The 131,529-nt window shown below is 36.8% G+C and overlaps 1 protein-coding gene and 1 non-coding gene across 2 annotated transcripts; both read right to left on the bottom strand.

The window, feature by feature from the left end:
* Positions 1–21,782: 21,782 nt before the first annotated feature.
* Positions 21,783–131,257, bottom strand: CPLANE1 (ciliogenesis and planar polarity effector complex subunit 1). The gene is given in 54 exon segments (XM_078153213.1): positions 21,783–22,372; positions 24,120–24,286; positions 31,432–31,521; positions 31,916–32,040; positions 34,140–34,310; positions 35,035–35,093; positions 37,782–37,950; positions 38,756–38,884; positions 41,113–41,143; positions 44,204–44,347; positions 45,178–45,271; positions 45,902–46,137; positions 49,217–49,415; positions 50,341–50,453; positions 52,802–52,906; positions 53,973–53,985; positions 53,987–54,028; positions 54,521–54,650; positions 57,549–57,700; positions 58,975–59,754; positions 59,949–60,230; positions 65,891–65,994; positions 65,997–66,082; positions 67,380–67,457; positions 69,889–69,968; positions 71,179–71,261; positions 77,751–77,914; positions 78,479–78,642; positions 85,892–86,828; positions 90,576–90,861; positions 93,325–93,433; positions 93,533–93,691; positions 93,850–93,959; positions 95,388–95,526; positions 97,507–97,671; positions 101,643–101,860; positions 104,930–105,069; positions 105,777–106,005; positions 108,742–108,909; positions 111,831–111,995; positions 114,237–114,317; positions 115,093–115,301; positions 115,706–116,472; positions 116,656–116,814; positions 116,976–117,222; positions 119,104–119,286; positions 120,772–120,875; positions 123,542–123,698; positions 124,592–124,698; positions 125,622–125,854; positions 126,183–126,302; positions 126,788–126,923; positions 128,538–128,669; positions 131,151–131,257. Coding segments are annotated over 53 exon segments (9,540 nt in total). The 5' UTR covers positions 128,619–128,669; positions 131,151–131,257; the 3' UTR covers positions 21,783–22,231.
* On the bottom strand, positions 77,293–77,398 carry LOC144457236 (U6 spliceosomal RNA). The gene has a single exon (XR_013486563.1). It is a non-coding gene; the product is annotated as a U6 spliceosomal RNA (small nuclear RNA).
* Positions 131,258–131,529: the final 272 nt, after the last annotated feature.

Genomic DNA, 131,529 nt, shown 5'->3' with positions numbered 1-131,529 from the left:
CTCACCAGGGAAAGGAATGAAAGAGGAAAAGGAGGAATTCAAAAGAGGCTAAGGAGGGCTCAATCTTAAGCAAAACAAACCCTGAGGATATATTAAAATATTTATAGCTCTTTTTGAGGTAACGAAGGATGGGAATCTAAGTAGGTACCCATTATAAATGGCTGAAGAAGTTATGATATATAAATATGATGAATACCATTTTGCTGTAAGAAGTAATAAAGATAATTTCAGAAAAATCTGAGAAGATTTATATGAACTGATGCAGAATGAAGTAAACAGAGCCAGGAGAACAATTCATACAAAGAGAAAGAAAATACAAACAAAACAAAAATAGAGCAAGAAAAATAAAGTTTAAAAAGTATGCCTTGATCTGAATTCTCCTCTGTTCTTTCTCTGGAAATGGATAGCATTTTTTGTAAGTCCTTCAGAATTATCCTGGATCATTGTATGGCTGAGAATAGCTGGGTCATTCACAATTGATCGTCATACAATATTGCTATTACTGTGTTCTCCTGAGTATGCTCATTTCATTTTGCATCAGTTCACATGAGTCTTTCAGGTCTTCCTGAGAGAATCCTGCTCATCATTTCTTGAACAACTTGTTCAGCCATTCCCCATTTGATGGGCAGCCCCTCACAATTTTATAGCCCTTTGGACACAGTTCCAAATTGCTATACAGAATGTTGCATTAGTTCACAACTCCACAAACAGTGAATTACTGTCTGTTTTCCCATATCCCTTCCAACATTTATCATTTTCTTTTTCTATCACATTAGCCAATCTGATAGGTGTGGGGTGGTACCTCAGAGCTGTTTTAATTTTTATTTCTCTAATCAATAGTGATTTAGAGCATTTTTTCATATGACTATGGATAGCTTTGTTTACTTCATCTGAAAACTGCCTATTAATATCCTTTGACCATTTATCAATTGGGGACGGGTGCTTATTTTTATAAATTTGACTCAATTATTTAAATGTTTGAGAAATGAGGTGTTTCTCTGAGAAACTTGCTGTAAAATTGTTTATTTTTTCCCCACAGTTGAATACTGTGCATTTCCCTCTATCTTCTTTCCCCCATTTATCCTACTGTCGCTCTCTGTGTTCATCACAATCATCTTCAAAAGTGTTTTGCTTCTGACTATTACCTGCCCCAGTCTGCCCTCCTTTCTATCAACTCCACCCACCTTCATTTATCCACTTCCTCTCTAATTTCCTAAAGGGCAAGATAGATTTTTATACCAAACTGAGACTGTATATTATTCCCTCTTTGAGCCAGTTCCAATAAGAGTAAGTTTCACATGCTCCTCCCCACTTCCCTGATATTCTCCTCCACTGTAAAAGCTCTTTTGTGCCTCTTTTATGTGAGATAATTTAGTCCACTCTGTGTCTTCCTTTTCCCTTCTCCCAGTGCATTCCTCTTTCTAACCCCTTAATTTTATTTTTTTAAATAATCATCCCATCATATTTAACTCACACCAATGACCTCTGTCTATGTATACTCCTTTACCCTAATAATGAGAAAGTTCTTAGGAGTTACAATTATCTTCCCATGTAGGAATGTAAACAATTTAACCTTATTGAATCTTTTATGATTTTTCTTTCCTGTTTACCTTTTATGCTTCTGTTGAGTCTTGTATTTGAAAGTCATATTTTCTATTCAGCTCTGGTCTTTTCAGCAGAAATGCTTTAAAGTCTTCTATTTCATTGAATATCTGTTTTTTCCTCTGAAGGATTATACTCGGTTTTGCTGGGTAGGTGATTCTTTGATTCCTAGCTCCTTTGCCCTCTAGAATATTATATTCCAAGCTCTCTGATCCTTTAATGTAGTAGCTGCTAAATCTTGTGTTATTCTGATTGTGACTCCACAATATTTGAATTATTTCTTTGTGGCTGCTTGTAATATTTTCTCCTTGACCTGGGAGCTCTGATATAACATGGCTATAATATTCCTGGGAGTTTTCATTTTTGGATCTCTTTCAGGAGGTGATCAGTAGATTCTTTCAATTTCTATTTTATCTTCTAGTTCTAGAATATCAGGGCATTTTTCTTTGATAATTTATTGAAAGATGACGTCTAGGCTTTTTTTTTTGAATTATGGCTTTGAGGTAGTATAATAATTTTTAAGTAATCTCTCCTCAATCTATTTTCCAGATCAATTGATTTTTTCAATGAGATATTTCACATTTTGTTATATTTTTTCCATTCTTTTGATTTTGTTTTATCATTTGTTGATGTCTCATGGAGTTATTAGCTCTCACTTGCCCATTCTAATTTTTAAGGAATTATTTTATTCAGTGAGCTTTTGTACCTCTTTTTCCATCTGGGCAATTCTGCTTTTTAATGAGTCCTTCAGTGAATTTTTGTATATCTTTTTCCATTTGGCCAGTTTTGCTTTTTAAGGCATCCTTCTCTTCACTGGATATTTGTGCCTCTTTTACCATTTAGCTTATTCTGTTTTTAAGGTGTTACTTTCTTCAGTATTTTTGTGCCTACTTTACCAAGATGTTTACTTTTTCTTTCGTGATTTCCCTGCATCACTGCCATTTCTTTGCCCAATGTTTTCTTCTACCTCTCTTATTTGATTTTTAAAATCCTTTTTGAGTTCGTCTAAGAATTCTTTTTGGGCCTAAGACCAATTTACTTTTTTTCTGTGAAGTTTGGGATGCAGCAGTTTTGACTTTGTTGTCTTCTTCTGAATTTGTGTTTTGATCTTGCCTGTCACCATGGTAACTTTCTATGGTCAGTACCTTTTTTGTTCTTGTTTCCTCGTTTTCCCAAACTGTGTCTTGACTTTTAAGTCTATGTTAAAGTTGGACTCTGCTTCCAGGGTGGAAGGGGCAGTGTCTCAAGCTTCAGCTTTTTTGTCCAGTGTTTTCAGAGCTAATTCTGGGGACCTGTAAGTTTTTGGTTCTTCCAAGACGTATGATTTACTCTCCCAGCCTGTGCTCTGGTCTGTGAGTACTCTTTTCTGCCCTGGAACTGTGACCAGTATCCCAGCTCCTCTGCAGCGACAAACTCTGGTGTGCTAGTGCTCTTCCTTGCCCTGGGACCATGACCCGGGACTTCGACCTAGTTCTGAGTATGGACATTGCAACAGAGTCCTGCCCCTAGTGCCAGCAGAGTGACCCCTGTAATCTTCTTCTGATCAGCTGTCTGACCCACTTACCATCTGTGGGCTGAGAGTTCTGGATGCTGCCACTGCCACTACTGATTCAGTCTGATTCACCACCTCCCAAGTCTGCTGCTGGTTTCCTGGGGCATAGCCTGCACTGGCACAGCCTGTGCTGGACTGTGCTCCACTCTCACCCCTGTGTGATAGACCTTCCCTGCTGACTTTCTAAGTAGTCTCAGGATGGAAAATTATTTCACCCCATCCTTTTATGGGTTCTGCTGCTCCAGCATTCTGTTTGAGGCATTATTTAAAGTTGTTTGGAGAGGAATTTGGGAAAACTCAGGTGAGTCCCTGTCTTTTCTTTGCTATCTTGGCTATGCCTAGCCTCAATCTTCCATCATTTAAATGCTTATATAGTGGAAAGTTATTCTGTCGTAAGTTACTACTTAATACTTTAAGGGAAGGAAAAGGTAGAAAAGGTAAAAAAAACAAAAACAAAATAAAAATGAGAAAAACAAAAATCAAAAAATCTTAGGACTTTTCTTCTCTCTTTGAAAGGATCAAGTCACAAGTCATTTACTAATCTATGTCATGGATGAGGCCAAATCTTTGCAGTTCATGGCAGGTCTCCTAATGCAAATTGGCGACGATGAACCTGAGCAGTACCAAAAACAACACAGTCGTAGCACAGAGGATGACACTTCCAGTGTAGTCATAGTTTTTTCTCTTGAAGTGAAGTGGTGACAAAGAGCTAGAGTAGCTCCAGAAACATCAGGGCCAGAATGGGGACGCTTCTGATACAGTCAGAAATTCTTTATCACACATCAAAGTCATTTATAGTAAAGTGAGTAAGAGGTCATGAGTCTTTCATGCACAACCTGTCTCAGGATCTAAATTGATACAGAATCACTCCCTGTACCACCACACAATCAGTGTTCTCTGGGCCACCTGCCAAAACTTCCTCCTCTCTTAGAGATACGTCAGGGGAATTATACAAAATCTTTTCCTCTTTAGAGGCCTCTGGATGCTCCTTCCTTCCACAGTGGATAAATATAATCTCTTATCCTTATCCAATGGCTCAGAATTACCAAGTGAACTAAGGGATCCACTTTCTTCCAGGTAAATACATAACAGTTTCATCTCCCCCATGATACTAGAAAGCAAGATGTCTCCCAACAATAATACCACATCCCTTTCTGGTAAGAGTTCCCTGAACCATCCCAAAAGAAAAGAAGGCTACCAATTGAGAGTAACCTTAGCTACTTCTCTAGGGTTTATGGAGCCCTCTGAGGAAGCAAGGACCTTGAGGCCAAGACAACTCTGCGCTGGGGAAGGTTTGAAGAGGATCAGCCAGAACTCTCTCCAAAAACGGTGCATCCTTGTCAGGTAAGCTTTTATGGAGACAAGAACCAAGATATCACTGGATCAGAGATATCCCCTTTCCATGGTAGCACTGATTTTTTTTTTTTGCTTTTTGGTGAGGCTTTCGGGGTTAAGTGACTTGCCCAGGGTCACACAGCTAGTAAGTTTCAAGTGTCTGAGGCTAAATTTGAATTCAGGTCCTCCTGACTCCAAGGCCAGAGCTCTATCTACTGTGCCACTAGCTGCCCTCTAGCACTGATTTTCTTTTTTTACAAATATGTATCTGTCTCCTGTTACCAGATTAGTGGCTGCAGAAGTCCATATGTGTATGCAACTGTAGCTGATGAAGCCATCAGTTAACTAGGCAAAATGGCATTCCTTAGGAACCAGGTCCTCGTAGGTGGGAGTCCACAGGGCCAGCAGAAGAGGCGGAGTTCCAGGGTCTAGACTGGAAGCCTCAGTCTCTGGCCTAGTCACCACCTGTTTATGAAGGGACAATACCAGAGGAACCCAGGCAAGCACAATTTCTAATGTACCATTGCCACTTCTGAGAAGCAGTGGGCCCTAGATCACCCTTTGTCCAGATTTGTCTATTATGGGTTGGGAAATACAAGATGATTCCATCAGGATACCCATGTAGGGAATGTGGGTTCTCAGAAACCTAGAATCCAAAAAGTTTTTGAGATTCCTTCTTAGATCATGGGGAAGAAAGTGTCAGTAGTTCATTCTAGACTGTTTGGAATCCTCTGGGTTTTGCCTCACCCACTTTATTCCTCAAAATTTGACTAAGCATACTGAACCCTGTATTTTCTTAGGGTTAATTTCCCATCTGATCTAGGGCATCCACTACTGTGGCCTCATCTGGCCCAATCAACATTATGGCATCAACATAGGGGTATACATCAGTGCCCTCGGGGGGGGGGAGGCCTCTTTCAGATCTCAGCTCCCCATAATGTGGAAGGAAGTGTTCAAGTTACTCTGAGGAAGGAGTGAAGGTGTAATGGACTCCTTCCCAGGTGAAAGCAAACTGCTTCTGACAACACTTAGCCACAGGAATAGAGAAAACCTTGGGAAATTTGATTACTCCCATATTGCTCACCTTGAGCTACCTAGTCTATGACACTGACAAGATTAGGAATAGCTATAGAGGTTTTGACTTTGTTCACCTCCCACTGGTCCACTGTAAGCTGCTGGCTGCCTACCCTGCAAGTAATACAGGGTTATTGAAAGGGTATCTAGTATAACAAAGTACTCCAGCTTCCTTCATCTCTCTATCACCATAGAACAAATGTCTTCCACTCTGCTGGGGTGTCCAATTTGTTTGGTGTTAACTACGTGAAAGGATTTGAGTAACTCTAAGGATTTCCACTGGACCTTACCTACAGTAACATGGCTAGATGTTGCTGAAAGTGTCTACACAGCTACTGCACTCATAATACTCCTTCCCTTTGTGGACTCTGGCCTCCCCTACATGATCCAAATGAGGCAGAGACTTTTGCAAGAGTGAGGAACCTGCAGCCTTGAGGTCCCTGCTTTAAGAGGATACCTCAGGCCAAGATGGCGGAGTGAAAGCAGTGACTCGCTTGAGCTCTCCCCCAAACCCCTCCAAATACCTATAAAAAATGGCTGTAAAGAAATTCTAAAGCAGCAGGACCCACAAAGGGACAGAGTGAAGCAAATTTCCAGCCCAAGACAACCTGGATGGTTGATTGGAAAGGAATATCGCACCAGGTGGGGAGAGGAGCGCAGTGCAGCGTGGGCGCGCTGGCCACAGCAAAAACCTGGAGCAGGTCTCAGAGGACTGAATCTCAGGCAGCTATGGCGGTTTCCAGACTTCTCAACCCAAGAACACCAAAGACAACTTAGAAGGTCAGTGGGAAAAGTCTATTTCTGTGGTGCTTAGAGCAAGGTGGTCTCAGCTCCATTCCCCAAGCACAGCCTGGGGCAGGGGCTGCCTCCTGAGCTTCCGGCCCACAGACTGAGGGGGAATCCAGTGGCTGATCAGAGGGAGATTGCAGGGATCTCTTTGCCAGTGCTGAGGCAGGAATCTCTTGCTTTGCCCATGCTTGGATGTGGGTCACAGTTCTGGGTGGCGATCCTGGGGCGAGCAGGAGCACTGGCATGGTGGAGCCTGTAGTGGCTGTGAAAAGGAAACCCTCCTTCCTCACAGTTCCAGGAGAGAAAGGAGTGTTTGTGGTCACTAATAGACCAGAGCACAGGCCAGGAAAGTAGTAAACACTTCGCCCCTTATCTACCATCTTGCAAGAACTGAAAATTTACAGGTCCCTACAAGTATCTCTGAAAACAGCCATATAAACCCCCAAAGATTGGGACAATACATTCTCCACATTGGAAGCAGACTCTTACCTTAACAAGAGTTTAAAACTCAAGTAACTGGCTGGGATCATGAGCAAGCAGCACAAAAAGAGTCAAACTATATTATCTTACTTTGGTGAAAAGGAAGATCAAAACATACAACCAGAAGAAGAAGACAAAGTCAAAGCTCCTACATCCAAAGCCTCCAAGAAAAATATGAATCACTCCCAGGCCTTGGAAGAGCTCAAAAGGGATTTTGAGAAGCAAGTAAGAGAAGTAGAGGAAAAACTGGGAAGAGAAATGAAAGTGATGCAAAAAAATCATGAAAAACAAGTCAAAAGCTTGCTAAAGGAGACCCAAAAAAATACTGAAGAAAATAACAGCTTAAAAAATAGCCTAACCCAAACGGCAAAAGAGGTCCAAAAAGCCAATGAGGAGAAGAATGCCCTAAAAAGAAAAATTGGCCAAATGGAAAAGGAAGTCCAAAAGATTACTGAAGAAAATACTTCCTTAAAAATTAGAATAGAGCAATTGGAAGCTAGTGACTTTATAAGAAATCAAGACACTATAAAACAAATCCAAAAGAATGAAAAAATAGAGAATATGAAATATCTCACTGGAAAAACAACTGACCTGGAAAATAGATCCAGGAGAGAGCATTTAAAAATTACTGGACTATCTGAAAGCCATGATCAAAAAAAGAGCCGAGACATCATCTTTCAAGAAATTATCAAGGAAAACTGCCCTGATATTTTAGAACCAAAGGGCAAAATAGAAATTGAAAGAATCCACCAATCTCCTCCTGAAAGAGATCCCCAAAGGAAAACTCCTAGGAATATTGTAGCCAAATTCCAGAGTTCCCAGGTCAAGGAGAAAATATTACAAGCTGCTAGAAGGAAACAATTCAAGTATTGTGGAAACACAATCAGGATATCACAAGGTTTAGCAGCTTCTGCATTAAAGGACCACAGGGCATGGAATATAATATTCCAGAGGGCAAAGGAGATAGGACTACAACCAAGAATCACCTACCCAGCAAAACTGAGCACAGTCCTTCAGGGGAAATATTGGTCATTCAGTGAAATAGAGGACTTTCAAGCATTCTTGATGAAAAGACCAGAGCTGAATAGAAAATTTGACTTTCAAATACAAGACTCAGGTGGAACATGAAGAGGTAAGCAGGAAAGAGAAATCATAAGAGACATTAAGGTTGAACTGTTTATATTCCTGCATGGAAAGATATTTATAACTCATAAGACCTTTGTCAGTATTAGGGTAGTTGGAGGGGAAAAAATTATATGTATGTAGATAGATAGATAGATAGATAGATAGATAGATAGATAGATAGAGGGCACAGGGTGAGTTGAAGATTAAGGGGTCATATCTGGAGAATAAAATTAAGGGATGGGAGAGGATTATGCTAGGAGAAGGAGAAAGGGAGAGGTAGAATGGGGTACATTATCTCACAAAAAAAACACAGAAAAGAAAAGGCTCTTGCAGTGGAGGGGGAACAGGGGAAGGTGAGAGGGAGTGAGGGAATCTTATTCTCATAGATTTGGCTTAAGGAGGGAATAACATATACATTCAATTGGATATGGAAATCTGTCTTACCCTACGGGAAAATAGGGGGAGAAGGGGATAAGAGAGCAGGGGGATAATAGAGAGGAGGGCAGATTGGGAAAGGGAGTTATTAGAAGCCAATACTTCTGAGGAGGGACAGGGTCAAAAGAAAGAATAGAATAAATGGGAGGGCAGGATAGGATTAAGGGAAATAGAGTTAGTTTTTTACAACATGTCTACTATGGAAGTGTTTTGCATAACTTCACATGTATGGCCTGTATTGAGTTGCTTGCCTTTTCAATGAGGGTGGGTGGGGAGGGAGGAAGGGAGAAAATTTGGAACCCAAAGCTTTAAAAACACGTGTTTAAAAAAAATGTCTTCACATGCTACTGGGAAATAAGAAATACAGGAAATGGGGTACAGAAGTCTGTCCTTCCCTACAGGAAAATAGAAGGGGAAGAGGATAAGAGAAAGGGGTAAGAAATAGAAGAGAGGGCAGACTAGGAGAAGGGGTATTCAGAATGCATGCCATCTTGGGGTGGGGGAGGGGCAAAGTGGGGTGAAAATTTGGAACTCAAAATCTTGTGGAAGTAAATGTTGAAAACTAAAAATAAATAAATTTATATTTAAAAAAAGAAAAAAAGAAAATATAAACAAAATGAAACAATAATAATAAAAAAAAAAAAGAGGATATCTCAGGTTTGGATAGAGCTGATGGGCCCTAGTGTCCTGGTGCTAAATGTTTCTGTAGGGTTTTAACTAGCACCCTCTCCCCCTGGGCTGGCCATTATCTGCTTTCTTATCAACCTCATGTTTCAGGAGCCACTCTCAAAGCTCCTTCCTGAGCTCATCCCTTCTGCCTAAGCAGCAGGGCAACAGTTGGGTCTGACTCTCCTCCCCATCCCATTCCCGAAGTGCCTCTTTGCATGGACAACAGTACTCGTTCAAGCTACAACCAACCTGACCTCCAACTCAGATTTCACCAGTGGATTAGTCAGTCCACACCCATGTGGTTGTGTAGTGGGGAAACTCATAGCTAACGTCAGAAGCCACTCACCAAATCTGAGAAACCCAGATATCACTTTTTATGGAACTAGAACTTTTTATCCACAAAGTTGCAGGAAAGGTAAGGCCAAACAGGTTCATATTGTGGGTGGGAGGAAAGAAGCTGCATTCCAGAAATGCTAGTCCTGTTTGTTGTGGTTATCACTGTTGTCATTCATTGTTGTCATATCAGTGTCTGACTCTACTAGCCCCATGGACAAGGCCCTTCAGTTTTCTTGATAAAGATACTGGAATGGTTTGCTATTTTTGTCATTTGCCAGTTTTGTCATTTCCTTCTCCAGTGTGTCTGCATTTTACAGATGAGTAACTGAGGTAAACAGAGGGTAAGTTACTTGCCCAGGTTCACACAGCTAGTAAGTATCTGAGGCCAGATTTGAACTCAGGACTTTCTGACTCCAGGCCCAGTGCTCTATCCACTGCACCACCTAGCTGTCCCCATATCCCCATGTACTAGTAAGTATAACCCTGAGGCTCGGCTTTACAGGCTGCCAGTGCCTCAGTTTCTTCACATTGAGGCATAAAAGGGTCACCAATCTGTGTCCCTACACTCAGTACCCTGGGGCACAGGCAGAGGGGATGTGACTAGTCGTATATGGTTTCAGTCTCCTTTCCTTCAAGACAAACTGCACTACCACCCCAAATCCCTCTTTGGTTTTCCTTTGCTTATTTATGTTGTTCATTTGTTTTCAGTTGTGTCCAACTCTCCATCACCCCATTTGGAGTTTTCTTGGTAAAGATACTGGAGTGGTTTGCCATTTCCTTCTCCAGCTTAACAGATGAGGAAACTGAGGCAAACAGGCTTAAATGACTTGCACGTTGCTAGTCAGTGTCTGAGGCTGAATTTGAACTCATGAAGATAAGTCTTCCTGACACCAGGCCCAGTGCTTCATGCACTGTGGCACCACCCGACTGCTCTTGCTGCTTTTGCTTATTAGGTTGGTCTAAATCAGCATCTACTGCATTTTGCTGCAGGGGATGGAGAGAGAACCGGCAGAAACTTTGCAAACTTAAGGGTTCCTAAAGGTGCACCCCACTGAGAAGGCAAGATGTTCTCAGCCCCACCGCCTTCTTCCTTAGCTATGCATGGCTACACAGGGATACGGGTGGTAGATTCCTCCAGAACATCTGCACAGGGTGGGGAATCTTCAGACAGCCCGAAGCCACAAGGCCATGAGTCAGCCTGGGTCCCTACTACAGATTGGGACCTTGTTGTCATTGACCTCGTTGGGGAAGATGCCTAGGATTGGAATTTCTGGGTCAAAGGACATAGATATCTTTAAAAGTAATTTAAAATTGCTTTCCGTAATGGTTGAACCAATTCATGGATCTACCAATAGTATACTTTTGTCTATCTTTACTCAACCCCCTCCTACATTTCCATTTTTTGTCATGTTGACAATTTGCAGGGTAAGAAGTTGTTTTGGTTTATATTTTCTGTCTTGTATTTCTTGTTTATGTTTGATGTCACTGAAATTACATTTCATTCAATACTTTTAAGCCCTAACCCTAACACTAAATAAATAATGAGGTTAATTGTCACATATGTTTAATGGACAATGCACAATATAGGATCCTTCCCAAAATATCTAAATTTTTTTTAATGTATAGCAGGAGTACACTGTAGTGAAGAAAATCTTGCCACAAATATCAGAAATGTATTAGAATCACAGATGAATGGGAGAAAAAGTACTTATCACATGACACCCATTAGTCTCATGTGGTAAAAGAAGTATGGTACCCTTCCAATCCTCTTGACTTTTCAGTGTTCTATTTTTTATTAGAATCATAAGAGTAAATTAAAGTTGCTTTGTTTCAAATATAGACTCAATTTTAAATTCAAGAAATTATAAATCAAAGACAATTGCTGTAAAAATTGTTTCCCAGATTTCTGATTTCCTTCTAACCTTGGTTTCGTTGGTTTTGTTTGTGCAAAACCTTTTTGATTTAATAAAATCAAAATTATTCATTTATATTCCATAATATTCTATATCTCTTGTTTGATCCTAAATTCTTCCCTTATCTATAAATCTGACAGGTAAACTATTTCTTGCTCTCCTAATTTGCTTATGATATCACCTTTTATATCTAAATCATGCACCCATTTTGATATGGTGTGAGATGCTGGTCTATATCTAGTTTCTGCCATACTTTTTTCCAGTTTTCACAGCAGTTTTTCTTAAATAATGAGTTTTAGTGCCAAAAGCTTAGATCTTTGGGTTTATCAAACACTAAATTACTATGGTCATTTACTACAGTCTGTTGTGTACCTAATCTATTCCACTGATCCACTGTGATTCCATTTCTTAGTAACAGATTGTTCTGATGATTAGCACTTTACAATACAGTTTGAGATGTGGTTGACTACAAAAACCACTTTTCTTTATTGATTCTCTTGATATTCTTGATCTTTTGTTCTCATTTCTTCTAGCACCATAAAATAATTTTTAGTAGTTTGGTATGGCACCAAATAAGTAGATTAATTTAGGTAGGATGGTCAATTTTTTATTATATTTTCTCAGCCTACCTATAAGCAATTAATATTATCCTGATTGTTTATATCTGACTTTATTTGTGTGAAGTGTTGTGTAATTTTGTTCATATTATTCCTGGTTTTGTCTTGGCAGGTAGACTCCCAAGTACTTTATATTGTTTACAGTTATTTTAATAATGGCATTTCTCTTTCTATCTCTTGCTGCTGGACTTTGCATTGGTAATATATAGAAATGCTGATGATTTATGTGGGTTTATTTTATATCCTGTAAGTTTGATAAAGTTGTTAATTATTTCAACTAGATTTTAGTTGATTCTCTATTGAGTTTTTTTTTCATAAAATCAGCTTCTAATTTTATTAGTTCAATGGTTTTCTTGCTTTCAATTTTATTAATCTCTCCTTTGATTTTCAGAATTTCCAACTTGGTGCTTGATTGGGGATTTTTAATTTATTCTTTTTCTAGTTTTCATAGTTGTATGCCCAATTCATTGATCTGCTCTTTCTCTATTTTATTGACATAAGCATTTAGAGATATCAATTTTCCCCTAAGTATGCTTTGGCTGCATCCCAAAACTTTTGGTATCTTGTCTCATTGTTGTCATTCTCTTCAATGAAATTACTGATTGTTCCTATGACTTGTTCTTTGACCCACTTATTCTTTGGTATTAGATTATTTCATTTCCAATTAATTTTTAATCTATCTTTCCACTGCCCTTTATTGAATGTAATATGTATTGTGATGTCAGCTGAAAAGGAGGCATTTAGTATGTTTGCCTTTCTACATTTGGTTGTGAGGATTTTATGCCCTAATACATGGTCAGTTTTTGTGAAGATGCCATATACTGCTGGGAAAAAGGTATATTCCTTTCTACTCCCATTCAGTTTTCTCCAGAGATTTATCATATCTAACTTTTCTAAAATTCTGTTCACCTCCTGACCTTCGTATTTATTTTTTGTCAGATTAATCTAATTTTGAGAGGAGAAAGTTGAGGTCCCTTACCAGTATAGTTTTACTTTCTATTTCCTCCAGTAACTCATTGAACTTCTCCTTTAAAAATTTGGATGCTATACCATTCAATGCATACATACATATAGATAGATAGATAGACAGATAGATAGATATAGATATAGATATATACATATATATATATATATATATACACATACATATATATGTAGTATTGATTTAGTATTCATTGTCTGTGTTAACTTTTGGCATATAATTTCTTTCCTTTGGATATGGTTTCCTTCCTTATCTCTTTTAACTAAATCTATTTTTGCTTTGTTTGAGATAATTATTCCTATGCCTGCTTTTTTTTTTTACTGTAGCTGAAGCATAATACATTCTGTTCCAGCCCCTTACCTTTATACTGTGTGTATCTCTGTGCTTCATATGTGTTTCTTGTAAATAGCATATTATAGGATTCTGGTTTTAAATCAGTTCTGCTATCCACTTCCATTTTATGGGTGAGTTCATCCCATTCACATTTACAGTTATGATAACTACCCATGTGTTTCTCTCTATCCTATTCTTTCCTTGGTTTATCCTTCCTTCTCTCTCTCTCTGTCTCTGTCTGTCTGTCTCTCTCTCTCTCTCTCTCTCTCTCTCTCTCTCTCTCTCTCTCTCTCTCTCTCTCTCTCTCCCTCTGCTTTCACCCTGTCCTTCCTCACAAGTGTTTTAATTCTGACTACCACCTCCCCTAATCCACCCTCCCTTCTATCAGTCCCCCGTTTCTCTTATCCCCATCCTTCTTTATTTCTCTTAGAGTAAGATGGATTTCTATAACTGACTGAATGTGTATTCAGTTATTATTAATTCTATGAGCCAATTCTGATTAGAATAAGGTTCAAACATTGCCCACCCCATCCCAACTTCCCCTTCACTATAATGGTCCTTTAGTGTCTCTTTTGTGTGAGCTAATATATACCATTCTGTCTCTCCCTTCCTTCTACTCCTAGTGCAGTCTTTTCCATCCCTTGATTTTGTTTTTGTTTTGGATATCATCCCTTCGGTCTACTCACACTCATACCTTCTGTCTATGTGTACTCATTCTAATTGCTGTAATCATGATAAGGTTCTTTTTTTTTTCTCAGCCAGAGAAAAAGTTTGTTAGTGATAAAATACTTAGGGCCAGGTGACACCCGTGAGGACAAGCAGGCATGAGAGGTTCTCAGCCTTTTGAGCTTGAGATTCTCAGCTGGGTGATGCCCGTAAAGACGAGCGGGCATGAGAGGTTCTCAGCCTTTTGAGCATGAGATTCTCAGCCCCGAATGAGGGCCAGGGTAGATCTTATATACTTTGGGTGACCAGGGAAGGGTCTGGGAAAAGGGTCTGGGTGAGAATTCCCAGAGACTGGAATGTCTAAGAGATTGAATAGACAATGGGAATAGATAATGAAGGAACTGAAAGGTATCTGAATGAAATTAAAAGGTAGGCTAAGGCTTTCAAAGGGAGATGAGGGGCTGGGGCCTATGGACCTTGGCTTGGGCCACACCCCATCATTCCCCCCTCAAACAAATTTGACGCAAATTCTTTTGGGGAAAGGGGCAAAGGTCTGGACTTCTGAAACTGCTTCCTACTGGCAAGGGGTGTAGAGCTGTCCCTGCTTCTCTGGGTCCTGTTTGAGGGGTCAAGCTTCAAAAACCCGGCTGATGCCAGGGTCGGTGGGGCAGAATCCTCGGGTTGGTGTACAGCCTGAGCAGTCACATGATAAGGTTCTTAAGAGTTACAAATATCATCTTGCCATTTAGGAATATAAATGGTCTAATCTTATTGAAACTCTTATGTTTTATCTTTCATGTTTGCCTTTTTGTGCTTCTCTTGAGTCTTGTATTTTACGACTAAATTTTTGGTTCAGCTCTCGTCTTTTAATTAGGAATGCTTAAAAGTCCTGTATTTCACTAAATGTCTGTTTTTCTCCCTGAAGGATTATACTAATTTTTTTTTTTTGCTGGGTAGGTGATTCTTGGTTGTAATCCAAGCTCCTTTGCCTTCTGGAATATCATATTCCAAGCCCTCCAGTTCTTTAATGTAGAAGCTGCTAAGTCCTGTGTAACCCTTGCTGTGGCTCCATGATACTTGAATTGTTTCTTTCTGGCTGCTTGTAGTATTTTCTCCTTGGCCTGGGAGCTCTGGAATTTGGCTGTGATAATCCTGTGTGGGTTCTTTTGATTTCCATTTGGCTCCAGAATATCAGGACAATTTTCCTTGATAATTTCTTGAAATATGGTGTTCAGGCTCTTTTTTTTTCTTTCATTTTTTTTTTATCATGGCTTTCAGGTAGTACAATAATTCTTAAATTCTCTGTCCTGAATCTATTTTCTAGGTCAGTTTTTTTTCCCCCATGAGATAGTTTACATTTTTTTCTATTTTTTTTTATCCTTTTGATTTTGTTTTATCATTTCTTGATGTGTCATGGAATCATTAGCTTCCACTTGCCCAGTTCCAATTTTTAAGGAATTAGTTTCTTCAGTGAGCTTTTGTGCTGCCTTTTCCATTTGACCAGTTCTACATTTTTTTTTTTTAGTGTGGCAGTCAGGGTTAAGTGACTTGCCCAGGGTCACACAGTTAATACGTGTCACATGTCTGAAGCCAGATTTGAACTCAGGTCCTCCTGACTCCAAGGCCAAATCTCTATCCACTGTGCCACATAGCTGCCACCCAGTTCTACTTTTTAAGGAGTCATTTTCTTCAGTAAAATTTTCTACCTCCTTTTCCATTTTTCGTGCTTCCTTTACCAAGCTGTTGACTCTTTTTTCATGATTCTCTTGTATTACTCTCATTTCTTTTCCCAATATTTCTTCTACTTCTCTTATTTGTTTTTAAAATCCTTTTTGAGCTTTTTTCAGGAGTTCTTTTTGAACCTGAAACCAATTCACGTTTGTTTTTGAGGCTTCACATATAGTTGTTTTTACATTGTTCTCGTCTTCTAAATTTGTGCCTTGATCCTCCTTGTCACCATGGTAAGTTTCTTTGGTCAGGTTCTTATTTGTTTGTTTGTTTGTTTGTTTTGGGGGGTTGCTCCTTTTTTAGCCTATTTTGTGACTTTTTACTTCATGTAAAAGTTGAACTCTGCTCTTAGAGTACAGAGGGCATTGCAACCCTCTTATGCCAGGGCTCAGTGTCTCGCTGCTAGCTTGAAGTGGACCACAGGGCTTAGCTATTGGCTTGCACTGGAGGGAGGGCCTCCTTGCTGGCCTGACCTGGGGGCAGGACCTCACCACTGGCTTGCACTGGGGGAAGAGGCTTCGCTGCTTGTCTCCTTGGATGCTTTCTCCCACTGACTTGCTCACGGAACCTCCCTCCCTTCTACCCCCAGTGAGACAGACCTTTCCTGCTGACCTTCCAAGTTGTCCTGGCTGGTAAGCTGCTTCACTGTGACTCAAGTGGTTCTGAAACATTATTGCAAGGTTGTTTGGAAGGGAATTTGGGAGGGCTCAGGAGAGTTCCTGCCTTGGATCTGTCTTGGCGTCCTTCCTATGAAATTTTTATCAACTAGCAAATTCTGTAAGGGCAGGTCATTCTCTACCTCGAGACTCAGTTCACATTATCCTCTGCTACAAGATGACTATTTTAATACTAAGCACAAAATGCAAATGTTCTTTTTTAAAAAATATTTCTTTTGACAACAAATGTTTAGAATTGGCTCGAAGAAGTATTGCTCTTTTTTCCTTTTAGAAATATCCCTTGTAGGAAAGATGCAAATAATATAACTTCCACATAGAAATTACAAGTTGTGCTTAGAAAAATGAGCCAAGCTAATAGGCTTATTATAATAGCTGTTGATCAGACATGCTACCCTTGAGTTGAAGAACTTTAGAACACATGATTTCCCTAGTTTAATGGATTGCTCTGATTTAAAGATATTTCATGCCTATTGTTTTCTTTTCTTTTTTAAAGATGCAATGAGGAATTCTGTCCTTTTTTCATTAGTGCTTTCAAGGCCACCATCCCCTCTCTTGACATGTTCTCCACTGCCAGCAGTGGATTCCCTGAAAACATCAGCATAGAAGAGCTAAAAATAATTAATAAACTGGTTTGCTAAGATGATTTCTTTTGCTTATCTGCTGCATTTGAAATCTATCAATTGAGATAGCCATGTTTCCCTATTAGGAGTTTCTAGAGAATAAAACCTAACCACATAATAACTATTATATTGTGAATTAATAAATGTTTATGTGAATAAGAATTGGCTCAGCGGCTATTTAGTACAATGGTTAAGGACATGTCTTCTATCACATGTTCTGATAAAGAATATTTAGGTGCACCGTTCAATAGATTTAAAATAACGGTTTTGGTTTTCCAGATTGGTTAGTATGCAAGGTTTCCCAAATTTGATCTTGAACAAAAAGACGAATCCATTTTCAAGAAGAGCCAGAGTCAATGTGGCTAATTATTTTTATTTGAGATTGGTGGGACTGGAACAAGTTCATTTTCTAATTTGGAACAAGTCTGATAAATGAAACATCCTGGCAAGCTACTCAGATTCATGGGTATTGTTAGTGGATTCAGAATGCCATCTTTGCCCTAATATATCTTTCACCGTTTCTTCAACAGGAAGTCCAACAAATGTTGCAAGATCAGCAATCACTGAGATACAGGCCTGAGAAACAGGCCTGAGAAACCACGGCAAAGTCTTGTCTTCTAAGCCATATCTCCAAGTGTTTCCACAATGGACTGAAATAGTCTTAGACCACTAATGAGAACCAGTGGTTGTATGGAGTCCTAAGAAATCTCACTGCCAGATTTTTGGGCCTGGTGACCAAATTCCCCCAAGTTCAGAATCTGCAGAGTTGAAAGCAGGAGGAATTCTTTTCCAAAGGTATGGTGCATTATTTGTGTCATCATATATGAAGTACAAAAATAGGAGTTGACTGTAAAAGGGGGGAGAGGGTAACAATTTTACCAGGAATCTTGAACACCAGGTTTTTCCACAGATCCGTCAGCCTTTTGAAGCTAAGGATGGTGTTGTCAACTCTCACCACCGTGAGCCTTTTCCCTGGGGGGGGGGGACCCCAACCCTCATCTCCATCTCCTCCCCCCAAGTCACATACTTCTGTTAGTTTTATATTTATCTTGTATTTGATCCTTATCAGAAACATTAGGTACAAAGTTTTTTCTAGTTGGCCACTTCTTTTTATCCTAGTTGCATTAATTCTCATGTGAAACCTGTTCAATTCAGTGTAATCAAAATTACATTCTTTTGTACTTGCCTCTTGCCCTTATTAAGAATTCACCCCCTAACCACATCTGTGAATGATTTATGACCTGCTTCTGTCTTCTAATTTTTCCATACTATGTTCTTTAATATTCTGATATCACACATCCATTTTGAATTTGTGCAATATCATGTAAAATGTTGATCTAAATCTAATTTCTGCCAGCCTTTCCATTTTTTCCCAGAAGTTCTTATTAAATAGGAAGTTATTTTCTAGATAACATACATTTTCAAGCTTATTAACATTAGGTTTATTGAGTCTGATTATCTCTCATTCTTCCATATTTAGTCTATTCCATTGATTTTCTTTTTCTATTTTTTAACCAGTACCAAATTGTTTTGATAATTTCTGGCTTATGCTGTGGTTGGAGATCTAGAAGTGCTATTCCTCCTTCATTCCTATCTTTTAAAATTATTTTCCTTGATATGATAAGTCTTTTGTTCCTCTAAATTAGATTTTTTTTTTTTGCTTTTTGGTGAGGTAATTGGGGTTAAGTGACTTGCCCAGGGTCACACAGCTAGTAAGTGTTAAGTGTCTGAGGCTGGATTTGGACTCAGGTCCTCCTGACTCCAGGGCCAGAACTCTATTCACTGTGCCACCTACGTGCCCCCTAAATTAATTTTTAAAGTTATTTTGTTTGTCTCTATAAAATAATCCATTTGGTAGTTTGCAGTTTGGTAGCACTAACTATGTAAATTAACCTTGGTAGTATTGTCATTTTCATTATGTTGGCATAGCCTACCCATGAGCACTGAATATTATTTCAGTTATTTAAGTTGTTCCTCTTTTATTAAAAGAGAACTTGTATCATCATATTTATACAGATATTGACTCTGCCTTGGTAGATTGACTTCCAGATATTTAAATTATGGTGCAGTTATTTTAAATGGGATTTTTTTTCTATTATTGACTCCTGGGTTATATTATTACGTAGCAATATTGACTTCTTATGGGTAATTTTTACCGCTTGCACCTTTACTGAAGCTATTGTCTCAATTGATTTCTTTGCTGATTCCATGGGATGTTCTGAGTAAATCCTATAGGGATGATTTAGTCTGTTTTCATGCCTTTAATTTCTCCTTTTCACTATTACCAACATTTCTAGAACCATATCAGATAATGAGGGAATGGGGAGCATCCTTGATTTACTCCTGTATTAGAAAACCTTTTAGTGTCTTCTCATTTTATGTAGTGCTAGCTTTTGTGTTTAGATGATACTTTTTTAAAATCATATATAAATCCCTTTATGCCTATACTTTTTATAGGGTTTTTAGCATAAATATTGTGCTTTGTCAAGTAGTTTTTCGTCATTTATTGGGATAATCTTGTGCTTTAACATTTTTCTATTTTTAATATGTTAATTAACAAGTCTGTCTGTCTAATGCTAAAACATTGTTGCATCCCTGGCATAAATCCAATTTGATCACAATGATTTTTCAGTCTTTTGCCAGGTTTTTATTCAAAATGTTTGAATCAATATTCATCAATCGCACTGGTATATATATATATATATATGTATCTATATATGTATGTATATATACATATATATGTATCTATATATATATATGTATGTATGTAATTTTTTTGCTTTATTAAGCTTACTTGGTTTAAGGTATTAAGATTGTATTTGTTTCAAAAAAGGACTTCTGATAGAGTGCTTTCTTCCTCAGTCTGGTGTATAATTCTTTTTTTTTTGTCACATGGGGGAGGTTTAGAGAGTTGGAGTTTAGAGGAAGTAATTAGTCATTTTGTTGATCAGATGACTGAGAAGACATATTCTCTAATAAGCCAATAATCAATAGATAAAGAAGTCTGCTGGCCTCCACATAAAAAGTAGCTATAAGAGATCCTTTATGAGTAGCTAAATGAGATGCATGACCAGAATCCAAGGCTATATTTTATTCAGAGGAAACAGGACAGTTATTTTACATGAAAATAAGCATTATATATTAAGAAGTACTCATGTTAAAATACTGTGATTGGGAGATATTTAAATAAATTAAAAATATATTTTTAAAACGTCCTCATGACAAAATCCAGAAAGTAGAAGAGGGAAGCAAATGGATAGTATTTGGGTAAAGGTTGTTGAAGAATGAAAAGTGATAGTCATCAGATACACAGTCCTGCCAGAAAGAAGAAATAGATGACTTGAAGAAATAAACAGCAAGTCAAGAAATCACTGATTTTATCTTTTGTGATGGCCTCTATGTTTCATTTGGCTAAAAACTGTACTCCTCCCAATCACATAAGTGAAAGATACTTGATCTGATTCTCCTTGCTCTTTTTTTGTGGTGACTTTTAATATTCAGGTCACATATTTGTGTGACACACCTTGCCATGATGCCCTGACACTCTGCCTCTGCCTCAGACCACATTCTGCTAATTAATGGAAATTGAGTACATCTAGGCCGTATATTCTGTAACAGCTAATATCTTTTCCCACCATGCGCCACTTGTACTCACTCCCATCTTCATCTTTCCATCTCGTTTGGAGAGTACTAAACAAATCAGAATACTACTATTCCTGTGAAGAGTGTCTCAACTGACTGCCTAATGATTTCCCTCACCATCCCTCGTTTCCCAAAAACTAACACCTTTTCCTGGCTACCACTCCCTTCTATGTCTTATCTTCTATTAGAATGTAAGATCCTTGAGATCAAGTACTGTCTCCTTGTGGAGTCAGTATTCCCTGCAGTCAGCACATTTCCTGGCCCTAAATGCTTTTTCTTCAAGAACTGCTAGGAAAAAGTGGAAAGCATTTAGCTGAAATTAGGCTTAGACCAACTTATGATGTATGAATAAATCAAAGAAAAAGCATTTCTTCTCTATGTGATTTATTTTCCAAGATGTATCAAACACTGGGTTATCTAATTCATTTTTTTCGGTCTGTCCCTACAGTTGGTCCACTGGTCTACAAACAGTTCTGATAATTTCTGCTTTATGGTACTATTTCAGGTCTAGGAGTGCTAGTCCTCTATTTCACTTGAGATTTTAGATTTTTTGCTAAATTTTGCTAAATTCTTACTTAGTTTAACCTTTATAAGTTATATGTACCCCTGATAATGTAATTGGTATTGCATTCCAGTTGTAGATCAATTGAGGTGATATTTTCATTATGTAGGTGCATTCCAAAAATGAATTATGAATATACCTTCAAATTTTGGCCGTTTTTTATTTTTAAATAGACTTTGTACGTATTTACTTTTCCTTCTTCTACCCGGCTCCTTTCCCATCCTGGAAAAAAAATGGGAAACAAACCAATTCCCCCATGTTCAGACACACATGCATCCTCCTATGCCCGAATCCATCCCTATGGCCATGGTCAGGAGGCAGGTGCACGTGTCACATTCTTGGAGAGCTCTAGTCCAAAGGCTTTACTGCATCCCTGTCCTATGATTAACAGCCTCCCACTATCTCCTCTCCTAATCCAGCGGATGCAGAAACATCTGTGCTCGATGCAAAAACTATCTTGTCCCCATCCACCGCAGACATGCCTCCCCCAAATTCTTCCATGACTTCTGTCTGTGGTAACCAGTACAACCCTCCGGAACCCCCATGCATTGTTCACAAGCTTCCCTTCATTTTATCAGGTCAAACAGGCATTTGAAACCAGGGTCACTTAGATACAGGTAAATACATTAGCTATTAAAATCACAATAGAGGCCAAGGGAAAAAATTTTATTGATAAAACCATTTAAAACAATGTTCTACATACATTTAACTTAAAAGGGGACTAAACCCATCTGAACTTTTAACTGAACAGCATGAAAACATTTCTACTGTTTTCCTAAAGGTGAAAAACAATAAAAATATATGATGTAAGGAAAATGTTTATTCACGTGATATGATTGATTTACTAACGATGTCTGGTCATCCTTGTACAATGCAGAGACTGGCACTACATCTGGCACGATGTCCTCTCTTTCCTGGCTTGAATCACGTTACTGAATGTTCCCTGATGCTAGTTCATCTGTTCCCCACAATCCCCCGATCTGGTTCAAGTTCTGGTTCGGGTTCTTTCCCTGAGACGTCATTTCTTACAGTCAGTCATGCTGGTGTGGTGCATGGCAGCCTGGGCATATGCTGCCCCAAAGGCACAACTCGTTTCACGTGTTTTCTACTGTGGTTACCAGGTCATCAACTGCACGCCAGTCAATCTTGCTGAGGATGCTGCCAGTGCTTTCAGACCCACTATCCAGGCCATTGATACTTATGGGAAACCCTTCATCTTCAGCTGGTGAAAAGTCCTGTTGAGCAAAGGAAAAAATTTAGTTGGTCCCATTCTTGACAGCTTAGAAAAGCTAAATAAAACCTAAGAAGAAATCCCTGGAGCTGACTCCTGACCTGTCTCATCATGGTTGGTGTTCACAGCCCATTTCAGGTTGACGGTAATGGTAAGTAGAATGACTGTAGCAGTTAGACTGGAAAACATCTAATAAGTCCTCATATAAGCAATATTTCTCTTACTTGCAAAAGGATTACCTGCTGAAAGAAAATCTGAGAAGTCTTACTAGAATTCCCCTGAGTCCAATATTAGTTTAAAATGAGGTGGTTTTGAATATCATTCACTGTATTAGGGGGCAAGGCAGAACAGAGGTATCTTACTTATGATACCAAAAGCCCATTTACAAATGTCTCTGGTATTACCTTGAACAATTAATTTGGCATCCAGTCAGGGTTTCAACAGGATACTTCCACTCATTTCCAAAAGGGACCTCAAAATGTCAACAATCATGCTTTCATCACTGCTGTGACCCAACTGACCCCAGCCTTCTCTGAAGAAGACTCATGAGTAGTGGGCACCAACTTCAGAGGATGTTGTAAGACCCTTTGTATATCACCCCACAAAGGCAAAGAATATAAACTCCCTGAGAGCAAGGACTGTTTGAATTTTGTCTTCATATCCCTGGCACATAAGAAGCAATAATTCCTTGCTAAGCTGAAGAAAGAAAATAAATGGCTGAGGCCAAAGTCATCCTCATGTAGAGAAGCTAATACCACTTGCATCCCCCAAGCTCTGTCTCTACTGAAATCTCCCAAGTGCTGTTTATGAAATGGCACTAATTATCCTGTCTCTGCATAACTTTCCTACAAGCAAATCAGCTCAAAGCTCAGACCATTCAAACTTGGAATTCCCATATCACATATCTGTGCTTCTGGCAAGTGCTTCAAGTGCCTGTCTTCTCCAGTTGGAATAGTCTAGGAAATCTTCCTAGTATAAGAAATAAGACCATGTAATATCAAGATAAATCAGATAAACTAAGTACAACAAGATTTATAGGGCTGTGAGAGTGACTGTGGGATTATGTAGGGTTCTGAGAACCAAAAGGTAGTGACTCTTAACTTCACAAACCTGTTATGGACAACTGCTTCCTGGCAAAGTACTACTGGTGTAAAAAAAGGTGAGTTTAACCACCTTGATTTCAGTCAACTTCAGATATAGCACAGTTCTCCCTGCAAAAAGTAGAGAACAAAGATCTATCCACTATTCAACAGCTCTTGCAAGGCACGGAGCAAGGAACTTCTAAGAAGATGAGGAATCTGAGCTGAAATATAACACTGAAGGCATGAATGCTGACATAAGAGATGGGAAATCTAAGGCATAAGATCTGCAAAGTAAAAACCTTCATATCAGAAAAAAAGTTATGAAGTATTAAAATCCACATGGAACCAAAGATGACAAAAAGAGAAAGAAGTATTAGGAGACTGAAGGTGAAAAGTGGGGGCCTTCAGGTATTATAATGAGAAGAAAAGACCTTGGGGTTCATGAACTAGAAATCCAATTGAAAAAGGACAAGAACCTTAGGCAACATGAAGATTAAAAAGACAAAGACACTTCTCATCCCATTCATGCTAGGCTCATTCCCAGACCTTTGCATCCTTGCTGAAGCTAGTTTCTTCTTTTCATTCAGATCTCCTTCGTCCTTTCCCCATCCCAATCCTATCCTTGACACCCGACTCCCCTGCAAAAACTGTTGAAGTTATAATTCTTACCTCAAGGGAGGAATTTGGACTTCTGCAAAGAATTCTGTCAACCCCTTCAGGCATAATCCAGGAACTCACTTCATCGTGTTCTCTCTCATACTCTTCTGCATTACTTGTGAATGTACTAGTTGCAGAATTTTTTATGGATGTGGCTTGTTGAGGTGGATAACCAAAGTCTTCAAAGGAAAAAAAGCAAGCAGAGGTTATACATCTGGCTATACTGACAGGTTCCTGAGATGTCCAGACATCAGCATTTTCTTTGTTAGGACCACGCCATCCTACTATAACTCCACAAAGCCCGGACTGTCTGAGCAATACATTCTCAGGGCGTTTTATAGCTTCCATATGGTGCCATCCTAGATGAGAGAGAATAAGTTATTTTCTCTCATGGCTCAAAAATTAAGAGCTACTAAAGGAAAATATTAAGAGGCCTGGAGTAGAGAGTCCTTATAGATGCTAAGACAAACTCAAAAGAAAGACCTGCCTTGGGATACAAGATAACTAACCTTTCTGCCACTGAGGCTTTCTTAGGAAATTGCTTCAGAACACATTTTAAGTACATTCTTCTAAGCAGGGGTTGACGAACTTTTTGTGTAAAGGGCCAGATAGTAAATATTTCAGGCTTTGCAGGCTAAAACGCAAAACTGAAGATATTAAGTAGGTACTTACATAAGAACAGAAAACAAGTTTCCACAATTTTTTTATTGATGAATTTTTAAAAAATTCAATTTTGGTAATAAGGGTCTACTAGTGAGAAGAATGGAATTCTGTTTCTGTGGAATAACATTTTGCTTAGAGTTCAAAGTGAGTATTTCCTATCATCAAAATCAACTGCAAATGTTCATCTGTTAATGCTGACTTGTAATGAGATTTTATGTAGTTCATCTTTGAAAATGTCTTTTCACACAGATAAGTAGTTTCAAATACTGATATTCCATAAGCATATGTTTTTACTTAATCATAATCACTGATTGGAAGGCATTTAAAGAATTCTATTAGATTCTCTTCTTGAAAACTGGCTTTTCAACATGTCATTCTTTTGCACTTACATCAAGATCTAAAAACTGCTGCTGGAACTGCCGTTTGAGGCTGGAAAATATATCCACTGCAAATTTGTATGGGAATGGAAATTTTGCTTTGTGTTTTAACCCCTGACAGGACAGGAACAATATAAAAGCAGTTTAACATCACTTGTAAAAAACGATACGGAACGCAACACAGGAGTATATGCCTTTCAAAAGAATATTATCATTTTCCTTTTTTGATGATTTCTAGTTTTAGTCACAAAATTGTTTTCCTATTATCTAGTTTCATTAAATCAAGCCTGAAGCTTACAAGCAACCTAGCATGTGTTAATACTCTTGGCAAAGGCACCCTGCTATACCATAAACCACACACATACAAAAGGTTCATTCAGACTTAGATTAGCTCCAAATCAACACTAATTTGATGTAGTAACAATAACCATTCAGCAAACTACTCAAGCTACTTTGTTAGACAACAGTGCCTGCAATCTCTTTACAAATAAAGGCAAACATTCTCATACCAAGCTCTGCTAAATCAGCAAAATGTCCTCCTGAAGAAAAGAGCTACTGATTAAACCATTATTGTCATAAATAGTTACATATTTTACCCTATGGTCATATATCAAGATATATGTAAGAAATAACTTTATCTTAAAATGTTAGAAATAACTATCATGGTAAGATTCTAAGAAAAGAATCACAAATACTACACTGGAGTGCTACCTAAAATCAAATAAGTTAGTCTTATCAATCTTATACCATCTATTTAAAAATGATGATTTTCAAATACACAGTCAAAAGAAGCCTGTTTGATGTCCTTGTTGATTATGCTATCTAATGGGCTCAGAGGTGGCAAACATCTCTCTCTCCCTACACACACACATATTTTTCTTAAAACACTTTCAAATATGGAAGAAAAATTCTTCTAGAGTCTAGGGCAATTTCCCCCCAGAAACTCCTGTGTTATTAGAACAGAAGATGGACAACCTAGCTAAGGGAAGAGATAGATGTTTTGTTAACAGGAGAGGTTAGATATTTAATTTTGGTTGAACTTTAAGGTGACAAGCTAGATATTCACAAACTAAGGGTATGAAGAAAGATGAGGATAATGCTACTCAGCAGCCATCTGTACCATGACGATTCTGAAGACAGGAACCATGGCTGCCACTTCAAAGTCTTGCACGAGAATCTTATTGTCTCTGAAAAAGTTTATCTTTCCTGTTTTAAGTAGGATGTCAATGACTAGTTCACAAGGCTAGAAGTAAGTATAACTATAACTATAAGTACTTATAACTATAAGGTGAAGATATTACAGAAAGACCAAATCCTGAACCTATCTTTGCAGGAAATAGAAACTGTTCTTTAAAATAAAATCTATCATCAGAATATGAGCTGAAGATTTAATCTAGGAGCTGGATGATGACACTGAATACATGAACAAGCACCACAGCAAAGAAGACTGGCAGATGGTACAAAAAGAGAGATTAAAAGATAATGAAGAAAACAGAGCAAGGGCTAAAGAGCAGACTTAACATGCTACAAAAAAAATGGTCACTGGAAAGAAATGGGATGTGAAATTTGTTTCTCTCTGAGTTCAATACATAACAGAAGTTAGCAGCAAATGGGAAGCTTAGTCTAACACTACCCTGGGCAGGTTTCTAGGCTTTCAGAATTTTCATCTATGAAATGGGCATGATAATTATGGCTCTGGATTGCTGCATAAAATGGCTTATATCAACTTATGTATACAACATTATTTTACAAATAAAACTTTGAAATGTTAACAATTCTTTAAAAAAACTCTCTTGAAAAATTCAGAGCATCATGGAATCTGGTGAAATGAAAGTTCTCAAGCCAGAATTTTAGGATTGTCAGCTTAAATTTTAACCAACACTGGACCGGTGGAAAGCAGATTGGATTTGGAGTCAGAGGATAAAGGCTTGAACAGCAGCTCTCATTTCCTGCCTGTGGGACTTTGACCAAGACAGTTACTCCTCTGGGCCTCACTTTACTCAGCTATGAAGTGAGGGGGTTAAACCAGGATTGCCTCTGCCTTCCTCCTCCCAGCTCTAAATCTAGAATCTAAATAAGTGGCCATGACAGGCAGAGCTCTGCTCTTCTTGGATTCTTCTTCCTGAGAACCATTTTGTAGTAGCTGGTTCCAGGTCGTTCATTTTTCTCTGAGCTCTCCCTGAGACAATTCATCAGGAGGTAAGAGCAAAATATACAAGAAAAAGCTGCACAAATCTGGAGTAAATTTTATAAAATTTCCAAAAATAGCACTCAAAGGTGGATGTTTACTGATCGCAAAACAGAACTTGCATGATATTTTAGATGTAGGCTTTCAATAACAATATTAGAATGGCAGTTATTTCCAGTCCTTTCAGTGGATCATAAAATTGTATCTTTAAAGTACAGAGACCTTAGATATCTAGTAAGCCCTGGATTTTGCAAATGAGGAAACAATCCCAAAATGCCGCATCCAATTAGAAGACTAAGTACCTTGCAGATAATATGTGTTTTGGAGGCGCTGAGGGCCTATGCTTGGAGCCAGGATGCTATATGGGTGCCACGAGCTGCCGTTGGGGCCATGGCCTTTGTTTCTGCCAGCCAGCTGGAGGTGATCTGCCCCCCACTGAAGAAGTATTGGTGTGGCCAGAGGTGAGGGTACTAAAAAATGTCAGATATAGCATCCTTCATCCACATTTTCAGTACACCAGACTCTTTGTGAAGAACATCATCCAGGCTGTCCTATCCAAGAGAAAAGTTCCTTTCTGGTTTCACCAAAGCTGTGGATTTCTTTCTGCACCATCATGTTCTGCCTACACGATCTTCAGGTAGAGACTGATAGTGCCAGGTCCTTGGTACCACTGGCAGGCTGGTCAGGGAGTCAGGAGTCTACAGAAAAGTCAGCTTCCTGACTGAGCAATAGAAGGTGCTCCTATGCCTGATGTATTTCTAGAAACAAAACTGTCTCCACCAGTTGCATGTTACCATGTTCTACAATGACAACATCTCATCACTTTTCTCAAAATTTCATGGGACCCACTTATCTCCATAAGCACCAGTTTCCTGGAGATGACCATCAAGTTCATTCGACTTACATGCTCCTGAGGACAGTGCCTCAGACACTTTCAATTCAGATGTAGTTGTATGGCTTCAACCCAAGGCTGTGCACACCACAGCTTCTCCTACTAGAAGGGCCACCTGGAAGAGGAATCTGTTACTGGGAGTCGGGACAGACACACCCTATGGGCAACTTGCTCTGTTAGAAGTGTGTCTGAGTGATTTAACTACAAGAGAGAATGTCCCCTCTGCAGAAAAAAGTTTTAGCTGTATAAAAAGCATATGATACGTGCTTTTGGTTTTAGACAAATGCCTTTCATGACATTAAAAAAGGTCCCTCTATGCCTGTATTTGACTCTTTTTACATAAAAGAGTATTTTACTTTGTCAAAGGCTTTTTCTCCATCTACTGAGAAGATCATGTGGTTCTGGATATTTTGATTTTTAATATGATTAATTATGTTGATTGTTTTCCTAATGTTGAGCTACCCTTGCCTCTCTGGTATAAATCCTACTTGGTCATAATGAATGATTTCTTAGACTGTGGTCTGTTTGACAGGATTTTGCTGACAATTTCTGAGTCGATGCTCATTAACCTTGCCTTTTTCTGTGTTTTAGTTTTCCCCTGGTTTAAGAATTAGGACTGTATTTGTCTTCTAAAAGACTTCTGATAGATTCTTTCTCAGTTTTTGAGACTAATTTGTGAAGTATGGGTATTCACTATTCCTTAGAAGTTTGACTGAATTCTCCTGTGAATCCACCAAGATTAGCTCTTTGCTTTGGTAGTTCCTTTACAGTGAAATGTCTTTCCTTTTCTGAGAGGATATTTAAAACCTCTTTCTGGTCTTCTAAGAGTTTGGGTATTTTATATTTTTGAAGGTACATGTCTTTCATGTTCTCAATTTTGTTAGCATATAATCGTACGTAATACGTTCTGATTATTCTTTTTTTATTTCTTCTGGTTTTATCATGATTTTATCTTGTTCATTTGTTATTTTATTGATGTGATTTTCTGCTCTCTTCTTTTTAATCAGATTAGCCAAAGATTTGTCAATTTTATTAGTCTTTTCAAAAAGTCAGCTTTTAGTTTTATCATTTCTATGGGGATTTTTGTTTTTAATCTATGTGCTTCTCCTCTAACTTTTAATATCTCCTTTTTTGTGCTCATTTTAAGTTTTGTTTTAAAAGGCATATTCAATTCATTAATCTCTCTTTTTCTACTTTGTTAATCAATGATTTTAAGATTTTAATATGATCTCCCCCAGAGCTTTTTAGCTGCAGCCCAGAAATTTTGGTATGTTGTTTCATTATTATCATTTTCTTCTACATAAGTACTGTTTCTACAATTTCTTCTTAGATTCATTATTTAAGATTTCATTGTTAAGCCTTCATTTGGGCCTGTATCTTCTATTTGTAGTCCGTGAACCAATTTCTGGTTTTGTTGCTTTATGGTTTATACAGGATGTACTGACTATTTCTATCTTTTTACATTTGTTTGCAATATCTCTGTTAACCTAGTACAAGGTCAATTTTTGCAAAAGTTCCAGGTGATGCATATGTCTATTCTTTTGCCATCCTATTTAGAAGATACCATAGGTCTTTTAATTCTAGTTTCTCTAGTTTATTTCTAGTAATTCTAATTTAATTCTAGTAAACTGCTAATTTAATTCTCTAGTTTCTAGAGATTTGTTCAGTTCTATATTTTGCCTTTTGTTTATCTCTCTGTTAAACTTAACCAAAAACTGATAGAGGGATATTGAAATCTCCTGTTATCGTCTATGTCTTCTTGAACCTCAGGTAATGTTTCCTTTGTGAATTTGGATGCTAAGGCATTTGCAGCATATTAGTTTATTACTGGTTTCGGTTCATTGTCTAAGGTTCCTTTCAGCACAATATAGTTTCCTTGTTTATACTTTTGTATTTTTGGAATGTCTTTTTATTTTGTCTCATAGCACAATAGCAACTCCTCTTTTCTGGATCCACTTAATGCATAGCAAATTTTTTCCCATCCCCTTAGTTTTATTTTGTGTATGTCTTTGTTTTTTAAATGTATTTCTTGTAAGAAACAGATTGTAGGGTTTTGTTTTCTTATCCAGTCTTTCATTTTTTGTTTGTTTGTTTTATTGGATTGTTTAATCCATTCACATTTAATGCTATAAGAGTAAGATTTACATTGTTCTCTGACTCTAGAATTAGTTTTTTCAAGGTAAGATTTTTTTCCCTTTTCTGATATAAATACACTATTACATACTTTCACAGTTAGCTTAATTTTTTTAAAGGCAGAGGAAAGAGATTTGAAGAATATCCATGCCCAGGTGGGGAAATCGAGGATAAAGAAAGCAGGCAAGGATCAGCAATATGAAATGCTACAGGAAGGTGAAAGGGAAAAAGACTAAGAAAAAAGTCATTTAAATTGGTACTTAAGGCAAGACAAAGCAATCTTAACAGAGTAGTGAGAATGGAAGCTGAATTGCAAGTATGTGAATAAATGCAACAAACATGAATTCCTTTTTCTAATAGGTTGGCAATGAAGGGGAGGAGACATACTTTCCTTTTTCCTTATTCCAATGGAAAACAGTTCAAGTCAACATTAAAATTAAAGCTATTGTTTCTTTTGCTTCCTGGTGGTTAGTGAAGCTGCTGTGAGCTGTCAGGAGGCAGATGAGAGAGCTGTTCTTTTCCTACCCAGTCAACATATGCCCAGGTAACTAGGAGGCCCAGAGACAGAGTCAGTAGTCCACAGGAATCACTTGAAATGTGACAGCACAGTGACCTTAGAGGTCATAGAGTCTGCAAAGACCAAGAAGCTGAGCTTCTGCTTCTGGTGCAGCAGCAGAGGTCTCATCTGTTACCCCCCGGCACCCTCACTTGGTGAGGACTCCACAAAAAGAGACAAAAACTCCTCTTGCCACAGCTTGTGAAGTACCCCTCTGCCTCATGTGCATACTTTGCACATGGCAGCCCCACCCACTTATTTGTTAAAAGCAGCCAACCGCAACACATGGGACTAATCCTACATGCCCAAACAGATTTACGTTTGGGGACCTTTATATGAGACCTAGCTAAACTTATGTGAGCAGTCCAGCCCCTCAGAGTTATTACCCAAGGATATAACCACGATGAGCTGCTGTCCCTCTGGCAATTCAACTGCCGTGCCCAGAGCATGTGGTGCACGGTGAAGTCCTGTCTGGGAGACATTTTTTATAAAACATGGTATTTTTTGTAATTTACCTTGACTGGAGAAGTCTGGAGAGCACAATACATTTCGGGCAGGCCTTTTGGTAATTTCTGTTGTTTTCTTTATTGGAACAGCAGCCATTCCTGAGAGGGAAATGCATGTAACACTCTTGACTTCAGTCTACAACATGAAGACATTCTCAAATATAAGTTGGAAGGGACTTTTGGACTTACTATCATTCTCCTTTTTAGCAAAATAGTCCTTTTCAAGAGAGCTAGCAATGGCACTTCTACAAGACCAGGAATTCTTAGAAGTCAGTAAAGAATGGAAAATGATACCGTAACTGGAGAATTCTTGGGAAAGATATCAAGCTCAAGAGATCAGAACATATCTGTGATATCTCCCTAAACAGCTGCCCCTTTCCTTAAAACATCTCAATGTTTATTGTTATTAATGGTAACAGCAATAACAACAAAAATGGAACAATGGTCATAAGTCGTAATGTTTATATGGGGGCTAAAGGTTTATAAATCTTACTATTTCGTTGAGATGAATGTTGATGTTGGCTTAAAGGGGATCTTCCATGAATATAAGTAGGTTTGGAAGCAAATCTAACTTTGGCATTTCGACTTGGTGACAAGGTACTAATATTACGGTCCTTTCTAAAAGTAGGAAACAAATAATATTATTCACAATCTAAATTACATTAGTAATAGGCATGAGTTATAAATTTTTTAATTCCCACAAATACAGCACAATTCCATAACCAGATGAGTGATTTTACCAGAGCTTACCAGCTTGAGATTTTCTTTACTTATCTAAGTGTTTTCACAATTTTCTAATTAATCCATTCCTTCAATACCTTATAACCTTCAACAAATCATTCTTTCTAACTCAAATTGCTATTTTTTTAATGGAGCTGTAGAAAGGGTAGCTCTTCTTTATATACTTGACAATATTTATTAAATGATCTCTGGATTTTCTCCTCCCTTAACTCTGGAGGATTTGGTTTTGTTCTGGTTGCCACATTCAGGAAAGGGCACTGAAACGTACTAAGATATTAAAGGGTCTCAAGATCATGCTATATAAGAATAGGCTCAAGAAGCTCAGGCTGGCTAGCCTGTATAAGTATTTGAAGGTCTGCCCCACAGAATGGGGAGGAGATTTATTCCACTTGGCTCCAGCAAACAGAACAAGAAGCAATAGAGTAGAAGTTTCAAAAAAGAAAATTTAGCTGAGTGCTTGGAAAAACCTTCCTAACAACGAGAGCTATCTCCACATAGCTCGGTATGTGGGGGACACAGAAGGTTCCTCCTCACTAGAGGGAGGTCTAAAAGCAGAAGCTGGATGACACTTCTTTAGGTGTGTTGCTAGAGGGGTCTTGTTCATGTCCTGGTGGACGCACCCCTTGTAATGCTGACATTCTGTGTCTATACTTCTTTATTCAGGACTATGATTTCAATGGTACAGGGAACTCTCAATGAGAAAACTCCTTTCACTAATGCAGAGCAGAAACTGTTCTGCTACTTACATCCATGAAAGGTGCTCAGGGTCACAAAGCCAGTATGTCTTAGAAGTGGGACATGAACACAGATTTTCCTGACTTGCAAGACTAGCCCTCTATCCACTATTCTGCATATGCCCAAATCTTTTAACTTTTTTTTTAAAAAAATCCTTCACAAAAGCGGATATAGAGCTACATCAGAGATCATCTACTCTAACCCTTTCCTTTTGCAGATTAGGAAACTGAGGCCCAGAGAAGTGATGTGGCTGGTCCAAGGGCACGCAGGAAGTAAGAAGGGAAGCTGGGGTTCAACTCTAGATACCTGTGATTCCATATCCAGCACTATTTATACATTATATTTCCCCCTTTTATAACTTCCTTTTTTAGCCTTTTTTAAATACACTTTTCTTTTAATTACTTCTGTGTGCATTTGATTCTTTAAACATCCTGATAGTATGCCTCACTTGTTATGGAACAGCACGATGTTGCTAATTCATTTTCAGTTTGTGACCCATTAAGACACCTGGATCCTCATCTGATAGAGAGATAGACCAATCAATTTATGGTTTATTTTGTAACCATGTACTCTGTTTTCTTAGATATTCTAAGTGATGTTTATTCCTTTTTACTGGACCCAGGCCCAAGGTAGAAAGAAAACCACTCTGAAAGAAAAAATGGCTTGTAATCAATATTATTGGTTATATATCAGATTCTCCAATATTTAACATAAAGTTTTTGTTGGTCAATTGCAAAAAATTCACCTTTTTGTGACCCCATTTGGGGTTTTCTTGGCAAAGATACTGAAGTGTTTGCCATTTCCTTCTCCAGCTCATTTTACAGATGAGGAACCTCAGGCAAATAGGGTTAAGTCACACAGCCAGTAAGTGTCTGAGGCCAGATTTGAACTTAGAAAGATGAGTCTTCCTGACTCCAGGCCCGGCACTCTGTGCACTATGGCACCACCTAGCAGCCCCAAGATGAAGTACATTATTCAAATATAGCTGTTTAGGTGGCAAAATTAAGACTTCTACCCCTTTTTATGGTGCTACTGCAACTCAAATTCATGGAGTAACTATAAATTCACAAAGCCTCTGTGACCATGGTTTATTTACACTTTTCTCAATTCACTGTTTAAAGACAGACACAAAGATCTAGCCTCATATGAATTATATATATGAAAGACAAAATGCTTGATTTCTGCCTCTGAAAACTGAAAAGTGACCTTTGCCCAAAGACCTATGTCAGGGCTTCTCTTACCCACTTGGAGGAAGATGATGCCGTCTCCTAGAAATGCAAGGAGATTTAGCTGGGCTTCCTGGTGACTCTGTCAAGGATTTTCTTGGCACCTGTGTTGACTCAAATAGCAACTCATTCATCAGATTATATGCTTGGGTAACTCGGCGATGATAGTGTTCAGATAGCTGTAATCTTTGGAAAAGGAATTAAAAATACAAACATGTTAACATACTGTTTTGTGAGTGTTATTTTGAAATTACAGAGGTTTGCAATGGATTCTGGGCATTTGGTTTTCACCTCTAAGAACCATGATATCAAAAGGCAGAATGTGTCTGCATGCGCATATTCCTGCTTGTAATGCTGACGTGATGTTTTATAGTTTACAAAGCCCTTCACATACATTATTTCATTTGCTCTCCACAAGAGTCTTATGAGGTAAGTAGTGTAAGCAGGCAAGCAGCTGAGGATGCTGAGATTCACAGAGGTTGTGACTTACCCAAAGTCACAGAGCTAGAAAGTGGAAGAACTGGAACTCCAAGTCATATCATGACTTCTGACTCCAAATTCAGTGCCTTTCCCATTACACTACAAAGCCTCACAGATGTCAGATTCATATGGACAGAAGAGAAGCCATAAGGATAAAACAAAGAATAGACTTTGCATGCAAACTAAACCCTACTTAAGCCTGCCACGTTCAATGTTTTAACTAGTGTTCTTTCCCCCTGAGCACAGCTATATTTACTAAGAAAGAGGGGATATTATAGAAAGTAGGTCTTTTGATGCAAGATGTAATAAACTTCCTTGTCACAGCAGATAAAATCTTTTCTCACTGTAACCAGGAAATCTGTCAATGAAAATTCTGTAAGATTTAGACAGATACAGGTGATAGCATTCATGGTATAGTTGCTCAACTTACCTGTCTTTTTCATTCTTCATCTGCTGATACAGCCTAATTTCCTTTGAAGTCATACACAACTGCACAAGAAACAGCAAGTTAGCTCAATCCAAACAACTGCATTATCATGTTCCACAGCTCATATATACTCGAATGGGAAGTTGCAATCGAATTTGCTGACAAAAATGTACAACACACAACAATCTTTAGCTGGTTCAATGCACTGTCTTTTATAGATATGTCTCTGTAGGCTTGTGGAAAGGAAATAATAATCCTGGCTGGAGTTGCAGTCTCAACAGCCTTGAGGGAAGATTTTGCAGAGTGGAACACTTACATTTCATTACCTGACAAAGAGTTTTTTTGTCCGTACCTCCCATTTCCTTGGCGTGGGAAACTCCCTCCACTGATACAGATTCACAACCTCTCTGTAACTTAAACTGTTCATTTTATTTTATTCTGAATTTTTAAAAGTACATTTCCAAAGATCCAGAACACAAAAGACTGCATAGGAAACCATAACTCTCTGTCATCCACTTGCTTTTTTTCCCCAAAGTATGACTAAGCACCGTCTGTGTCTCTTAGTCTGGCAAAGTTCCCCAAAGGCACACTGCGCCAGGGCCTGCCCCCCGGTCACCTGGGCATGGGGGCTGCCTCTGCACAACCCTCTTCCATCTCCTGAAAGTGATCTGAATTGAGTTTGGAATGAAATATCTCTTAGATAACCTATAGTCCCTTTCGGACACATAACTAGAAAACAAGATTCAATTCAAGTGTCAAGTAAACAACCTAAGAATGATGTAAAAAGTCTGTGCAAAAACTATTTTACAAATGATGTCCCCACATTCTTGAACAGCTACATTTTATGTGGAAAACAGGCAGCATTTCAGAGATTAGGACACCTGTCTTCTCTGGTTTTTTTGTATTCTTACTATCAGAATAACTGACGGAAGTATAAGTGAATATAGTTCTTTTACTTTTTAATCTAAGTGGTAATTGTGTTTGCTTAAGATTTACTATAGCAATATGGCTGATTTATAAGCCATAGAATGAATACTGTGGGTATACAGGACAAAGTGGCAAATATCATTTATGTAAAAATTATCATTCAAGAACCTACTAAAGTTCATTTCTATGATTCACAAAGGCATTCATGGCCTTTTATATGCAGAAAAATCGAGGCACAAAGCAATTAACTTTCTCAAGGCTTTACATAGATAAGCAAAATGTTAAAGTGATTTTTTGATAAAAATTCTAATATAAACTTTATAATTACAGTAAAATCTAATTTATTTGGTTATCATTTAACTGGTAACCTCACCTACTTGAAACACAACTGAGAGCCAGGAATGAAGAGGGGAAAATATCTTTTAGCAGGCAAAACAGGTATAAAAGAATATATTCCATGCCTAAAGCTCCTGGATTTAAATCATAAAATAATCCTTTCTGGCCCATTTACTCTTGCTTCACAAATAATTCTAACAAGGTCGGTAATTTGATTCCCCATAACAAATTAATATCAGCAAAATGAGTGGAAAGGGCATCTAGCTTTGTTAAAGGCATACACTTCTACGGGCTGGCAGAAAAAAAGTGACAGAAATACTATAAAAAGCAGACACAGGATTTCAAGTCACAGCAGTACATTTACTGTGGTGGGAAATAGCTTTTCATTTGTCAATAACCTCTGACAGCATCACCGATTACAGCACAATATACAATAACTTCTGCTATTGTTGTTCAATCACGTCCAACTCTTCGTGTCCCCATGGACCATACTGTCTATGGGGTTTTCTTGGCAAAGATACTGGAGTGGTTTGCCATTTCCTTCTCTTGTGGATTAAGGCAAACAGAGGTTAAGTGACTCGCCCAGGGTCACATAGCTAATTCAGTGTCTGAGGCTGGATTTGAACTCAGGTCTTCCTGACTCCAGGCCCAGTGTTCTAACCACTGAGCTATCTAGCTGTCTCACATGTTAATAATTGCAATTTCATAATGACACCCTTGAGTTATCAAAAAAAAAAAAACACCACCACATTACAGGGCACTTTTCAGCAGTAATTACTTTCTTTTCTTTAGTGCTAGTTCCCCAGCAGTCACTTGTTAGATTTTTGATGACTGATTTAAAAACACAGACATGAGACTGTTCTTGTGGTGCATGGCTGGGCCATAAAAATCTATATTTTCTTTAAGCTAAGTGGGAGATTTAAAACTAAAAAGTTGAGTAAGTAGGACTGCTTTTAATGCACAAGGCCGAATGATCAACTGAATAACATAAACACACCTAGGAAGACTGGAGGAAAAAAAATCCTACCTTCTCATTTGGCTAATGTTCAAACCATCATGTACCCATATGAAAAGAGGTTCAGATCAGTTTGCTTACATCTACATTAAGATGAAAACTAAAGGATTATAATTTCCTCTGTTTATCTGAGTTGAGGAAAACAATTAACATCAACTACCTTTCCTATACACCCAAGTGTATACTTGACTCCTCTGATATATTAACACAAAAGAAGTAATCACTTTCTAATTTTAAGCCAAAGATTTCAAATAAAAATAAACTAGGAGAGAAAGGGATTCATACTTCTAAGTACAATGCATGCAAATCTCTTTAGGGAAAAACTTTTCTGGGTATGTTTGCATTAGCATACCCTGGTATGCCAACCATATCCCCCCCTGTACTTGATCTTAGCTGGAATTAACAGAATAGGACAAAAGAAATTCATCAGACAGGCCAAGAAGGGCTTCCCCGTTTGTGTCAAAGGCCTTACCGGCCGCTTTGGGGATGGAAAAGGCTGGTGTTCTTGCTCTCTCTTCTCGGCCAGCTGTGCCAAGTACTCCGCCATCCTTTCCTTCCTTTTTTTTTTCATCCAGGCTCTTATCTCTCTCTTCTCCTTCTCTGTTCTTTGTGATTTTCTCTTCTTTGGGGTGCCATGGATCCTGACAGATTGAACAGTCAATGTATCTTTACCTTTGAAACCTGGTTCTGCAGTTGAGAATAGTCAAAACTAATTACTGTTGACTTAATGGGACTCATAAATGCTGCCAAAAATACTCCCATCTTTCAAAAAAATACAACTTTTGGAGTGATTCTTCTGTTTATGTGTGACAGAAAGCAAAAGGTTTTATGCTCTTTTGTAGCTTGGTCTGAAGATACAGAACAAATCAAAGTGATGATCTGTCATTTAAATAGATCATTTCACGCAACAAAGCCCAGTTACTCCTTCTTTACCCTAAAGAAGAGTGTTTAGAACTCATTTGATTAAGCCTTTCCTAAAAATTTTTTTTTAAGTTGCATGCCCTATTGTACATACAATAGAGACCATCTCTCCCTTTAAAAAAAATAATTTTTTCAAAATAAGCCCAATAAAAATATCTTGCATTCATTGGGGTGAAGGATGAAATTTGATTAAGGATAAAAAACAACTGTGGCAGTAACTTTAGTGGCTCTTTAGAGTCAGATGAAGTGGCCCTACGAGGATAACGTTCTCTAGGAAAATACGAGGACTGTATTCCAATCTTTTATTTCTGGGAAAAAAAAAAACACTCGCCCTGAAAAATTAGCAAAGATAAGATCTGTCTTGACCTAACTTTCTAACTAACAGTCATCTTAAGTTTATGTCAGGGTTAATATTTCAGGTACTTTAATGTATTCATATGAATCTTAAATATTAATGAATAATAATAAGCTAAATAAGCTAAAGTTCAACCTAAAATTATATTACGTGAATCATTTGACCATTACCTGGAAATTTTCCTGGCTTGGTGTTCTGTTAAACCAAGTTCTTCACTAGATACTCCACTCTCAGTGATAAGATCACTAATTATGTCAGCAACATCAGTTAGTCCAGTTATCTGAAAATCTGCTAAAACACTTCATTTACAAATGTAGTTTGACCAAGTTAATGATGATTGAAATGAAAATAACATTAAACACAAAAACAATCTTTAAAAAGTACCCAAACTTCCCAACTGCCCAATTATTATTCAATAAGTTGAAAAGCTCACAAATAATCTGTCAGTCTGCTCCTTTTCAGAGACCTTAAATATCAAGTCTAACCTCCTCAGTTTCCCCGTGAGGAAACTGAGGCCTAGAGAGGAAAATGACTGACCAAAGGTCAGGTTATATAACTAGGTAGGAGCAGAGCCAAGACTAAAACCCAAGGTCTCCTGACTAACATTCTTTCCACTATATCAGGCTGTCTACAGATGTACATTTAATGATCAGTAGTGTTTCATATTCACCTAGTTATGAACCCTGAGAAAAATGGCTGCTTTTGAACATTTTTCACTTGACAGGGCATTCTATAACAATCATTCACTATGCCCAAATTCAAAGAACAGTAACTACTACTTGGTAGAAGGAATCTTTCTCCTGATGGATCTTGATAACATTTTATAAATGAAAAAAAATTACCCAACCAATTAAAAACTTTTTCAACTGGGGGCATGAAATTACACATAAAAATTTTAACAGTAAGCTTCCATTCATCTAAACAACAAAAAATTGCCAGAATATTTTATATTATAGTTACAGTCATGCCAGTGTTCACAATGCTAACTCTAAAGTACTATAATAATATGAATATTCTCTGCATCATTATCTCAGAGATTGGTCTATGTCATGGAACTCTTCTTGGGATGTTTTTAAATAATTGAAGAAATAATAAATTTCAGAGAGCAGTCAGTAAAAACAAAGATGTAAATGTTTTCCTATTCAAGTCCACAGACCTATAAATAAAAACAATTTCATAAAATCAAAGAATTTTAGAATTGAAGGAAACTTTATAAGAAATCATTCAGTGATCTTTAGAGATCATTTATAAACTATTATCTTATAGAAGAGTAAACTGAGGCTGGAAAGATCAAGAGACTTGTTCACAGTCACACAGTTAATAGCAAAGCCTTGACTGAAACCCAAGCTTCTTGTCTGCCCACTGGTGTCTCTGTCTCCCTTCTCCTCCCCAACACTTGCACACATCCAATGCCTCCTGTCTGCCTCCATCAGGATAATCTCCCGTTGTCACCATTGACTCAAAATGTACAAAACTTATCATCTATCCCTTCAGATTTTCTTCTTACTTTCCTATTTCTTTTAATGGTACCATCCTCTCTCCTGTCACCAAGCCACCAAACTTTAGCTATATCTGACTTCCTTATCTCACAGTTCCTGAACATGGGTTTAAAAATATTCTAGAAATGACCTGTTTGCTATTTCTGCATATCTCAGTTGAAAAACCTCTTCTATGGGTCTCTAACATGGACCATCTAACATGGTGATAGCTACCACAAAGAGCCTAAGAGGAAATAACCAGCTCAGGCCGGGCATGCCTGGTAAAAAACGAACCAATAAATCTTAGTAAATCTCACAAATCGACAAATTGTGAAATTATTATTTCAGATAGCTTTAACCCTAAATGCATACTTGAAGCAAAAGAATGCTGAGAATGAGACTTAATCTGGAGGTCTTAAGGTGGTTTTTGTTTTGTTTTGTTTTGTTTTAACTTCTAACCTTTACCTCAAGTTTTATGACTTATATGTGAAGATCAAAGCCTCTAGGTCGGTGCACATCTTCATAGGCACACAACAGCTGGGAACAGGGATAGTCAAGATAAAGTGAAATAAACTATTCTTTGAAGATATAAAATTATATTCAATATACTCATGGAATGTGAGGGAAGAAGCACAGTATTCAGCCTTGACAAGGGTGCACAAATGCTTTAGCTAGGGTCTAATATATAAACATTAGATTATCCATAATTCTTTTGTTAATCAGAGCACCACATCCCCCCGTCCGTTCTGGATAAATGGAAATGTACCATATTGCTTTCAATCAGATTATAAAATATGTGGAACCACGGTTTACAGTCATACAAATGACAAAATTTGGGGGACACAACACTCAATTTTAAGTAAAATTAATGATTATACCTATATCAAATTGCTTGCCTTTTCAATGAGGGGGGTGGAGAGGGAAGGAGAGAATCTGGAACTCAATTTTAAAAAGAAATGTTGAAAATTGTTCTTACATGTAATTGGGGGAAAATAAAATACTAAATTTAAAAAAATTAATGATTTTAAATTAAATCATGATATAGTTACCTTCCAACAGAATCTTCACTATTAGCTGTGTCTAAAAAGGAAAGTTTTTTATCATTAATAAGAATTTTGGTAAAGTTAAACTTAGAAATCTTGTCACTAATAATCAAAATATTTTGAACACATTCAAATTGATACTATAAACATAAAAGGATATATTTATGAGAAAGATGCTACATACTCTCAAACAATATTGCAACCTGGTAATTAAGGTACTTTATTTTAATCACTTTTACTCTTTCAAGCAAGGACTGTCCATAATGCACTTAAGGAAGCACACAGACTAGTGAGAACACAGAATTAGTACAGTACCACCCAGTACACTGGCAGCATGAAAATTAATACAACTCCAAAAGTGTCTAACTTAAACTCAGAAAATAGCTTCCCTAGAATAACCTGGCTCAAAGGGTAATAATGTCTTTAAAATATAACTAAATTAAAATTTAAATATACCTTTTCATTTTGGACCAGACTAACAACTAAATATTTAGGTCCTAATAAATATCTGTAGGTGTTCTATCACTCACCATGACTCAGATTAATTAAATACTTCAAGACAGAGCATAAGCTAGTAAGGGTATATCAGCACTTGTCTACTTATGAGGGATAAATGGAAAATAGTCTCTGGTGAATGAAATTTGAGGTATGGGCAAATAACTGTTGAGACTGCCAGGTTTACTACTATGAATTCCCAGCTGGGAATTAGTATAGGCAAACAGCCTTCAGGGTAATAATGATAGGTGTAGGTAGGGATATTCATATAAAGAGAAGTGAGGAAAGGACAAAGTTTCTATCTTTCTGATTAAGAGTTAAGACAAATAATTGAATGGTCCTGTAATCAACTGATCAGTAAGACTGATCTAATACATCATAATGGACAGTTAGGACAGCTAAGTTCTAATTCTTCAATAATGAAACTGTATGACCTTAGAAACATTGACTTCTTCAATTTTTCTATCTGTTTCAACTAAAAATGCCCGGGGGGGGGGGCAAGAAACAGACAAGACAGACAGACTGATAGACAGAGATACAACATGGTATAGTGGATGGAGTAGTCTCACGTTTACTGAAAAGTTAAATGATTTGCCAAAGAGTCACATAGCTAACATGTATCATTTAACTTCTCAGCACCTTGGCAACTCTCCTAGGTTATCAAATTCTGAAGTTATTGAATTGCATTTGCTTCATCAGCAGTTCAATACGCTGATGAAATCAGTGATTCAAACACTGCCCTCCCCTTGCCAAATGGAGATGTTATAAAGAAAAATGAATTTGTTTATATAAAAGCACTTTGAAATCTTTGGAACCATTTTGATCCTAAACCCCACCTGCTTAATTAATTTCTCTCCTAAATTATAGACATTTTATATATAGTGTAGTCCTATTATATGGTATTTTTATACATCACTTCCCTTCCCATCTTTCATGGTCCAGCCAAACTGGTCTTTCCTCTGTTTCTCATGCACAGCATTTTACCCCTTGGCTACTTATCCATGTGTTTCTGCACTGGCCATCCCAAATGCCTTGAACGAATATTTCCTCCCTTACCTCCATCTCACAGAATGCCTTACTTCCTTCAAGATGCAACTCCAGCACTTCCACCCTCTACATGGAACCTTTCCTGACTTTCCAAACTTCAATTCCTACCTCCTACAACTTGCCTCGTATTTATTATGTATATACTTACATGTGTATGTGCATATATATGTGTGTGTGTGCATACATAACAGCTAGAATTTATACATCCTTTAAAATTTATAAAGTGCTTTACTAATATGATCTTGTTTAATCCTTGCAACACTCCTGGGAGGTAGGTGTAATATTTTCATCATTTTATAGATGAAGAAATTGACATTTAAGTGTCTGAGGCCATATTTGAACTCGGGTCTTCCTGACTCCAGGACCAGTGCTCCATCCATAACTGTATGGATTGTTACATCTTCCACAATAGAATGTAAACTCCTTTGATAGCTGAGATTTTTTCATTTTTTTTGTCTTTCTATCTCCAATGCCTAGCACAGTGCCTGGCCCTTAGAGCTTATTTATATAAAATGAGCAGTTATTTAATAAATGCATGCTGATTAACTGGTTAGCATGAAACCATCTTAACCACATTTTCTTTCTTATGGGCACTGGGTACAAAAATCCTCTACCATGTCAGTTTATATGTGAGTATGATCCCAGAGTCCATGTATCCTATGACTGTTCAATACGAATTAACTGAATTGGACTGAAGAGGAGTATTATATATAAATGTAAGTTAATAATAATAGTCGCAACAATAATTACTTTACCTTTTACTTACAAACAGATGATGGTCAAACAAACTAGTAATTAGAGAGGCAATACATTCTGTCCGTGGTATAAAGGCCCTGCTGGCCTACTGATGTTGGACACCCAACAAGAGTTCCAAGAATCTGGCCCCTTGCTTTGGTCTAGAGATAGGACTGTTACTTCATAAAGGAAAGCAGGTTAGCCACTAATTGTATCAAATGAGGTACATATCTATAACAAAACCATGTATTTCTTTAGCACTTTACAATTTTCAAAGAGCTTTCCTCACAAATGTACTTTGAGGTAGGTGGCACAAGTATCATTTCCATTTCACTGATGAGAAAATTGAGGCTGAACTTGGCTGAGCTCCAACCAAACCTGAGATCATTTAACTGCAAACTTAAAGCTCTTTCTACTATGTCACACTGTCTATCCTGGTAAGGGTATGATATTACAATGTGCTGGATACAGGTGATTCTCAATGCTCTCTCACTTTTAATGAAAAAGGAGGCATTACTAAGCTGAAATTCCAACCAATGACATTTAAATTCCACTACTGGTAATACATGTCAAAAGATTCTGATAAAAAAAAAATCTCTTTTAAAGATGAACAACAATCAACTTGAATCAACAATTTCTGGACTCTCTTTTCTCCATATAGTAATCTAGAAAAAAAGGTAAATGACTTCACAAAGCCATCATAAGTACATGGCACTAACAACACCTTTGATAACACAATTTTTCTAAATAGTCAATAATCAGTAGACAATAATCAGTCTATAAGATAAAAAGCAAAAAGAGGTTTAGTAAAGAATAGTACCAGTAGAAGTAATCTGGTCACTGGAAACGTTAAAAGATGAAATGACAGAAGAAAAGGAAGAAGAGTTCCATACAGTATGCTTTGTTTCAGGAAATTCAAGTAATGGAGTTTCCTCTTCTTCAATTTGATGGCTAAACAAGTACGCTGATCCATCAGACAGCAAAGACAGGAGTGGTGGCAGGCAAAAAAAAAAAAGGGAATACTTCATAAGTTAATTAATATTAACCCACTTAGCATCAAGACAACATATATATATATATATATATATATAGAGAGAGAGAGAGAGAGAGAGAGAGAGAGAGAGAGAAACTTCCATGAATTCTAACAGTTATCTAAATACAGAATTCTAAAATGATAATTCTCCCTCAAAACAGGATTATTAAAGAATATTTCAGAAAGTCACTATATTATTTTCATTCTCTCAGTAGGAAAAAAATCAATTATCTCATCACTACCCAGATATTTAAAAGTTTAGTTAGCTTTTCCATTGGCTCTCAATTGCATTACATATTTGCTATTCCTCAAGATTTCTTCTGGATAAATAAATAGCAACTGCCAAACAGAGTTGTGGTCACTCTAGGCAATTAGCCCCATGAGTATATTCCAATGTATACATATGTATTTCAGAAGAGCTACATCCTTACTCCACAAAGAAGCTCTTCTCTGCACTGCCGCCTTCTGCCTTCTGTAACAGTTTAAATAAAAATACCAGAGGAACTTGAATTCTTGGTTTTAAAAGGGTAAGTTTAAGAGCTGTTTACTATTGGGTTCCTGTTACATGTCTTAAACAGCTAGAAAATGTAAAATAGATATACTAAAAATATAACCTAAAATCTATTCCAAGCTCATTTCCTTATCCCTATCCTCCCAATCCCCCCAAATCTTCTAATTGCTTGTCATTCTGAAGAGCATGTTTGTTCTTGTGGTATAAACGAACACTGATATAGTGAGTCATTATTTTTCTGAATACAAACCCTCTTCAGGACTTCTAAAAGTTTGTGAAAATATGGTCTCTTTATCCACTTCTGGGGAATATGACAATTCCAAGGGGTCTTCTGTCTTCACCACCTGAAAACAAATATCCAATAGCAAAACAATCCTAAATATCAATTTATTCAAGTTTCTTCGACTGAAACATTTTCTTAAAACATATTATGGCTGAATAATAATAATTATAACATATATTATTTAAGAGATATGCTTAAAAAGAAGAAACAGTGACTTCTGAAAAAGAAATAACGAGCTCAACCCTAAAATTAGACAAATGGTGGAGATTCAGCAAATAGGATTTAATTTTAAAGTAAGTGTAGCTTAGTACATTTAAATAGAATAAAAACAGAGAATCTTACAAAGCTTGAGCTTGAAGGGGCCTCAGAAATAAACAACGATAAGTTAAGATATACTGGAAAAAATTTCAAATAAAATGTTGAACCTACAATGAAGGAACCTTTACAATTCCTTAAGAAGAAAAAGTATACAAAACCAGGCACATAAAGCAACATCTGGATATAACTAGATTCTGGCTTTGCAATTAACATTAATTTCTATAATAGAAGAAACATCTTTTTCCTAGAAACTTAAGATATCAAAAACCACACTATTTTGATAATCTAAATATGATAAAAACATCACATCAAAGACCTAATATCAAATGTTTGAAAAGAAAAAAACTATGCTTAAGGCACAGGGGGGACCTACCAACTTAATGTTGCCAAAATCTTGTTCTACATTAGTTGCAATGTTCTGTAGTACAAGTAGTTTTTCATCTATTTCCAGGAGTTTAGTGGTAAGGTGCTCTATGTCAATGTTTTTTTCCGATGGTACCGTATAAGGTAAAGCACTGAAATCCTGGCACCGTTTCCAGGTTAAATAATCTTCGACACCATGTAATTTTACAGTAGATTCTTGGACTTGAGGTTGTACTTTTGGCAGATCTTTAATATTAAAAAAGTACAATTTAGAATCATACTTAAGAAAATTATGAACATTGATATCCCTAGAATAATAAATACAAAACACACAGAAGTTGCATTTCTATCACTTGACTTCAAAGACCTAGCTCTGTTCTTGTTGTATGAACATAACACTACATTGTGACTACTATGTTATCCAAAATACAAGGCAGTTTGAATTTAGGGTTAAATAAGAGTCCATTAACTACAGCAGAAACTGCTGTTTTATTTCAGGTTTTCTTCATGAAATGATTACATTTTCAACCTCTAGCTTTGCCTTTCAAAATCTATTTTAGTCAAAGATTAAGAATAGCTAGTTCTTTAAAGGAAAAGCCAACTAAGAATGCCTTGAGAATATGTTAAAAATCACAAATAAGCAGAGAAATGAAAATTAAAACAATTTTGAGGCTCCAAAATATATCCAAACAGGCAAAGATGATAAAGGACATAAGATGAAAAAGTAGTGAGGATGTGGGGAAACAGGCATGCTAATTCACTGCAAGTGGAGTTGTAAATTGGTCTGACCGTTTCGGCTTGCAATATGTTCATATGTTTAACTCAATAATCCCACTTTTAAGTTTGTTTATTTAGGCTTCTGTCAAGAATAATAGACCCATCTATGCACAACATTCATAATAACACTGTTTATAATAGCAAAAAAACCAACAACCATGAAATAAACCTTTGCTAAATTGGCTAAACTGTGGTTTAAGAAGATAAGGAAATAAATTTTGTTCAAAACAAAGGAAAAGAAATATGGCAAGAGTTAGATGACGTGAAGCAGAGTGATCAAAGCAGAACCAAAAGGAAATACAGACTACAACTTGGTAAAGGAAGATGACATAAAAGGGGACCTAAAGCTATGGTAAATACATGTTTTATCTTGTTAAAGTTAATGCACACTGTTTTTGTTTCTTCTCTAGGTAAATACCAGAAAGCTACAGTGACTAATATAATTATTTCCAATCACTTCTTCAGGTTGGTGGTGGTGGCTGGGTTCCCCTCCCTGGGCCCCTCTATGATTTAGGAAAACAGAAGAAAACCTTCACATGTGAAAACAAAGAAACAAAATCTGAAGAAAGCAAGCAAAATCCTAACCTGCGTCAGGAAGTTGATGAGGTAGAACAATGTCACAGAAAATGACAAGAAGAACCACTAAACACTTGCAGCTGAAGCTAAGAAATAAACATGAAACTCTTCCCAAAGAAAAGAGCTCGGTATTCTGAACGGGAAATTGAATTCTCTCTTCGGATGAATGATGATGTGAGTTCACAGCTGCTCTCAAGTGAGGTATGCAGTAGAGATGAGAGGAAGAATGTATGAATTTAGGACAGCTTGGTGAGACAGCAAATGGAGTGCTGGGCCTGAAGTCAGGAAAGACTGATGGAGTTCAAATCCAGCCTGAGCAGGTCACTTTACCTGTTTGCCTCAGTTTCCTCATCTGTAAAAAATGGGGATAATAACAGCAACTATCTCCTCCCAGGGTTGTTGCGAGGATCAAATGAGATAATAATTGTTAAGTGCTTAGCACAATGCCTACTACTGTGTGCTATATAAATGTTAGCTATGGTGATGACAGCTATAATAATCATCATAATGGTGATGATCACTGGTAGTTGACTCTGCTGAGTAGCAGTGAGGGAGCTATTTATTGACCTGATAGGAACAACAGCAATGTCTGCTTTCTTCTGGGAGCATGTTTCTGAGATTTGACAAAAAACTTCCAAGACCTGTCAAACTGGATGATTACACTACCCACTTTTGGTAATGTAGCTAAAAATGACAGAAAGAACCTAGAAAGCATTCCAATATTAAAAAATCTGGCAAGAAACTAAAGACTTTAGGATCACAGGTACTGTTCTCAGCTCTTCTGGACCAATGTAAGCAAGAGTTTCAAAGCAGAAAGGCAATCTGGGAAGTAAAAAGTGAAAAACGATTCTATCTAGGAATGGCATTTGGATTTATTTTGGATCATATCTTAAAATAAAAGAATGATAAGCTCCTGACCGACCAAAGATGTAGCACACCATGGCTGGTTAGAATGTATTTGCCAAGAATCTAGCAAATCTAATCAAGGAGCCTTTAAGCTAAAAAAACAAGGGATGAGAGAAAACTGTCAACATAGATCCACCAAGAGAAATATACAAGAAATACAGAATTTGAGAGCCGCAAGGAACATCAGTGGCCACCCAGTCCAACTCTTACACGAAAGAAATCTCCAGTCTACTATATTGGACAAGGACACCATGTTACCATGCAGTAACTACAACGCAGGAAGGAGAAGAACAGGAAAGATATTTAGGAGTTCACAGGAGACAAAATCTAAGAACGCTACCAGCCAATAAAACCCATGGCCTCAAGTATCTATACCAAAAATGCACTGACCTTTTAAGCTGCCTGAAGAGGAGGCTGGCCATCCATATCCCAGGATCTACTCTAGGAAAATTCTGAAGTGTGCAGTGTATTTATTGACTAATGATAAAGAAATTCTATGAGAAACTGCAGATAGTGACTTCTCCCAGCCCAGAACCACCAAAAGTCAGCCAAAAGTGTGCAGGCAATAAAAAAGGGGAGACCAGGAAGGCCAGTGCTACCCCAGTGTAGGCTTCTAGCCTAGCAAATGACAGTCTAGCTGCACACTATATGACCCTGTACCATACGACTAATTCACAGGTGGCCTCGCCACTTCACACAGAGCCTCTCTCCTTCATTCGAAGCAGTAGTTGTGAATTTAACTCGGCTCCTCATTTCCCTACCTCTGCCCTCTGGCTCTTCTATCACAAAGTCTGTAGTTCCTTGATGGGAGAAAATGTTCATCTCTAGGAGTATAATAAGATAAGAAGAAATCTGGAAATTCTGTGTAAAGTAATAAAGAAAATGAGATGGCATTTCCACATTAAAATAAAAAAATCCAAAGGTACAAAGACCAAGAGTGACTTTAAGAAAGAAATTCAGAAGAAGGATCTTTGAAGAAGATTGAAAATAGGAAAGGAAATCAGTATTAACTTTTTTTTCTTCAAAATGTTTCACTGCCTTAAAAAAGTAGAAGGAAGGCTATTACCTTTATTCATAAACTGGTCAGGAGGAATTACGTTAGTAATAGAAGCTGCCATGTAATGCAGATCTGCACAAGATGGAATTTCCATGTCATCACCTTCTTGTTTATTAACAATATTATCTGTAGTCTCTTCTCTAACAGGCAATTCCTCAAGAAGATCAGTAGCTTCAATGTCAATGACATTTATATAATTGTGTCCAACCTGAGGTAAAGCACACAAAAAAATTAAAGAATTAGAGATACAGTTTTCCACATAGGGCCAAGGGTAATTAGATTCAACAAATATGTATTTATTGAAAAGCTTTCATATGCAAGACATTGTACTATACTACTGTGAAGTAAGAATTGACAAAATGGATAGTTTCCGAAAAATCTGGGAAGATTTGTACAAAGTGAGGCACAGTAAAGTAAGCAGACCCAAGAGAACAATTTATAAAATAACACTGTCGTAAAAATGAGTAACTCTGAAAGGGTTAATAACTCATCAATGAAATGACCAACTATCATTCTAGAGGCCCAGTGATGAAGCATGCTACCTGCCTCCTGAAAAAGAACTGATGAATTCAAGATGCAGAATAGGACATACATTTTTAGACATTGCCAACAGAAAAATGTTTGCTTGATTATGCATATGTTACAAGATTTTTATTTCTCATTTTTTCCCCAATGGGGGTGAGAAAAAGTAGAAAGGAGAGAAAATAAATGCATGGTAATTTTTTTAAAAAATTCAATTTAAAAAAAAAACAGTCTCTGCCTTCAGTGAGCTTATATTCCTCTAGAGGACACAACATGTAAAGGGCTGAAAGTGATCTGGTCTATATATCTAAATACAGGCTTCATCACTGCAGAGATACAGACAGAGATACACAGAGACTGAACCAGTCAATAGCAAGCCGATATGGAGCTGCTATGTATCCAACATTACTAAGCTTTGCTGAAGTAAAAGGTAATAGATGGTCCCAGTTTGCAGCCTAGTTGGAAAGTAAGACTTAGATTCTACTTTTTTAACTTAATGATAAACCTAGATTAACTAGGGCTAGATTCTCTAAATGTATTTCACCAAAAACCACAAAGATGACAAAAATTTTAGCACTCATGAAATACAATGTATTATGATAAATACAAACCACATTAGATGTAGGATCCAATGTCAAAGGTATTTCTGATGTTTCAGAGGGAAATCTGAGATTTAAATAAACATCTGGAGCCAACATTTGAGGAACAGTCGAATGTTCTTGCACTAGAAGTTAAGTGAAATCAAGAAAATAAGAGTTAATCCAAAAGAAGTAAAAATTTCAGGAAGCAGACCTAAAACATGAACTTTCTGAAGGTAGTACAGTGGCATATAACTCAGAAACATATATTTTGATAAATGTAAAAAGGGGCAATGGCTGAAATACAAGTAAAATCCTATTCCAAAGTAATTTTTGTGGAATAATGTATCTCTAATAATACTTTTTTAAATTAGACTGAATAAAAACATTCCTCTTCACAATTTAATGACTCCAAGGAACAAAAGAAGTGCCAATAATGTAAAATGGAACTTCAAAAATGTTAATAAAAAACATTTTAAAGATGTAGCTACTTTTTACCCACAAGTAAAATGGTTATAAAATGTCTGCCTCTTAAGATAGTCTCCATATACCAGCAGGTACAATATATGATTGTCAGACATATCTACTCTGTATTTTGACTCACTGTTCCCATTTTATTTGCTAGGAATCTAGTTTTTAATAAGACATCATTGTCATTCTTAACACTTTCCACTCGAATCCTCTGAACAGGGTAACATCTTTTAAAAACTACATTAATATGATACACATTAGCTAAAAATTAAAAGAGAAAAAACTCACTGATATTGAATTGCCTGCATGATACCAATTTAGCTATTTTCCAATTAATTAACTATTGTTTTGTTTTTAAATTAACAGACCTTTTAAGGTAACATGCAATTATCAAAAGGAAAGAAAAACTATATCCTCATGTGGCAGAAATGATCTGTTGAGTTTGATCATATTAAAAATGATTTTTAAAATTAGCTTCCTTATTTTGGAGTGAATTAGGAACTTAATGAAGAAAAAAAAATACTCCTCCAAATCATTCATGTACTTAAATGCATTTTAACATGGAATTACAAGTAGAGTTTATATCATATTGTACACCGTCGTAGGGAGACAGGAGAAGAGGAAGGTGGAAAAAATTTAAAACCCAAAATCTTGTGGAAGCGAATGTTGAAAACTAAAAATAAATTAATTAATTTAACATAACTACTTAGTTATGGCATCTGTTATAAAGTTACTGACCCTACTCAAATTATTTTAGAATATATTTTGTGTATAAATTGCATCCTCCCAATATAATTCCTTCAGGGCAAGGAATTTTCACTTTTTTTTTTATTTCCAGCAACTAACCCAGCCTTTTCAAAGTTACAAACGGTTTGTTGATAGAAATAATTTTTTTAAAAAGTACAAATCACAATTTTTAATACGAGAATTTCAGATACATTGCATACATACTAGACCAGTTTACCGGAACAAAAACAAATTTTTTTGCCTAGAAACTAGTCTGGGTATTTAATGGACTTCTGAAAGTTTTGCCACACACACACAGACTCAGTCATCAAGAGTTAACAAAGTGGGAGCTGAACTTGGAGTCAAGAAGACCTGGGTTCAAACCATACTCACTAGCTGTGTGACTCTCTAGGCAAGTCACTTAATTTCTGCCTCACTTTCCCATATGCAAAATGGGGATAATAATAGCAACTATCCCCCAGGGTTGTTGGGAGGATAAAATGAGATATTTATAAAGCACTCTGCAAATCTTAAAGTGTTATATAAATGCTTGTATTATTATTATTGCACAATCATTTATACATACTTCCCACATTATGCCTGTTCAGACCCACCTCCAATTTGACTTTATTATCTGTGGCCTTAATCTCTTAATGCCTGCCTAACAAATTTTCTATGTTAATAAAAGAAATTGGGGCAGAGAATCCAAAATAAAAATATAATCTATATTTGGCTTGGAATACACTATATAATGCAAGAAAATAGAGAGGTATACCTTTCTCTATTATGTTTTACTTAAGTTTACATTACAATTTACAAACCAAATGTACAAACCAGCTGGCTTGGGGAGAAAGGAGAGAAAGCTAATCTGGAACCAAAACCTGGCCACAGATAACCTACACCAGAATAACTAAGAACCCCTTTTAAAACCACCTTAACTATTTTAAAAGCCTAAACAAATGCCTTATACTTATCTCATACAGAGATGCTAAAAGAGGAAGTATTTTAGTAGCATAAATATAGTAACAATAAAACTAATTTATACAGCCCTTTCAGATTTACAAAGGCCTCTCCTCATATCACCTTGTGAAAGAGGTGCTGCAAGTATTATTACTTCCTTCTTAGAGATCAGAAAACTAAGTCTTTAGGGAGGTAAAATGACTTTCCTAAAGTCAAAGAGCTAGCAAAGTTTGGGAGCTGGGATGCAAACCCCGGTGTTCCAACTCAAATTCCAGGCTTCTTTTAGCCTCCTGGGCAACACGAAGAAACCAAGTAAAGGGCCAGGGTGGCATTTTACCTGGTTCTGTGTTTGTACTTGCATCTTGATTTTCTGCCACCTTCTTTTTCACAGAAGCCATATAATGCAATCCAGCTGAAGTAGTGATGTCCTCTTCTAGCAATTCTTAAATACAAGAAAAAACCCAAGTGAACTATAACCAACCTATTCTATGCACACAGAACAATCTGAAGTCTTGGGGGGAAAATAGGGGCGTTGCACTAAGGTTGGTGGTAATCAAGTTTGGAAACAAGAGCAGGAAACAATTAGTAAACAAAACAAGCAGATAATAGATAATTAAGTATCACATTATTTAGCAGCTCAGAGAAGTCAAGACTGATGAGGGCAGGACTGGTCAAAGAAGGCTTCATGGACAAAGTGGGAAAATGAGATGTGAGCTAGACCAGGAAGGATGAGAAAGTCTGGACAGGAAACAGAGAGAATATCTCAAATAAAAGAACAACAAAAAGCCACAGAGGTAAGACTAGACATGGTCTGTCTGAACCTTCATGTAGTCAGGGCCAGATACAGAAGTCACAGAAAGACAAGCCAAAGAACTGAAGGTTTCTAGTTTGGATAACAAGGAAAAAGTAGTAAGTTTGAGGAGAATTTTGAATGACATAAGGACCTTAAAATGTAAATGTAAGGAACTACAGGCAAAAGGCTAGAGCTGTGATGAACAGACAGAATGCAAGACACAGATTCAGGAGTCACCAGAGATATACTGAAGTCACTGAGAATAGATGAGGTCTTCAAAAACAACACATTGAGAGGACAGGGGAAGATCAAGCATCTTGATCTTCTTAAGACCTAATATGTTAGGCAACAACTTAAATCAATTTTCTGAGTATAGTTACTATGTTCTCTTTTCTGAACCAATTCCTATATTGCAACCAATACATAACCTCTACAAATTCACTTACCTGAATATTTTGTTGGTATGTGTGACCCTACCCACTTAACCATGCCATTTCCTTCTGTCTTCAAATACCAAAGCCTGATGATTGTTCTCTAGGGGAGGTTTTCATTGGATATAAGCATATTTATATATGTGAAAATTTATGTTCTTATTACACATGAGGTGAAAAATCTAGTTAATCTACTTCTTATGATTATGTAAGCTTATCCCTCAAAAAGCTTATCTGATCTTTAAATTAGATATAGCTCATTTATAAATCACAAAGATACGTACCCAAAGGAATTACCAAAACAATCAGTAGGCTGAGGAATAGGTTGTTCTTGCTGATCCTAAATAAATCCCAAAATGAATGTTTGGTTAGTGTAAAATGTGGCTTATTATCTTTGATATTTAACATTATTTAGGTGTTATACTGTATAAAGTTATAATCCATTTCCATGAAGTTTGTTACCCAGACAGTAAAATATAGTATTTTCAATTCACTATAAAGTCAGTGGTTGGTACATATATTTTAGGAATGATTTAGGGTTAGAGATATTTTCAAGTAGTATATTTTGATTATGTCTATATTATATATGGATCCTGTTTATCTTAACTTAGAAATATTGAGGCTATTCTCTTGTAAATACTTAAAAACTTAAGAAAAAAGTCCTATTTCTAGGTGATATCCGTTTTAGAACATAAGCCTTACTATACTAATGTACTGGAGAATTTGTCAATTTATAATCTTTGTAAATGTATAAGATTAATCCAAATAGTAAAAAGGCAAAGAGTTCCATGTACATGTGAGTTAGTAAAGTTTGACAGTGACTTTCCTCTACCTCTTGTTTCACAACTACTTCTAAATCATCTGGATTAATAATGGAATCCTCTGGTCGGAATGTCACACATTTTTTCTCTAGTTTCTCTGAACTCTTTTCTTGAAGGGCTTTCTTAATCCGTCTTCTTTCTCTGTTATAAAAAAAAGTACAAAATTAAAATGAATTAAAGGAAACAAGAAATTGGCAAATGAATGCTCTTAAGTACATCTGAGGGAAAATGTAAGTAGTAATATAATCTTATGTTTATGTAGTGCTTTACAGTTTACAAAACATTTTTTCTCTTCTTTTACAAACTTACCACACAACAACAAATGTGGACATTTCCATTTAAAAGAAAAAATTATATTGAATTTAACAGCAGTGCCAACACTACCCACCTTATTTGTCTCTGTACCCGTCTGAACTGCCCTCTCCTGCACATTTTTACATTTTACATAGGAAAGAGATTAGGGCTGGACAAGCAGATCTGTGAATCATCTGAATAAAGATGCTAAGTGAATCCTTGGGCACTGATAAGATCACCAAATGAAGCAGAATGGAGGGAAGAAGAGGGCCTAAGACACAATCCTGGGGGGCTGACACCCCCAGTTCCCAGAAGTGACCTGGGTAAAGAACCAGCATAGGCAACTGGAGAACAGGCAGTCTCTAGTTTCTTTTCTGAGCTCTAGTCTTGCAGCAACTACAGACTAGGCATTTTGAACTGGATGTCCCGAGGGCCTCTGAAACTTAACACATCAGTTCATAATCTTTCTCCAAAATCCACGTCCCTCTTCCAAACTTCTCTATTTCTGTTATGGGCTTCAATATCCTTCCAGTCACCCACGCACACAACTTCTTGGTGTAGTCTTAACTTTTCACTCTCCATCTATTTAATCAATTGCCAAATCTCATCATTTCTACCTCAGCTCACATCCCTCAAATTTTTTCCTTTATTGTCCCTGATACAGCCACTAGCTCTAGTTCAGGACCTCAGCATTCACCAATATTGAAAGTGCATTCTAAACAGTTTCCCTGCATCAAGTCTCTCTCCATTTCAATTCATTCATCGTTTAGCTACCAAAGTGATATTCCTAAAGTGAGTCACCAGTTGAGAAAGTCTAGAAAGGAAAAAAAAAGCCAAGCTCAGAATCTTGGGGTGAACTCAAAGATAAAGGGAGTTGGTCCATATGATTCTCCCAGTCGGTGCCTCGGCTGCTGTCTCACTCTACAACTTCCTTCAGATCCTTGGGGCCTCCTCCTCCAAGAACATGCATCCACCTCTGCAGCATTCCCACCATGAAACAGCACTCCACTAGGCCAAACCCCTTTTCTGAATAAACCACCTCCCAGGACTCTCTTTTGGGGAAGGTCCCAGGCCAATGAACTTTTATTCCCTTCCTGGCTCTGTTTACTTCTGGATTTCAATGTCATGCTCCTGCATGGGCATCTTCCTCCTGTCCCTTTTGTGTGTTGTCTTCCCTCATTAGAATGTAAGTTCCTTAAAGGCAAGGACTGTCTTTCTCTTTGCCTTATTTGTATCCCCAGCACTTAGTATAGTGCCCAGGCACAGAATAAGCACTTAGTAATGTTTGGTGCCTATCTGCTTGCCTTTCTCAATAATTCTGGGAGCTCCTTATTACCTGAGGAAATGCTCACCAAATGGGGAATGGCTGAACAAGCTGAGGTACATAATTGTAATAGAACACTATTGTGCTATAAGAAATAATGAACAGGACGGTTTCAGAAAAAACCTGGGAAGTCTTCTATAAATTGATGCAAAGTAAAGCGAGCAGAACCAGGAGAACACTGTACACAGTAATAGCAATGTTCTAAGGATGATCAACTGTGAAAGACTTAGCTACTCTGATCAAGACAATGATCCAAAATTATTCCAAAGGAACCATGATGAAAAATGCTATCCACCTCCAGAGAGAGAACTGATGAACTCTGAATGCAGACTGAAGCATACTTTTTTCACTTTATTTTTCTTGTTTTTTTGTGTGTTTCCTTTTGCAACACAAGGAAATATGTTTGTATGACTTCCTACATATACACGCATGATTTATATCATACTGCTTGCCTTCTCAAGGGGTGAGTGAGAGTAAGGAGGGAGGGAAAGAATATGAAACCTGACTTTTTAAAAAAACGAATGTAATTTTTTAAATGTAATTGGGAAATATTTAAGGAAATAAATTTTTTTTTTTAAAATACAGAATTTGGTTTAATTTCATTCTACCCACTGAAGGAGAAATAAAGGGATGAAACAAATGCACTTTTATCTTTCATAAGCAAAATTCATGAACCTTTAAACTTACGGAATATTTTGAAATAAACTGGAATTAAATGAATAAGATCACATTTTGGAAGACAATTTTAAAAATAGGAAAAGACTATGGGGTAAACCATCAGGTGGAGAGTTAAGAGATGTGATTTTGTTCCTAGCTCTACCAATTAACTAGAGTTCAGGAATATTGTAGCAGTAATTCTTGCACTAAGAAGACAGCTGGAATAAATAATAACAACTCAAATGTAAACAGCACTTAAAGGTTTACAAAGCACTCTTCTAACAACAAACTATGATGTAGGTAGTATATTATTTTCTCACTTTATGGATGAGGAAACTGGCTATGAGAGGTTAAATGAGTTTCCCAGGGTGAAACAAATATTAAGTGTTAGAGGCAGGGCCTGAACCCAGATATTTTGACTTTAAGACCAGTACCTCTTACCACTATACCACACTGCCTCCCCAAACAGTATTTTACCAACATTCTTCTATTTGATCCTAATAACCACCTTATGATATCAGCAGTGTATTATTAGTCATATCTGACAGGTAAAGAAATTGAGGCTCAAAGAGGTAAATGACTCATGTGAGGACACAAGGCTATTAAGTGGCATGGCTAGGACTCAGACTTGGGAATCTAGTATTTTTTTCACTATATCATAATTGACTTTAAAATTTATTTCAGCTCTAAGATTCCATATGTATAATTAAAATTAATAATGAATTTTCTAACTTATTTTCACAAAATCTTACTTTAAAACTTACCTTTTTTTATTTTCCTTTTTTGGATCTATTTTGGCCTTTAAAAGGTGGATATTCCCAGGTTTCCCATGTTCAAATAAATTAAGTGATTGTTTCTGCTGGCTTTGTTTAAATGCAATGAGATTTTCAAGTGGAATGAACTTTGGTTTTTGGCACTGTGAAAAAGAGAGCAAATTATGCAGTTAAAAGTAAAATTTAAAAAAAATCCTAATTAAAATACTGTAATCACAAAAAATGGGTTCTAATTAAATTAAAATTCACAAGGAAGAAGCTATCAAAATGACTTGGTATTTAAACAGTAGATCTAGATTTTAGGAGTGCTACAGTCACAGAGCAATAACTAGGATTTCTCATCCATTGGACTAGGCCAGTTAATCAGGAGAGGAACAGGAAACAGTGGACAATCCAGCCTGTTCACCTGCAGTCATTACAACAGAAAGAGCAGCCAACTCCTTAGAGAATCCACTCCATTCCCTATGGCACTGCCAAAAGCCCCTGCTCTTGGACTCCCTAACAGTGAAGAAAATGCACATACCACTCCCTCTCCTGGCCACCTTCCAGAATAGCTATGGAAGAACAAAATTTATGAATACAAGCATAAATAAAAGTCCAAAATCCTCCAGCAATTCTACTGCACTATGTATCAGAAGCTCTATTTGGCTCCACCTCTTACCACTTCCTCAAACACAATTAACCCAAAACAGTGTTATACAGTGTAATCTCAGTGATAAAAGGATCAGACACCAGCACTATGATTTGCTTGCTTCATTGCTACCTAAATATGCTAGATAACTACAAGCAGGTAGAAATGCCCAATACAACTGAGCCTACCTCCTCCTTGCTCTCAAATCTTAGCAAGGCAGCTTTCCCTATTATTTGACTACATGAGACCTTTTTTTACACTTTATTTTTCTTTTTTTTTTTTGTAACACGACTAATATTGAAGTATGTTTAGCATGATTTCACATGTATAACCAATATGATATTGCTTGCCCTCTCAATGGGGGGGGGGGGCAAGAGGGAAGGAAAGAATTTGGAACTCAAAATTTTTTAAAAAGAAAGAATGCCAAAAATAAACAAATAAATTTAAAAATCTAATCCATGGGATTTAGTGCTAAGGACTTTCAGAATCCTGTAGTCCAAACCTCTTATTTTACAGATGAGGAAATTGAGGCTCAGAGGTATGATGTGATGTGCCCACAGAAACAGTAAACAAGCTAGGATCTAAACCCAAATCCTCTGGCTCCAAATCCAATGCTCCTTCCACTATAATAAGGCATCTCGTATTATTAGTTTAAATGTATTAGTTGGTAGTATCTTCTCTATAAGAAATCATGTTATTAAAATAGGAAATTCAAAAATATTTTCATTGAAGCAATCATATATTTGTATTGTTCTGCTATTAAATTAAGTTGTTAAAATCTATTACCTTGCGGTCTGGAGGTAAGCAAGTATGAAGTAATTTTATGCTTGGGTAAAAGATTTCTTTTGAGTCTCTTTCTTTTTCTTTAGGTCTACTAGGGATTGAGGGTGTAGAAATGGATGCTCTCAAGACTGGTGAAAACCTAGTAGTAGGATTAAGTTGCAGGTGTAATAAAGGAATACCAAGAAAATTCTGATTAGGTATCTCAGAGGGCTCTGGTTTCATATCAAATATTTTTTCTTGTTTTTTTGCTGAAGAGTCCTGTTGAGGTGTCAAGGTTTCTTGTTCAACATACTGATCTAAGTTGAGATGCTTAGGGGTTTCTATAGTTCTTATTTCTGCCCATCTCTTCTGCTCAAGGGCTTTCTGTACAGTTTCCACACCATACTGGCTCAAATTCAAATGGGAGGTTGGAGTGATGCTCTGTGCTGTTGAAGGAAGCTTTTCTCCAGAACTGGATGAATTCCAAGCCTCTTTTGGTTCTGGAGGGGGTCTGACTGTAACTTGTGGAGTTCTTACTGGATGGACAGAGAGGGGTTTGAATTCATGCTTCATTTGAATCTTAAGCAAAGGAAAACCACTGGCAGGATTTAAGGTTTTTACAGCTGGAATAAGTGTAGGGCTCTTGTGAATGGTGGGTGTGGTGGACAACAAATGGAAGTGACTGCTTGCAGCACAAGTTGGACAGCCTGGAGTGGTAGACAACCCTTTACATTTTGGAGTTACTCTTCCATTATTTGATTGGCCATCTAAGTGACCTGAAGGAATAGAAAAGGATGGAATATTCTGAAAGAGAAAAAAAGAGATAGTTTATAACTGTAGAAAATATTTCAGAATTCCTTATTTTAAATAGGGTATGTATAGTGAATTTTTTTTTAGTGATGGGAACATTAACTACTAGAGAATAGTAATTTAATCAAATAACAAAAAAACCCCTTAGAAATCACAAAATCTTTTATGTTCTGCATTATATAAGGTACCTGATTATTTCCAACTTTGTTCTGATCAGACTGGACAATTCCTTCATGATGAGGCCTGCCCTTTTCAAACTGTCTGGAATTTTCTCCAATGGATCCAAGTAGGAAATCTTTCTTAAGATGTATACCTGTGGGCTCAATATCACCACTGCCTCTTGTGGGGCCTGAAATTTGGCTTCTCTCCAAATGCACATTTTGAGACTGCTGTGTAGGTTGTATATTGGGAAGGGTGGCAAGCGATGATCCTACTATTTGCATTAGGCTCATGAAGTTGATCTGCTGCAACTAGGATACAATAAAAAAAAAATCATTTTATTATTTAACAGTAAGAAGTCTAAGTAAAAGGAATAGTCACAATCTCTTAGAAGAGTCAATAGTCCCAAGTCATATCCTTTCTTCTTTTTCAGTCAGTTAGTCAATAAATATTGTATTAGGTGCTAGATAAGGGATATGAAAAAAAAAAACTTACTCTCACAAAGGTTACAGTACAGCTGTAAATATAAACATATCTAAGAAGTGAAAAAGATTTAAGAATATTAATAAAATAACATCCTCTACTTAAGTCCTACTATGATGATACAGAGAAGACCTGGGTCTTAAAGACTATGCTAACAGAAAAAGGTTTCAAGTATAGACCTTCTATTGGAACTGTGTGTTTGTCATTAGAGAACTAGATGACATTCCAGGCAAGTTCAAAAAAGGTCATAAAGACAGGTCACAAAACGATGGATTTTTCTGCCACAGTAACTCTCAAAGACCACCTACCAAAATACAGAAAGACTAATTTGCACTGGTAGACAGAGCATACATGCACAAAAAGATGACATAGTTGATCCTTAAAATACTGAAGTATAATAAAATAGCATACAGAAACACTATAGAATGGAATTGAATGAAGGAATAACAGAATGAGTTGATATTCATTACAAAAGGATTTAAGGAAAGATGACAATAGATAAGAAGAGTCAATGTTGGATGAGTTTTGGAAAGATAAGCATATTATATGTTATTTATGGAGGCAAGAAATGGTACAACCATTTTGGAAAGCAATTTGGAGTTATGCAAATAAAGTGATTAAAATGTCCATTCCCTTTGACTGAGAGATTCTAATACTGGGGTCATATCCCAAGGAAGCCACTGATAAGAAGAAAGTCTCTATAAAGGCCAAAATATTTATAGCAACACTTTTTGTGATAGCAAAGAACTGGAATCAAAGCCAGTGCCCATGGATTGGAGAATGGCTAAATAAATTGTGGTATATAAATGTAATTGATATTACTGTACTGTAAAGTAATAAGAAATCTGATGAATACAAAGAAGCATGGGAAAATCTATATGAAGTGATAGAAAGCAAAATAATCAGGACCACCCCCACAAAAATATACACACAGTGACTACAACAAATGTAAATGGAAAGAACCACCAAAAAAAAAATTAAAAATGAATCATTTTACCTGCCAAGACAAAACCAGGAACTATATGAACACAGTTACAAAACACTTCAAAATACAAATAAAGTAAGATCTAAACAACCAGAGAAATATTAATTGCTTGTGGGTAGGCTGAGCCCACATTATAAAAATAACAATTCTACCTAAATTAGTTACTTCACTCAATGGCATACCAATCAAATCAGCAAAAAAATATTATATAGCTAGAAAAAATTATAACAAAATTCATCTGGAATTATAAAAAATAAAGAACATCAAGGGAACCAATGGAGAAAAATGTGATGGAAGGTGGCTTAGAAGTACCAGATCTTGAACTGTATTACACAGTGGTAATCAAAACAATCTGGTATTGGCTAAGAAATATACAGTAGTAGATCAGTGAAATAGATTAGGCACACAATACACAGAAGTAAATAGCCATAGTACTCTAGTGTTTGTTTAACACTACTTACTCTTTATTATGGTAAACTTATCTATTTTAAAACAAAATAAAGCTCCTTAAGTATTTAACAGCTTTCAAATGTCTACGTCTTCTATGAGATGGATCTATGGGAAGGAGAGAGGAGAATAATACTGAGAGAAACTATGGTGATGGAAAAAAACTGAAGACATCAATAAAAATTTATTTGAAAAAAGAAAGAACATGATGCCAAGAAGTTAGTTTTGAGCTAGGTTTAATGAAGGAGTGGAGTATGGAAGACGCAGTAGAGAGCTTTTTAAATTACAGAAATGACTTGTCTGAAGACAGAGATGTAGAAACAAATAGTATATGCAGAAGTCCACATCAGTAACAATGAGAAATAATGATAATATTTATAGAAACCACTTGAGTGAAGAATGCAAATCAGATAATTAATGTGAGTTTTTAAAAATAAGTCAGAAAAAAACCATTCCTATTAAAAACACTAGCAATCATAGAAATAAATGAAGCTTTCCTAAAAATGATAAGTAGTATCTATCTAAAACCATAGACAAGCATTATCTGTAATGGGGATAAGTTAGAAAACTTTCTAGTAAGGTAAGGGGTAAAGCAAGGATGTCCATTATCACCACTGTTATTAAACATTGCCTTAGAGATGTTAGCTATAGCAATAAGAGAAGAAAAAGAAATACAAGATATTAGAATAGGCAATGAGGAAACAAAACTATCACTCTTTGCACATGATGCGATGGTATACTTAGGGAATCCTAGAGAATCAACTAAAAAACGAGGTGAAATAATTAACAATTTTAGCAAGGTGTAAAATAAACCCATATAAATCATCAGCATTTTTGCATATTACCAATAAAGCCCAGTAACCAAAGACAGAAAGAGAAATTCCATTTAAAATAACTGCAGACAATATGAAATACTTGGGAGTCTACCTGCCAAGACAAAGCCAAGGAACTATAGGTACATATTTACAAAACATTTTTCACACAAATAAAGTCAGATCTAAACAACTGGAAAACTATCAATTGCTCATGGGTAGACTGAATCAATATAATAAAAATGATAATTCTGCCTAACCTAACTTACTTATTCAGTGCCATACCATTCAAACTACCAAAAAACTATTTTATAGAACTAGGAAAAAAAATCATAACAAAAGCCATCTGAAGAACAAAAGGTCAAGAATATCAAGGGAATTAATGACAATAAAAACGTGAAGGAAGGTGGCCTAGCCATACCAGAGCCCAAACTATATTATAAAGCAATAATCATCAAAACTCTCTGATAGTGGCTAAGAAATAGTGGTAGATCAGTGGAATACATTAGATACACAAAACATAGTAATAAATAACTACAATAATCTAGTATTTGTTAAAACTAAAGATTCCAACTTTTGGAACAAGAATTCACTATTTGACAAGAAACTGCCAGGAAAAGTGGAAAATATGGCAGAAACTAGGTACAGACCAACATTTTACACCGTGTATCAAGATGAGGTCAAAATGAGTACATGATTTAGACATACAGGATGATGATACCATAAGCAAATCAAGAGAGCTAGGAATAGTTTGCTTGTCAAATGTATGGATAAGGGAAGAATTTAGGACCAAACAAGAGATAGAGAGTTTTACAAAATGTAAAATGGATAATTTTGATTATATTAAATCAAAAAGGTTTTGCACAAACAACTAAAATTAGAAGGAAAACAGAAAGCTGGAAAACAAGTTTTACAAGTATCTCTGATGAGGCCTCGTTTCTGAAATATATAGAGAGCTAAGTCAAATTTATGAGAATAAAAATTATTCCCCAAATGATAAATGGTCAAAAGATAGGAACAGGAAGTTTTCAGATGAAGAAATGCAAATTAAAACAACTCTGAGGTACCACCTCATACCTATCAGATTGGCTAACATGACAGAAAAAGAAAGTACAAATGCTAGAGGGAATGTGGAAAAATAGGTACAATAATGCACTGTTAGCAGAGTTGTGAACCAGTCCAACCATTCTGGAGAACAATATGGAACCATGCTGAAAGGTCTACAAAGTTGTGCATACCCTTTCACCCAGCAATGCCACTACTAGGACTATATCCCAAAGAGATCAAAGAAAAGGGGAAAAGATCTACATATACAAAATTATTTATATCAGCTCTTTTGTAATAGAAAAGAATTAGAAATTGAGGAAATACCTATCAATTGGGGACAGTTAAACAAGTTGTGGTATATGTGATGGAATACTATCATGCTAAAAGAAATGACAAATAGGATGGTTTCAGTGAGCAGAACCAGGAAAACATTGCATACAGTAATAGCAGTATTATAATGAAGATCAACTATGAAAGATTTAACTACTCTGATCAGAACAATGATCCAAGGCAATTCTGAACTCAGTGCAGACTGAAGCATACTTTTTTCATCTTATTTTTCTTGCTTCTTTTTTGTTTTTTTTTTTGTTTTGTTTGTTTGGTTTTTTTTGCAACACTGCTGATATCACATGTGTAGTGGGTATCATATTCCTTGCCTTCTCAATGAGATGGATGGGAGGTAGGGAGAGAATTTGGACTCAAAATTTTAAAAAGTGAACGTATAAAATTAATTAACTGAAACACCAATGACAATAAAATCACGCTGATTTCAACTCACTATAAATTTGTGCTATCTAACCACAGGTCTTGAACAAGCTGTCGTTCTACATTCGTTGTTACTCTATAACTCAACTGCTAAGAATTTTTCCCTTTTATTTTGAGTCTCTAATTTATGGCTGATGGCCTAGCCTCTTTCGCTGAGAAGCTTGACAACATTAAACAGGAGATCCCCTCAACTTGTTGCAGAAGAGATTCTTGTTCTGATATGGGAGGGACCACATGACCTCTGAAATTATCTGATTATGAAACCTCCTTATTCTCTATTCCCCCAGATTTTTCACTATCATCCTCCCCCACCCTTGACCCAAAGGATGAGTTATGTTCCAGCTTTTCTTTAAGACTAATTCTTAAGGCACTTGTATTCCTATTTTTTGGGTCCAACTAAATTTTAAGTGTCTCAAAAGCAGGGACCATAGTTTATTTACCTTTGTAACCCATACAGTCCTTAGCACTATGCCTTGAATATGGTAAACACTGAACAAACATTTGATAAATACTGATGTTTCAATTTAATTTAATAAGTAGTTAATTTGTCTAATTTGTACAAGACATATCTCTATTAAGCTACCACTACTCAAACAAGAGAGCCAGCCACTTATAAGACTTAAAGGCAGTCTATAAAAGTTCAAAAACGGTTTTATAAAACCCAAATTTTTATAACGTATTTTGCTTTCAATAAAAATTAAAAACATAAAACAGTGAATACATTTGATTTGTGGTTTAGCTTTTGTCATAATTAAAATAAGAATGCAGGTATATCCTGATAAGGGATTCCTATTAAGGGAACAAGTTCAAGAGGTCCCCAGTAGGAGACTATTACAATAAAGACAGAAGAGAAAACTAGGATGCAGCCAAGGAGGATCACCTGAGAATAGAAGGGTGAGCTATGTGGTTGTATACTATCTCTAACTCTAGCCTGTTTTTCTGCCTTTCTGTCCAATCATGATTAGTCTTTTTAAAAAATTCCCCTGGCTAAGCTCAAATGGTACTAATCTAATGAAAGTAACTAACACTAAGGTATAAATGTCAATATACTTAACTCTCCCAGACAGTATTTTCATCCTAAAGATTAGCCCTAAAGGATCTCCAAATGATGATGTGATTTATGGAGCCAGATTCCTTCTACAAAAATGTGGCCCATCAGAGAATAAAACAATTAAATTAGCTTTGTTTAGTTCCATGTAACTAACAGCAAAGGAAAAATTCAGAACAGGAAGATCTAGAATCAGATTCTAACCAGTCATTTTCTGAGACCAAGCATCAACAGATTTAATTTGAAAGCAATTTTTGCCTTTCTTTAGTTCTTTTGAAAGAATATCTATTATCTCAACTTCTCTAATTCTGCTTCATATACAAACACACACATGTATATGTGCACATATACACACAAATGTGCATGTGTACCCACGTAGCTTACCTGAACCAATCTAAACAATTCATCATGGAGCATCTGTCTAACAGATTCTGAAGAATTTGGTAGTTGATCTGGGGATACATCTTTATGTCTCCTATGACGTTTGAAATGGGAGTATTTGAGGAAACACTGGTTGTATCTGATACCAAAGGTGGAACTGAGGAAGATCGCTCTTTTGGTGCAGAAACTTGTATGCTGTATGAAGTGGTACATAAAATAGATACAGACAATCACTAATATGAACAATTAAATTCAGAACAGTAATTAGAATACATTGATCCCACTTTTTTCTTTAATTCAGTACACACTGTCAAACTTCAACTTCAGGGACAGTACAGCTTATATTTGTGAAACCAGTGGCTAGAGAGAATGGGTAAAGAATGTCATTCCCTATGGCTAAAGCAGCAGCTGAAATACTAATGACAGCTGTTAAATTTAAAACATAACGTTCAAATTTCACTTCCTAAGCTTCAGATTTTGCATTAACCATAAATCATCTGTAGAGGAATTAATGCTTAAAAAGATGATAAAGATTATAATGCCTGTCAAAACTATTTAAAACAAAGATAGATGATATTTACAAAAAGCTGAAAACTGCATAAACTAAATCATAAAGAAGGCAATTCATATTAAAGTAATTACAGCTTAAATCTAGCAGGAAAAATGAAGGAATCAATACTCACATTTATATATGTCTACATAAAAAGTCAGTTAAACCATATCAAATCCAAGTCAGGAAATACACTAATATAATATTTCCTAATTCTTTCTCTTTCTTTCTAAAAACTTTGGTTTCAAACTTGTTTAAGTTATAAGATCTGATTACCTGGATATTATGTGGAAATTAAAGTCTTTTCTCTGGAGAGATTTAGCTTGGGATAACAACATACTTGGAATTCAAGTTTCGACTAAGGTACACAAATAAGCCTTCATAGTTAGATCTATGAAACACACACTACAGCTGTCCTGTTTATTTCAAGACAGATTTGTGCCTTACTTTAAATAAACACTCAATAACATCAATTCTCATTGTTAATATGGAAATTATTTTTAGGAGCCTCATGAGTCCAAATGCAAAAAATCATCCTACTGATTTGGAAAGACTACGAATCTTCAGGTCACCCTACCTTTCAACAAGTATAAAATAAAACTGGAAGTTGGAGTTGGAAGGAGCATTTTCACAACAGAATTTGTCTTATGAGAGTACAGCATTTTTCAAATGTTCTTTTAAAAGCATGGTTAGAAGTTTAAAATTAGGAACAAAGTCTATCTCTTTTTACAAATATACTGTTTATTTCCTATTTTGACATAAGATTTTGCCTCCCTGGCCCCTTAAAATGTAGACTATACAAGGTTTAAAATCTATTTTAAATATTCTAATGATAAGTAGAAAATACACTTGTAATATCAAATACATGCAAAAATACTAACAGCTTAAAGTACAAGGACACTACAATTTATTTAATGAGAAATGTAACTCATTTTCTCTTACCTAAAAGTATCTGCACTTGAATCTAAACAGAACGAGTGAGGAATGGTGAGCTTAGTGTCAGCAACAGTCTCAACCATACTATAAGATTAGAAAAGAGATTTATGTAGCATATTTTCAGGATTTTACACACATTAAATTACCCCTAATACAGGCAATCTAACTGTCAGTCTTTCATGGATACACAATCACTATCCCTTCATAATGCTGTTGAGTTCATAAATATAGTTTGTTTACAATTGTCTCCATAGCAATTAGCAACTGACTGAAAGGCAATGAATAGGCTTTGACCATTTAAACATAATATATGAAAAACATCTCTGACTGAAAAACACTGGAAAATGAACAAAGGGCTTAAAATAAATATTAGATTAAATTTTCCGAGCATTCAAAGTTTCTTCTTCCTTTCTTAAGTGAAATTTGTGGTCCTTATTACTAAGTCTACTTGTGATACTTTAAGCAATAAATTTTGTTTTTCATTAAGAGAAATATTTGCATTGCACATCTGTCATTTTATTTATTAAACTATCTTTGTAATAGGAGTAGGGGGTAGACATCTTGTTTTCAGTGGTATAGAGAAGTTCTAAGTGAAGAAATTCTTTCTATCAATACAGTTCAGCACCTTCTTGGTAACATATTATCTTAGAGTTGAGTAGAGTACTAAGAGCTTATGTGACTTTCCCAGGGTCACATATCCAGGAGTGCAACAGAAAGCAAGAAACAGTATGATATAGTGAACAGAAAATCTGGCTCCAAGTCAGGAACACCCATGTTCAAGTCAGATCTCTCACACACAATGGCTGATGTGACCTGGTAAAGGCACTTAAGTTCTTAGCGCTTTAGGCTATAAGTTGCAGAAACTCATAGAGGAAGGTCATCATTGCCAAGTCCCTACACCAGTGATATAAAAGGTGTCATAAAAGAAATCAAAAGGTACCTGGTGTACTTGTGAGGACAAAATGAGCTTCTCTCCTTGGTTCATTTAAAGTATGTGCTGTCTAAATCCACTACTATGTCATAGGGGTCTACTGTCCTCTTTGTACTACATCTGCCTTGATCCACTCTGGCCCTTTGGATCTGGTATTTGGTAAAAGTGGGCCTGATCTGACACAGTTCTGGGTTACTCTCTCTGATCATGACTTATCTGAACCATGAATACTTTCTCCAGGCAGCATCGTTCTTCACATCCTGCTTATGTGCCCTTACCTGTGAGGCTCCACATTCACCCACTACTAAACAAAGGCCACCTTGACCTAGGATGTGGATATTACCATTAGTGGGAGTCCATGAATAATTTGTATTGGGCCAGAAAGCTTAGCCAGTCAAAAAAAAGGGGGGGTGTTTGTTTAAAAGGGGGTGGAGAGGTTGCCATTCGGCTGATAGGCAAAGAAACTAATTTCACCCACTCCCCTCTTTCCCTAACTGCCTTTTAATTATTTTTAATTTATTCTACATGTTTGTGTGTGTGTGTGTGTGTGTGTGTGTGTGTGTGTGTGTGTACACACACACACTCCTTGAAGGAAGGGACTGTTTTCTTCTTTGTATTTGTATCTCCAGTACCTAACATAGTACTCTTGATAAAGGCCTGGTGATTGACTGGTTTCTGAAAACTGGATTTGGGTTTTTTAAATGCATTCAAATCCTGACTTCATCATCATTCACTACCTGGGCAAATCGCTTTCCCTCCCCTGGACATCAATTTCCTGAAACAAAATGGGGAGGAGAGAGGAGGGGCTGGGCTTGATCACTCCTGGGTCTCTCTAATCTCATAACTCGATGTTCCCACAGTGCATGGTCAGTTACATGGGGGTTATGAGGAGCAGTTCAAGGTTTGGATGGAACAAGTGTTTACGTGTAAGATGAAGGCACAAGGGGCCTCAATCTGGAGAGAAAAGTTACTAAAATACCACATGAAAAGGTGAGGAATGGAGGTAAGAATGCATAGCAATGATCACAAATCTGGAGGGTGAGCACGGGCAGCAAGATGCCTATTTGTATCAGTCAATATCTCATCTTGTGGTAAAGGACCATGCCTGGCATCTCAGTATCCCTCTGCTGAATTTGAACACTGAGGTAAGAATATGTGCATGCTATGTTTCTTACTAGTACTCTTTAGGAGGCTTCTGCAACAAAAATACAATTCACAAAAGACTTTCCACTAAAAAGGACCTTCACAAACTTTAAACTCATCTAGAAATATTACATACAAAGTAAAAATTGATGTTGGTTGGTCATACTATAGTTTCAAATTACATTTTATATGATATGATAATAGGATGAGAAAAGCATTTTATAAGTAACTCACTTGCAGTTTGACTGAGAGAACTGAGAAATAGAACATTTGCTAAGGCCAAATAAAGTAGTGCCTGTTAGCTACAGTTCAAATATACTAAGATAAAACTTGATTTGTAAGTAAAATAACCTCAGAAAAAATATTAAAAATTGAGGGAAAAAGTTTCACTGAATTCAATGAGCCAATTATCATAATCATTAAAAAATTTTTAAAGCTTACTCTTTCTGCTCAAATGATGTTTTAACCAGTTCTTCCTCTGATTCTTTCGATGGACACTCAACCTTTTTTCTGGAATGCTGCTAAAAAATAACACATGATAAAATGGCATAAAAAAAGAACAACTGTGCATATAGCCATGGGCATCCTGACTCTAATTAAGCCTCATGAACAACCATTCCCCTAGAAAAGGGGTTCTTAACCTGGGGTTCTTGAACCTGGAAAAGAAAAAAATTACACCTCTCTGTATTTTCACTAACCTTTGGTTTACTTTGTAACTCTAATTTTAAAATATTATTCTAAGCAAGGCATTTATAGGATTCACCAACTGCAAAAGGAATCAATGCCACAAAACAGGTTAGTGGCATAGTTTCCCAAAGTCAGTGATACTGATGCCCTGGAGGGCACTGGAACGATTCAAGGGGGCAATAGTAGTTTGAAATGATGCAAAATTCAAAAAAGCTGTTAAAGGGTTAAAGAAAGTAGATTTTTGGAGGGGGAGGATTTGAGTAATTTTTTTTTAAAGGGAGCAATAAGCCAAATAAGTTTGAGGAGCTGTGCCTACAGCAACTAAACTCCAACAAGCAAATAAATGGTCTATGAAAAGTCTGTTTCTTTTAATAACACTGTGGCCTAGCAAGAATTTTAAATGGATGACTTCTGAAACTACGCTCTTATCCATATATTTAGACTGCATAATCTGCCACCTGTCCCTTGAATAAGACATAGATAGGTAGATAGAAAAGTGAAGGACAGATAAGCTTATAACCTAGCTGAGAAAAATGCAGAATGGTGCAATTGTTCTTCCTCTCATGCAAATACATGGTTCTTAATTACTCTATTACTTTAACTTTAAAATATGGTGTAATGGTCATTTTGTAAGAATTCTTTCAAGTGGTAAAATATCTAAAAATACCTTCAGTCTACCTGTGAATAACGTATTCTACCAGATGAAAGTTTAAAGTTCTAAGACACCAAAGAATATATAACATGTACAAGTTTTCCTACATGTACATTAAAGAAATTATACTTTTTGCCTGACACTTAAGACATCTGCCACTTTCACTGATTATATTAAATTACTGGAGTAAAATTGTGAAATTAAACAGACACTTTCAACATTTCAATTTTAAGGAAAAAATATTGCATGGGGATTTTTTTCATCAATAATTTTTAAAATAAGATGAATAGTGAGATTTTAAAGATATGTTTATACTCTTAGCAGATGCATTTATAACATTAACAACAAGAAGAAATAGCCAACTTGAGTCACCCACATGTACCCTTTCTTACTTCTTCTGATTGTCCTTCTAATGACATAAGGCTGATAGAAATTTCAGTGTTTTTTAGACTTCCAAATGATTCTTCAGAATTCTCTAGATTGAGACACAAAAAAGCAGAAATAATTATCTTAGAACTGCACTGGTTTTTAGAACACTTGAAATAAACAACAAAGATGGAAAATTAAATGGCGATCAATTTATTAACTTTTTCAGAGGCATATTTTAAAAGTATGATTATTAAATCCTTAGGTTCTTCTCAGTGATCATTCAAAACTTTTACACTCTCCTCAAGTCCCCATTCCCCATCACTTATAACAGAGTGGATGACCTTCTGCTTCACTGAGAAGTGAAGTCATCTAATCTCTCAACCTCTTAAAACATCTCATTATCATCAGCCATTTTCCTTTCCCATTATCTTGTCTCAGAAAAGAGGCCTCTCTCTTACTTTTATGTTGTTAGACAACCTCCAAAACTTTCCTCTAGCAATCACCCCTTTTGCCATACATTGTCAATTCAATTCAACAAACATTTATGTGACTACAAAGAGCTAAAGCACTCTGATAGGTACCACAAATACAAAGATGAAATAGAAACAGTTGCTGTCGCTGTCCTTAAAAGAATTTATGTTGTGGGGGTAGCCAGATGGTGCAGTGGACAGAGCACCAGCCCTGCAATCAGCAGGACCTGAGTTCAAACGTGAACTCAGACACTTACTAGCTGTATGATCCAGGGCAAGTCACTTAACCCTGATTGCCTCTAAAAATTGAAAAGAAAAAAAAAAGAATCACAATGGAAAGATTTTATATTCTTTGGGGGAAGAAGAAAGGGATAGAAATATAAATATATATGTTTGTGAGTGTATGCAAATATGTATGTATATGTGTGTATGTAAATATGTATAAGTATAAATGTGTATATATACATATGTATATCCATACAGATAGATAAATGCAAGACAATCAGAGCAGAGACCATTAATAAATTAAGTAAATCAGTGAAAGTCGCATGGAAAAAAGTGACACCTGAACTAAGCTTTGAAGGAAGATAAGGATTCTGAAAGAAATAGATGAGGAAGCACACTGGGATGGCTTGTGCAAAAGCAAGAAGATGAGAAATAGAAAACCAAGTCTGAGGAACTGCAAACCACTAGTCCAATTGGCCTGGAGCGGAGAGTCCATGATGGGGAATGCCATGCTCCTTTCGTCTCCTTAGGAACATGCTCAGGTCTCCCAATCCTAAAAAGGACTTCTTTTGACCCTTCTATCCTCCCATCTCTGTCCGACCTTTCAATGACAAATTTTTTCAAGGGTACAATGTCTGTCTACACTTGCTCTTTATAGGCTAGTGCCCCTTTATATCACAGTACTGAAAGTGCTTTCCCTTCTATTATGACTCACATTCAAAAATATCAATTCCTGCAGTTGACAGAAAATAGGAGTATTGCCCCTTGGAAGGAATTTTCCTGTTTCTGATTGTGCAGTTCCTTACCACCTTTTGCTCTTCTACACAATCATTTTTCCCCATTTGTCATGAAATCTCTTGCCGGGTCCATGTCCTCCTCCTCATCTGGGCAAAAGTTGCCCCCAAGAGCTCCGATTCCCCTTCTTTGAGGCAGGATGAATAGTCCTTCCAAACACCAAATCCCTGGAGATTATACCCACTGTAAGGTCCCCATCTCCATTTACAGATCTCTCTTCCCCCATGGAGGCATTTTTCAGTGAGGTCCCCATTTCTACCAATGAAACAAGACTTCTCCATTTCTTTTCCTCTGTTTTAATCCTTCCCTTTGCCTCCTCCCTATTCTCTTGTAGACCTTCTGCCTCCTGAGAGGTTGCAGGAGTTATTTGCCCTTCATTATTAACCTTTGACTTGATTAGGGGATGTCACCTATTCCCCTTTATTTTCTACCTCCCCTTTCCCCTTTCCTACATCCTCCCATTTTGCAATCTAGCCACACAGACTGAATGACCTGTAGACAGTGTGTTGTAAGATTTAGTCCATGATGTTTCAGGCCTCCACTGTTACTCCTTCTACTTGACTTCTGCTATTAAACTTGCCTCCTTGTGTCCTTTGAAAGAAATCTCTTAATGGTCTGTTGTTATTTTGTTGTTGACAGGTATATTTTTTTCTTTTTAGTTATTTTTTTCCTGGAGGTAATTTATTTTAATATGCTACTTGGTTGCTGTACTTGTTTATCTTTCTTATATTCCTATTATCTGGTTTGTTTGTGAAGCAAACACATTTTACGTGGTTTTCATTATAGGAGTGTTCCATGTTGAGGGCCGATCTTAAGAGTCTGATAAGGGTTTAAGATCCAAGGCAGAGTTTGACCTCTGCCCAGGCTTTTACCCAAAAGGGCTCACTGATTAAGTGGTACGGCTCTCCAATCCCTTCCTGATTAGGAGGTCCCTGAGACATTCCTTCTCACTCTTTGAACCTTAGATTTACACATTCACTCCTCTATGCAGGTGGCACCAAGGCGCCTGGGAAAACCTTGGAAAATACAACCCAATCTAGGAACCCTGATAACGAGGAAATTCATGTTGTCACATCCTCAGCAGATGTTCTGGGGAGTATCTCATGGGGAGGACTCTTTGAAATTAGGCTAGATTTTCTCTATATATCCTGTACCCTCAGATGAATAAACTGAGCCAGTAATTCTGCTCCACCTGGCCCATGTCATAAGTTATTTCACGCTTCTCCGTTTGGTGTACAATCTGGTTGCAGGCAACAGTTCCAAATATTTCTTTTTCATTGAACATATCTCTTCATTAATGATTAGGCTCAAGTTTGCATGGTATATTGCTTTGGGAACACATTATTCCATCTCTTCCTGGGGTTTCTAGTGGGTACAGAAAAGTCTTTTGTTATTTTAATTTCCTTAACTTCATATTTGTAGGTCTTCTTCCTGGTCCCTTGCAAAATCTGTTGTCAATGGAATTGTTAAATTTAACCACTATATGTGTTGGAGTTTTTGTTTTCTTGGAAGTTATCCATGGATTCTTTGAAATGGCACTCTGTTTTCTGTGTTCAGAAATTGAAGGCAGTTTTATTGGACTACTTCCAGCATTATTCTCCAGTTTTCTTGACCTGTCTTGTTTTTCTGGGAAACTTATCCTTAGGCTATCTCTATGCATCCTGTCACAGAGAGCATTAGGTTTTGATTATATAAAGATCATGTTTTCTTTTAATTTTATAAATTTTTGCTTCTCTTCAAGATTATCCTTTACTTCTGTATGTTTTCATTCCCAATCATTTATTCTCTCTTTTGTTTCTTTGCTGAAGTTTGCCATGGTGGATTCAAGTTTTTTTATTCTGTCAATTATTTCTGCTGTTCAAGCCACAAATTCTGCTTTCACAATTCTTATTTCTCCTTTAAACCACTTGTGAACATCCTGATGTTTTTCCATACAGGTCCTCTGCTTCGTTAGGTATCCTTTTTCTTGCAATATTTATTCATAGATATCTGAGGTTATTTGGCCAATCTAGAAGCCATAATTACTTCTGTTATTAATATCTTCCCTGTGGGTTTATCTGCTCATGTTAATGAGTTTTTTTCCTCCTGGAACTTTTGGTAATTTCAGTCTTTTTCTCTTATATTCCCCTATTCCTCTGACTCCCTTTTCTTTTGATGATAGTGACCCCCAAGAAAGAGACCTCAAACTCATTTCAACTTTCTCCCATACTGAAGAATTCACCGGCCTTGGTGTCTGCTCCAAATCACTTCTAGGGAGACAGAACCGTGCCCATCTAGATACCAATCTTCTTTTCCGCAGACCTAGTGGAGTGCCACAGATGCTGGTGTCCTGCCCCAGTTCCTTCTATTCCTCAACATTACCATGCTGCTTTCCCAGCCACAGAAAGCTTCTGCCTTTTGGTTTTCTAGGGCACAAGGTTGAGAACAGGATAGAGTTGAGTTTCATTGCAAGCCGGTGGGTCAGCTTATGAAATCCTGCTAGAGCGTGATGGCTGGTGGAACAGGGGATGCTGAGTGAGCATGCTGTAGGTTAGAGATTAGCCTTCTCTGATGATAGTTCATTGGGTTCTTGGTGTTTTAGACCTTGGAGACAGCTAAAAGTGCTTTTATCTCTTTCAAAAATTCCTATTTTAGAGAGGTTTGAGAGGGCATGAGGATAAGAAAAAGTGTCTAGTCATCCATCTTGAATTTGCCCTGTACAGCATGTGACACTATTGAACACTTTCTCACTCTGGATAGTCTTTCCTCCTTTGCCTTTTGAGTTCTCCCACCTCTCTAATCACTCCTCTTCTTTGATAGCTCTTATTCCTCTTCTATTGATCTCTTAAAGTGGAAATCCTCCCACGTTCTGACTTGGTCCTCTTTTTTCTGTATGTATGTGCTGTTTTGAGTTGATCTCATTCACTCTTACAGCTTCAGCTGTCACCTCTAGATAGATGACCACCAACCCTACCTAAACTCTCCTGAACTACAACCCTTATTTCTAACTGCCTACAGAACATCTATATTGTCCTACAGGACAAATGGCACATCAAATTCAATATATTCAAGAGAAATGTTTTTTCTTAATTATCTTTCCCTAATAATTTGCTCCTTTTCCTAACTTCAATATTTTTGCCAGCATTATACCTAGTCTCCCATGTTTGTAATCTTGGTTACAGTTACCAAAGACCTACTGATTTTACCGCAGCAGTATCTTTTATATCTGTCTCCTCTTCTCTATTCCCATTTGTTGTAGAGAGAACACTAGTGGAATCTGAGTTAACTTTCCCATAATCTCACAACCTCAACTGCTGTTGTGATCAAATATGCTATGGAGCAGACCTGGGAAAGTTTAAGCTAACTCAGCTATAGACTCTTTGGGTAAAGAAAATATAAGTTTTAGGACTTTAGCAAAGGAGCTTCTGAGACCTTAAAGAACCTCCTTGTCAGAGGTTTTTAACCTGCTTTAACATTCTTGGACTAGTTTTTTACTACTATGTGGATTAATTTTTATCTGAAGATCACTGAATGTTTTTATTAAAAGGAGTATTTATCTAAATCCTCAGGCTCTGGATGATCATTTATCCCAGATGTGGTACCATAACTGTTACCACTGTCACATCCTAGATCAGGTCCTTTTTAGCAACCTGACTAGGTCACTGTAATAACCTCCTACCCTTTATTCTCACTCTACACTAGCCTTTCCCAAACACACATACATATGTGTTATATGTATGCATGTATATACACACGTGTGTGTAGACATATACAGATGTGTATACATATATGCCTATATTCACATGCACGATATGTATGCGAGTATATATACATATGTATGTACACATGCATATATCCACACTGCTGTCAAGAATATCTTCTTCAAGCATAACTATATGCATGAGCCAGGCAACTAGGCAGAGCAATGGACAGAGTGCTGGGCCTGGAGTCAGGAAGACCTGAGCTCAAATTAGGCCTCAGACTAGCTTTGTGACCACAAACAAATTTCTTAATCCTGTTTGCTTCAGTTTCCTCATCTGTCAAATGAGCTGGAGAAGTAAATCGCAAACCACTCCAGTATCTTTGGCAAGAAAACTCCAAATGAGGTCAAGAAGAGTCAGTCACAGCTGAAGCAAGTGACTATTAATACGCATGCCAACCTCTTATATAAAACCCAGCATAGGGCACAGTGCTTGGGCCGTTGTAGGCACTTAACAAATTTTAATTTAATTGAATATTGAATTGAATTGAACCCTTCAAAAGCTCCCTACTGCCTACCTAGTTAAGTTCAAATGTTGAGAATTCTCTCCAAATAAACATATACTGGTTTATACTTTTGTACTTTTCTGCACAATTCCAACTTAAAGGTAGGTGAAAATTTATGTATGTCTATGTAAGCTGTCCATTTTAATGCTTATTAAGCTACAATGGCATAGGCGAAAATTAATATCCAGGATAGATCACTCACTGACTATTAGAGAGGAACATTTATAGCTCTTCATAATCTGATGCAATCATGCCTCTCATTAAGATCTCATATTACTTCCACATGTATTATGATCCAATCAGAGTACTTTGGAATTGTGGTTGGTCATTGTGTCTATCAGATACTTTCAAAGTTAATTATCTTTACAATATTGCTGTTACTGTGAAGATCGTTCTCCTGGTAAAAATATGGAAGGCTTCATGAATTTGCATGTCATCCCTGCCCAAGGGGCCATGCTAATCTTCTCTTTAGAGTTTCAATTTTAATATATGTGCTTGAAGTAAGCACTCATGACTCTTTAGTCACTGGCTTAGTAATTCTTTGGATTCTTAACACTCTATGACCTTCAGATCTAGGGATCTTGATCAACTGGATCATAAGAGACGATACTTTTTCATACAAATAGCCTAAGGGACATTGTAATGGTACAACAGGAAAAAATATTATAAGTAGCTAAAATATTTTAAGAAAAAATATACCTATCTCCAAGCTAATAAAGATAAACTCTTTAATAATAAAATAATTTTAAAATTATAGTTTCAGACAACTCTAAAATAAATATAGCAACTACAATATTGGCTTAAAATTAGCATCAAATTTATAACATCAAATTAATAAGTTATCTACTAAATGAACTTACCTCCACAGTCTGGCACCTTCATTTCCTCTTGTGTAAATATTTCCATTTCTTCTAGGATGTCTTCATCAAAATCTGTAAATTCTTTATCAGTAACATGAGTAAAAGAAATGCTCTCCTCAATGAGTTCTTTTATTTTAGGTTCTTTTGATTGAGTTGTTATTCTACTGACAGAAACATTAGAAAAAAAAAATTACAAACTAGACCAAAATGTGGCTCTTGATAAAAGTACTTTTTTTCAAAATGGTTTAGTCATTGTTATTTTTTAAAAGCAGAAAAGACTTTCTTAGATAGTTATGAAAAGACCTGTATTCAAATGATGAGAATTCTAACATATTTGGCCCATTTCAAAAAGGAGTCTTTTCTGTCACTCCTTAATGAATATACATCCTGCATACTGAAATGACTAAAAGAACTTCAGTTACTTTCACAAATAAAAAAATTTATTAAAAATTGATTACTCATAGTTTTTATGCAATCCTCCAGGTTACATGTCAAAATTTAATATTCAATCATAGCCACCTTCTCAAAAAGATTTAAGCAAAAACAAATAACAGGAAAAATGAGTGATTTTTCCATCATTTTAAAATAAATTGTTAAGGGATCCTCACTGCTTACTATCATAGTTAAAAGACATGCAAAAATCAGTCATTTAATACCTTTAGTCTCTACTCCAGAAGTCTTCCCCACACACCTATTCTAATGAAGGGAAATTTTAAGTAAAAACTTACTCCAAAAAGTTGTTATAAGGTCCATCACTATTATGAACTTCCTGAATTTCATTTGGAGTTGACACTGACGCTGGACAGCCAGTATCTACAATGCTTTCTTTCTCAATATTGTGTTTAGCTTCAGGTAAGAGCACAGAAGGCAGAGAATAATGATTCTCTGGAATCTAAAATAAAATATTTGTAATGTTTATTACTGTATTCTTTATTTTATTTAATCTTAAGTACAGAGATATTTCAAAGATCTGTGATTTGCTCCAAATGGGGACTCCATCTACAGCATCCTCCATCAACTGCTAATAAGGTTTTAAGTGTCCATGGTCACAAAATTTTATGTATTAGAAGTAGGATGGGAACACATGACTTACTCTGGATACTACACCACACTGGCTCATTATTTAATCACATTCTGCACTTATTCAAAAGTGTGTATATCTCGTGAGAATTAACAACATGTAATATGGAGTATGCTCTATAAAAGTTAATACTAACTAAATATCAGAAGACACTGTGTACACAGAAGGTCATTAATAAATGTTTTTGGAATGAAACTGTTAAATTTAAAGCTTCACTGAAACAAGAAGCAATAAAATGCTATGCTATTGTGTCACTAACTACCTAGGGTTTAGGATGGACCAACAGAAAAACTAAATTTCCAATTTTTTGTTGTTGTTAATTCATACAAAGAACATTTATTAAGCACTCACTATATAAGGCACTCAATCATTAGGCACTGCAGGAGGAAAGGAGAACAAAAATAAGTAAACAAATAAAATAATGTCCCTGATCTCAAGGTCCTTATAATCGAATAGGAGAAAAAAAGACTTTAGATAATTAAACATATTGCATATTAGACTCTTATAAATGCATAAGAACTAGGTAAAGTGCAATGAGATCAAATGAGGATAAAATCAGTTCTAGGTTGGGGGGCTTTGAACTGGGAGTTCAAAGATGGATAGGGCATAAGAAAACTAATACAGCCTACAGTAGAGGAGGCCTCCACCACACAGGCTGAAATGGACACAATGCTCCAGACAAAAGCAAGCCTTTATCACACAGGTAATGGATGAACATTAACATTTTCTGAAAACTCCACTGCTTTTTGGACCTCCCTTCCAATTTGACCACGAGTGTAACCCTGGCACCACATTTCAGTTTGGTATAATCCTCGCGGACCCCAAAACCAAGCCCAAACTGCCCACAGTCACCTTGTGAGGAGAACACATACCATCTTTCTCCGCCCTCACCATGACCTCTAGCTCTTCCATCCATCCCAATTTTCCAAGTTTTATATTGGCCCGATTTCCCTTCTGCCCTCACAGACTTGACTTCATAATTAGCTAGCTAGTTCAAGTATGTATTATTCTTTACATTAAATCCTTTGTCCCACCATGATTTCCACCTCAACAATTCTCAAGTTGGGATCACCCCCATCATCTACCGCCACAGAATTACAGAATCTGAGAGAGGAATGGTCCTCAGCAGTCACTATATAAATATAAAAAAGAATTCTCACTCTAACATACCAGACAAGTGGTCCTCCCAGTTTTGATCAAAGACAAAGAAGGGGAACCCACCAAACTCTTCAGGCAGGCCATTCTATTTTCAGAGAGCTTTTATCGCTAGGAAGTTTTTTTTTCTGCTATTGTCTAAATACACCTCTTTGAAATTTCCACCCACTGCTCTTGATTCTATCCTCTTGGATCAAACAAAACAAATCTACTCTGTCTTCCACCCAACAGTTCTTCAGACGCTTAAAAACAGCTGTCACTCTCGCTTGAGTCTTCTCTTCTGGTTAAACACACCAGTTATTCCCATGAAACCTCATATGTCACAGCTTCAAGGTCCTTCTGTGGACACTTTCCAGCTTCTCAATATACCTCTTAACCTAGGCTGACAACTGAACAAAATACTCCATAGGAATTCTGGGCAGAACAAGGCAGAATATAGTAGTAGGAATATGTCACCTCCCTATTCCTGGAAGCTATGCTCGTCATAATGTAGCCCAAGATGACATTAGCATTTTTGGTGACCGCATAACACTGTTACGCATATTGAGTTTGCAACTCAACCTCCAGTAATATGGCCTCTTTCTCCACCATTCTACTGAAACTACTCTCTTCAATGCACTAATGACTTTATAATTGCCAAATCTGACAGTTTTCACTCCTCATCCTTCATCCTTTTGCAGTATTTAACACTCTCGCTCAGAACAAAAAGCCCTCTTCTCTTTTTTCTCTACATCATCCATAATGCTTAATTCATCAGCTGCCGTGGGTATAATTATTGTCACATCTATGCAGATGATTTCCAGATCTATATATCCAAGCCTACATATCTCTCCTAATCCCCAGGTGGGAATCACCAACTGCCTACTGAACATTTTGGAACTTATTATCTTTCACCCAAAACCCAGCCCTCACCCATATCTCCCCAATCTTTGTCAAGGGCATCACTATGCTTGATGGGTTCACAATCTCAGAGTCATTTTTCGACCCTTCGCTCTCCCTCACCCTCACCCTCACCCATGTATCTAATTCACTGTCAAGTTTTGCCAAGTTTATGTTCATTCCAGCTCTTGCATTCATCACTTCTCTCTCCTCCAGCCACCATACTCATTCAGGCCTTTGTCACCTCTCAATACCCTAATTGTTCTCTCTGCCTCTAGCCTCTCTTCACACTGATCCATCCTCTACACAGGCTGACAGAGTTATTTTTCTAAAGCACAGGTCTGATCGTAGCATCATCATGCTCAAACAGTTCCAGCGGTTGCCTGATACATGCAGGATCAAATAAAAACTCCTTCGTTTGTAATTTCTCAACTAGCCTGACCTGCCTTTCCAATCTTATTAAACATTATTCCTTCTCATGCACCCCATGGTGAAAGCAGATTATCCTTCTTCCTGTTCTTGACATCTTACATCCCTCTTATATCCACAGCTTTGAAGAGGCTTTCTCCTATGCCTAGAATGCATCCCCCATCACTTCTGCCTCTTAGAATCCCTCATTTCCTAGAAAGCTCATTTCAAATGCCACCTTCTATGAGGACTTTTCTGATGTCAACTGCTAATGCCTCCCTCCTTCCCCAAAATCACCGTGTATATATTTTGTATATATTTATATACATACATGTTTTCTCTCCTGATACAATGTAAACTCCTGGAAGGCAAAAACTATATCATTTTTACTTTTCTATCCAGTGTCTGGCACATAACAGGTGGTTAATAAATATCTGCTCATTAACTGTCTGACCACTCTATCCTCCTTAACATTTCCTGCTCTCTTAGTTTACATGACACTAGTCAATCCTGGTTCTCCTACTACCTGACTATTTCTTCTCAGTTTTCTTTGCTAGGTATTAATAATAGCAACAACATCATCAACAATAAGTGATATTTATAAAGCACTTTAGGGTTTCAAAAGCACTTAAGGCTCAGGTCAAGGGCCACCTTCTTAAAGATGCTTATGGTGATACCCCTTACCCCTTATTATTAATGCTTTTATGAACTGGCAAAAACAAGTATGACTAGTACGGTCCCAACTTCTTAGGATGTATGTATACTGAGGCTAATAAATCCACAAAGTGGGCATTATCCACCCCTAAGCCTTTTGTGGGATGGTACAGTTAGAGATGAATTCCTTATGTCCCTGCCCCACATTCCTCACTCCTGACTAGGCAATTTAGAAAATACTTTCATTTCACTGGTCCCAGTATCTTCCCTCAGAAGGACAGGGCAAGCTTTTATCAGTGATGAGTAAGTTCTTTGTCTAACTCTATAGAAGTTTTAGCCCTGAGAGCTTCTAGGTCTATGATAGGAGTGTGAAGGTGCTTTTAAAGTTCTGTGCCCAGAAACCAACCCACTGTGTGCCACCTGCAGCTGAAAGCCATGGGGGCTGCACACTAAGACTATGCATCTTGGCATTTGTTCTCCTCCTCCCCTTTTAAATAGTAATGAAGTTTTGTTAACTACTCTCCCTGTGGGCTTCTGCTGCTCTTCATCTTAACTGGTCTGCACTACAGCTTCTTACCCAAGCCAAAAATTACTTTTATATTTTGTACTTACACACAGTAAGATTCTTAAGAACAGACTGTTTCATCTCTTTTAACATAATTCCTGGCACATAAAGGGTTTGTTTAAATGGACTTCAACCCCTTAATTGTGTGTGTCTACCATGGATGCTAATTCCTCTTATCTTCCTCTAATTGCTCTCAGAAAACATCTACTCCCATGGCTTCTTTTCTAACCACTACACAAATGACTACCTACTCCAGCATCCATCTCTCTCCTGAGCACCCATCTCAAAATCCCATTCTAGAACTTCAGTTCACGTGATCAAAAGATGGAGGATTTGACATTTTCTCTGACCCTCACACAACCTCTCCTAAACAGATACTATGCTCCAAAGATAAAGCAACTTCAGCTATCTCCCTGATCTAGGACAGCAGAAACTCAAAACAAGGTAAAGAACTCCATGAACTAATGCCTAATTTGAGTTCACTAAACACCTCCTCGCCCTACTGCCCACCACTCTACCAGCAAGGAGACTACACTAGTGACTACTGCACAGGCTTGCAAAAAAAAAAAAATCACAACCCTACAACCCAGGCCCACATCTCTCTTTCTAGTACCATAGAGATCCAAGCACCAAACTAAAAATTTACTAAGGCCTCCATTGCTAGTACCATGGCAGGGTTCTGTGCTGCAAAAAATCCCTTCAGTAGAGTGGAGGATCAATAACCCCACCCCACCCCACCTCTCCTCTTCAAGCCATCGTGAACTAAACTGCAAACAACAGCTGTCAACCCAGGCTACAACAGCACCAAATGGCCATGGTGTATACTGCTAGGTGAGAGGATTAAGAAACAGAGGGAACAGGACAAGACAGGATGGTACATCATGTGGAAGGAGCAGCATGGTAATCCACGAAAGCTGAGGGAAAGAGCCCAGCATCCAGCTGGGGCCAATTCTCTTCCCCCCAAAAGTCACTGGGGCAGCGAGATGGCAGAGTGGATAGAGCACCAGGCCTGCAGTCAGGAAGATGTGGGTTCAATTCCAGCCTCAGACACTTATTTGCTGTGTGACTCTTGGCAAGTTACTTAACCCCTATTTACTTCAGTTCCTCATCTGTAAAACAGGGACACACTGAAGAAGAAAATGACAAATCACTCCAGTATCTCTCCCAAGAAAATACCATGGACAAAGTCCATGGGGTCATATAAAGCCAGACATGAATGAACAACAAAAAAAGTCACTTGGGGCAAAGACCTAAGCTGGTGAGCTGTTAATAGCCTAGCAGAGGAAGAGGCTGAAATACTTTAAAATCTACCATCAGAGGGAAATGCAGCAGAAAGTGAGGAACAGGGGAAAACAAGAGGAGAAAAAAAGACTGACATTACCGAAGATCTCAGAAGGAAGAAAAACTCAAAAGTCTTCCAAGCATAAGCAGATAAATCAAGAAGGAAAACATTAACAGAAGGAAATATGGCCTCTAGATCTACTAAACAAGTTCAGGCATCCAGTGCTTAGCACAGTGCCTGCCACATAGTAGGCACTTAATAAATATTTACCGAATGAATGAAATACTTTTAAAAAAGAAAAAAAAGGGTAAATGATTCAACACTTGACAAGACAGAGGACCTTGAGGATTTTGATAATGTGGAACTAGAACACACTGTTCTTTAGTGATTTCAAAGAGAAATGAGAGTTATAATTATGGCCTGCAAAGCAGAAATAATTAGCAGAATAAAAAATATAATATGCGATGGCAATCTCACTAAAGAAACAAAAGAGAGGACAACTGATTGGATATGCGAAAACACAGAAGTGAAGGACAATCTAGAAGAAGAGAAGCAAAAAGCAGTAACACTGAAATAGAACATGTACTCTATTCCAGTAAAATATATTGATCTTGAAGACAGAACGTGTAGAAACAGCTCATCCCATTTTGGACACCTGCCCTTAGCAAGGTGTCCTGCTAGCACCTTAACTGTAACACGTTTAAAACTCAACCCTTCATTTCTCCTCCTCCTAACCTGTTTCTCCTAACAAACTCCCTACCTCATTCTATTATGTTACTAACCCCCTTATAGTCACTGGGGATCAAAACTTCACAGTTATCTTTGACTCTTTCCTTTCCCACCCACATCCAATCTGTTGCCAAATCCCAGCAAAAACAACTCTGGAGTCTATCCTCTTTTCTCTATTCCTATTGTCATCACCCTAAATCAGGGGTGGGGAACCTGCAGTCTCAAGGCCACATGCGGCCTTCTAGGTCCTTGGGTGCAGCCTTTTTTTTTTAACAGAAAAAATTCTTATACTAAGGTGATTTGTTCTGTGAAGTTTGGATTCAGTCAAAGGGCCCCACTGGAGGACCTACAGGGCCACATATGGCCTCAAGGCCTCAGGTTTCTCACCCCTACCGTAGTTCAAGGACTCTCATCTGGATTGGTGTAAGTCTTAGCTAGTCCTCATAGGTTTACCTATCTCCAGTCTTTCCCTTCTCTAATCTATGCTTTAACTACTGCCAAAATAATCTTCTTAATGCCAAGGTATGCCCATGTCACTCCTCAGTTCAAACATAATCTGTATATCCTCAATGACTCAGGAAAAAATAAAAACTTTTTAGTCTCCCATTTAAAGCTGCTAAACTCTGTATCCAATCCATTTCCCCAGCCTTTTTTACATTAATCTCCTTCATGCACTCTATAATAATTATGGCCTAACGACTATTCACCAAAGTCTTCACATAACTCTCTCTTCAGCTCTGTATGCTCTCACAGACTGCCTCTTTGGAAGACACTCCCTCTTCATTTTTTTCTGTTGTAAATCTCTTCTATCCTCCCATGCCTACCTCAGGTATTCACCACTTCATTAAATCTTCCTGGACCCTTCCCTGCCACCTTCCCACCCCACCCCTCCCCCCTAAAAAAGCAGTATGTCTCTTCAAATTACCTTAGAGCACAGTATGTACCTCTCATTTGTCAAGTAGGTGGTACAGTGAATACAGTACTGGCCTTGGAGTCAGGAAGACTCAAGTTTAAATCAATCTCTGACACTAGCTGTGTGACTCTGGGCAAGTCATTTAGCCTTTCCAAGCACCAGTTTCCTTATATAAAATGGTGATACCACCACCTAGTTCAGAAGGCTGTTGTTCAAGACCAAATCAAACAAAATATTATATGTAAAGCACTTTGAAAAGCTTAATGGATGTTAGCTATCATCATCATCATCATCATCATATTCTACCCCATATCATATATTTATATGTATACATATCATAACCTCTGATTAAATTGTAAATTCCCAAAGGGCATGAGCTATTTTTTTCATATAGTTCCAACATCTGGAACATAGGGGGCACATAATAAATGATAAATCCCATTCACTTGGTAAAAAACATCAAGTATTTTCTTACCTTATAGATCACATGACTTGTTTGCTGTACAAAGTGTGACTGTTCTAAAAGCCTTAAGGACGTGAGAATGGCAGCTGCTGAGGTCCTCACCCGTATGATGGGGCTTTGGGAGGATGATTCAGGTTTACTGAAGTCACAGAGCAATCTTCTATCAGACCATCTTATCATCCATTCTAGTAGTTTTGCTATACTGCCAAATTTGTTCTTTAGTTCTGGAGAAAGTTCTTCATGAGGAATAATGTCATTCCACTGAACTGCTTTGTAAGTGAATTTTGTAGTCTTAAAGTTTTGTGGAAGAAAAACTTGTTTTGGTAATCTGTGGGACATGGGTATCTCTCTATTGTCATCTTTAATTCTGTACATCGATTTTTCTTTTAAACCAAACAAGCCTTTCTTTCCTGTGCTTTTAATTACTTCATTCGAAGAGTTTTGTATAAAAGATGTTGGCCCTTGAACAACTAATACTGAAGGTGAAGATGTTTGATTTCCCAAATTTTTGAAGTTTTCACTATTCAAAGTAGATGATTTTTCAGATTCACAAGACTCAGGAATAATAACATAGCAGGAGCCAGCTCTGAACACATTCTGGCTTTTGGGTTTGCCCTGACGACGTTTTAATGTTGTATGAACATCAAAAAGCAAAGAATTAAGCTCATGTTCCTTAAGATGGGCTGAAAAGCTACTTAGAAAAGGAATACCAGGATTATTAGAACCAATCAGGTCTTTTTCAAGTACATAACTCAAGAACAGATCAAGGAATTTAATATATTCATCATCATCACGTTCAAATTCCCAAACACCTACTATAGGAACTATATTTTCTCTAGGTAAATTTTCATGATCACCTTTCCTTTCAGGACATTCTTCTGAATTGAACTTTTTCTTCTTATTGTCATGCTTACTAATCAATGTGAATTCTGCATGATTCTGGGCATTCCTATAACAAAATATAAAAAAAATTAATTCAAACTAATCCTTCATTACTGACAAAGTCTTCTCTCATAAACAGGTCAATTAATTTCTTTGGGCCTTAATTCCCCATGTATAAAAGGGAAGAGGTGGGAATGGGGAGAAGGACAGGCTGTTGATGATGATCCCATCGCAGACTTCCTATAACTTGAAAAAACTGATGATTCTCTGAAATGCAATACATAAAAGATATCAAAGGGAGAAATTTGTGAAGTGAAATTAAAATTATGTAAAAATACATAAAATCTACCAGAAAGAAAAATATGAGGCAATCCTTTTACAACTCCCTGACTATCCCACACTCACCACAGCAGCTTTTCCAAACATTTTATCCCTTTTTTAAAGGGATTTTATCTCTCTTTTTTTTTTAAAGGGATTTCTTGGCTGAGAACCTTGCCCCATATTTCACTGAAGAAACTAAGGCCATTTACTGAGAGCTTCCTATTCTCCTCCTCATCATCATTCAACATTCAGATGCCTTCTGCCATTATACACACCAGTGACTCAGTTCCAGTCCATCTTCTCCAGCAGATTGCTCCCTCTATCATCTCTGCTGATATTCGATCTCTTCCTATCTGATTGCTTCTCTATTGTCTACAAACATGCCCACCACCTCCCATTTTCAAAAACTCCTTACCTGATCCATCCATCCACTCCCACTGATTATTGTTTAATCTCTCTCCTCCAATGTGTGGTTAAACTCCTTGAAAAAGTCATTTAAAATAAGTGCTTCCACTCCCTTTGTGTCACTCTCTGAAGTCTTTGAAGTCTGGCTTCCAACCTCATTCAATGGAAATGGCTCTCTCCAATGAGAGTTGAAATGCTTTTTCCAACTCTAATGGCCTTTTCTCAATCCTCATCCTTTTTAATACTTTTGTAACCTTTAACACTGTCAATCATGTTCTGCTACTTGATATTCTCCTCTAGGTTTCTGTGAAACGCTCTATCTACTCCTCCTGGTCTGACCATGACTTTTCAGTCTCCTTTGAGCTGTAATCTTCATCCACGTCTCACTTGATAACCATGGATATCTCACAATGCTTTGTCTTGAGTCCTCTTTTATTTTCCTCTTATATTATTTCACTTGATGATCTCATCAACCTATGGATTCACTTATCATCTCTATGCAGATGTTTCTCAGATTTAGGCTTAAATATAGATCTAAATCTGAGAAACATCTGCATAGAGATGATAATTGAATGCTAGAGGATATCAAATTTATTTGGCCTACTGCCCTCTTTTTAAAAAAATTATTCAGTGCCCCCTGGAAATCTACTTTCTTTAACCATTTAATGTTTTTTTTTTTAAATTTGTGTCATTTCAAAAAATACCACCCCCCTGGGTTATTCCAGCGCTCCCCCAAGGGGCAGTATCACCCATTTTGGTAACCTATGAACTTCTCTCCTAACCTCCAGACTCCAATTTCCAACTGTCTACTTAACATATCAAACTGGATGTCCCACAGACATCTTAAATTTGACATGTACAAAACCGAACTCATTATTTTCCCCTCCAAGCGCTCCCTTCTTCCTAAATTCCCTACTTCTACTGAGGATGCCACTATCCTCCCAGTCCCCCAAAGCTCACAACCTAGATATTATACTCAACTCCTCACTCTCTCACTCGCCACATCTAATTTGATACCAAGTCCTATCAATTTTATCTCTGAACTATTTCTTGAATATGCCCACTTCTCTCCTTTGATATTGCTACCAACCGAGGCAAGCCCTCTTCCACTCAGACCTGGGATTGGTGTACAATAGCCTTGGGTTGATCTACTTGCAAGTCTCTCTCTCCACTCCAAGCCATCCTCCATTTAGTCAACAAAGTAATTTTTCTAAAGTGTAAGTTCAACTATGTTAAACTTCCCCATACACACTCAATAAACTGCAGTGACTCCCTATTACCTCCAGGAGCAAATATAAAATCTTCTGTACAGTCTTAAAAGCCCTTTATAACCTAGCTTTTCCTAACTTTCCAGTTTTCCTACACCTTACGCCTCCCTCCCTAGCCCCTACAACATAACTCTTCAATCCAGGTACCTAGTGACACGTCTCCCTGCTAATTGTTGAACAAGATACTTCATCTTCAGACTCTGGGAATTTTCACTGGCTGCCCTTTGTGCATGAAATGCTTTCCCTCCTCATTTCTGCCTCCTGACTTCACTGGATTCCTTTAAGTCCAAGCTAAAACTATACCTTCTACATAAAGCCTTTCCTGATTCCCCCTTAATCCTGGTGCTTTCCTTCTATTGATTATCTCCACTTTATCCTGTATACATTTTATGTGTACATAGTTGTTTTCATGTTGTCTTCCTAATGAGACTGTGAGTGAACAGGGACTTTCTTTGTATACACAGCACTTAGCCCAATGCCAGCCACATAAGTAGGTGCTTAATAAATGATTGACGGATGAGCATTTCACCAAGGAATACTTTTATATGTGTTATTTTCCACAATAAATTCAAATAGATATGTGAACAATAAGTCCATACCATTAAAAAAAAAAGTATATATCTTCTCACAACTATGAAGAAGAATTCCTACACAAACAAGAACTCTGTACAAGTATTTCTACTCAAACCCATCCCAAGTGAAATACAGATGAGGCACATATAAAAAGCAAAATAAATAATTTTGATTACATGAAATTAAAAAGCTTTTACATGAACAAATGCATCTAGAACAGTAGTAGAATGAGAGAAAATATTTGTATCAAGTTTCTCTGATAGGGGTTTGGTATCAATAATATATAGATATGTAACAGATATAGATAAGACCAAAAGTCATTCCCTAATAGGTAAGTGGTAAAGAACATGAACAAATAATTCTCAAAAGAAGTTTGAACATTAAAAACCACAAAAATGTTCCAAGCCACTTATGATAAGAGAAATGAAAACTAAAACAACTCTGAGGTTTCATCTCATGCCCAGCAAACTGGCAAAGATGACAAAATAAAGGAATAGTCAATGTTGGAAGGGCTGTGAAGAGATAGGCACACTAATGCACTGTTAGAAGAGCTGTGAATTAGTGTAACCATTCTGGAAAGCAATTTGGAAGTTATGTAAATAAAATGGCTAAAATGTCCAAATACTTTGACCCAGAGAGTCTATTACTAGGCTTATTGCTAGACAATAATAAAAAGAAAGGCTCCATATACACCAAACTATTTATGCAGCACTTTTGTGGTAAAAAACAACAGGAAACAAAGTACCTGCCCATCAACTCAGGTACAAATAGAGGCTAAACAAACAGTGGTATAAGAATATAATAAGTATTGCTATGCTATAAGGAACAACAAATATGATGAATATGAATACAGAGATTTATATGTATAGATTTATACATATAGGAAAGACTTACATGAACTGATGCAAAGTGAAGTAAACAGAGGCAATGAAACAATATGCAAAATGACTATAACAATGTAAAAACAAAGAAAGATCACAAAATAATTTAAAATGAATGCTTTGAGAGTAGAGCAACAGGAAGCAGTACAGCAAGCTCCTCACTCAAAACTTTTCCAGAAAGATACAGGAAATGCACCAGTCTGAATTCAGAGGAAAAACAACAAGCAAAAGTCATAGTAAATCATTTTCCAGCTGAGATTGGTATAGGAAGACAGACAGAGAGGTCTGTAGACAATGGGGACATTTTTCCCCAAACAAAATTATATTAAGTGAGCTCCACCACACCTTTGATCTGAATTTACTTACTCTCTTTTTTTTTCAGATGACAAAGTTTCTGAGAAAGTATCTGCTGTCTCTGTATCACTATGAGCAAGGGAATTTCCTACTTCGGTAAGAGTACTCCTGCTCAAACTGGTCCCAAGTGAAAACCGGTCATAAGTATGAATCTTATTATCTGTAGTCTCTTCTTCAGGTGGTTCCCAGATATTCATTTCAAAAGGGCCTATATTCCTCCTTACTCGTTTCAAAGCTTTCACTCTCACTTTGTAAATAGAATGCATAATAATAGACATCATTTCCTCAGTCTGTGGCCCTAAGAGGAAAAGGATAATCAAAGAGAATTTAATGTTACATTCAATAATAAATGTTTAGAAGGATAAGGCAGATATCTATTTCAGTAGCAAAAATAATAGAAGTGAGGGAACAGATTTTGATGATCTTCCAGCTCCTTCAGATGACAAATTATTAAAATGATACAGGATCAATCATAATCTTCTCAATGGAAAGGTAGGAGGGGCTATGTTATGAAAAACTCTGAGTACCAAGGAGAATATTTTCTATTTGTTCCTTGAGGCAATAGGAAGCCACTGGCGTTTACTAAGTGGGGGGGGGGGGGGGTGACATGAATGGACCTGCATTTCAGGATGATGGCTGTGGGTACTGGGCTAGAAGCATTACTATTCCCAAGGTTCTTGGGCTCTGTGTCCTAGGCCTTCTCTACTGAAGTCTAAGGGGAGACGGTGAGGAAGATGTGGTAGTGGTGGTTTGACTTGTCTGACAAATGTTGCCTCCTGTCTCTTCCTCAGGGTGCCATAATCCTTCAGCTAGACTACCTAGTCTGTCCTATAACTATGGCAGACGATTGGCAAGTGGAGAAGATAACTAGACCTTTCCCTACAAGAGTCACATGCCCAGATGCGAGGGCTGTGCCAAAAGCAAATTTTGTGGCCGTAGGGTATTCTATCAGGGTTCTTGTGCTTAGCTGCTTGTTGGTGAGAGTTGGTTAGCAATTGTTGCTGGTAGCAATGAGAATGGTGGGCTCCTTCTCCACAATGATTTCCCTTTTCAATGGTGGCTGCAGAGGCCAAAATGGAAGCAGGTCTAGTGGTTTAGGGAACATTACTATTCCCAAATTCTTGGATTCAGGGTCCTAGGCTATCTCCATCAGGAGAGATAGTGATCACAGCGGTGCGAGTTCAACTTTCCTGGCAAATGCAGCCTCTCATCTTCCCCTAAAGATGCCCTAAGGGGAATTTCTTATATATACCAAAATACACATCAGAGCACTTTTTATGTTAGCAAAAAATAGGAAACAATGTAGGTACCTAATGAGTAGACAATGGCTGGACCAACGTGCTGTATGAAGGTTAAGGAATATTAATATATTGTAAAAAAATAACTATGAGAAATTCAGAAAAACATGGAAAGATATATACTGATGTAAAATTAAGCACAAGGAAAACAATATACACAATGACTACACAAGAACACTACTAAAACAAGGACAAATGCTGTATAATTACAATGACTAATCTTGACCTGGAAAAGGGATAAAGAAATGTTCCTCATTCCTTTCATTGGACAGGTAAGGACTATGAATGTAAAATGCAACATCAGCTGTGGGACTCAGTCACTATCTTGGATTTGCAATTTTTCATAGTGACTTTTTTGTTATAAGGAAAGTATCACTGAAGGAAAAAGAAAGGTATTGGGGATTTTGGGGGGGACAGGAGAAGGGAGAGGTACAAAAGGGTACAAGGGCTATATCTCAAAATGACTTTGATATAAAAACAAACAGCATTAATAAAACTTTCTTAAAATGTTTGATTTGCATCCCCAACACTAGCACAGTGCCTGGCCTTTTAACAAAATTAGTTTTAGATGATAATTAGATGTTAGAAGTTAATAAAAGAAACAAGGAATTAATTAGTTTCTGACTCTTAGTATAAATACTTCAAGAGAATATACAGAAGAGAAATTACTGAAGCTATCTCTAGAAATCTCTAAAAAACAGATATAGGTATATTAATATATAACCTATTGATCTGGTCTGGACATTTATTAGATTCTACATATAAATAATAATGACTTATAAATTTATAATAAAAAGAATAAATGACTGTTTAACAAAATGCTTCTGGGGCAGCTAGGTGGCACAGTGGATAGAGTACCAGCCATGAAGTCAGGAGGACCCGAGTTCAAATCCAGCCTCAGACACATAACAGTTACTAGCTGTATGACCCTGGGCAAGTCACTTAACCCCAACTGCCTCACCCCAAAAAAAAAATGCTTCTCAGACTGAAGATAGCTCAAGGTACTTGATAAAGGAATAATGCAACAATGTTAGAATGCCTAAATTACCAGACTCAGATAATGAATAATAGTTAAGAACACATGGTATCTTCTAATTCTTTTTCTACTTCCACATGATCACCTGTTAAGGAAACTGAGGCCTAGAGTGGCTAAGTGACTCATCAGCAGTCATACAGCTAGTAAATGACAGAGCCAGCCCTATGCCTCCAAATTCTTTCCACTAACCTATACTGGACTTAAGCTTTTACAGAGAACGTTCTTAGGGAGATAAACTAAGAGGAAACCAAACAATACAATTAGCTCCTCCCTAAAATGTACAGCTTTTTCTAGCTTCTAGTTTTCTCCATCTCTAATAAACAGAAGACACAAAGAAGAGCACTGTCTATGGATTATAAATACTGAAAATCATATTCCTCAGCAATTTATGCATTTGATATCAAACAAAATCAATTAATCGCATTACCTTTCACGGTACAATGTCTGAGTCTCTGTTGAAGAGATTTATATTTATCTCTTAAAGGTACTCTTATATCTTCAGAATTGGGAAAGGCTTTCACCAAAATTTCTGCTACCTATGCAAAAATAAATTTATCTTAGTTCTATGGGCAAAAAAATAACAACAAAGGCAAAGTCTTGCAAAGTTCCAGCACCCAATGAGCTAAAAGTTTTACCTTTCTGGTAGGTGGAAGTTCTCCAATAAGACTCAAAATTATATCCTGGACAAGTTCTTCAATATTCATAAACCTAGAGAAAGGTAACATTCTACATGCCCATTCCAGCGCACTGAGACAGTGCTCTACCATACAAGAATCAAACTCCAACTTCATATCCTAGAGAGAAATTAACAGAGAGGGAAATAATTCTGGAAATATTTTTCTCCATTCAGTAAAATCATCTTAAAATAAGATTAAGACCATTTAGAGTAATTTCACAAAACAATCTGATGAATTCAACGTCACCACTATTATTTTACTATAAATATGAATACCTTTTTCTTTTCCACATTTTCTCTTGCTATTTGATATCGTCTGCAGCTGTATGACAATTTTTCCCGGACATGAAGCATCCAACACAGAGCACAGAGTTCTCTAAAGCAACCTGAATCAAAAATAGTTAAGTAACTGACAAATATTAGTCAATATATACTCATGTCTTTGTATTTTAAAGAGATATACAGAAATGTCCCAAAAGTCTTAGTGCAGTTTTAAGCTGCTAAAGCTTTAAAGTGTGCTGACTTTTTTTTTGGGGGGGGGGACTAGGCAATGAAGTTAAGTGACTTGCCCAGGATCACACAACTAGTAAGTGTCAAGTGTCTGAGGCCAGATTTGAACTCAGGTCCTCCTGACTCCAGGACCAGTGCTCTATCCACTGCAACACCTAGCTGCCCCCTTAGTGACCATTTTCTAGGAGAGGAAACTAAGTCCCAAAGAGGGGAAGGACATAGCCAAGGTCACAGAGGTAGCAATAATAATACTTAGCATTTTGAGGTGCCCCCCGTGTACTAAGGCATTTTGAGGTGCCCCCCGTGTGCTAAGACTTTTGAGATACCCTGTAAAAATACACACATTATGTAATATCCATTAGATCACCAAATAAGCTCTAGTGAGTTCACCAGATAAGGAATTCCCAGTACCAAGGCAGATTAACATTCTGTAATTTACAGTCATAGAGAATTGTCTGGGGAATTGCAAGATGCCTTTGCTCAGGGTCACAGACAGTATGCCAGAGGCAAGCCTTCAACCTACTTCTTCTTGACTCTGAGGACCAGCTCTCTATTTATTACCCCATGCTGCCTCTTTTTGTTGTTCTTACTGTTGTTGAGTCATTTCAGTCATGTCTGACTCTTCGTGACCCCATATGAGGTTTTCTTGGCAAAGATAGTGCCATTTCCTTCTCCAGATCATTTTACAGATGAGGAACTGAGGCAAACAGGACTAAGTGACTTACCTAGGGTTACACAACTAGTAAGTGTCTGAGGCCAGATGTGAATTCATGCCAAAAGATAGACATGTGTAGAGATGAACATGAAAAAATATTTTTTAATCTTAAAAAAAATACAAAATTAATAGTTATAACCAGTTTCCTCATTTAAAAAATGAAAGGGTTGGACTAGATAATTTTCCAACTGAAAATTCTAAAAATTCATTTAAGTATCACCTAAAGCATAAACCGTATTATTCAAACCACAATCACCACCACTATTTAATGGCATAAGACCCAAATTGCAGAAACTGTGGCCTCAAAATATGTACATACCCTTGAGTGCTGAAATTACAAATTCAAAGTCCTAATATAAAAATAGTAACCAAATTTTAAAATACTTTTGAATAGTGCCAACATAAATTCCTGTTATAAAATATGAAATACAAAAATACATGCACAAATACTTTGACATACAAAAGATGCTCTATTCTATTATTTTAAGAGGTTGTTTGTTTTTTTTTAAATCTTGGAAAGTCCCTTATCACATGCAATGATTTAAGCCCAAATTAACTTATAAATCATTAAGCTCATAGTGTTACAAACCTATCGTTTTACAAGAAACTTCATCAAGCTTTTGGTCTTCAGGGGCTCCAGGTCGATAGAATGCCATACCAACTTTACAATAATGAAGCAAAGACTCTGGAAAAGGACTTAATAAAGGAAGGGAGCCTTTAATTCGAATCTGAAAAGAGAAAAATGATTAAAAAAAATTAATTTTACGAGAATTTAGAAATCACTAGTACATTAGATTTCACAAAAACCATTGTGGGCCTAGGCAAATATGGGGGGGGGGGAACAGGAATAACTAGGTAACTGGACCAGAAATTTGTAAAACCAAAGCAAGGTTTGTTGAGTTCACCAGTGAGGGTGCCTCTCCCACTTGGGCAAAGTCACACCATTCAGGGAGGGAGCAGTGCTTTTTATATGGCTGGAGAGGAGTGGGGATAGGGTAAAAGTTGATTGGTTAAGGTCTATATCACTGGGGCTCAAGGTTAATCTGTTTCAGGATTAGGGGTTTCTTCATAACAGGATACAGGGGGCTAGGCTGTTTCTCAGAACAGGCTGCATAACAGATATCATGGCATGTCCTACTTTGGGTTACTTGCATCGTAACAGACACATGGGAGACTAGAGATACAAAAGGGTGAACAAAATGGAGTAATTCTCAAAATGGATAAACACGTTATTTAATCAAATAGAAAAGAAAATGAGACTATGATAAAATTTTGTCATAGCCATACAGTTAAAATCTTTCTGGAATCAGTTATACTTTAAAAAACCTACCTTATCATTTAAATCATTCTGAAGCTTGCATGTATCTTTAGAGAGGAAAAAAGTGTCTAAGTAAATCACTTAACTTCTCTTATTTTTTCACCATCTCTAAAACAAGGAAAACATTATGTATTCTCAGCTTTCTCTAAAGTAAAACAGAAAAGGCTGAAACTTGTAAAGCCTTCTGACCTCTAGGCCTGGTTTCTCAATGAAATCAACATCATTTCCTACTTACTGTTTATAAGCATGATTTATCAGAGGGCAGCCTAGTGTGTGGTTCAAGTCCTGTTTCTGACACTCCCAGCTGTGTGCTCCTGGGTAAGGCCTCTGACATCTCAGGGCACTAGCCAACACACTAAAACTATGAGGTGCAGAGATAAACTACATTTGTAGAACACACCTCCAGATGACAGATGAAAACACAGATCTAAGCCCGAATTGCCAGGTCTGGTTATTTTTTAATAGTCCTAGACAGATCAGGTGATTGTTCTGTACATGTCAGCCCATGACCTAAAGAATTCCACATAAGCTTATGGCTGATCATATAAAATTTTTAAGAAAAATTAACAAAATCCATCCCAGTCCTGCTCTGCAAAATGTGCAAAAAGGTCTAATATGTTTTTATAACTTATTTTAAACCTGTCTGATACTGCTTCATACATATGTGAATGTGGGGCAGGAAAAGCTGACTGGCCATCAGTCATCTCACCCAGAAACAAAGGAAAAAGGGGATGTCTTGGGCTCCTTTTTTTTTTTTTTTTTTTAATTTGGCAATATTTTAATTTACTACATTTATAAACATATACATTACATGCTACAAAAAATTTTTTTAAAAAAAGATTTTTAACTCAAGAAAGTGTATAGTGTTATAATACAATGGTACATGTTTATATTTTGTTTCTAATTGGTTTGCTTATCACCCTTTCCAAATCATTAACAGTGAAATGTTACTAAAGGACAATTAAAAATTATCTATTTCCATTATTAACAATTGGGCTCCTCTTTCACCAAGGACATTCCTATTTCTAGCACAGCCTCATATTAAATTGGACATTTACTAGGGGCCTCTAAACAGGTAGTCAGAGTTTTGTGCTAAGTGTTGGGGACACTAATAAAAATGACAAAGTTTCCCCATCCTCAGGGAGCTTCAAATCTAGCCTCCATATGGTGAGCACGCAAGCAAGCAAGCATGACAAGTGACCATTTCAGAAGGCAAGAGCTCCAACAGAAAAGACTGACTCCACAAGTGAGACACTGAGCCAGACTCCTGCTCTACTTCAGTGTAAAAATAACTGAGACAGCCATAAAAGAAGGAACAGGATGATGCGAAAGTTGTATCAGTCAAGATGGTAAAGACAAACAGCAGGGCCAAGGGTGAAGGTGACATTACCTTTTGCATCACTTTTCTTGCCCATCTCAATTTTAAGATGTACCACTGAGCTGCGGGAAAGGAGCAACAAGCTGCCCGGAAGAGCAGAAGGATGCGCTGAAGGATGCCAGACACCTTCTGGCGATAATCCTTCTCAGCTTTTAATAGGAGGTCATCACCATGGTCCTGAGAAAAGCAAAGTAAAAAGAGGAAATATATCACATTTGTAAATGAAGGGAAACGAACAACCATTTATTAAGATCTTTATTATGTGTGAGGCACTGCGTTAAGGGCTTTAAAAAACATTATTTCATTTCATTAGGGAATCAATCAAATAAGGAATATTAAAAGTTAAAGCAAAAAAGAAAGAAAGAATGATATTTAATGGCCCTCAAACTGAAAAGTTACTAAAGAATTACAAGGGGGAAGACAGCACAATCAACATCAATCCTCATGCTTCAGGGAGACACTGTCATGGCTCTTAGGGACTCCAGCTGCTGCTATTTCATGAGGATCCCACATTTGCTCTTCTTTCCAGAGCAGTACAGGGACACATCTTTCTGATACCATTTTCCCCCATGCTTAACAAAATGGTACAGTATCTCTATATTGGGGCAGGGAATGCTAAGGAAATTAGATGAAAAGCAGCATAGAGTAATGGATAGTGTGCACTTCTTCAAGTCAGGAAAACCTAGATTCAAATCCTGTTTCTGACACTGGCTGTATGACCTAGGACAAGTCTCTGATAGTTTCAGTTCCTCATCTGTAAAATGAGGGTGATGATAAGAGCACCTGCCTCAAAGGAGTATTGTGAAGATCAAATAAGATAATGCCTGTAAAGCATTCTGCAAACATGCTATATAAATACAAGCTATTACTATGATGATGATGATGATGATGATGATGAGAGGTACAGCAGAGATCATGGCTTCACTCAGAGAAATTGGAGAGTGAAAAATATGATAAGGTCAGTATCTAAACAGGCAAAGCACAAGATTTCCAAAACATTTTAGTGTAGTTTCTAACTACAAAAATCAATATAACTATAAAGTCAGATGACAGAGAAAATAACTATTGAGGACCTAAAATTTACTTTGTATCAGCTCTTCCATTTATTATCATAAGCAAACTTCCATACCTATTCACTTTATATACTTTATATTATAATACACTTCATAAAATATTCTTTTTTTTTTAGGCAATTGGGGTTAAGTGACTTGACCAGGGTGTGTCAAGTGTTTGGTCTGAGGCCAGATTTAAACTCAGGGCCTCCTGACTTCAGGGCCAGTACTCTATCTACTGCACCACCTAGCTGCCCCAATGATATTCATTTTTAAGAAAACTCTAAAAACAAATAGCAAGGGCTTGTATTCAAAGAGAAGGTAGAAAAATAAAACCTTCCAGAATTTGTTTTTCCATTTAAGATTCAAAAATTTAACAAATGTGTACAAAATACTGTCTAGAATATTGAAGAATAAAGACAAGATATAATAGTTACTGTCTCAAAAATAAAATAAAATTTCCATTTTGATATGAACTTTACTGTAAAAGGGATGAGGTAGTTTCCATATTTAAAATAGACATGGATAATACTAAGATTTTCAGTAAGGATGGAAAAAGACAAAATCAAGATCCATGATTAGAATAACAATGAGACACAGCTTGGTTTATGGAAAGAACACTGGACCCCAAGGAGATTAAAAAAAGAGAAAAAGGGCCCAATGTACAAAAATATTTGTATGTTATTTTTGTAGTAGCAAAGAACTGGAAAATTAGGGAGTGCCCATATATTACAGAATGGATAAAGAAATTATGGTAAATTAATGTAAGATTATTGTGCTGTAAAAAAGGTATGAAATAGTTTCAGAGAAACTAGGAAAGACCTGCATGAATTGAAGCAGAATGAAGTGCAAAAAATCAGGAAAACAACTTATATGTTAATGATATCATAAAGGGAAACAACTTTGAAAGATCTGAGAATTCTGATCAATATAATGACCACCTACAAAACTAGAAGCCTGATGAAGCAGCATGTTGCTCACTTTTTGACAGAGAGGTAATGTACTCACATGCAGAATAAGTCATACATTATCAGGCACAGCTGACGTGGACGTTTATTTTACTTGACTCTGTGTGTGTGTGTGTGTGTGTGTGTGTGTGTTTTAAAGAGCTTTTTTCTTCCACAAAGGGTCAAAAGTGCAAGTAGGGACAGGAATAGAGTAGCAATAAAAAGAGAATCACTGAGACCACCATAATTCCAGAGAAACTATGATGAAATGTACTGCCTACCTGCTGAAAGAGAGATAACAAACTCAACTTGCAGACTGAGACACACTTTTTGGACATGACTAATGGAGGAATTTGTTTGGCTTGACTATGTATATGGAAGGGGGAAAGAAGGAAGGAAATAAAATAAAATTTTGTTCAATAAAATTAGATTAAATTTTGAAAAGGTCAGCAATGCATATTTTTTAAAAAGCAGAGGAGAAAACAGAAGGCCAGAAAGAAACAGACAAGCGGACAGTTTGGAAAGCTGTTCATTAAACTGACTATATATTTTAAAAGAAAATTAAACTATACATTAATTTCTCAGAGAAGAGGGAACACAAGAGGGACAAAATGATGAAAAAGTTCTACTACGTATTATTTTAAACAATCAATCTAATACAAGAAAAAAAGCCTTTCAAAATAGGCAGAGCAATAACAAATAACAGATTAGAAGTATTTATTGTATACTTCTGTATCCAACACATTGGAAGTATTTTGGGGAATTTCTCAAATCCAATTCTAATTTGTTTTGTGACAATAAACACAGAGAGCTATACTGTTTAATTACTTAATAGGAATGTTACATGAAATTACTTTTTCTCATTTGTAAATGGTTTAAAAGATTTTATATATTTCAAGACACAGTTTTTATTATGGTTTTCTTCCTAAAAACCTTGCAGGAAACAAACCCTGCACCTCTTATACCTATGGCTAAGGGCAAATTTTAAACTACTAAAAACAGAGGCAATTACAAAAGACAAAATAACTTCAATTATATGGAATTGAAAAGATTTTGCATGAACAAAATTAATATAACTAGGATAATAAGAAAAAAATTTTTGTATCAAATATCTCTAATAAGGATCAAATATCAAAGATACATATGAAACTAACAGAAATATGTAAGACCAAAAGTCATTCCCCAATAAATAAGTGGTCAAAGGATATGAACAGTTCTCAAAAAGACTACAAAACTATGAATAATCACATATTAATGGATAAATAAAACTAATACTCAAATCACTAACAACAAAAGAAATGCAAATCAAATAAACCCTAGAGTTTCATCTCATATCCAGTAAATGTGCCAAGATAACACAAGAGAGGACTACTCAATGCTACAAGGGTTGTAAAAAGACAGGCGTACTAACGCACTATTGGCAGGGCTGTGAAATGGGACAACCAATCTGGAAAGCAACTTAGAATTATGAAAATTAAGTGACTAAACTGTCTATACCCTTTGATTCTGATATTCCACTATAGGATATACCCCAAGGAAGTTAGTGGCAATAAGAAAGGCCTCGTCAATAACAAAATATTTATAGAACCACTTTTTTTTTTTAAGCAGAGAAGAATCCGAAACAAAGTAGTTGCCCATCAACTAGGGAATAGCTGTGGTATACGAACCTAACAAAGCATTATTGTGCTGAAAGAAACAATGAATATGACGAAGAGAAAAGTAAAGGAAGACTTTTATGAACTGGTACGAAGTGAAATAAGCAGAAACAGGAAAATAATATACACCATGATTACAACAACAAAATAATGGAAACTGAATACCGCAAAATTACAACAACCAAGCTTGCCCCAAAGAGAGAGAAGGTAGCACTTCCCTCTAAATCTTTGCAGAGGTGAGGTATGCGTGTGGAACACTACATACAATGTGAGATTCTTTCAATATGCTGATTATTTTTTTCTGAACAGTCTTTTTCCCCCTTTTTTACTTTGTGTCATATGAGATGGCTCTCTGGGAGTAAGGAAGAGGGGATACATTGGAAAGCAAAGAAGATATAAAAATGAAAAATAATTTATTTTAAAATACAATGAAATAAAAATGGACAGGATAATTGATTTTCAAAGTATTTTAATTTTTAAGCCATCCTACTTACCTCACTAAGAACAGCTGGCTGAGGACAATATAATGGAGGAGAGGGAAGATACAAGCCCATAGGTACTAAGCCCCATAACCTCTTACTGAAGTCTTTGGCTGAGTCTATCAAAAGCTGAAAGGTCTCCGAAAGAATATCAGCATCAGCCATAACTGCTGCTCTCAATACTTCCTGTATGGAATTAAAAAGTAGATCTACATCTTCTTCTTCAATGGGATCTATAAAATGGGAAAACAAATATTAACAATAGCATTTTATAACCATTAATTTGTGGAAACTGATAAATTTCAAAGCTAAACATCTAACTTTTTACAAGTTAACTCTCAAGCATAAATATACTTACATACAAGTAGTTAAAATTACATATTAAGTGTCTACTGTATGCCAGATACTTTGCTAAGCAATAGGGACACAAAAACAAAGAGAAGCAAAAATTGTAGTCCTTGCCCTCAAGAAGCTCACATTTAAAGAGGGGAGACAACGTTCATGCAAAATATATACAAGTGGAAGGTAATCCCAGAAAAAGGCACTAGCAGCAAGGGAAATCAGGATTTGAGATGAATCTGAAAGGACCAAGAAACCTGAGAGTTGCAGGTGAGCATCCCAGGCACGGTACACCAGCACCAACTAGTCAGATTTGTTTATTTGTTTGTTTTGTTTTGTTTTTTCCTTGTCTAAGACACTTTTTAAATTTTTTTAAATTTTATTTATTTTGATTTATCAATAATCACTTCCATATGTTTTGAGTTTAAAATTTTTCTCCCCCTTCCTCCCCACCACCCTCCCCAAGATGGCTCACAATCTGATCTAGGCTCAACATAGTCAGATGTTAAGAGGGATGCGTGAGAAACACCAAGGAAGATAGCACTGCTGGTAGATAATAGAGGGAAGTAGAGTCCAAGGAGATTGGGAAGGTAGGAAGGAGCCAAGTGGCAAAAAGCTTTAAATGGCAGAGGTCTTTATGTTTGGTCTGGAGGATCAGTGGAAGTCCCTGGAATTCAAGGAAGGGCTGACATGTTTATGCTCCTACTTGAGAAAAATCACTTTGGCAACTGAGTGGAGGATGGACAGAATGCACAGACCAGCCAGGGAGACCGACCAAAAGGCAGCTGTGATCACACAGGCGTGTGACAACGAGGGCCTGCACCAGGATGGCTGGCTATGTGACTTAAGAGGAAAGTTATATAAAAGATGTAGAGAAGGGTGATGATAGACTGGATATACGGAGTTGATGTGAATGCAGAATCAAGGAAGACACCTAGGTTGGGGGCCTGAGTGAATGCAGGATCAAGGAAGACACCTAGGTTGGGGGCCTGAGTAACTGGGAAGATGGTGGTCCCCTTGACAATAAAATAGAAGTTGAGAAGAGGGGAGCTATGAAGAAAAGATAATGAATTCTGTTTGAGGCATGTTCAGTGTGAGATGACAATCAGAGATCGTCCAAAAGGCAGCAGGTGGTAGAGACTTCTTGTTGTTGTTATTTGGTCATTTTGGTCATGTCCAATTCTTCATGACCCCATTCTTGGAGGTTTTCTTGGTGAAGATACTGGAGTGGTTTGCCTCTGCCTTCTCCAGGTCATTCTACAGATAAGGAAACTTAAGTAAATAGGATTAAGTGACTTACCCAAGGTCACACAGCTAGTGTCTGAGATCAGATTTGAACTTGAACTTTCCTAACTCCATGCACAGCACTCTGTCCACTGTGTCACCTAGCTGCTCCAAGGAGACTAGGGCTGTGTGTGTGTGTGTGTGTGTGTGCACGCGCGCGCGGGTGTACATGTATAAAAATAAATCTAGGAATCATGTGAATAGATCACTAAACCCATAGAGCTGAAGAGATCACCAAGTAAAATCCAAAGGGTCCTCTGCCTCATCAGGTATTTAGATATTTTCCTTTGTCATGCAATATTTATTCATAGATATGTGGACTCTTTTAGATAATCTAAAGGCCATATTCCTTTAGGCCCCACATCTGTTCTTCTATTCCTCATTTCTTTAGCTAAGTACTGTTGTAGCTGTGAGCCCTTCCAAGCTGCAGTCCAGGCACAGCAAGCATCTCTGCCTTCTGGTCTTTCTTAGCAAAGGGGAGGGGATGAAGGGAGATGAGTGGGAGAGGCAAAGCACTTGTTTAAGAAGGTGGGGGAAGGTATGGTTTGAGGAGGGATGAAAAGCTGCTGCGGTGAGATAGGGAATTGATTAAGGAGGAGCAAAAAAATCACTACATCATAGTAATGTCCCAGTTAAGATTATATAAAATCAATTTGTCATGAATACTGAACAGTTTCATAGTTTTCCCCATTATTTAGAAGCAAGTGACCAAGAGTGAAGGCAGTAGTTGTAGGAGTAACATAAGAATGAGGCTTGGCAGGGTAAGATTCCAATAAGAGATCGGGAGACTAGAGACAAGAGCGCAGGGTAGAACAGGTTCAATAAGATGTCAGGACGGGCATTACAGGGACAGCCAGTGCAGGAGTTATGACCTGGAAAAGAACTGAAGGATAGAGGCACCAGAGGCTACAGGAAAGACAAACAAGTTTAGGGGTTGTGAGGCAGGGGTAGAATTACAACACATTATAATCAGATAGAGGAATCCCTGAGTTCATGAACATGAAAGTGGAATATTTGCATATAATAGCAAGAGCAAAGTTATGACCATTTCTACAGCGGAAGTGAGGTGGAGAGATAGGTCACGGGAAAAGAACAAGTCAAGGAATTAGGAAGTAAAGGTGTTTGAGAGAGTATCAAGATGTATGTTGAGGTCCTCTGGTATGAGCACAGGAGTTGGGGAGAAGAGAAAGACTGTGAACCAGGCAACGAATTCCTTGAGGAAGGAGGGAAAGTGTCCTGGAGGGTGGTAGATAATGCCTACTAAAATCCTGACTGAATGATAAATAGGGGCTGAATGACCCTTAAAGGAGTCAGGTTACTGAGTGCAAGTGGTAAAGGAGCATGGTGTGTATTCCTTGCATCTCCAGTGCATAAATCCTTCTCCATGAAGGATTATTGGAAAAATACAAACGAGAAACACACAATAGTAAAAGTATAAAGGGATTGTAACGTACATACATAAAAATAGGGCCCACAAAAATATCATAGATCCATCAAGGCCTCAAAGCATGTTTTGAATCTTAATCAGTTTGGGAGAGCTCAGGTGTTTAAATTACAAGTATTGTCTACTCTTTTCAGACAATAAAATTAAGGTGTGGTTCAATCTGTGGACACATAAGTCTTTTAGAAATAGCATGAAAGAATTTACATAAATTAACACCAAATGACAGGCACCATACCTGTAAACTGCTTGTATTTAGGACCCAACTCATTAGCCACTTCCAAAGATGCTGGCTGACCTAAAAAACACTGTAGTTTTTCCTGAAAAATTCGTGTTGGAGTCATGTTTAATGGTAGAGTTAAGTCCTTTTTCTTACACCTTAAATCATTTGGGAAAGGAAAACAAAGGGAAAAGTCAATCCTATTCTGGAAGAAGTGGAAATTCCAAGATTTATTACACATCTTTAATTTATAAAAAGAGTTATATATAATAAAACAATAGATATTACAAATATAGCACATTACTATTTAACAAGTTCCTTGCCTAAAACTATACTTTAAGAAATAGATAGTGCAAATATTGTTATTCTTGATTTATGATTAAGAAAAATGAGGCATAAAAAAGTTCACAAACATGTTTATGGCTTCATGACTAATAGTATAGGAACTGGGGCTAAGAGCCCAGTTTTTAGAATTCACCATCTGGTACTCCTTCCAAAAAACTATACTGTCCTTCTCACGTTCAGATATCAAATAAATATCTACAATCAAAATACATTATTCAGAATTTTAAAAACAATAGAACACAAACCACTTTAACTGACTACTTTATAACCTCAATTAAAGAAAAGAATGAGAACATAATGGATTACTTTCAACTTCTATATGAAATGTACAGGTCTGTTTTTAATCTTTGAAAATATTAAGTGGCCCTTTAAAGGTAAGTATTAATTCAAAATAAATACTTCTGGAAGTGACAAAGTTACTATATGAAATGCAAATAATACTAATAACAAAAATTAAACTCTCAAAATTATGACACTAGTGTGGTAACTGTGAACTTAAACATATTTGAAAAATACACACCTTGATAAATTGCTGTTACTTTTATAGCATAATTTGAAGGCTAAACCAATTGAAACAGCCATCTTCCAGTCACCAAGTCTGTGAGCAAGCCACACAGCCTCTGGGACCAGACCAGCGATAAACAGCAATTCAATAGCATATTCAACTGTCCATAGAGAAGAGAGGTTTTGATCTCTAATAACACTTGCCACCTTAGAATGTTGTAGAGGAATGATTCGAACAGACTGTTCTGTGAACAAATAAAGAAAAGGAGGAAATATAAAATTTTAAGTGTATTTATAAAACAGCTTGGAATTTTTTAGGATAACAGCATGCTTCCTTAAATGTCTATGTTGACCTCTCCAACTAGCTAATTCATTCAGTCTTCTCAATACAGTCCCAAACTGTTTGGGGTTATTTGGCTGGGGGGGGGGAAGCATGTGAGGTTTTGATTTTTTGGGTTTGTTTTTTTTTAAAGAATGAAACCACTTTATTTAGTTTTCTTGAGATCCTAGGCTGGCTTCTTTAAAACAAAGCCACAGAAATCCAAAGGACCCAAACAGACTTGAGAAATGATACTTAACAAATTCTAAAAGTTCCTTTTCACTACCTATGTGAATGGTACAGATAAAAATGAAAATACCTGGATTTGACTCACTGATGAAGACTCATTTATACAATAGTTTAAATCAATCAACAAATATAAAACTGTCTCCACACAGCCTTGTGGATTTGAAGTTAGTGCCCTAAAAGCTTATTTAGTATAGCCTTCTTGGAGCTTTTATCCCAAAGGCGCTTGACATCCTAGGAGTTGAGAATCACGTTGGAGTTCTGATCAAAGAATTGGTATCACTTATTTTTGTCTACAGTATTCTCAGTCTTTTCTCTTCTTTCTTTCCCACACTCAATTCTGATCCTTACCTATTTTTCAAGACTGAGAGAACACAGAGAGGGGAAACTAAGGGCAGAGAAAACAAATGTAAATAACCAAAACTAGATTCTTTTGTTAGTCCCTACTCAGACCTCCAATCAGTATAACATGTCAGGCTTCCTGATGACAAATCCTATGTCAGAGGCTCTACAGACAGCCTGACACAGGAGCCCAAGGCCAAATACCCTAGGCTTCCCTAAGGATGCAGCATCCCAACGAGACCCAAAAAAGCCAGAAGATGAGGCTTTTTTTGTCTTTGGCCACTCATACCCATGGTTCCTGAGTGGATGACGTGTTTTTCTGCCCCAATAAGAAAAGAGGTTGTATTAACTGGAAAAGGCTCCTTCAATATCTGGAGTTCTGCTTGCCAAAGGGGTGGAGCCAAACAGGGTTATTCCTGGCTAGGATCATAGCACTCAGAAGCCTAGTAGCCTACACCGGGCACAACAGTTCACATGCCAGCATTACACCCTGTCCTGTTATGTCTATGGCTTAAACTCGTCACCTAATCTTTCTACTTCTACCTGTAGACTTTACTTACTGCTTAGCTCCCTTTTACTTTTCTCAAATCTAGCCACCTATAGTCTGACTAACAGTGCTCACTATCTTGTTACTTACCTAACTCTCTAAATTCACCTAAGTTCATTGCCCATAGCTTCTGGTTATCTAAGCCAGGACAGAACTTCTTTCTAGCTTCAACAAGAGAAAAAGAATTAAAAGCATAAATAGGGTTGGGGAACCTGTAGCCTCAAGGCCACATGTGGCCTTCTAGGTCCTTGGGTGAAGCCTTTTGACTGAGTCCAAGTTTTACAGAACAAATCCTTTTATTAAGGGGATTTGTTCTGTGAAGTTTGGATTCAGTCAAAGGGCCACACTTGAGGACCTAGAGGGCTACATGTGGCCTCGAGGTTGCAGGTTCCCCACCCCTGGATAGGACCTGTGCCTGAAGAAAGAAGTCACCAATGAAGGAGAAAAAGGATACAAAAAGGGGATTCTGGAACTACTAAAGACAATCATTACTGACCTAAAAATTTTGCCTATGATTTGTTTTATGTTCAAATGTGTAAGGACAGCTGATTCGTATTCAAAGACAGCAAGTTCCCTATACCAATGAAATCAGAGACTTGGTCTTATTAAAAAAAACTACCAAATACAACTTGGCACTTTTTTTCTACAGCTCTTAGCAACAATTTGTTCTCAAATTGTCAACTGTTCAAATGTACCACCACTGGACAAGCCAGTTAATGTCTCTGAGCCTCAGTTGCCTTATCTAGATAATGCTTCTTAAATTGTAGGTCTCGACCCACAATTTAAGAAGTGCTGAAAGGGTCACGAGTGGAAAAATATTAAGAAGCCCTGATCTAGAACATGAAGCAGTTGGATCAGATGAATTCTCAGGTTCCTTGAAATTCTAAGATCCTATGTCCTAAATCTCTTTCATGATAAGAACAAAAGTAAACTTCAACTGAGTACCTTGCTAAATGATCACAAATTTTTAAAATGTGGAATCGAATAAATGCATGAAACTCTGCTGTAATACTTCTGAATGTATATCTGTATATATGTACAGCAGTTCTATTTTAAATAGTCACAGAAACCACAGAATCCCAAAAGTGAAAATGAAGTCAGATATCATTTCTGTATGAAGGCTCTCATGACGGGGTGAGAGGCAGAAGGAAAAGGTTGTTATATTTATTCCATAAACAATTATTTCAAAAGGCGTCAACAAAATTTTACTTAAAAAAAAAAAAGAATATCTGTACAACATTGATGACAAATAAAGCTTGTCCAGGTTCTGCCAAAAAACATCCAGTAACAGGAATCCTTATGAATATCAATTACCAAAAAGAGATGACAAAGTATCTCCAGTAAATGAAAGTAGAAGCTGATTTTACTGGCATTCTCATGTTACGAAAGTCAGCTCAATTCAAGCTAGAGAACTATCTTTAAGTGCCGTCAATCAAGCAGAAGCATAATTTAAAGTGTTATATCTGAGAACAATAAAGCATTGTTTGAGCTAAGCCCAATTAAATACTATTCTTTCAATAAAAATACCTGATTCTATGTGAAGCGGAGGAAGAACACCCACACTGTGAGGTGGGAGAACATAAAGCTGCTGGTTGGTGAAATAGGCAGCCATGAATCGAGCCATGCACTGAACAACCACAACTGCAGCCTCAGGATGAATATTTCCAATTATTCCAAAACCACAACGAAAACTCTCTGAAAAAGCAACAAAAACATAAGTAAAATGAGGAGACTCTGAACGAACCAGCAGAAAAGTGTCAAACATCAATCTATCAACAATTCTTCACGTATGGAACTATACACTATACTAAAATCCAGGAGGAAAAAAACCAAAAAGACGTAGTTGGTGATTATGTCTTGGTGTCTAACCTTATAGCTACCTGGAATGTTAAACTAACTCAAGTATTAAAATCAGAATAATTTTAAAATACAAAGAGTCTCACAACATAATTCTAGTGATGCAAAAATTATAATCTTAGCAATTTTTTTTTAAACTACAAAAAAAAAGCACTTAAAAAACTCCAGAATACTACTGGCAGGCATTAAAAAACCTGAGAATTAATACTAATCCCAAATAACCATACTAAAATTCAGGTTTTAAAAACATATAAGATGTATATCACACAGCTAAAATATAAAATTCAATCTCATTTCCCAAGAAGTAAATTTAATATGTAGATCATTGTATGCAATAGCATGTACTGTAAAATAAGTGGAAGTTATAATCTTCCTAACATTACTAACTGCTCAATTTTGTCATATCAAGTTGGAAGAGATGGGAAGGAACCATTAGTTTCTTCAGATTTGAAGAGGAAAGAACTAAAGTGCCCAAATAAGAATGTATCTCGTATAAAATATATTGCAGTTTCGTCTCACTTATCCTATGGTTAATATTCATTTAACTCTCAAGTCCTCTCAAGCTATTATCCTTTAAACTCTATTCTCTTTTATAGCTAGAAGTTGTCTAGTTATCTTTGCTTATTTGTTCTCTCCTCTAACTCACTTCTCAACCTTCTGTCATCAAGCTTCTGACCTCATCCCTCTCTTAACTGCCAAATCCAGAGGCCTTCTCTTAGTTCTCATTCTTCTGATGTTTCTGTAGCATTTGACCCCACTGCTCTCTCTGGTTTTGCTTTGATTGATATTTCTTGGTGTTCTTACCTATCTCCTTTACAGGATCATCATCTATTTCCTGTCCCCTAACTGTGGCTTCAGCCACTGTTCTGGGCTTTGTCTTAAGCCCCCTTCTCTTCTTTCTTCAAATTCTCTTTTAGTGACCTCATCAGCTCCCACTGGTATAATTATCTCTAGGCACATGATTCCCAGATCTATAGATCCTGCCCTGGCCTCTCTCCTGAGCTTTAGTCCAGCACCACCAACTACCACTGGATGTCCCGTAGGCATTCTGCAAGCATACTAAGGTCCCCTCCTTTCCCCTCTAAGATAAATACTAAGAAATAGTTAATTTAGTATTCTTGATTTGAACCCAAACCTTATCTATTAATTATAAAATTACAAAGAACCAAATTGCTATCCTCAAGTCCTTGATTTTTTGCTTGTCAAGGCCTTATTAATCCAATCCTTAGGGACAGTTTGTACCAAATGAACAGATCCTGAGTTTTCCTTCAACAATGTCTCAAACTCAAGTCCAAAACCAAAAAAAAGACACCAATGATAAAGAGCACAAGTCAAGTCACTTCCCTGTAGTGGATCTTAATTAATTCTAGGATCAAATAGGAGCAGCTAGGTGGCGCAGTGGATAGAGCACCAGCCCTAAAGTCAGGAGCACCTGAGTTCAAATCCGGCCTCAGACCAAACACTTGACACTTACTAGCTGTGTGACCCTGGGCAAGTCACTTAACCCCAATTGCCTAAAAACTAAAAAAAAAAAAATTCTAGGATCAAATATAAACTATTCTATTTGACATTTAAAGTCCTTCGCAACCTGGCCACAATGTACCTTTCTAGCCTTATTATACAGAGTAGCCCAAACATCTTAGTGCAGTTTTATGCTATTAAAGCTTTAAACTGAACTAAGACCTTTGGGCTGTGCTGTATATTACTCCCTTTCTCACTCAATATGATCCAGTACAACCAACCTTTTTATTGTCTCTCATCCACAACTCTCCATATCTCCAGTCTACTTTTTTTTTCCCCCACTGGCTGTTCTCCATGCCCAGAATGTACTCTTCCTCATCACTGATCTTTAGAACCCACAATTTCCTTCAAAGCTCAGCTGAAGTGCCACCTTATACATGAAGCTTTTCCTTATTTACCTCCCCCTCCAAAAGAATCAGCTTGTATTTATCATTATGTATTTTGTTTATACTTATATAAATTTTGGATATGTATAAGTTGCTTCCTCAGAATGTAAGCTCTTTGAGGGCAGGGACCACTTCAACTATGTCTTTGTATCCTTCTCTCTACCCCTCTGCCTAGAACAGTACCTGGCACATAGGCTACTATGTATAAATAATAATAGAATTAATAAATGAATAAATGCTTGCTAATTAGTCATACTTTTAGTAACTTCAGCCATTCAGAAGAGAACCTAGGATTGAACAATAACAAAAATATCATAAGACACAAAGATCATATATTAAACCAATGTAGAAATTCATGACAGTCTATATCAATGTCCTTTCCTTTAACTATTTACAATGTTTAGTTGCCAGTAGCTTCTAAATCAAGCTGAAATGCTTGCCATATGTTCCCATCATGATCCATTTTTCTAATTCTTCAAGTAAGCCTACCTCATTAACAAAGTTATTGTGCATTTATAACTTTCTACCTGCTTAGTGATTTAGTATTTAAATCTAACCCAAAGAACAAATCATTAAGTTACTTTGCGGCTTATATTAAGAAAAGAAAAATGGTGAGGACCTCAATAAGTCACTTTAATAAATGAAGAGCTACAGAAAAAAAAAAAGAAATGTATTAAAGAAGATATTTAGAATATTAACATGTATTCCTTTTGGAAAGAATTTAACCAATACTATGCAACCATGAAGATTTTCACCTCAGAAGAAAGGCATCAAGTTTTCAATACCAAACTTAGTCTAAAATTATATGCTTTGGACGCCAGCAAAATTAGATACATTCATATAAAAACATACCTGGAAAATATTCCTCTTCTTTGATAGACATTTGAGATTGTCTCAGAATTTCTCTTACCAACTGATCACACATTCCTTGAGCATCATTTAAATTATAACAATAGAGGTGACAATACAATTGAGCAAGATAATAGCGTGTCTGAAGAAAGCATGTCCTCTTTCCTCCTTGACCAAACGATAAAATGTTAAGCTTTCATTAAAAACAAAAAAAAATTAATAATACTTAGCTCTTCTTTAAGTTCTGAACAAGCTACAATCTACACCTCCAAGATTATTTTTCATTACTCCCCTTCAGTTGACATTTCAGCAAAACTGGCCTCCTTGCTACTCTCCATTCCCTGCTCTTTACCTTTTGCCATTCCCCAGTACCTGAAATGTCCTTCCTCCTCACCTCCCCCTCCCAGAATACCTAGCTTCCTTCAAAGCTCAGTTCATGTGCCATTTGTGATAGTGACACATTCTTAATGCCATTAGTTGTTAATGCTCACTCCCTCCTCCTGAAATTATCGTGTATATACTTATTAGCTTACATATTACACATAAGCTCCTTGAGATCACAGAAAGTTTTTCATTTTGTCTTTGTGTCAACTAGCATAACGCTTTGCACAAAGTAGACCTTTAACGTCTGACGGACCGAATTGGCTGGATTGCAATTATCCACATTTCAACAGATTCTACTTTATTTCACATAATGTCACGATAACTAATGTCCACCTATCTAAAGGTCTGATGAAGAGATTTGCACATCAGTATTAACTGTAGACCAATGATGACTCGGGTTTCAAATATATACAGGGTAGAACAAAAAGGTAAACAATGCAACTACCTGAAGGAACCATCCACCATGAAGCATTCTCAGGTAAAATGCTTTCTAAGTGGCCAGAAACAAGAAGCTCCTTCAGAGCAGGGATTGTCTTCTGCCCATTTTTGTATCCCCAATGCTTATTACAATGCCTGGCACATAGTAGGTTCTTAACAAATGTTTATTGATTGAATGATCGCCATTTAAAAGTTAGGAAAGCTCTTCTAAAACAGAACGCTTTTTGAAAAGACTCATGATGGAAAAGGCTGTTACATCCAGAGAAAGAACTATGGAGTCTGAATGTAAAAACAAAGCATACTACTTCCACTCTGGGGCAGTGGGGTTCATGGTTTTTCCCCTTTGTTCTGTTTCTACTTTCAAAACATGACTAATGTGTAAATACGTTTACTATAACTGCACATGTATAACCTATATCAGATTGCTTGCCATGTTGGGGAGGGGAGAAAGGGAGAAAGAAAAAAACTGGAGCTCAAAATCTTATTAAAAATGAATGTTGAGGGGCAGCGACATGGCACAGTGGATAGAGCACTGGCCCTGAAGTCAGGAGGACCTGAGTTCAAATCCAGCCTCAGACCAAACACTTGACACTTACTAGCTATGTGATACCCTGGGCAAATCACTTAACACCAGTTGCCCAAAAAAAAAAAAAAAAAGAATGTTGGAAATCATCTTTACATGTAATTGGAAAAAATAAAATACAATTTACAAAAAAACACAATAAAATAAAATAAAAAAATAAAAGAATACTTGTAGCCAGGAACAGACTACCCTATTGCCTCAGTCTAACAGTATGTATCACTAATACTTACAAATCATAAAGACCCCAAAAACCAATCCCTAAATTTCTACTTGATTTTTTTTTATAGAAATCTGCCTAGCAAAAGTATTTTGATTTTGCTTTTAGCATGGATGAACTTCTCTGAGCCAGGTTAGTGGACAGAAGTTTCACATCTTCCCAAAGAAGACAAAAAGGCTCAATGTGTAGTTCTTAGTCCTCATTTCTACATTTTTCCCGTTAAAGAAAGGTTACTTTATTTACAATCCCAATTTCTCTCCTTTTGAACATGTAATTGGGGTCATTGACAGATTCTGTCATTAACTAAAAAGATACAAGAACTTTACTTATAGATGTAAGATACACTGAGATTAAATTTTAAAGGACACCTTTTTGACAACTAGTATGAATCAATCTTCTATTATATCTAGGCATTAAAAATGCTTCCAGCACTGTGAAATCTGGAGTTATTTTTAGTGAATTAGCAGGCTCAGTAAATCAAATGACATATTTAGTACCCTCTAAATTAGCAAGTATTGTTTCTTTTTTAAATTAAATTTTATTTTAAAATCAGCATTTTCTCCCTCCCACTTTCTTCCTCACACCCACCTCCCACAAACTGAGAAAATAAGAACAAAACCTCTGTTACAAAAACAATGCAAAACAAATCCCTGCACAGTTATGTCTCCAAAAAATATGTCTCAATTAATACTCTAAATATTTTCTATCAGGAGATGAATACAATCCTAAGTTCTCTGGAACTGTGGTTGGTCATTGGGCAAGTATTTCGGGGGGACAGTACCATTACCTATTGCTTTGGTTTCTTGTAGTGCTTTCTTCCATAGCTGAACAGATTCTTCATATGATCCCAAAAGAAAGTATTCCTCACCTCAAAAAAAATGAATGCCAATGATCACTAACATTGTTAAAAACTCTTCTGCTGGTAAGGAAACAGTTTCACAAAAATATCACTAGTGATACTATAAATTTCTTTCCATTAAGATTTTAAGACAGTCAACATTTACAAGTACCATATAACTATTTATAGCCTTTGACCCAGTAAGGCTACACTGGGAAGAGATGCCAAAGAAAAATAACCACCAGAGAGAAAAAAATAATTTGTCCAAAGATGTTCACGGCAATACCATTTATAAGAGCAAAACAAAAACTGGCAATAATCCAAAACCCCATGGGGAAAAGCTCAGCTGATTTTGAAAAATAAGCATCTTGATGATGTTGAATGGACATATGACTTTGGGCAAGTAACTGCTTCTGTCCAGGTTTCAGTTTTTCTATCCATAAAATGAGAAAACTGGAAAAGTCTCTTTCAACTTTAAAATCTACAAAAATCTATGCTATTAATAATGTTAAATGAAAAAGACAGAACACCATATAGTATTTGCACCCAAATTTAACCACATATAAATATGTGCAGTTACTCTAATAAAGATAGAAAGAATAGCTGGAGCGATATCGTCTCATCTGCTTGATGTTGTTTTTATACAAATTGTTTATTCATAATGAAATGTAAAAAAAAAAATGCCTTTTTATTCCATTGGTTTAAGAATAGACATGACAAATCCTTATCACTACTTCCAAAATGAGACAAAGACTAGTAACATATTTTTAATCATATAGACTGAAATTCCTTTTGGGACACTGACCAATTACAGACTTAAGCTCCAAAGCTTGGTTCAAGCAATATCCTGCCGTCTGTAGAACAGCTTGTACATGGCATAACAAGGATCTGACAATGGGTTCTTCATGTGCTATCCTTTTGGTTAATTGTCTATCATCCTTAGGGTCCATCCTACTTAGATGAGCTTGATACCACAAAGTCTGTTTGTACAATAACTGCCAAAGGATGGATAACCTGCACAGAAAGTTAGGTATCATATAAAAACCAAACTACAAACTGGAAATGAATATGTAGCTTACTTTTGATATATCTAGTGGTAATTATCATTTTCCAAATATCTGTCTCAATTTAAATTCTAAAAACTACATATTTTATCATGAACAGCTACGTTCACAAATATTTTCTGGCAATATTACCAGCAAAAGCTGGTAATATTTTTCTAAATTATGTAATTCCAAAATCTAAACTTAGTATTTTCCAAGTTCCTGATTAAAATATTTGTACAGTTATAAGAAATTGTTATAAAGATTGCTTTTGTTCCACAAGTACCGAATTCAATATACATCCTACAACACTTTTAATAACAAGAAGCCTATTTAAACCTCTAGTGACATAGTAATATAAGTATACAATCATACCTGTGGCCTGGCTTTTGAACAAGATTTATGGCCTGAGGAGGTATCTTTAAAAAAGAATTCCATGACCATGATTTCTGAGTACAGTTGTAAGAAAGTTTTTGAAAAATAGGTACCACCAATGATTCATGATTTACTGTCCTATTTCCATCAGCTGATGTTGAAATCACCTGATGCTGAAGAGTATATATACCATTTAGACTGTCAGAGACCATCTTAAGTAAGTTGAAACAACCTAAAAGAGTATCTGAGAATAACTGATCTTGTTGCTGAATGAACATCAACTTCAGTGTTTGAGATGTCAGCTTTACCAAATGTCCAACATCCTGTCTGTATCTCAGATCCCAGTACTGAACAGATAAACACTGATGAAAAAGTTGAAAGACACACTGCAGCCACGCATTATGCCTTATGGTCTTATTTAAAAAAAGACTGTGTTTAGGAGGAGGACATTTTACAAACTGAAGGATGTAGAGAAAATGAGTAATACAGATTACTGTGTAATTTAACATTAATTTTTTGTGTTCCACGTTTTTTGAAATTCCAATATTCCAGGCTGCAAGAAGATTTTTCTGGATAGAATGTAGTTCTGTTATGATATCATCTTTTTCCTTAGTATCATCCTTTGCATGAATAGTATCAAACATGGATGCAAATTCTAGTCTTCCTTCTTCAACTTCATCAAACAAAGAATCACTTTTCTGATTCCAAAAAGGAAAAAAACTGTTGGAAAATTGCTTACTATTATTACTTTCTTCTACTTCATGATCCTGAAATGAGAAAAAAAATCTGAATATCAAATACCTCATAGTAATGATGCTATAGACATGATCAGGGTTCCCCCAATTCTCTTTCCCCTTAACAAGCAAGAAACAGAGGCTATATTTCTTGACAGTACTGAAATCAATACAGACTCTTATTGTTCAGAGTAAATAAAATGTGATGTCAAGTACCTGCAAATCTGCCATTTTCTCAGTCAATTCCCCTATTTCTTCCTCTTCTTGCAAGAACCTGGGCGTGGCAGAGACAACTGAACTTTGGTTTCCTTGATACTTTAACAGACTAGCCCGGAGTGAACCCAGTGATCGCAATCTCAGATTTTTTCCTTTAGACTATAAAAGGGAATAGTGTGAGACTTTACAAACTCATACTTTCATTACTTTTTCCATACCAGAAATATGTTAGGGTACAAAAACAAATGACAGTATTTATAATTTTAATTTTTATAATAATGCAATGTAAATATGTTTTACATTATCTATAAAAATCATACCTGAGATATCAGCCCTTGATGTATTTTCTCAAGCCTTTGGGTTGATTCAAGTAGAAATGATTTCATAAGTACTGATGGGGTTAAATTATCAAAAAATCGAAGTACTGTAACCATATATCCATCAGAGACAATTAGGTAGGGTAATCTTGAGTGTGTTTTTACAGAAAATCTCTGTCTCATCAGGTCATTATCAGAGGCTGATGAATCAAGGGAATAACTTGAATCCTGAGGTACAAATTGCTGTGGTCTAGTAAACAAACCCCAAAATTTAAAAAAAAGGATTAGAAGGGGCAAATTTACAGGGAAATAATAAAACGTTTCTATTTTATATTGTTTTCCAAGGAAAAAGCCAAAAAAAAAAGGTAGAAATAAAAAGTGATATTATAAAAAGATAAAAGAGGAAGAATGAAAAGCAAAGATAAAATTAATTTTTTCCTTTTAGGAACATGCAATAATGTATTTTGGGTTAAACAGTATATGTTATAAATTTTTATTATTATTTTATATTTTCAGCAAATTATGGCATTTTCATCAGTTCTTTTATTCTTTTTTTTGCCTCCTAGCAATATATTTAAAACAGAAGAGAAACCTAATTAGATTTTTAAGGTCCTAGTTTATATTTCTTATTTTTATAGCTCTCATGAAAGCTAGTACAGTGCCTTGTACATATGTACTCAAGAAACATTCATTAAATTTGATGAAGTGGAGTTAGGGACATTCGCATTCTGTTGATAAAGTATAAAAAAATAAGAACTCAGTAATAAGGTAAGGTGTGTGGAAATGGTAGTGGAAAAAAATTTTTTGTCTGCTTCTAAGTGAAACTTGGCATTTCTATAATTTAATTAAGTATTCTTTGAAATTAAGTGGTTGCATAAATTAGTTTTTAAAGTGCCTGAAATGTACTAAAGTATACGGTGTTCTTAAGAAAATGGCTTGGGGCAAAAATAAAAGAACATTCAGTGGAAAGGATAAGAGATAGTGGAATAATTCCTAGATCTTCTCTACCAAGAGTCTTTCTATCTGCTGCCCCTCTAATATTCTTAACAGCAGTTCTTTCCAGTTCTAGGGCTGGAGTTAGAGGAGAAAAAAAGAGAGAAAGGAGGTTCTATACCACGATGTGCATTTCATTCAATTCTACATGCTAGAAATTTAATATGATAGAGGCCAACTACTCCAACATAATAAAAGTAGACAAAAAGTTTTTGTAAACATCCAGAAAATTCCATAAATTTAAATAACTGTAGTAATAGCTACATTTATATGGAAAGTCACAATAAGTATACATGCTAACTATTTAATATCCTTTTAAATATGTAAATATTTAAATATGTAGCTACATTGCTACATTGGTTAAAAAACCTTTTATATTTTGTTTTAGAAACTATTCCAGTATAAATATTTTAAATGACAATAAAAATTGGGAATCACTGATTCTCTTATAAATTATAAATCATTTGTGACTTAATACACAATTGAAAAAAATAATTTTAGTGTAGTATACAAATACCTCCTAAAACTTGCTTCATGACTAACAAATGCCATTTTCTAATAAAAAAAAAATTCAAAGTCATAAATCTAAAACAATGGCTAGATTAGCCAGTACTTTTATTGGGTCACTTTAAATTCTACTTTAAAATTAATGAGAGGTGACATTCATATTAGAAACAAAAACATGTTTTATATATTCCTACTTCAAAAGTTTAGGACAATGTGATAAATCAATAAGGGTTTCTTGCTATTTAAAAAAAACTAACAAATTTCTGGGACAAATGCAAAAATTTATGTGTCAAATTAATTTTAAATTATAAATTTTTAAAGAGTTAAACTTTTATCACAAGAAATGTAATATATGATTAACTTTTATATTTTTTCTGATGCTATTAAGACATGTAAATAATATACTTACATGGCCAAAATGTCAATTTTTCACCAGGGTAAAGCCATAATAAGAAATAGGAGAGAACTATAAATGAGAAACAGATATTGAAATGACAGACACAAAAGAAAGACTTAATGTGAAAGATGAAATTACATTAAAAAAAACTATACAAGTAACACCCAGGAAGGAAGATACCATCACAAATTATATTATATTACATCTCATTTATATGTTATTATAGTGTCTCACCTATATGTTATTAGTGGATGAAGAGGAATAAATTCTGCTGGTCCAAATTCTATAGAGCAACCAAACGTGACCAAAGTTAGCAATTCACCCAAACAGGTCAACAGAACCAAGGAGCCACGTTTTAATACACAGGCCAGAAAAAGGCTATCATGAGTCCAGCTGATATCACCCACCCAGTAGGACCTAGAAAAAGAAAAATACAACACATTCACAAAACTCTTCATCAATAAAATGTAGGCTGCATTTTCAAAAGTCCAGGGTTTTCCCAAATGATGTCTTCTGAGTTACAAAAGGCAAAGATTTAAAGGGGTTGGAAGATGAATAGTGTAGAGTTTGCCATAACTATAATACTGATTCTATGTATTTTATTTGCTGGGGAGTATGTTATTCATGTTCTCAAAAATTTTTTTCTTCTGTACATTCCATTAAACACATTTATTTGGATATCAAAATGCTAATACCCACTAGAAGTGTAAGTCTATCAGGCACTCATACATATTTAATTGTAAACTGCTTTAGTCAGATTTAGCAGCCTGCAACTATAGAGTAGGGATCACTAATATTCTAGAAGCATATTTAGTAGGTCTCCAAAACAGTTCACACTGCCATGACACATCCCAAAATATAGATTCCCTCCTCATAACAACCAGTTAGGACCACCTCTTCCTCAGATTCATTTATAGATACCACTCTTAACTGCTCCCATCCCCAAAGAAATGATCCCCTCTCCAAAGGCTAGGGACTCCTAAATCATACAATACTTAGCTGAGAACACTACCATTCAGGAATGGGAATTTTGATTGTGGAAGAAAGAAAAAAAGTTATCTTAAAAAAGGGAAAATTTGGGTGAAGTGGACAAGACTGTACAGCCAAAGATGCATTTGAGCTGCCTAAGAGATGGCAAGGCTGGGGGAAGGGGGAAGACAAATGTTGTCTTCCTTGCAGTTTTACCTAAGGGCAAGGGTTGGGGGGGAAAGGGGAAGGAGAGAGGGAGCAGAATAAGCATTTACTATGTGCCTGGCACTGAGCTAAGCACTTTACAAATATTCTCTTAATTAATCTCACAATACTGCTAATATCATCCCCATTTTACAATTACAGAAACTGAGGAGGACTGAGGTTAAGTGACTTGCTCAGGGGTCACTAAGTGTTTGAAGCCATATTTGAACTCAGATCTTCCTGGTATGACATCTATCATCTGTGCAACTACCTCTTAAGCCCTGATGTGCCACTGAAAATCTTTTCCTGGGCTTCATGCCACAGTTTGCCAGTTTTTACGTTAACATATAAACAAGACTGTGAAATTATAATCCCGGCCACTCCTAGTCTCCCCATAAGTCCTGTTCTGTTCACCACTTTATCAGAATTGTCTCATCATACTTCAACCCCTCTTTTCCTAAAAAAGGAAAAAAGTGAAAAATAAAGAGATAAGAAAAGAAAGAGAAAATTTTTTTTACAATTCCCCTCCCTAATACCTCCCTCTCCCACTTTTGATAATGATTGATTCAGACTTTAATATCCAAAACTTCTAGAATCTATCCCTCACAAACAACAATGGATATAAAGCAGACCCTTGACATCTGTAAAATTCCAAGACTTCTAAAAATTGTTCTGCAATAACTTCTTTAAAACTAAAATTATTTTGGCATTCTTTAAAAGAGATCTTACCTAATGAGTCTGGATGGAACCACAGGATTCTTATTGCTACAACCTTTAAGACTACCACAGAGAGTCACAAAATTCAATACGTTTATAAACAGAATTTGTGTGGCCTAGAAAACAAACAAAAAAACACCAAGAAATAAATTAAGGATTATTTTGTAACCTGCAAGAATCTTTACGAATAATTTTGATTTGAGATCAAAATACTAAACATAATACTTACATTAAAATACTAAACTCAATTCTGCCAATCCTATACATACTAAGTGCTATTGGACTTCAGAAACTTCCACTCATATAATGGAAACAAAGGAGTAAAGAAAGTGGGCAGATAGCTATAGCAGGAACTGTGTAAATACTACAAATACAAAAAGAGGCCATGGATAGTTCCTTCACTCAAGGATCTCACAGTCTAATGGGGGAGACAGCATGCAAACAACTATGTACAAACAAGAAATATACAGGAAAAACTAGGGAACAGTTACAGGGGGAAGGCATCAAGATTAAGGAGGTCCCTTGCAGCAGGTGGGACTTTAGCTGGGACCTGAGAGAAGTGTCAAGGACAAGCCAGGAGGAAGAGAGGAGGAAGGAGAGACTCCTAGGCATGGGGGACAGCCAAGGTAAATGCTTAGTTGGGAGATGGGGTATCTTTGTTTGAAGAACAGCAAGGTGTCTGGTGTCACTCGATAACAGGGTATGTGGAGGGGAGTATGGTAGGTAAGTAAGGAAAGGGAGGAAGGGACTAAGTTACGAAAGGCTTTAAAAGGCCAACAGAAAATTCTGTATTTGATTCTGAAAGTAATAGGGGGCCACTGGAGTTTACTGAATAAAGAGTGGCAGGGTCAGATCTAAGCCTTAAGGCGGTCAATCTGACAGCTGAGTGGAGCATGTACTAGAGTGGGGAGACTTGAGGCAGGCAGACCCACCAATAGGCTATTTCAATAGCCCAGAGGTGAAGTGATGAGTACCTGCACCAGAGAGGTGGCAGTGGCAGAGGCTCATAAGCCACCTGCTACATGAAGTCTTTCCTAATTAGCCCACCTGCTTGCTAGTGTCCTCCCTCCAAAATCACCTAACAATTTTGAATATATTTTCTATCTACCTACATTTATATATGTCGTCTTTCCCCTTAGAATGTAAGCACCATGAGGGTAGGAATTTTTGTCCACACAGTGCCTGGCACATGGAAGGCACTTATTAAATGCTAGTTGAAGCGTAGTCCCAAAGAAGATATGTAAGCAGATAACTCCTCCCACACCTTTGGGTGGAGTAGGGAGGTTTCCCTGGGTGCTGAGGATTGCATGTAATGTCAGATTTTTTTCAGTGTATCAATTAGTTTTGCTGAATTTTTTTTCTATTTTTTTAACTGTTATTTAAGGAATAGTTCTCTAAAAAGGAGAGTGGGAAGAACAGAAGGGGGAATATAGGTGATGAAAAACAAAAGACATAAATAAAAAAAAATTAAATTCTTGTTGATTGATTAATTAGTGAGTTTTTAGAAGTCCTTTTAAATTAAGCCTCAGACACTTGATACTTACTAGCTGTGTGAACTTGGCAAGTCACTTAACCCCAATTGCTCCACCAAAAAGAAAAAAAAAGTCCTTTTGACCTTCAACCTAGATTTTGATAAAATTTTAGAACACAGTTTTTTAATTTTTTTGCTGTCATGGATCCCCTTCGCAATTTGGCAAAGCCTATGGTACCCTTCTTAGAATGTTTACAAATGTGTAGAAGAAAAGGAAAATAAAGAATTAGGAAGGCAATCAGTTATAATGAAACAGATATCCAAAATTTAAAAAAAACAAATCCCCAGACTCTATGTTAAGAACCCTTGTTTTAAAGTCACCTGATACCTGAGGCTGACCTTGAGTTCAAACAGAGACTTAGATACAACATACAATATAATGGAAAGCACTAATTCTCGAGTCAGAGGACCTGAATTCACATCCTGTCTCTGACACTTACTATCTGCATGACCTTGGACAAGTCACTTCATCTCTTGGGTCTGTTTCCTCAGCTATTAAATAAAACAGATGGCCTCCAAAATCCCTTCCAGCTCTGAATCTACTTCTATGATGCTAGCGCATTTACTCAAGGATCCACTCTAGCCCAAGGCCCAATGAAGGGATTCCTAGGTAGGCAGGAGAGTCCCAGAGGATCTGTGATCTGCTTCTGAAGGCGCTTCAGGCCTCAGGGCTGTGGGATCTGTGCCCCCTACTTATACACCAAAAGTGGTAAGAAGGTTTGAAGGAGTCCTAGATCATTTGTTATTGTTCAATCCTTCAAACGTGTCTGACTCTACGTGACCTAATGGACGTCTGTCCATGGGGTTTTCTTGAGAAAGATATTAGAGTAGTGTATCTTTTCCTTCTTCATCGTGTCTCCATTTTACAGATAAGGAAATGAGGCAAACAGGGGTTAAGTGACTTGCCCAGGGTCACAGAGCTCATAAGTGTCTGAGGCTGGATGTGAACTCAGATCTTCCTGACTCCATGCCGAGTGCTCCAGCCACTGAGTCACCTAGCTGTCCCATCCTAGACCACAGCTTTGGATCTAATTACCAAGCAGCTGCTAGAGTACTAGTAATACTAATACTAGTAGTAACGAGTACTAGTTGCTAGAGTAATAGAGTCATATATATATTCTAGAGACTCACTATCAAGGCAATAAAATATCTAGAGAATAAAATGATATATTCAAGGAAAATTCTAAGATGATTTCAAGTCAGCCTTTTTACAGATTCCACTCAGCTGGAAAGATTATTAGTTCTACTGACCTTTGGATCTTTCTGATTAAGAGTTACTGCCAGGGTAAGGCCATCCCTTGAAAATGCTATAATCAGGGCTCCTCTTGATTTTACTGATTCACATTTAGGAACCAAGGTACACAGAAAACATTCTTGATGTGCCCAATGGACCTGGTATGACAATGAACTGTAAAAATAAAATAATGGAATCATAACAAATTCATCATATACTGCTAATTTTAAAAAGTAATTAAAATTTAACACAGTTCAAATAACAGACATATACATATACTGATTTCTATCTTTGAAGACCATCTTCAAGACACTTCAAAATTTCATCTGGTGCAGAACAGTTAAATCAGTTAAATAAGAGCAATCTAAGTGTTTTGTTAATAGTCCAAACCTTTCTGTCTGATGGGTCTAGATTTCCTGATACTCAGAGTTGAAAGACCAGCAATCAGTACTGGTTCTGCTACTCACAGAATGTGTTAACTTGGAGAAAATCATTTCACTCATCTGTGTCTCAGTGCCATCATTTGTAAAATGGTAGTAATAACACTTTACCCTATCTACACTACAAGGATGTTGTAAGGAAAGTGCTTGGTAAAACTTAAAGTGCTAAGTGAGTTAATATTCTATTGTGTCTATACAATGGTTAATAAACATTTTGATAGGAAATTTAAAAATATAAAAATTCATGTGTACAAAGAGGCCACATTTCTTTTTAACTTCCAATTTGTTTTTTTAACTTTTCCAAATTACATGTCCTTATAGTCCTGACATAAATCAGGTTCCCACTACGTCATGATTAACAACTTTGCCAGTTCCAAGAAAATAAGCAATACAAAAAAGGGCAAAGATTTCACGGGCCCCAAATTTTTAAACATCAACCTCAAGGAATGAAATAATACTCTTTTGGTCTGTTTTTTTCTTAACCTGAAAAGTACAAGGGAGGGTCCATGAATGTTTATCTATTTTACTTTTTGTTTATTATTTTTTATGTGTGCTAAAAGAACTTAAACAGAGGGTACATAAACAGGGGTTAGGGTTTTTTATTTTTAAAAGAAAAGTTACTCTCACCTAACAGATCGAGATACATTTTCATGCCATTGAAGTGCCAAAAATGTTAACATCAAATATTTCCCAGAATAAAAGGTAAATGAACACAAGCAGCAATCACCAAGCAACTGCCAAAACAAAACAAACAAAAAACAACTGATTTTTTGTAAACTAATTTGAAAGCCAAAACTAAAACATTTCTCATATCCAACTGGCAATAGAGTACAAATTTTAAAAATCATATCCTTTGACTCAATGATCCCACTGTTAAAATACAGAAAGGCTAAAATACAGAAAATAAGAAAACTAACTATGAAACTATTTATAATTGCATCACTTGTAACAGCAAAAACCTAGAGACAACTCACTGTCCAACAGTAAAAGAATGACGTACCACAGTCAGATCACTTAATGCAATGGAACATTATAATGTAATTAAGAATGGCAAGTATAAGATATATAAAAAATATGGAAAGGCTTTTGAAATAATGGAAAGCAAAAAAAGCAGAATGAGGATAAGGAGATCCACGGGTATGTAATACTACATATATAATGTCAGACTTTTTTGATATGTTGATTAGTTTTGTACAACTGTTTTTCTCTTTATCTTTAAATTCTTTATCAAAAGGGATGGCTCTCTAGAAGGGAAGTACATTAGGAAAATATTTAAAAAGTAACAAAATTTTGTTTTTTTAATAGCGTCAGCACATACTTATAAGAAAACCTTAAGTAAGGGGGCCTTAGAATTCAAACAACACAATTAAAAAATATAATGCTCCAAACTAAATGTGAGTTATTTCTTATCAGTCTTAATCCCACTAATTCTATATTGTTGCATATGCTATTAAAATAAATATTAGAAAAAAACCTATTACAAGTCTAAACCATACTCTTTTCAATATTTAAAGAACTGTGGACAGGAAATGTTGAAAATTTTTCATATGACTAATGAGTCAATCTTACAACTACCATCCCAATATACAGCTAGAATTCAACACATCTTGCTAAAATAGATCTCATTATTAACTTTTCCCCTCAATTTCAAATTTACCTCATTTTTTATAAAAACAGCATCTACTACAGCTTCTTTATCTTCAGGAGAAGGCAAAACGATTGATTTTTCAGGTTTGATTTGTGACCACTGACCCAACAGTGAAGAGTTTTTGGAATATATAATATTCTCAGACTCCAAACACTCCCACAACAAGATGCATCCAGAAGGTATGGTTAGCAGAACTCTTTTTCCATCTCCTGATACATATACATACAGTCTCAGAGAACATTCTGGGGGGAAAAAATAACCATTCATCAGAAGGCCAAATTTCGTGGCTCTATAAATTTTTTTTTTATTTCCCAATTTTTCTTCCCTACAAATTAGAAATTCTTGATATATTAACTTCATAAATTAAAAAGAAAAAACACTCAAAACACACAAAACATGTGCAAAGTAAGAAAATGGATGAATTTATATAAAGCACAAAAATGTTAGGTACGCCAGACACAGATGTCAACAAAAACAATGAAAAGAGATTTCAATTAGGATTTTTAAAGAGTACTTTATACTTCCCCCTTTCTATTTTTTGATAAATGCAGACAATAAAGGGACTCCTACCTAAGGCTGCTGTTATCAGTGTCTTAGACTCTTCAGTTGCAGATACGGTTTTCAAGCAGTCTTGATCTTTGTTCCAAAGGAAGATTTCGCCAGTGTTAAGTAACCCAGTCAGCCAAGCATCTGTTTCCAAAAAGAAAAGTATTCCTTCTAAACTACTGTTATTAAAACACCTGAAAATGTTCAGCCATTCATATCGATTATAAATTACTACAAATTGAAATCCATTTTTCTGTGGAATTTCATTAGGATAGGGAACTCCCAACAAGAAAGCTCTCTACCAGTGCAGACTGGCAGCTACTCTGCAATTTATAATACTAAAGGACTGTCTGGGAAACTGAGAAGTTAAGTGACCTCCCCAGATTAAAAGAGCCAGTAATTGTCAGAGGCAAGGCTTCAAAGCAGGTCTTCCTGGTTCAAGACCAGTTCTCTATTCACATAACTATTACTTCCAAAATCAACTTAATTTAGGTTTTTAGAAATATCAGCAAATCTGGCCTCAGACCAAATACTTGACACTTACTAGCTGTGTGACTCTGGGCAAATCACTTAACCCCAATTGCCTAAAAGCAAAAAAAAATATATTATATATATCAGTAATACTTAACCATTACTAGAAGTTGTTAAGATGACAACATTTTTCTGCAAAAGCTGTAGACGAGGGATTTTCTTCTTTGTCTTTCCAGATGGCAAATTAATTTCATTTATACACTTATCATCCAATAGGAAAATAGCTTCCTTTTCCTATGGAAGAAGAAACAGTGAAAACACTGCGGTGCCAAGCAGAATTATCCCTTCACTTATTCTAACTATCATAGCATCAATAAAAAGAGGGGATAAGAAAGACAGAAGATAAAGCTTGTTAAGTGCCAAAGGCAGGATTCCCCCCTAATTCTTCTTGACTCCAAGTACAGTTTTCTTCTTACTATGCCATGGGTTCTTAACCTCTTTTGAATCACAGACCTTTTTGGCAACCTAGTGAAGCCCATGTAACCCTTCCAAACAAACCGAAGTGCTAAATTTCAGTTAGAGGTTAGTGAAAATAAAGATGCAATTGTTTTTCCCTAAATTAACATATTCCCTGAAATCTGTTCATGGACACCTTGGGCATCCAAGAAGTTCAGATTAAGAACTCTCGTACTATGCCATATTATAGATAGGCATACTCTACTAATTCTTTGCTAGAGAAGGAAATGGCAAACTACTCCAGTATCTTTGCCAAGAAAACCCCTCACAGAGTCACAAAGAGTCAGACATGACTGAAATGAATGAACAACAACAACATTAAGTCTTCAGTCAGTCACATTAGATTTATCCAGGATTATGTAACTGTCATGGAAGAGTACTTATACAAGGTTCAAAGGGAAAATAAATTCCCTTTGCATGTCCTTCAGATAACTCCTCTTTGTTGTGTATATTGGGCTGAACGCATAAGGGCTACCACAATGAAATCCATGATTATTCAAAAGAGATCAGTCTAAGAATTCTTACAAATGTAACCATATAGATGAATGCCTATTGTCCAGACTATGATATGCAGTTGGATGTCCAGTCTATCAAATTAGTATATATTAGTATGTCTCTCTGGGACAAACACGACCAGTGGATAATGAGGTAGGCTCACAATTAAATAGGAGAAAGAAAATTATATGAATTACACCTGAGAAATTATGCATGCTTTTACTAATTCCAAGCTGCTCCTTGGGGCAAAGAACTGATGAAAACAGATACATTTAAGTATTAAAGAAGTATCTTATTTGAGTGGTATCTTTAGATGGAGGATGCAGAGTTGCAGTTGAAGTTCACAATACCAGCTTGAGGGGGCATGGAGGGTTATGATCTGATCTGGCTCCCATCCCCACTTTTAGGAGATTCCTCTCTTCAGATGTACACCACCCTAGCTCCAAATAACACTAAAAAATTTAACCAAGAGCAAAATGTATTTTTCAGATAAATTCTTCTTGGAGAAATAATTTTCCTAAAATGAAAAAGATCTTTACATATTTTTAAAAATCACACTTTTTAGGGAGGTTACATGGGATAGTGAGAAAAACACTGTCCTTGAGCGGCATCCGAGCACCTGGGCTGCCAGCTGTTATCTGCGTGACTTAGGCCTCAATTACCTCATCTGTAAAATGAGACTGGACTGCAGGACCAACTAAAGTCCTATCAAGAGCCAATATTTATAAGCAAAATAGTCTGCCTGCTGACATACTTCAGATAGATTAGGAAGCATTTTACTTTCAAATAAAAGGGTGTTTTTTTCACCTTATTCTACCTTAGAAGTAATATTATATATAAAATATAAAACATTTAACAAATACATATACGTTTATATGAATGAAAAGAAATACCTACCTGTCCCAGCCAGGAAATTCGAGGCCAAGGTTTTTTCTGTTTGATACTTGTTGATAACAAAACTTCTAGTTTAACCTCCATGTTGTCAAGAATATCAATGAGTAAAATAATTAGGAAAAGGTTACAGGATGCCTTAATGAATGATAGGGAAAAAACAACAAATCAATTTTGGTTTTTAATTTCATATATCCATGTGAGCTTTTCAATATTTGGGGGTAAACTCCTTTTTACACAACACATATTGATAAATAACTTCTCCCTCTACCCCCACTCCCTACCCATTTCCATCCTCCAGAAAAAAAAAATAGTTTTCTGAGAAGTGAAACACATCAGCTCAAAAACAGGGATACTGTTCAAGCCTGTTTCACATCCCATCACTTCCCTAAAAGATTATTCAATAGCAATTCCTATACTTCGTATTTCTATCTGTATGCAGTTTAGTTTTTCAATTGTACAAAAACTTTGTATTTCAATGATTACTTCCTTGCAAACTAAACAGAAGTGACAGTGCAGCTAGGTGGCACAGTGAATACAGAACCAGCCTTGGAGTCAAATCTGAACTCAGACACTTGACACTTACTAGCTATGTGACTCTGGGCAAGTCACTTAACCCCAATAACCTCACCAAAAAACAAAACAAAACAAAAAACTAAACAGAAGTGTAAAATCATAAGCACAATTACCAAACAAACAAACAAAAACCCAACCTAACAGATACTCCTTTTTTTGGTAACAGAGCTCTTCTCATTTTAGTCAAGGGAAAACACAATGTTTTACAGAAAAAACAAAGACTATCTTTATAGCTTACTATATCACATACACTACACATAGTTCTCAAGAGATTTATGCTGCTGATAGATATTAAGTTTCCCAATCACAACAAAATTCATTCATTTCATTGAGGAAAAAGATTAGACTGTAGTGTTCCAAAAATAAACTTCATAATGAAAAAAATTAGAAATACAATGAATAAAACATTAAGACTGTAAACCAATACAGCAAAACAATGTCTTTATTTAAACTAGCAAATGTAATTTACTTGTGCCATAAACAGTTCTAAGATCTAGTCTGTATTCTACACAGGGTGAAACACAATCATCTGGTGAGCTTTTTATCCCCAGAGGAAAATATTTTAACAGGTAGCCCTCTTCTTAGATACTGAAATGCCTAACTTGTAGGTTTGCTAGGGCCTGCTAATTTAGATTAGGTGATACTTTTTCATCTAGAAAGTATGGCCTTTTCCATGTCACTCTAGAGAGGAATACTAACACTTCTGGGAACCTATCTCTGCTCTAAGAAACAGGGGAAAAGTAGAGAATAAGTAGTAAAGGCAAATGAAAAGGCAGTGGGATTGAGCCATTTCTGTGGTCAGATAGAGGTAACCTATTCCTCAAGGGCCAAGAGGGCCTATATTAGCCCACAACGATTCATTAAGCTAAGCACTGGGGACACAAAGAAAGGCAAAAAGACAGACACTGTAGTCAAGGAGCACATATTCTAAAGGGAGAGACAACATGTAAACCAGGTACCTTAGAGATTTATACACAAAGTGAATGGAAGGTAATCTGAAAGGGAAGGCATCAATATGCTGGAAGGACATGGAGAAAAGGCTCCTACTGAAGGCAGGATTAGAGCTGAGTCTTGAAGGAAACCCTGGAAACCAAGAAGCAGGGACTAGGGAGCTTGCCTAGATACTGGGAGGGACTGGGTGGTAAAGGGTGAGGGGCCACTTACGGTGAAGCATTCATGCCTCCTGCCTCCTGGCAGACACCAGATGACCTTAATACATTTGAATGAGACACGGATGCTGAGATATAGCCCATGTGTTGATTTCTTTGCTTGATTATTCTTTGTTACAAGGGAGGAAGGAATAGGTAAATTAGCCAGTAAGTGACAAATGCAGAGGACAGAGAGGAGGAAGAGGGGAGAGAGAGATAGTGATAGAGATAGATTAATTAAGAAAAACACCGAAGAAAACAAAAAGGGCACACAAACAGGTGGTTTTTTTTACAATCCTGTTAAATTTAACATACTATTTTTAAAACAAAGAAAACAAAAGAATTTCACCGTTTCAATATGCAATCCTTGCTTTCTTTTTTTTATTGAAATGTTAGTTGATAAATAATTTCGTAATAAAATAGACAATGCAAAGTACATAAATTTGTTTAAAGAGGAATGGTGAAGAAGCTAGGATGAAGGTGGCAGGAGGAAGAACTGTGAGAGGCAGGGGCTTGGAGGAAGACTGACAAATGAAGAAGGAAGGGAAGGAGGGCCGAAGCATTTCTACAGCGCCTACTATGTGCCACGCACTTGCCAAGCACTTTACGAATAAGGCACAGATGTTATTTCACCGGATCCTCACAACACCCGGGGAGATCGATGCTATTATGATCCCCATTTTACAGACGAGGAAACTGAGGCAGAGAGAGAAAGGTTAGTGACTTGCCCAGGGTCACCCAGCTAATAAGTGTCTGAGGCTGGATCTGAACTCGGGTCTCACTGCAGGCCCAACGCTCGGTCCCTGCAGGTAGGATGGGGGTTGGGGGGGGCAGTCACTGTGTGGAAGCGCGGGACCCTGGGGGGGCCCTGCGGGGCGGGGCCGGAGAGACTTACCCGGGCGGGCGGGGTGACAGACCGGCGCAGGTCGAAATGCAGGCCGAAATGAAGGCCCAGGAGCCCCCGAACGAGCGCCAGGGCAGGGCGGCTCCGGCGGGAGGGAAGCTGCGCGGCCGCGGGGCCCCGGCTTCTCCTGGACGCAGATCCCGGCCCACCTCCCCCCTTCCCGCCTCCGCCCCGCCTCCGGCCGCACTCAGCCCGGGCTCCCGCAGCAGCCGCCTCCCTGCGGCCGCCGAATCGAGGCCGCTGCGCATGCGCAGAGCGTCCTGAAGGCTAGGGCTCCTCCCTTCCTCCCCTCTCCATCCATCGCCATCTCTCCCATCCTCCCTCTCCCATCCTCCTCTCCATCCTCCTCCCTCCCTCCCTCCCTCCTTTT

The sequence above is a fragment of the Phascolarctos cinereus genome, unplaced genomic scaffold, assembly GCF_003287225.1.
Source record: "Phascolarctos cinereus isolate Bilbo 61053 unplaced genomic scaffold, phaCin_HiC Scaffold_4;HRSCAF=312, whole genome shotgun sequence".
In the NCBI taxonomy this organism is placed as follows: Eukaryota; Metazoa; Chordata; class Mammalia; order Diprotodontia; family Phascolarctidae; genus Phascolarctos; species Phascolarctos cinereus.
Note: the sequence above shows the minus strand (reverse complement) of the source record. Positions and strands in the feature narration are given on the sequence as shown.